Source organism: Solea senegalensis, linkage group LG15, assembly GCF_019176455.1.
Source record: "Solea senegalensis isolate Sse05_10M linkage group LG15, IFAPA_SoseM_1, whole genome shotgun sequence".
Lineage (NCBI taxonomy): Eukaryota > Metazoa > Chordata > Actinopteri > Pleuronectiformes > Soleidae > Solea > Solea senegalensis.
In genome coordinates, this window is record NC_058035.1 from 10,075,465 (window position 1) to 10,217,419 (window position 141,955).

At 40.5% G+C, this 141,955-nt stretch overlaps 10 protein-coding genes and 1 long non-coding RNA gene across 18 annotated transcripts in view; 7 read left to right on the forward strand and 4 right to left on the reverse strand.

Annotated features, from left to right (window-relative positions):
* The window catches only part of memo1 (mediator of cell motility 1), a 7,367-nt gene extending 6,240 nt beyond the window's left edge, over window positions 1-1,127 (reverse strand). The window contains exon 1 of the mRNA XM_044045179.1: window positions 826-1,127. Within this exon, the coding sequence (XP_043901114.1) occupies window positions 826-886 (61 nt within the window). The 5' untranslated portion in view covers window positions 887-1,127. The remainder of the gene's footprint in view (window positions 1-825) is intronic.
* A 96-nt stretch (window positions 1,128-1,223) lies between these two features.
* Window positions 1,224-6,342, forward strand: spast (spastin). 2 transcript variants are annotated; one of them, XM_044045173.1, is made up of 16 exons: window positions 1,224-1,262; window positions 2,367-2,486; window positions 2,574-2,660; window positions 3,110-3,267; window positions 3,593-3,726; window positions 3,817-3,910; window positions 3,987-4,061; window positions 4,194-4,265; window positions 4,372-4,447; window positions 4,536-4,627; window positions 4,712-4,791; window positions 4,878-4,920; window positions 5,017-5,096; window positions 5,191-5,261; window positions 5,374-5,414; window positions 5,525-6,342. In XM_044045173.1, the coding sequence occupies exons 1-16, from the start codon at window positions 1,235-1,237 to the stop codon at window positions 5,648-5,650; spliced, it is 1,377 nt and encodes a 458-aa protein (XP_043901108.1). In that variant the 5' UTR covers window positions 1,224-1,234; the 3' UTR covers window positions 5,651-6,342. The 2 variants fall into 2 exon arrangements, with proteins under 2 accessions (XP_043901108.1, XP_043901107.1); XM_044045172.1 differs by lacking the exon at window positions 1,224-1,262 and adding an exon at window positions 1,980-2,313 and having other exon boundaries at window positions 2,403-2,486.
* Window positions 1,511-8,345, reverse strand: LOC122781491. The gene is made up of 3 exons (XR_006361804.1): window positions 7,776-8,345; window positions 7,178-7,293; window positions 1,511-1,576 (listed from the first exon to the last, which is right to left on the reverse strand). It is a non-coding gene; the product is annotated as an uncharacterized LOC122781491 (long non-coding RNA).
* Window positions 8,346-17,903: 9,558 nt separating this feature from the next.
* LOC122781756 (opsin-5-like) lies at window positions 17,904-23,496 on the forward strand. Its single transcript, XM_044045742.1, has 6 exons — window positions 17,904-18,143; window positions 18,557-18,762; window positions 20,780-20,879; window positions 21,846-21,950; window positions 22,185-22,408; window positions 22,918-23,496. The coding sequence occupies exons 1-6, from the start codon at window positions 18,005-18,007 to the stop codon at window positions 23,386-23,388; spliced, it is 1,245 nt and encodes a 414-aa protein (XP_043901677.1). The 5' UTR covers window positions 17,904-18,004; the 3' UTR covers window positions 23,389-23,496.
* A 69-nt stretch (window positions 23,497-23,565) lies between these two features.
* Window positions 23,566-48,125, forward strand: vit (vitrin). 4 transcript variants are annotated; one of them, XM_044045738.1, is made up of 23 exons: window positions 23,566-25,640; window positions 31,468-31,558; window positions 31,799-31,864; window positions 32,187-32,343; window positions 32,439-32,572; window positions 32,696-32,773; window positions 33,570-33,761; window positions 34,391-34,435; window positions 34,817-34,855; window positions 34,941-34,991; window positions 35,816-35,878; window positions 36,421-36,483; window positions 38,804-38,878; window positions 39,174-39,239; window positions 39,639-39,701; window positions 41,236-41,298; window positions 41,944-41,991; window positions 42,479-42,544; window positions 43,506-43,653; window positions 43,742-43,845; window positions 45,353-45,579; window positions 45,659-46,172; window positions 46,802-48,125. In XM_044045738.1, the coding sequence occupies exons 2-23, from the start codon at window positions 31,525-31,527 to the stop codon at window positions 46,978-46,980; spliced, it is 2,475 nt and encodes an 824-aa protein (XP_043901673.1). In that variant the 5' UTR covers window positions 23,566-25,640; window positions 31,468-31,524; the 3' UTR covers window positions 46,981-48,125. The 4 variants fall into 4 exon arrangements, with proteins under 4 accessions (XP_043901673.1, XP_043901674.1, XP_043901675.1 ...); XM_044045739.1 differs by lacking the exon at window positions 39,639-39,701; XM_044045740.1 differs by lacking the exon at window positions 36,421-36,483.
* Window positions 48,126-48,916: 791 nt separating this feature from the next.
* LOC122781855 (striatin-like) lies at window positions 48,917-75,161 on the reverse strand. 2 transcript variants are annotated; one of them, XM_044045919.1, is made up of 17 exons: window positions 74,813-75,161; window positions 63,254-63,357; window positions 60,521-60,594; window positions 58,627-58,705; window positions 57,375-57,539; window positions 56,466-56,601; window positions 56,215-56,383; window positions 55,272-55,382; window positions 53,967-54,110; window positions 53,714-53,850; window positions 53,211-53,386; window positions 52,467-52,514; window positions 52,246-52,367; window positions 51,507-51,674; window positions 51,276-51,416; window positions 50,604-50,792; window positions 48,917-50,499 (listed from the first exon to the last, which is right to left on the reverse strand). In XM_044045919.1, exons 1-17 carry the CDS (start codon window positions 75,023-75,025, stop codon window positions 50,330-50,332), a joined length of 2,346 nt encoding a protein of 781 aa, XP_043901854.1. In that variant the 5' UTR covers window positions 75,026-75,161; the 3' UTR covers window positions 48,917-50,329. The 2 variants fall into 2 exon arrangements, with proteins under 2 accessions (XP_043901854.1, XP_043901855.1); XM_044045920.1 differs by lacking the exon at window positions 55,272-55,382.
* Window positions 75,162-77,099: 1,938 nt separating this feature from the next.
* On the reverse strand, window positions 77,100-95,532 carry heatr5b (HEAT repeat containing 5B). Of its 3 annotated transcripts, none has more exons than XM_044045734.1 (36): window positions 95,485-95,532; window positions 94,687-94,882; window positions 94,401-94,612; window positions 93,799-93,907; window positions 93,513-93,662; window positions 93,047-93,218; window positions 92,780-92,937; window positions 92,442-92,691; window positions 90,268-90,423; window positions 89,338-89,588; window positions 89,064-89,175; window positions 88,815-88,967; window positions 88,629-88,728; window positions 88,378-88,487; window positions 88,126-88,289; window positions 87,810-87,985; window positions 87,567-87,672; window positions 87,274-87,464; window positions 86,878-87,037; window positions 86,434-86,623; window positions 86,053-86,222; window positions 85,826-85,964; window positions 85,563-85,742; window positions 85,178-85,432; window positions 84,296-84,477; window positions 84,112-84,180; window positions 83,202-83,381; window positions 82,865-83,105; window positions 82,370-82,606; window positions 81,679-81,806; window positions 80,772-80,916; window positions 80,192-80,467; window positions 79,650-79,874; window positions 78,938-79,089; window positions 78,166-78,379; window positions 77,100-77,630 (listed from the first exon to the last, which is right to left on the reverse strand). In XM_044045734.1, exons 2-36 carry the CDS (start codon window positions 94,810-94,812, stop codon window positions 77,323-77,325), a joined length of 6,147 nt encoding a protein of 2,048 aa, XP_043901669.1. In that variant the 5' UTR covers window positions 94,813-94,882; window positions 95,485-95,532; the 3' UTR covers window positions 77,100-77,322. The 3 variants fall into 3 exon arrangements, with proteins under 3 accessions (XP_043901669.1, XP_043901668.1, XP_043901666.1); XM_044045733.1 differs by having other exon boundaries at window positions 92,397-92,691; XM_044045731.1 differs by having other exon boundaries at window positions 85,557-85,742; window positions 92,397-92,691.
* A 187-nt stretch (window positions 95,533-95,719) lies between these two features.
* On the forward strand, window positions 95,720-98,503 carry gpatch11 (G patch domain containing 11). Its single transcript, XM_044045248.1, has 8 exons — window positions 95,720-95,882; window positions 96,391-96,617; window positions 96,727-96,768; window positions 96,873-96,993; window positions 97,065-97,155; window positions 97,284-97,403; window positions 98,012-98,093; window positions 98,185-98,503. The coding sequence occupies exons 1-8, from the start codon at window positions 95,833-95,835 to the stop codon at window positions 98,238-98,240; spliced, it is 789 nt and encodes a 262-aa protein (XP_043901183.1). The 5' UTR covers window positions 95,720-95,832; the 3' UTR covers window positions 98,241-98,503.
* An 826-nt stretch (window positions 98,504-99,329) lies between these two features.
* On the forward strand, window positions 99,330-108,011 carry eif2ak2 (eukaryotic translation initiation factor 2-alpha kinase 2). The gene is made up of 19 exons (XM_044045662.1): window positions 99,330-99,561; window positions 100,616-100,742; window positions 100,856-101,001; window positions 101,099-101,222; window positions 101,408-101,481; window positions 101,585-101,719; window positions 101,844-101,976; window positions 103,483-103,550; window positions 103,634-103,727; window positions 103,984-104,015; window positions 104,103-104,145; window positions 104,236-104,291; window positions 104,401-104,520; window positions 104,610-104,738; window positions 104,822-105,038; window positions 105,140-105,283; window positions 106,200-106,295; window positions 106,704-106,766; window positions 106,866-108,011. Exons 1-19 carry the CDS (start codon window positions 99,455-99,457, stop codon window positions 106,992-106,994), a joined length of 2,037 nt encoding a protein of 678 aa, XP_043901597.1. The 5' UTR covers window positions 99,330-99,454; the 3' UTR covers window positions 106,995-108,011.
* Window positions 108,012-110,037: 2,026 nt separating this feature from the next.
* LOC122781708 (interferon-induced, double-stranded RNA-activated protein kinase-like) lies at window positions 110,038-113,871 on the forward strand. Its single transcript, XM_044045664.1, has 10 exons — window positions 110,038-110,109; window positions 110,491-110,626; window positions 110,793-110,851; window positions 110,945-111,064; window positions 111,189-111,317; window positions 111,390-111,594; window positions 112,058-112,201; window positions 112,426-112,524; window positions 112,724-112,786; window positions 112,859-113,871. The coding sequence occupies exons 2-10, from the start codon at window positions 110,522-110,524 to the stop codon at window positions 112,991-112,993; spliced, it is 1,059 nt and encodes a 352-aa protein (XP_043901599.1). The 5' UTR covers window positions 110,038-110,109; window positions 110,491-110,521; the 3' UTR covers window positions 112,994-113,871.
* A 112-nt stretch (window positions 113,872-113,983) lies between these two features.
* Window positions 113,984-119,761, forward strand: LOC122781707 (interferon-induced, double-stranded RNA-activated protein kinase-like). The gene is made up of 16 exons (XM_044045663.1): window positions 113,984-114,244; window positions 115,310-115,435; window positions 115,508-115,651; window positions 115,744-115,870; window positions 116,025-116,095; window positions 116,391-116,463; window positions 116,672-116,718; window positions 116,815-116,902; window positions 117,072-117,130; window positions 117,224-117,343; window positions 117,453-117,578; window positions 117,651-117,855; window positions 118,709-118,852; window positions 118,950-119,048; window positions 119,243-119,305; window positions 119,388-119,761. Exons 1-16 carry the CDS (start codon window positions 114,132-114,134, stop codon window positions 119,532-119,534), a joined length of 1,752 nt encoding a protein of 583 aa, XP_043901598.1. The 5' UTR covers window positions 113,984-114,131; the 3' UTR covers window positions 119,535-119,761.
* Window positions 119,762-141,955: the final 22,194 nt, after the last annotated feature.

Sequence of the window (141,955 nt, forward strand, 5' to 3'; positions counted from 1 at the left end):
AGTATGGTGTTGTCTATTCCCATATTAATGTGGTTGAATATGCAGAATAAACCATCATGTATAACTTATTTTGTAAAAATGAATAAAGACATCAGGATTGACTGAGATTAACATAACCGCAGCCTTAAAATGAGATTGTTGTTTAACCATTGCATGCAGTTTGTTGCGTAAAAAAACGATTATTAACAGTGCAGTGTGGCTGGCATTCTTAAAGGGAATACACAAAAGACCAGCTTTGAAATGGTGGAAGGGGTGCAACATGAAGCTTTAATTTTCTGCCCTGCCCAAACCAGTCTGTTAGTCGTGATGCAACACCGAAAAGACGACTATTATACTACTAGTTTAAGTTGAAACAGTTGCCGGTCGCCTGTTTTGATAAATATCTAATCTAACCGAATAGTGGATAGGCCAGGAAGTTCTGCAATATTAGCCATGTTAGCTATTGTTAAATAAAGAGATTTGATTCCATGTCAGATAGAAAACGCTGACTGGCAGAACCCAATTTGTTCGACAGCATTTCAATACACCGCCCGAGGGTGAAGTGCTGAATTAGCTCAAACAAACCAGGCAACAATGGGATAGCGAAGATGAAGCAGTCACCGGCTAAATGCTAGCTAGTCGACTTTTTTAATCAATTGGATTAGGGCTGCAAACACGACGTTACCTATCGCCATCGGTTGTGACAATCCATGATAATGAATGTTGGGGATCATGGTGGTGACACTAAATAAAAAGTCAACAAAGCCGATTTAACACGCTATAAAAACAACAGCAACCAGCTAGCATGCAGTGTGCTAACGCAGGCGGATGTCTGTGAGCAGTTACCCGAAGCAGAGTACCAGCTCCCGGAATGAGTTGCTTCTCTGCACACCACTTGGTTCGACATCTTGGTTTCCAAGCCGCCTATCTTGGTCTGCTTCACGCTTGTCAGGCGAAGAAAAATAAATAAATAAATTAACTGGTCAAGCCGACGTGAGCGAGCCCGAGGAAGAAACTACGCCTGCTAGCTCACTTGATTGTAAAGACAAAGGGCAGCCAGACTACAGAGACAGCTGGGCTAACAAGCTCAGTGTTCCGTCAGCTGATCACTGTGTTTTTACCGGTTAGCAGCTAGTTTAGTTAGTTTGACTGCCTTGTGAAAATTTCAAGCAAAATTGGAAAGGCACAAATTCAGTACAGAGTCTTTGTTCTGTGCTGATATTTAACAACAGGGACCTGTCACAGTCAGGCTTTGATGATTACTGGTTTGTCTGTCGAGCCAGGTAAGGGGCGTTTCTGACAGGGCAATCACAACGACGTCAGAGCATTCTGATTGGTTGTTGGATTAGTAAATATAACTTGATTGGCGAAAAGATCCAGGAAGTGCAACACTGTGCGTGAGAGTGTGAGTGTGAATCGGATTTTGTATAGAATGACTAGAGACATTAAAATAACACATATAACAACATATACATTTTCCCAGAAAAGGCAGTTGCGAATGCTGAGTCATCATTGGAACTCACCAATCTGACTGTACTCATGTCGTTGCCTGTGATCTACCTTGCTTAGATCTGCCATCTGCCTCAGTTCTTTTATTCTGGGAGAAAAGTAATAGAACACGGTCAGTATTTCACTATAAAATAGGAGTGTTTTGTTGTATGAATTCTCGAAAATAAATGAACATTTTAGGAGAAATGCGGATATATAACAACAATGCAAAGAAAACACTGACTCAGCACCCACAACCAATAAAATTGAATTCCATTAAATTAAATTAATCCAGTGATTCCTAAAGTATGCAATAATGGGCCACTGGTTGGTCTTGGAGGTGGGCCCGAAAAAAAAAATTGAATTCATATTTTTGTCATAGATTATTATCATTATTATTATTTACCTTACTATTTTTCAACGTTTATGATTATTATTATATCGCCATAAAAGCCTAAATTCGGATGCACTCCTGTTTTGACCACACATAGGTGGGGGACTAATATCGAGGGCGCACACTGAAACGGAAAACGGAAGTTAGAAGCGGAACGTCTGTGTATTGATGAGGAGCCATTATTACATATATATATATATAGCTGTTGTTGTTGTATCATTTACTGCGAACCAAAGCGTTAATAAATGCAGATATTTAAAGAGCTGCATTTGACCGCACCCACTTTCGTATTTGGGCGAACTTTTGAGAAGCAAGAGACCGTGTCGTGGGAGTATTGTCGGCCAAAATGAATGCTAGTAAGAGCAAAGACAGCGGCGAAGTTATTAAAAACTACCACAAACAGGCGTTTGAGCACATTTCGAAGGCGTTGAGGATTGACGAAGATGATACAGGTTTGTTTGTCGTGTTTATGAGCTAACAACCGATGTGTGGTGTTGTGTGACAGCTACAGCGGTAAACACCACGTCCTCTCTGATGACAGGTGAGAAGGGGGAGGCTGCGCACTGGTACAAGAAAGGGATTGCTGAGCTTGAAAAGGGTATTGCAGTAGAGATCACGGCACCAGGTAATTTGCAAAGAAACCCTCAGATACACATGATGAGCTCTGTTGACATGATTAAGCCTAATATTCTATGTCTGTTTGTTTTTTTAGCAGGTGACCAATATGACCGTGCAAAGCGACTTCAGGATAAAATGATCAACAATCTCACCATGGCAAGAGACAGACTTGCTCTTTTAGGTAGTGTCATCTTGGTTGTCTGTCTTATAGAATAGAATAGAATAGAAATACTCTATTCATCCCCAAGGGGAAATTGTATAGCAATTTCAGCAATACAATACAAAAAAAAGTATTATAAACATAAACATAAAATATAATATGATATGATAGGATGATACACAATAATACATCCACAATAAGTTGGCCACATGTTTTCAGTAAAAGCATGTGTCCTAAATGACATATTTTTCTATTAATGTAAGTAACATATTTAACCCAAAAAAGAAACAATATTTTAAAGCATACTTTAGGCAATCATATTGTCACTGTTATTTTGGTCAGAATATCTGAGGAAGTTTTGATTTTGTCCCATGCCTATTGATGTCTTTCTCTGCTCACTGGTATTACTATAATATTATTATTCATGTTTTTTAAGCTGAAGATATTGATTTTTTTTTTTGATCTTCTAGAGGCAACACTGGCATCTAAAAAGAAGAATGAACCCAAGAAGACTTTAAATCATGTCCATCCACAGCCAAAGCCTACTCCTAAAAGTCAGCCCACAGTTTCCACAAACATCAGGCCCCACACTGCTGTCAGACCCCCAACTAGAGCCTCTGATGCAAAGGTGAATTAAATGTGTTTGAAGAAGTTACAATGTTAATGACAGTTATTGCCTTCCCACTTACACATATTACATAAAAATAAGTTAATCCTTGACATTATTATTATGCAGAGTCACACCTCACTGCATCCTTGGCTCATCACTGCTCGAGACGACTGTGATTGAATAAAGAAATCCTAATGGAGCACTATTTTGCCTGTAACATAATGATATTGGGTGTAGCCACATTGTTCCCTGGGGCTGATACAGTGTAGTGAGACTTGTGATGTCAAGATGTTTCCCTCTGATGAAATGTTAATTCTATCTGGATATTTTTTCCCCATCCAAGGTAACCCCAAGGGCGGGAAAAGCTCAAAATGGAAAACTTGCATCATTGAAACAACCACAGAAGAGAGATATGAGAAACTTCAAGAATGTGGACAGCAAGTTGGCCAACTTGATTCTAAATGAAATCATTGACAGGTATGCAGAAGCAATACTTTTACAACTTCTGTCACTGACATTCAAATGAAAAAGTATGCAGTTAAAGTAGTTTGCTCTTGTTTGTTGTAGTGGACCAGCTGTATCCTTTGAAGACATTGCAGGACAGAATCTGGCCAAGCAAGCACTCCAAGAGATAGTTATCCTGCCTGCCTTAAGACCAGAGGTAACCACTTAACACATTATGTCTTTGCTCTCCATATCTATCCAAGGTTTTCATGTTCATTCCATTTGCCATTTAGCTCTTCACTGGCCTGAGAGCTCCTCCACGTGGTCTGCTTTTATTTGGCCCACCTGGAAATGGGAAAACCATGCTGGTATGTTCAACAACTATCTCTTAATTCAAGGAACACCTGTCTGTCGGTTAATTTCCCTGTAGCTGTTGATACTGATTTCATCAGTGATGTTGATTTACTAACATTATTATAATTATTATTTCCTTTTCCAAGGCCAAAGCAGTTGCAGCTGAGTCAAATGCAACATTCTTCAACATCAGCGCAGCCAGTTTGACCTCAAAATATGTAAGAAAAACAATTAAAATGGTCTGCTTTGGTGGAGTAGGTCTGTGACATGAGGTTAAATTCAGTCCAATTATTTCTTCAACCTCTGCCATCATCTCCATCACAGGTGGGAGAAGGTGAGAAGCTTGTTAGAGCACTTTTTGCAGTTGCCAGAGAATTACAGCCCTCTGTCATCTTTATCGGTATGTATTACTTTGTTTATGCAGTTGTATTCTCCTGATTTCAACTTATGAATAAACCTTTAATTGTTTGTTTGCTTTCGACTCTCAGATGAAGTCGATAGTTTACTTTGTGAAAGGAGAGAGGGAGAACATGATGCCTCTCGTCGTTTAAAAACAGAGTTCCTCATTGAGTTTGATGGGGTAAGAGCAGCCACTGTAATCTGATCATGACCTGGGTGTGTCAGTCATTGGTGTCATTTTGACAGCAGTACCTCTTGGTTGTAGGTGCAATCAGGAGGAGATGATAGAGTCCTTGTAATGGGAGCAACCAACAGGCCTCAAGAGCTTGATGAAGCTGTCCTCAGGTATAACATACAGTTACTATACTAATACAGTCACTATTGGATTTGTTGGTACAAGGTTACCACAATTTTCTTATGTTTATCAACAGGCGATTTGCAAAGAGGGTTTATGTGACATTGCCAGATGAACAGGTATTTACTGTGGGATTAGTCATAAAGGTCATTTTGTTGGATTTTTAAAAAAAAATCTTTTCATCGATTTATACTTTGTTATATTCCGTGTACCAGACAAGACTCACACTGCTGAAAAATCTTTTGGGAAGGCATGGGAATCCACTGAGCACAAGTGAGCTGTCCTATCTTGCAAAGTGAGTTTTAAATGATCCTGTCACACAGCTTTTACAAAGTTATTTTACTGTTACTGTACCTTACTGTATAATGCCTCGATATGTAATTTGACAGAGAGACTGCAGGATATTCAGGCAGCGATCTGACGTCATTAGCTAAAGATGCTGCACTTGGGCCAATAAGAGGTATTTCCTCATCATTACATTATTCTATTACTCATATTGTCAAGTTTATGCATATATATAATGGGCTTTTTTTTTTTTTGCTTGGGTTTCATGTAAAATTTCTTCTACACAGAGTTGGGACCAGACCAGGTCCGATGCATGGCTGCTAATGAGGTGAGATTGTAAAATACCAGGAATATGACACATTGGCTTCATTGTGTCATATTCATCACTGCGTTAGTAAGTATTTATCTGTATAGTTGAGCTTGTGTGTGCATTCACAGATGCGTAACATCAGGAAGAAAGACTTTGAAGATTCCCTGAAGCGAATCAAGCCCAGTGTTAGCCCAACCACTCTTCATATGTACACCAAATGGAACAAGGATTTTGGTGACACAACAGCATTTTGAACTTTAGATGGACATTGTCACTTATTTAAAAAAAAAAAAAAACAGCAATTGAAAATAAAATAACTTGAGATTCCTTTTGGTTTTACTTTTACAGTTACAGATGACATTATTTCACCTAAAAACCTGAACCCTTTTTTAGGTTGGTAAAGCCTTATAGGTATACTGTATAATACATATTATGATGTTTGTAAGCTTTATGACTTTCCTATTTTTGGAAAGGTTCGATTATGAGTCTTTGGAGTTTCTTTTGTGTTATTATACTCTTTAAAACACTCTTGCTACTTGAAATGAAATTTTATTTATTTTCAAGAATGTCCTGCAAAATTACAAATCAACCTTCTCTTGCCATAAGAGGGCAATACTTTCTGTAACCAATTTAGATTATTCTACACATCCATTACTGTAGCTACATGATGTAATGACATGTTGATGGTATTGATCACCAAGTGCTCTCGGTACTTGTACGCATGGAGGAATGATTATAATTTGACCAATTTACCATATTGTGCTTTTGTATTATACGTTTTTTCCATTGGTTCCTATTGTTTGCATATTTGTATTTGAAAGGAATCACTTGTGTTGCCTAACAAAGTAATGAATTCAATGACCTGTAGTTCAAAATGATGTAATGGAACAGCAGTGTAAGCACTCCCACTCACGCCACTCTTCATTAAATACATTCATCAAAGTGACTCTGCCTTGATTCTTTCACTGGCAATAGATTTCTTCTTTTACATGCAGTACTGTGCAAAAGGTTTGGGCCACCTTTAGACAATCCAATTATTTATCACTCACTCAGAACACACCCACAAAATACAGGAAATGTATCCAGTTTAAAAACTTTTTTTTCTGTAGTATTGAGTGTGACCTACCCTTACACTTGAACAATAGCACAACCCTGGCTCTCTTAAAACTTATTAATGTTATTTGTAGAGACCGTTTCATGTTGACAAATATCTGCTGTGAAATTGGTGATGCCAGATTTATTCAAGACATTTTTGGGAATTACATACACATGTTTGACTTTAACTCGTTGACAGCTCGCTAATTAATAAGACAAACTATAGTATACTATACTGGTAAAGTTTGAGGCTTTATTAAAGGGATATTTTGAATGATCCCTATGAATATAGTCACTTGAGTTTGGTTTGGATAAATGTTTTCATGGCAGGCATTTTGTCTTGGTTGTACCTGCTTCTCTTCGGTCTTGTAGGTAGATGGTGCTGCAGTTCAGTTTTTCCATAACATGAGCAATTATTGTGGCTTCAGGTTAAGTATATTTTACACATGACCACAGATGTATGAAATGCATTAAATTACAATTGACAATGCTTTAACTATTAATAATGCTGAATGGGTTGAATTTACTTTGCAATTTTGGGTATGTCTTAATATTTTAAGGTTAAGTTGTGTGTGCATAAAAAGATATTACAATAATACAACTTATACCAATAATAACATCACAACTGGATATCATTCCTGCAGCACAGGAATCGATACCTGTAGGGTGAGCACAGGGTGTCCCACCTCTCTCCCAAAGGCCCGTCCTGTAGTCAGCTGGTGGTGTTGCCTCTGGTTTGTGGTGCAGCAGCAGCAGCTGCAGCAGATCTTTACAGACTCTCCTATTTTTACGCTTTCCAAGCCTTCATTTAAAGTTGAAGAAAAAAAAAAGAAGGTCTTGTTAGTGCAAAAACACTTACTCAGAGTTGCAACCACACCTACAACTATTAGGACTACTCTCCCCCCCCCTGGCAGAGATGTTGGCGTGTATTTTTCAACATGTCATGACTGAAGAGCTTCTTTCATGATGCCAGGTGTAAATGAAGAGCGTTAATGGCTTATGGGTTTGGTCATCAGCTCTTTTTCTGTTAACCCTTTACTGTGAGCAAGCACTGAGTATTAAATACTACCCACAGGTGGTAAAATGAGCTCACACGTTATTGTGTTGTACATCCTGTAATTGAAATAGAGTTTGTCTGGCTAAGATCAGTGCTATCTAATGGTGTCACTGTAGATTATATTGTAATGGAAGAACTCCTCTGTTCAGTCCTTCCTGCTATATTCAACTTATGCCAATAAAACTTCTTTGATATTACACACTGAACCTTTACAATCTTTAACTGACCAAAGATGAAGTATTCCTGAGGTGGTTTAATCTTGTGGATGACTGACAGCTGCCTCTTTTTGGTTGCGTGTGAGCGTCCTTCACCTCGACAGTGGCTCATTGATGCCTTCACCACTACTTCCACTCAAGGGAAAGCAGAATATGTGATCATTTGATACCTCCAATGAAATAGCCCACCCTGTAGAGAGTAGAATAATAGTCAACACAGTGAGGACTTCTCACTGGCAGTCAGTCAGTGTTTCTTCAAGTGGACCGTTATGAAAACAGCATATGGATGAGAGGGTTTTGTTAAACTGAGAGGATGTGATTCACCTTAAGGCTGCCAGAGCTGCAGGGATAACCTTTTGAGTTGGTGGAAATATTGAACGTAAGTCAAACATAATTTGTCAGCTGTCCTGCCTTACAATAGTACTTAGGGTGCTAAAAGTAGGAGAGAATGCACTGACTGTGCAACACCACACTGGAGTGTGTCTCTGAGCTGAAGTGTTTTTTAAGAAAAGCCTGGTTATAAATTGTTTCACTGGTAGAAAATGATATCTTTTATCACTCTTGGTTTAAATATGTGGTTCTATGGGCTTACACAGTGGAAAGCCTTCAGGGCCAAACTGTTTGCACTTTTCAGCACGGGCTGCTATTGTGCATACGTTCATATACCATGGCAGTATTATCTTTGTCTCTCATGGGAGGCAAGAAGCCAAGTCTAATTGTCTATCCTATTGCAACATCTGTCTTCCATCCATCCATTTTCTACCACTTTATTCTCGACATGAGGATCACGGGGAGCTGGATGGGTTGCCAGTCCATCACAGGGTCAACATACAGAGACAAGCAACCATTCACTCTCATTCACACCAATTTTTTTTATTTCATCCAGTTAACGTAATCCCCAATTTTGCATGTTTTTGGACTGTGGGAGCAAACTGGAAATCTCAAGAAAACCAGCAACCTACAGATTCCACTGCACCACTACGTACCCCACATCTGCCTTTTATGATCACCTTAATTTTTTATTGCTCTCCGTTTTTTACGGTGTGTGTATCAGAGGGTGTGTGACAATGAAGAAAATGGGGTGTTGGTATTTCGTAGATATTCGTACATGTGTGAATATGGGCTTATCTGTGCCAAGTGGAAAATTGGAACAAAGTGACAACTGTTGAAGAGGGAAATTCACTCTAGTTCACTTTATAGTGAAGCTGAGAAGAGAATATGTGCCTCTGGCTCATCATGAGCACCAATTTGTCTTTCTATTCCTAAAAAAATGTTTACAATAAGAACTTAACTTCTACTCAAAGAGATATGTCTGTGGTCAGGTCGCTAATAGCTACAACCCTTACAATCTAACTCTGGAAGCCAATGTTTTTCACAAGGCATAGAAAGGAAACAGCTTATGGAAAAGCAGCATTTTTTAAAAATGTTGTAGCATGTGTGTAGATATTATCAAGGGTGTGGGTGAGAGGATTGTTTGAGTCCCCAGGGGATGTATATTCTCATTCATCCAAGTCATAGTTCTCCTAAGTGCAAAAGGGTTTTCTACAAATATAATAGCCACTGATTAAATTACATGTTGCGATTCTGAACAAGTCATTCTTGTAAAATTAAATAGTATCTTTATCTTGTGGCTGCATCTCTAAGTGAACCACATTTCAACTTGTGAGTTTTCCACTCTTTCTGCAACCTGCAGCTTCCACAGCTGTAAAGGAAAGTTGGACAGACGGGAGCAAACTTTGTTATGTCCACACATGACCTGCAGGGCTATTAATCTCATTGTCTGCGGTAATGAGGAGGCCAAACACTTCCTCTGTACTCGCTGTGCAGATGGATTGGCATCAGTCGAGGTCATTTGTCTCCACATGTCTAAAGAAATCTGCTTTTAGTCTCACATCTGGTTGGCCTTAGAATTCATATGCAAATTAAATAACACGCGTCTATTCAATGATGTCTCTCCTTTGAGTGGGAAAACATCCTCCCACAGATGATGCTGCTTCGGATACATACAGACTGGACAGACGTGGACATGTCGGGACGTGGGTGAGGAGACGATGCTGAGGGGAACTGTGCAGTCAGCATGAGCCTGAAGGCTGCCCTGTGGTGCATTCCTTCAGCTCATGTGCAGCCAAAACTCTTGATGAAAAGTAAAAGTGCAGTGAGGAGTGAGGATTTTCACAATAATGCTCCGTCATTCATTTTGCTTTCTCACTCCACTTGTCCTCCCCCCTTTTCATCTCTTTGTTGGCCTTCCCTCAGGTCATTCATGTGAGGACAGGAGTGGTGGTTCAGCTTCACCTCTGACCCCCCGGCAGGTTCACTGTGCAGACAAACGGCACCATTCCCATCCCATCACACAGACTACGGCTAGAGTGAACGCTGCACTTGTAGTCTAACACTGAAAGAAAGGTGATGATGTTGATGATGTTATAGGTAGGTGGTGCAGTTTAGTGAAATTACACAGTCAAGTAAAGAAGAGTCATAAATCGTTATCTCTTTACCTGTCTTTAGGTCACATCAGGTGAAGCAGGTGACTAAATACAGTGACATTAGTCGGTCCTAAACTACACAATGTTTACAATGTTAACTGTATGAGTTTGTTTGTTAATTTCTTTGTTGCCAGCATTCACTAATGAGAACTTAACTCTATGTAAAACTGAGGCTTAGAGAAATACAATGACTGCTTTGGACCCTGTTGTGAGTTTGAATGAATAAGCCATGTCATTCAAAAGTGTCCTGCAGAAACCAAGAATACCTTTACAAAATGAACAGTTAACAACAGTTAATAGTTGTTGAGTGTGTAACTGTCAGTTAGGGCCACAAAGTGGACCAACCAATTTATGTTTCAAAAAGCTGAAGTTGGCCACAGCAAATGAGTTTTCACCGAAACACATCGACATGACAGCGTTAAAATAATAATATCTTCAAATCAGCTCGACAAACCAAACACAGCTGCCCTCAGTGAAACACGCCCTTTTGAATGTGGTTGGAATAAGTGTGCAAAGAAAATCAATATGATTTTCTATGGCAGGTATTGACAGAGTTAAGCACTCTTTAATAAAAATACACATTCCTGCATTGCTATTAGCATCAGACCTGAAAGCGGTGTGCAGATCGGAACATGTTATAAAATATAATGTGGGAACCTATGTTTATGTGGTATTTTCAATCCAATTAAAAATTTATTTCAGTGAACCTTTGGATCAGAAATACCTCCATGAAAGCTTAGACCTTTAATATTGTGCTTTCTCTCTGATAAAGGCTTATTTTACTTTGATCACTGTGGGATGTAATGTATGCATGTTTATCGTTTTTTTTTTTATGTGTAGCGTCTGATCATAGATTAGAGCCAATTTTATGAGTATCAGAATCTATTAAAGATGTCCTGGTGACATGAGCCTGCAGAGACTTTCAGCTTCATCAGCATGTTTCAAAGCAGATTGTCTTGGCTTCAGTCCTAGGACCAAGCTGGGAACTCTTTTATCTCTCCGCTACAGCTGCAGCTATTCTTTACCTTGTGATGCCATGTTTCACTTGGTGTTTGTGTTTCTTAACTTTAAGTTATTAAGATTCTAGAATTACTCGAAAAAGGCTGGCATTCTAAAAGAACCGTGCCAGTGGATCAGCGTGAGATGTGGCCTGAACCTTGACACTGTACTTGTTGTCAAGGAGCAGACCTTGACCTATATGTCACATGACCTGTGAAACAGAGCTCTCCTTCTCCACAGCACAGGACCATGAAGTGTCTGCGGGTGGAAAGGAAAGGGGAAGGGTGGTCAGGTGGGGGTTACTGTATCTTTGAGAAAGGTGTTGGATATCTATCACATTAACTGGGCTGCACTTTATTGCTACACATACACTACATCAAGAGGAAATGTGAACACACATGTACTACAGATGTCATTGAGGAGAAATGCACAAGGACTGAGTCACGGAGAAATCTGCCATTTCAGAACCTTCCATTTCCTTATTAAACACGGGGGAAAAAAACTAATTTGCTTTAGAAAATGCCTGCAATGATAATTAAATGCTTTAGATTGTGATTTGCATCTGCATTGACTTTATATTTAATGTGAGTCACAGGTCGAGATTTCACCTGAATCCACAGCTGATCGTTAAGTTGTTTGACCCCAACTTTAACATTTATGTTTACTCCCTCAGCTCTCGTGGTGTGGTTTTTGGTCAGTGCAGGCAGTAAAAAAAAATAAATAAATAAATAAAAAAGTCCACATTACTTTCTCAGCATGAAAAGGAAAGTAAAGATTTAATGTGTAGTGGCATAGAAGCACATTTAGCAACAGAAGAGACAGATATTTCCCTCAGGATTTTGTAGAGACCAAAATGTAAGTCTAAAGGAGAAAGGAGAAAAGTCACAATCCAAAATCCAACTGGCCGAAATTCAGCTAATGAAGGTTGCTACTGTTACTTAGACTCTTATTTCTCTCTCTGGTAAAAGGAAGAGATTAAAGTGATTGTGATTACATTAGTAGTCAGTGTGATTACTGGCCTCAAAGGATGAGTCGTTCTTCCTCATTCTCCACCCATCACTCTTTAGATTAGACTGCTCAGCTTCTTGTGAGGCACTACTTTCCTGCTGATGAAACAGATATTTTAACCGACTATAATGAGAAATGGTTACATTTTAATTGCGATAGAGGAGATCAGAGCATCTGCTTTGGCTCAGTTGTTCTGTCCAATACACAAGACACAATACCATGTGGCTGGTATTCTAAGTGAGAGCACAGATCTCTGCAGGTGTTGTACAGCTGGGCATTGAACATCTAAGTGAGTCACTATACGGACTGTCTGGTATGTTGTCCAGGTGGTCAGGAAAGCACCTCTAAGTGAGACCAGGCTGCAGAAGGCTCAACTGTTGCGGATAAAAAATGAGCTTGAAAGAATAACTGACAAGACTTTAATGCTACATCCACCATGTGCATCGTGGGCATACATCCATTTCTTTACATCATGTACATTTCATTTATTATAATAATTGTCTTTTATGCACCTGCCCTGTGTGTATTTCTGAACACACTGCATCAACATGAGCATGTACATGAGGAATGAAAAGTAATCTGTCATTTATTTACTATAGCTTACAAAGTATGTCTCCATGTTTTAACAGTTGTCAAGTCTAGTGCTGTATAAAAAAAATAGGATACATGTCACATCATTTCTTTTTTACTTACCTTACTAATTTCCTCCACAGCGTTTTCTCTCAGTTTTCCGTGATCCAACACAGTGTGACCTCTCGATAGCTTTCAAAACATGCAAGAACGGTCGGTTATACATTGCAAAAACAAAATAGAAAATAGTTTGATATTTGATGAACAATTAATATTACTTGCCTCTATAAAAGAAGCAACAGTTGGCCCATGGTTTCTCTGCAGATAATAAAAAAACAGATATCAACACATCATAAGCAACTTTCTTAAATGAGTAAACACACTATATTAATTATTTCCTGAAAGATGACCCAGTGCAGCAAATTCATTTCAGTTATTTGTATATGTTTTAAATAACTTATATAATATGAAGTTTTGATTCATCTCATAAAATGTATCAATCAGAAATGACACATTTGCTCTTGTCACAATTTACTTTGTGGATTGGGTCACAATGGTGAGTTATCTTTGAACAGAAGATCCCCATGTAATAACTTTAGGAAACATTGATCAAGTATATTCATATTTCTATAATGTTCTACATGAAACATCTGAAGTTGGACCAAAGTCTTACAAGGGGGCCATGGGGGGACAACATTCACCCAGCGGGCAGCAGGTCATTCAGTTGTTGTCTTCTTCTTTCTTAATTGGGCCCAAACAGCCATGTGTCATGGGTCAGCAGGAGTAGCTAGTGTGTCATCTTTAAGGCTAACAAGTTTCTACGGAGGGAGAAGATAATGACATGTCAGGACAGCTGCGAACATCTGTGTGATTAATGAGGTCACGCTTTGTAAAAGAGATTTGAAAATGCTTGTCCGATGTGACTTTGATCCTGACTGACAGCTCCGGGCTTGTTTACAACTTCCCATCATCGGCAGCACCGCCCATGTGTTCCAACACATCAGGTTGTGGGACAGACGTACTTCCTTGGACATGTCCAAAGAGATTTGCAGTGTGATAGATTGTTTGTCAGGCCGCAGCTGGAGCTCCTCAAAGGAACAAGGTCGCGCATCTTCTCGATCCACAGAACACCTGGGGAGAGAATCCAAGGTCCGATGTCAAAGCACTTTCACTCAAATCATTGAGGCAAACACGTATCTGTGCACTCTCACTACTGAGCCAAACACTGCTTCAGTGCTGCACACTTTTCTGAAAAGTTTTAGTGGAACCAAAAGCCACAGACTGACAGAGACGGCATCAATGTAAAGATCCTTTAAAAACTGTATGGCTACCAGTGTGTTTTGGTTTGCTTTTGGAAAGATCCGGGGTTTTTTTTTTTTGCATCCGAGTGTGTCCTTATCCGAACAGGCTGCAAGATTTTATTTGTGGATTTTGAGCTGCTATAAATCTGGACTGTACCCACACAAATCCACTCCTCTTGAGGTATGAACAACCTTGGGATTTTCTGAAAGTTGGAATGTTTGCTGACCTTATAATAGTCACTGAAGTTCATTTTTGTTGCTATAATGTATAATTTTATTCATGTACAGTTCTGTTATGATTTATGCACTTGTATTCCCTGTTCCCTGCATCCCTGTTACCTTTGCCTAGCAGCTATGTTCTCACACCCATCCACTTGAATCTCAAACTTATTGTGTACATGACTTCTCATGTCATACACTTACAAATCCCATATGAAGACATCATTATATTACAGCATTTGGCAAGATATCAAGTCAAGTCTGATGTGTGGAGCCCTTCAGGATAAGCAGGCAGTCAACCCCAAATGAGACCTATTTACATAACATACTTGCTTAAACAAACAAACTCTGGAAGAGGAATTGTAAATTGGCCCCAATGCCTAAATAAATGTTTGCATGAGGTTCAGAGCCAAAGATCTTGAGCCACAAATCCAATCCACATTTGTCAAAACACACGGCCCCTGTGTTAACTTAACATGCATTCAGAAACATACTTGTCTTTTCCTATGTGGTTTATTATGAGGTATTATTCAAAAGGCAACCACAGCATAGCCCTCTTCTCCAGAATATGGTTGCAGATAAGATCCAGTGGCGTAAATGACCTTTTTCCTACGAAAAACTCAACTGGACTGAAAAACTAACCCTTGTTAACATAATGTGCAGCAGCTTTTGAACAATTGTATTTTAAGCAACAATCTCTGTGGCTGCAGACCTGCACAGAGCAGGAGTGAGGAGGAAAACAGTCCAGTCTTTGTGTCTGCGGTAAGGTCACTGCAGGATTTGTGTGCTTCAGAATCCATTTCACAAATCTAAAAGCAGCACCATAAATCTGCGAGGGTCATCTCACTGTGCGGGTGTTACTTAAAACATCATGTGCGATACCCACCTCGTATTTCACATGACGGTTCGCAGAAATGTCAGCCATTACTCGTACAATGCTCATGAGCGGCAGTGTCTCAAGCGACGCGGCAACGTGGAAAGTTGTCATCCGCTGAGTAACAGTGAATTCCTCACTTGTGTGAACTGATATTCACCCTGAGAGACTCAAACCCTTTGAGACGGAGGTGTGAACTTGTTGTAGGCAGGCACATGCGGTTTATAGGGTTTTGTTATTGGACGCGTGCCATGTTCACCTGTAGGCCAGCTGGATGTTTATTGAAGTCAGTGATCCTGTTTCCAGAAATAAGCCAAAAGTTGATCGGCATGTTCTTACTGTTGTTGTACTGTCAGTGTCCACCAGCCATTTTCGAAATGATACGGCCAAACTGGCCTTGAGACTCATGTCAGATGTCCTCTTACTGTGCTGGCCATGATTGTGTGAACTACAGAAAACATTCAACTAAAAATCATGCGCAGACTGACCCCAGAAAAAAGTGACAGACAAGCCATTTACCTCCATACTGTGTGGAGCCTTCATGCATGTGGTCCCTGTGCCTCCCGTTTAGTGACAGGGAGAAAGTGTGTGTGTTTTTTTTTAAAGCAGATCCTGTCTTGACCTGGTGTATGTCCTCTGTGAAGAGAGGCTTTGTTGCCTTCAGACAGCTTGCAGCCTTTAACACACACCTCTATAATAGTATCTATGTCTGTGAGTTTCCATTCGGAAAACTGTGAGCTTTTGACCTCACGGTCTCAGGCTTTGCTCGACACACACACACACAGGGAAAGAGACACAGAGAGAGAGAGAGAGAGAGCGTAATCATAAGCCTAATGATACAGTGACCTACTGTGGCTGCACTGTTTGAATGCCAAGCTTCACACGCGTGCCAAAGCACACAGGAGACAGTTGTGCCAATCTTGAAGTCTTGAAGTAACTTGCTGACACCTGGGCATTGTACAGTGTGCACAACAAGCCAATGACTTAGTTTAGTAAACGCATGCCTGGATGGCTGCAGTGAAGAGAACTGCCTTCATACCCTCCGCCTCCTGCTGGCAGTCAGATTTTCACCTGCTAAGTGCAGGCTCTTCTGTAGCCTCTGATGTCTTCTCTTAGCCACGGCGTAATCTCAGTAGCAGTTGTCCTCATTATTGACAGTTGTCCTCATTCTGTTGCAGCTTCCTTGGTATTTTGCATTACCATATTTTGGTAGATGGCATTTTGTCTGTGGCTGCCTCTATTTTTATCGCATATTTTTAAATATGCACTGACCAGGGTAGCACTCTATTATCTTGTGTTTTATACAAACAGATTAAAACCCCAAACATCTGGCACTACTGGCCAGGAGCGGTTCTGTTGTACTGAGGTTTCTACATGCTGCTTCCTGCAATTATTATGACATTATCTAACCATTTAAAGAGAAGACTCATCAGCCACTGTGGGCTGTGCGCACACACACACACACAGGACTGACTTCAGAGCTGTAGCTGTGTTGTGTGGCGTCACTGGGTGAAGCTGGGGGTGAACGATGACTGGGCTCAGTGTTTGCTGCTGAACGGGTGACAGTTGAGGTCACAGGTTCACATTTCCTTTCGCTTCATGTCCCTCTTTCTACCGGCGGGCTTTCAGGGGCTGAAGGAAAGGGCTTGATGAGGAAAATTCGGAAGCACCGGGGTATCTGGCAGCAGGAGCAACCCTTCCCTCCACATCCTGCAGGCCAGCAGAGCTCCTGTGTGACAGCCAGAGGAGGGAAACAAGGTTCACACTGTGACCTAAACACAGAGTGAGGGGGTGGTTCAGGTTACCCCATCTGTATGTGTGTTGCCACAGAGAAGCTCAGTGTGCAGAGGGGAGGGGTAATGGATGGAGGTGTTGTGCTAATGTAAATTTACAAAAGGATTTTAACTGGTTACATTTCACCAATGTAGGGCTCTCATAAGTTGGCTTTGTGGCTTGGTTTGCCCCTCACTTAGACTTTTTATATCATGTGATAAACTCTACTGCCATATGCTCTCGCACTGACACTGGCACAGTGAATTTGTCGGCACACACGGCACACACTAACTTAATTACACTCCTCAAGCCTCAATGTACAATTACATGTATGAGCTCTAAAGTCCTTTTCCCAAATGGAGGCGATTAGTGAAAACATGAATGCGTCTTGTGAGCGAGTGGCGAGAGTGACGTTAAATTGTTGCCAGATCTTACACAACTGCACCTTTTTCAGGAACACTGTAACAAACGTTTCCATAACCAGAAAATAAAACGTCGCAAGATGTTTCCCTATGTTAGTCTGTGGGGCCTGTATTAGGAGTTACAGTTATGTTATGTTCAGTCCTGCAATAAGTAAAATGTAAAAAAGATGGTTATTACTGCCAAAATCTGCAGATGAGATTAAACAAAACAGGATTATAAGTCACAAATGATTGTTTACTGGAGAATCAATCAATCAATCCAATTTGAATAAGCTAGACATAATGTATAACTTAAATCCCTATGCCTTGGTGATATCAAGTTAACTGCTGAGCGATCTTGAATTCACAGCATTCTCAAAAAACAGGAATGAAGGAATAAAACATATATTCTTAGTTGTTAATTGATTGATGGGATTACAGCTGAAGTCACTGGACAGTGAGTGGAGACTGTCTAAGCTGGATTTAAAATGAAGTGACCGGTCAGTCCTTCTTGGTTGTAACAGGACAGTGTCCAGTGAGAGCAGAGGAGGTCAGAGATACTGAAGAGGACAGTGGCAATTCATGCCTTGGAAATAACGGCGGACAGAGCATGGAAATAATGGTGAAAGGGTTTCCTCTGAAGGTGGTGAATATTCCATGGAGGAATAATAACCTCAGTACTCTGCACACAGATCCTCCTCTGTCCGAGCAAGGAGAGACCATCATTGGCGTCTACCTGTTAGTGTTGGGTGAGTCCATCATCAATTATAGTAAAACTTTTGGGGGGATTTGAAGTCAAAGTGTTGATTGCACATTGATTTGGTGTTTGAGAACAAACAAACAGAACAAAAAAAAACTACTACTAATCAACTACAGTGAAGGGAAACTGAGTAAAAGAGATTGTGTTGTAAAAAAGATACAGTTTTTCACTGAGAAGAAAAACTCTTCCTCTATTCTCTCCATGCATCATTCAAGTCTTTTTGAATTCAAATGACCTACTCTGCGCTGCTCCACAATACTCTAATCTCTTTGCTGTGTGGCCCTGTCCCTTCTGCACTCTGATCTGTTGACTTTATTTAGCTATGCTGCCAACTTATACTATACTATACTATACTATACTACACTACACTATACGAACATGTGTATGTTTGTCTGTCTGTAGGATGGCTGTCCTGGTTCGGAAACAGTTTAGTGATGTTCATCCTGTACAGACAACGGGCGACACTTCAGCCGACAGATTTTCTAACTTTAAATCTCGCCATCTCTGACGCCAGTATCTCAGTGTTTGGCTATTCCAGAGGGATCCTAGAAATCTTCAACGTCTTCAAAGATGACGGATATTTGATCACCTGGATCTGGACCTGCCAGGTAAAACATCATCCAAAGAAATTGTTTGATTTTTTTCTTTTTAACACAAATACTATTCTAGCTTGTCATCACCTGAATGGTCCTGAAACATCTTAGTTATTAATATGTGGATTTCCAAGGGGTTTTGAACAGTGCTTTTAGAATAGACCTACAACCAGACAGACACAGATACTGATCGCAACAGGCAGCAGTTGTTTTGTTCTTTAACAGAAAAGATCTGGTCTATTATTGTATCAACACCATTTTAAATAAAGGACAATCCTTTACTGGCAGGTTTCTGGTCAAAAAGAAAATCAGTCTTTGAGAGCAAATAAATATGAGCTTGCCGATTGGACTGGTTTTCAAATTCCCCACCAGATCTCACAGTGTGTTGCAATTCACAGCATTAATAAGTAGTTAAATCTCTGTAATGTTGGTTCAGAAAAGCTGGAAAGTGTGGCGTTACAAAAAAAACAAACAAAAAAAATGTGTGTATCCATCTGCTGTCTTTGGCCAATCCCAGTGCATGTGCAAGGGATTATGCTGTTAGCCATGTCTGCTCGAGGTTAAATCTGTAATAAGATTACAACTGTGGAGGCATGTAAATGGGAGAAACCCACAGTGTGGCACCTGTCAACAACCCAGCTGAAAACAATTCAGTTGAAAACAAACAAAAAGCCACAGACTGCATAATTTGCTGTTATGTTGCTGAACTATGACACATAATCTGTATTAAATTAAAAAGTGAGTTGTTGTGTGTAATTTCTAAGATATACTGTTCTTTCCTGTGTTTTCCTCCGAGCTCCCACACCCACAGCTTGAAATGAAATAGTTGTCATACTTCAGCTTGGGATTCATCCAGACGATTCTTTTTTTTTTTCCTTCTCGCTCAAGGCAAGCTGTGGTAGAAACCATGATATCCTTGCTGCATTGAGTGAACCCTCTGAGGGTTATATATGAAAACAAGCTGATATTATCAAATCACCTTCCATGTGGTGGAGCTGCTCCAATGCTTCAGCAGAGCCACTGAGATGATCTCATGCCCCAGACATGCCGTCTCAGGTTTTCAGGTGAAAAAGAAATATTGGTGCAGCAAAATTTCATTTCACCTTCTTCTGAGACCGGTGGGCTGAGAGGGGGAGTGTCAGAAGTAAACAAGGGAAAAGTGAGTGGTGACAGAAATAGAGGAGGGAAGTAACGAGAAGGTGAAGGAGACAGGCATGTGAGAAGCATTAACCCGATTACTGCGTGGAGCATGATGGGACATGAATAGTTGCACACTGCAGATGCCAGTGTTTTACACCCAGTGGGACAGAGTATTATTGAATCAGCCCTTTCATGTTGATTGATATTTCCAAAATAATACAGTATAATTTTCTTAAAATATACTCCTTTGTTGTGCTCTGAGCCAGAGGCAAAAGTTAAACTATTGTTAAACTTGAAGGATTGAGCTGGGACGATCAAATAACACTATTCCAAGAAACCACAATCTTTTCAGATGAGGTAAATTACAGACAGTAAATTATTATGAAAACAGGATAATACAGGCTTTAATTTAATCCCATACTGGTCCAGACAGACGTTAGAAGTCTGGTAATGTGCCAAATGTGAGGGTGATAAAAAAAACCCATGACCTTAATAGGATTAGGGCTAAGGAAGGTCAAGAAAGTAATCAGTCAGAGATCTCACTTGAACCATGTCACCTGGGAATGGCACAAGAAGGAGCTGGGTGTCACAGAGTTGCAGCCAGACTGAAAAACAGAAGGGCTGTGATTAAACGATTGCCACATGATTCAATGTATGTGATAATAATTTAAACATTTCTCCTACAGGTGTTTGTGGAAATCAATAACAAGAAAAGCTGGAGTGTTTTGAAGGATTGTGGGACGAAAACAGAGTCTCTGTGTTTTCCGTTTTCGTGAATACATTAACTTACCTTACAGGTGTGAATGGTTGGATCTCTGTGTGTCCAGGTCTGTTCCCGTGTTTTGCCTTGTGTCAGCTGACACGATTCCCCAACTCCTCTCTCTGCTTCCAGGTAGACGGCTTCTTCACGCTGATGTTTGGCCTTGCAAGCATCAACACCTTGACCGTTATCAGCATCACCAGATATATAAAGGGATGTCATCCAAACAAAGGTCAGAGCAGAGCGCTTTGAGATGAATTGACAGAACAACAGTGTGTGTTTACCTTCCTCACACTCCAGCAGTTCTTATCTTGACAGAAGTCTGTTGTTTTCCAGCGCCAATGAAACTTCATTACCGACGTCAGCTGTGGAAATAACTACCACTTGCCTCTGACAATTTCACCACGTCAGCCATGTCATTCACTCAGTTAATTTGAGGTGACATTTTCTATTTTCAGGTGACCCTGAGGCTGAAGAATGTCTTAATTATATGGAAATTACAGTCAGCAAGTGCCTCTTTTGTTAGTGTGGGTTTTGTGGTGGTTGTGGTTTTTCATAAAACAGCTAAATAAACACGTGTGTTCACACTGGTTTTGAAGCGAACATCCATGTTACATGTGGGCTATCAATCGACTGTATTATGGGTCAGAAGACATTTAAAACTACTGCCAGTGTCAACAGATGCTGATCTAGATATAGATATTTAAATTTGCGGTGTGATTTCGACGTCCATAAGACCCAAATTCAGACTAATAAAACCTTCAGACAAACCCATGCATAGTATGCTAGTAACCCATAACAACAAAGATATTATATTTTGACAATCCCTCTATTGAAATTGTACTGCGCTGACTGTATGGAATATTGACATAAGATATGCGAGACCTGCTGGGGAATAGAGGGAACCAATTTTTATTCCCCTGACAGCCATATGAACTTTGTCAATAGAGGTTCTTTCAGTCCCAAATGTTTGCAAAGGCTATTAAAGTAACAAAAGACCTCATTGTTGAATAAATGTCACAATCTTGACATTTATAAAAAGTCAAGAATGCTGGATCTTTATGTGCCGCTCACTTTTCCTGCCTCGTATTTGCCAAAGTCACATTTTCTAACCTTTTAAACATACCCACAGTCAAACAGCTGTTTTACAAATGTGGAAACGTTACGTTGTATTCATGTCACTTGTGTGTTTTCGCAGCATACTGTATCAGCATGAACACCATCGCTATTTCACTCATCTGTGTTTGGACTGGAGCCATGTTTTGGTCTGTCGCGCCACTACTGGGCTGGGGCAGTTACACAGGTCTGTTCTCACACACTAAATAAACGAACAAAGAACATTATTACGAGACGTTATTTCTGTTTTAATCTCGCAGGAGAGATTACATCTCTCTTCTGGCTTGGAAACATCTTGGGATGTGTCTCTTCTGACTGCTGCCCCTGCAACCCAAATGATAATAATAATAATAACAATAACAATAACAATAACAATAATAATGACAATGATGTTTTTTATCTGTTTTTTGTGTTCTTTTAGATCGAGGTTACGGCACCTGTGAGGTGGACTGGTCCAAAGCCAACTACTCCACAATCCACAAATCCTACATCATCTCCATTCTCATCTTTTGCTTTTTCATCCCAGTGATGATCATGCTCTTCTCTTACGTCTCCATTATCAACTCAGTGAAAAACACTAATGCCATGTCAGCCGATGGTTCACTCACCACACGCCAAAGGAAGGTGGAAAGGGATGTCACAGGGGTATGTGACCTTCTGTTGCAAAGACTCCTGAATCTCGACTTGAATTCCCGCAGTAGAATAAATTTAAAAAATGACATTACAAGTCATCCATTTTACTCATCTCAGCAGCTTTTAGGGCAAAACCCCGCTATGAAATATCAGATTGGTGAAGGAAATATTTGGTACGACTTAGCCAGTTTGTTGTTTTTTCACTTTATTGTGTATATTTGGCACAAATGGATCACAACTACTCATAGCCGTTTGCTGCATGTTCTGCCATCAAAGCGCTCCTTGTAAAGCAGAAATGCACAGGGGAACTAAACAAGACAACAAGACAACAATTCCCATGATCCCACGCTGCTTCCTGACGTCACCTAACTAGGTTTTTCAGTATTGGTTTAATTGAGAGAACCCTAGCAGCAGAAATTACATACTGTGCCTTTAAAAGGGCCCTCTAAATAGAAAAATCAAACTCATCTCTTGTAATGACACTCCTGACAATTGTTCCCTTATGGGTTTTTTCCCCCTAGATTTCCATTGTAATCTGCACGGCTTTCATCTTGGCCTGGTCGCCATATGCAGTGGTGTCTATGTGGTCGGCCTGGGGCTTCCATGTGCCAAACACAACCAGCATCGTCACCCGCCTCTTTGCCAAGTCTGCCAGCTTCTACAACCCACTCATCTACTTCGGCATGAGCTCCAAATTCCGCAAGGATGTCTCTGTGCTGCTGCCGTGCACACGCGAGCGCCGGGAGGTGGTGCGCCTGCGACAGTTCAAGAACCTAAAACCCAAGGCCGAGGCGTCACCCGCACCTGCATCGCTTCCTGTTTACAAGCTGGGGGTGACCTTTAAAGAGGGAAAGCTGAACACATACAATCCTGACAGTGACTCGGGGGTCAACAGCCCCCCTCACAGTCCTCCATGTGACCCACAGGAGGTCATCCACGTCGATGTGCCATCACACATCGAAACATCACAGTACTGGTGTGACAGGCTGTGAGACCATGGACTTCAAACTTAACGTAACTCACTTAAATGAGAATTTTTTTTAGTCTTACCCATCTTAATGCACTGTATAACCAACATTAATAAATTATGTTCAGTTTCACACAGTTATTATTTAGTTATTCAGACTGTAGTGTGCGACTTTGAAATACAAACAAATGTCACTTACATTCAAGCCATTCAAATGAGTTCACACAATGCACACAATACAACTCACTCTCAATATAGCAGTGGTTAGAGATGTGCTCCTCAGCGACAGTACCGCACAACACGCATTTTAAGTAAAGACACACGGAGGCAACAGCAACACTGGACGCAAGCAGGTCGGAGTATGACTGAAAACCCCGGCCATTCAGCAATTTGACAGGATAAACACAACAATCGTTGCCTCTGCCCACGCTTGTGCTGCCTCAGTCAGGTCTGAATGTACTGTTTGACAGAGCCCTTTTTCAGATGAAGGAACAAAGCATACAAATATCGTGGCAACTGGGCCACACAGCTAACAATTTTTGGTTCCCAGAACGTTCTGAATGTTCCCTGAAGGTTCCCCCCCCAGGTTCTCCCGTGGCTGATACGGAAAGTTTTCCTAACGTTCCCCTGACGTTAGTTTTTGGCTGCACATTTGGTTCTCAGAGCGTTACTTTGTCACAACCTTCACACAACTGTTAGAGAACGTTCTGTCAAGGTTCCAAGTTTTTGGTTCTCTCCTGCCTAACCCTCAGGAAACGTTCTCTAAATGTTAGTTTTTGGTTTGGTTGTAACTAACCTTAGGAGAACCTTAGCGAACACTCTAAATTTCCTGTAGGTGTGAGTGAAAGGTTGTTTGTCTCTATGTCCTGTGATGAACTGACGACCCGTCCAGGACGTACCCCACCTTTCGCCATATGTCAGCGGGGATTGGTGTCATGTTTTATTCAAGACGACCTGAAACTAGGGCTTGAGACCTTTAACTCCTTAGAGAAATGTTTACTGACGTTAGTCATAAGTAGACTTCTTTATGCAACCATTATTTTAGCTTTCTATTTGGCCTAAGGAAGAAACTGGAAGACTACATCCATGTTTATACATGGTGACATTGTTTCTCCACCAAATCACCAAACAGCAACAAACTGTGAGGAACAAGATGAGGCCAGAATCCTCACTAAATTAGGGAAATAAAACGAGACAAGCGATGACACAATAAGCACAATAACATCTGGAAACATGGGACATTTCCTCTGATGCCCCCCCACAGGCACTCTTACTACTAACTAGATGTCAGGAGGTACATATAGAATGCTATCCTTTACGTCTCCATCTATTGAAGCATTATCCTGTCAACCAGCTACAACTTGACTGGAGCACAGGTTTTATTTAATGGCAGCAGGGTGGCTTTACTTTTACTTAACACTGTGGAAGTGCTTAGCCTGCGGCGGGCAAGGTAAATTAGGACAACTTATCACTGTGGAGCTTTCAGGGTAATGGCACTGTTGAAAGCAAAATGACCAACTCTGAAATAGCACTTTTTCCTTCCATGGGCAATTATCTACCTGAGCTGTTAAAGTTTAATCTTTTTAAAAATACATTTTAATACTGTAAAGAACATCATCACACAAACACAATGAGTTCTCTTAGAGCAGCTATTTAAATCAAAATGGCTTCGGCCTGACCATATGGACTGCGTGTGTGTGTGTGTGTGAGTGTGAGTGTGTTTCCCAATCAGGTGTTGATTGGTTTATTTGGTGGAGGAGGAGTGATTGCTCTGGTGAGAGTTGACACCAGAACTGTTTTTGGTTGTTTTATTTCTGGTCAGGATGAGTGAGTGAGTGAGTTATAGAGCAGGAAACAGTAGCCCGTAGTTGTGGTTGCTGTTGATTTATTTCTCTCTATAGGGAAAGGAGAAGTTACAAGTGTCAAGGAGAAGCAAATCTTCATTTTTTGGAAATGAAAATACATTTACTGTCCCAAGGGGGGAAAAAACAAAAGGATGCTTGCCAGCGCCCTGTATCCTCTCCTGATGCCACTGGTTACTGATCTTCATCTGCCTGGGTTTGTGAAGAGACCGAAGTGGGACGGGCAAGGAGGGGAAAACTCTGGCCCCGTCCCGTTCTCCACTTTTAATGAGCGCTGCTGCGATCACGCACGAGTAAAAGTTCAGGTGGAACAGTTTAAACGTTTCCACACACGCCCGCTGCTCCGCACACTTGATGTCGCAGGGAATGAAGTTATATTCTCTGAATCCCGGAGGATTATTTGTTACTTCATCAGGTAAGCTCACCTTCATTACCGTATTCGGAGAGAATGGATTTTGATCAAGCAACCACGCAGCTCCACATGTGAAGAAGGGAGTTTGTGTTTGCTGCTGCGTGGCGTTAATTCACCTTTTAAACGATGCGTAATTGCGCGTGATTGGCGTCCGTGGAGTGTAAGCGCACTCGATTTTCCGGTCCGTGGAAAGTTTTAATCACCACTATACCAGGTTTTTAGCGTGTTATTATTGTTATTGCTGTTATATACAGGCATTGTTTTGTTTTCCCTTTCCCTCTCATTCCAGCGTGTGAGAGTTTAAATAAAGTAGATATTAATAAAGCTGTTTCTCAGATTTTTCCCCTTTTTTGGTAAACAAGCCTTTTCTCCCTCTTCAAGTGATGTTTTCAGCTGAATTATTGTTGCATAAATATCCATACTGTGACATATTTATTCATTTACAACCGTGTGGAAATGACGCAGATTTTGTATCGTGTTCCCTGTGCCTTTATTTTGAAGTGACTCATGTTGCCACTGGAGCTGAATTCCTCAACCTTTCCTTTAATTTCTCATTATTTGCATCATTTCTTTGTGTATCCTCTCTGACATTTACAGTATGTATGGAGTGACAGAGTCTGATTATTTCCACGTGGTCTCTTCTATACAACATGTCCAGCAGCAGACTACAGGCTCTGGCTTGCACTGAAGCTGGTGCCAGTGACTGAAGTAATTCAGTCTCTGCTCTGTGCTCCATAGACAAATAGAATCTCAGCAGCAGCAGCAGCAGCAGCAGCAGTGGCCCAAAAGGCAATTGAAATGACCTTGCAGAGACATGTTGGCTTTCCTGTGTCTGATCTCTCCAGTGGTTCTTTACTTGGCTTGTTTCAACACTTGGCACATCTGACATGTGTACAGTGCAGTCCTGACACCCCTGAAAGCTGGGATTTAACGCTTCCTGGCACAGGCTGTGAATAAAAATGCCATCATTTACATTAGCACGGAAATCAAGCTCTGAATCATTGTGATACTCAAACGAACTCTGTTGCCTAAAGGTCTTTTTCCTCTGGGTAAGAAACGTGGGTGCTGTTGAAATAAAAGAAAGCTTGAGTTCTTGTGTTTTAACTGAAGGTGAATTTTAAGTTGACCACGGTGAGAACCCGACATTTTAGGGGTTCAGTTATTAAAACAGAGCTAATGTCAGTGTATGTGCTCTGTGCACATGCACGACTGCTTTCAAGCACCGCTTTGACAATGGCGCACCATCACAGGTGTGTGTGGTCTGCCTGTGCTTTGAGAACCCCACTGTGTGCTGACATCCTGTTAGCATTATAGTCACTGCACTCCTGCCAGGTGTGATTTTCCTTTTGTGTTATCAGATTTCTGGTGCATTGAAAAGAAAAAATTAGTCTGTAGATGCTGGAAATGTTCATTTAACCGCAGCAGGTTTTCTTTGTGCAACTTAACCGTAGACCTTAACGATGCAACTTGTCTACGCTGCAGGGTTCAGTGGCTGTGAAATTGCCAAACTAATTTTGCCATGTTTTCAAAGTTAACTGTCAGCATTTGAAACGTTCAACGTGATGTTTGATTTGTCTCCCCGCCCTGCTGAAACTGGATGACAATTTTTTTTTTGCTGACATCACCACAGAAGGAGAATTGAAGCTGTGCTGTATGTACAATGCCTAATGAGAACTTTAAAACGGGTGTACACAAACACACACACACACACAAAGCCTGCACAGTAAGTGACCCAAGCACCCTGATTGTGATTTATGGTGGTGGCGAGGTTGAAAGGTCTCACACATTGTGGCCTTCTTCAAAGCTATCTGATAAGTTTATCTCAGACTAATTCTTGTTCATTTGAAGTTCTCCCTCTCTCTCTCTGTGTGGCCTCAGGATCTATTATCTACTGTACAGGAAACTCCCCCCCGTTTGTCAAAGGATATTATTTGCCCTGCATTTAGTGGCTCATGTTGAGAGTTCTTAAATGATCATTATTATTATTATTTCTTTTTTGCACGTTTAATACAAAGATGTCATGCCTCTTTTCTAGTACTTGGGGAGCTTGGTATTCACAGCTAGGATTTCCTTGCAGGTGACTGCAGATCAGGTTTGTTGTTTGCTTTATCCAGTGAAGCGCACTGACTCACCTCTTCTGCGCTGCAAGTCTCTCCTGTCTCTCCTGTAATGTAGATGTACATATCTGTCCCAGCTTGTTCCCAACCTCATCTTTCTTCCCCCGCAAGGACAAATTGTAGTTGTGAGTGTGCAGCAGTCATCGACCTGCTTGTCAAAGCACAACGCTGTGGAAAAATCATGTCAGTGCTCACGTATGTCAGATAAAATGTCGAGCCACATCAGGGGAAAGTCCTGTCACTCCCAAACTTCCCTTGGCTGTATCGATTTTCACGTAAATATGATATAACTGTAGTCTGTGTTCATAAAGTTTCTAATTTTTACACGAGAAACCATTTTCTTTTTCAACAAGCACCTCATGCATACCACAATTAAACTACAACAGACCTGGAGAGCACTTGTCTCTTCAGGGATAGATTTAACGTTTTTTTTTTGCTGAAAGTTGGATAAAGAAAAGAGTGACACGGTTACGCCCGGCCTCGGGGATGCCAGAGCGCACGTACAAAAAACACGAATGGAGAGTGAAAATTGTGTGACAACTGTGAACAATTTATGATAATTTACAGTGTAAAGCGACAGTGCTCGTGAGAATATATTTACAAAAGACTTCAGGGTGAATCCAGGCCAAAATAACACAACAAAAATCCCAACCTCCCTCCAACCAGACACTGACAAAACCTATCACACACACAACAGAAGGCAAAGACACACACCGATCCCTATACCTCCCTAGCGAGGTAAACAAAAGTGGTGTTTCACCTTGTGCCGTACCGTGACTAAACACACAAATGTCATTTACAGCAACATTGACATTATTTACAATGAGCACACAGATCATCTCTGCCAGACTCAACTAAGTTTGTCACGATTTCAAAGACATTGTTGCCTCCACAGTCTATGCCTCCCACCACCTGTCACCACATTTGGATCAATCATCAGTATCTGGGGAGAGTACTCACTCCTATCCCAAATCACAATCACAGAACAGCTCATATACATAGAAGATAACGGCTCTATAAACTGTTGTTTGTTTGTTACATGTGATCAACTCAATGATTTTTATTTTATTTTATTAAATTATTTTTTTTACAGATTAAACAAACAAGACATAACGTGTTCAGTGTTGAAGTTTAGAGATGATGTCAGGTGGATTATGTCACTAATGGGAAGAGCAACAGGTTTGCTGCGGGGCCTGGATTTCCGCCTTTATTCTTAGTTGAGCTAATATTCCACTGACGTGAGAGTGACATCACTCCGCTTATCTAACTGTCAGCGTGAAGCTGAATAGATGAACTTTGTTTCTCCATAATATTATGTCACATATGTGTCCATTTCGGTGGTTTCTAAGCTGATGTCCCACTGGCTGTAGCGACATGTAGAAGATATCGATCTTCTCATTTGAATATGTGCTCTGCATTTTCCCCAAATGCAATCCCATGTTTTGCAGCAGAAGTTTGATTGGGGTTACAGCCATTGACAATGACCGCATTGCCTTGTCTTTTTGTCGTGTTGCACACGCTTCCCATTCAAGTTTGCTTGTGTAAGTTTGTTTTCATAGATTAACTGATTTGAATTTGGTCAAGAAAAGTCCTCACATTTGGGCCATTCCTTCAGAATACATGCACTAAATATGATACAATTCAACACAAATGTGTAACGGGATAATATGACGATGACGTTAAAGTCTAATTCACTGGTTCGTCTTAAAGTAATGGCCTGTTCCTACGTCAATCTGACAGCAGCCGTGTTCACTTAGAGGTGAGGACCTTGCTCTAGGGAACCTCCATGGTTGTTTTGCGGTAGGGCTTCTGTCTAACAAGATTTATTTTCTGGAAATTCTTCTCACAAATATGTTTGTAGTTAAATGACTTCATAGCGCTAACATACCATAGATGTCAGCCAGAGCTGCATCACATATGACCCTGCTTCAGAGGTCCTTGTACGATCACACGCTCTAATTTGATCAGATTGCAGCCGCTGGTGTGTGGCGGTAGTGACTGACAGGACGCTGCCCTCATGGGAGGTTCAGCATTCCTTTATTAAAAGGGAGGCCTCAGTCATCACCTCCTTAGGAAGGCGCTTCTTCCCACCACCTTGGTCTCACAAGTAGCTCCTCCTCTACTGTAACAAGGTGTGGGGAATAAAATGAATCAATTATTAGACAATTATGAAAATGTATTTCTCTCTAGCTTTATGAACAGAAAGAGCTAAACCACACAAAGTATTGGAAACTCTTATTGGAAACAGTGTATCCGTAATCCAGGGTTTTGAAAATAAATCTTTTGAACCACTGTAATTGAAACATTTGCTCCATGTCCTGTTTTGAGAGGCTTCTTTTTGCCCAAACATTTTCTTTTGCCACTAGCTCAGTAAACACCATGGGTATTATAGTTAACGAAAACTAACAAAATAACAAAACTGAAAAGAAAAAAATGATAACTAACTGAAACTGAATTGTGCGTTTACAAAACTAACTGAAATTGTAGCGAAAAATGTGTCCTGTAAATTGTAAAGTAAGTTGTGTATTATTACTGCAGCAATTTACCAAGCGTGCGCCTGCGTGAGCACTAACGGTTAAAATTACATCTTTTGTTGGGTTTTTATGACACAATACTTATTATGATCTTTGAATCTTGCACCTAAAAAAAAAACTAAAACTAATAAAAACTAAAATAAAAGCATTTGCAAAACACTAATAAACTAGCAAACCCTCTCTAAAAACTAATTAAAACAAATTGAATTAAGCTGAATTATTCCCCAGAATAACAGAATCCAAGCGAACACTTGACAGCACAATAAATGAACATCCATAAACTTGACTGCCATTGATGTTTTCTGTCTCCACTTTGCTGCAGAAAGAGCAAAAGAAGGCCGACAGCCACTGTGAGCGTTACAACAGCCGACGGCACGCTTTTTTGATTGTTTTGTATTTTTTACGACGGCGCGCCTGCAAACATAAAAGCCATCAGAGAACACTGATGACCTATTATGTTCTTGAAGTGGTGTCCCATTTCATAGCGGTCGATTTCAACCACTGCCACTTGTAACTCACTTCCAAGTGGAGAAAAAAAACAAAAATGGGACTGGACCAAATTGGCTTGACATGAGTTTAACATTTGAAACTAAATGAGAGACAGAGAAAGAAAATGTGTGTCTACTGTAAACAGACTGTATTTCAAACTGGGATGCGGCTTGATGTGGTTGCTGGGGTCAAACAAAGACACCGTCTGACACAGTTTCTCATTCTTTAGTCATTAAATAATGTTTGTGTGCGCTCTGTAATTGAGCCTGACTCTACAGAAGGTAGTGGGATGACTTGGATCCACAGTTTTTGTCTTAGAGCACAGATGTTAGCTGTTGAGCTTTTGGCAAACACTCTTAGGCCTTTGTAGCCCATCTGGAACAAGCAACACTGAAAGTCTGTTTTTGATCGAACTGTAGGTGTAAAAAACACAAGTTACCAAAATGTTTATGTAATATATAATTGGCCACATTCACCTAGATACGGCATTCTTCTTATTCTTCTTTGTGCAGGTTTCTGTCCATAGTCTGTGTCTCAATGGCCGAAGCAACTCTGTCTTGTTTGTAGCTGACAAGCTCAGACAGAATGACTAATATGATTGTTGTAATGCTTCAGGGAGTAAGCAGGATGCAGGGAATTGGTTTCAGGAGATGATCAATGAAATCTTTTTCCTCTGTCTCTTCCTCTAAGGTTGAGAGATTATACTGGAACATCTGGCTGACCTGCTGAACCAGCACAACACTCATCATGATCAGGGCATCAATCACTGCCATTTGCCTCGGTGAGCAACTTGTCATTCTCTCCGCAGGAGAACACTAGTCTTTACTACATCACCTTTGACGGCAACATGTCACATTTCCAAAAAGACTCCCGTTATCTGCCTCAGTGTGACTTTTCTGCACATATGCACGAGTCAACACCGGCACGCTGCCTCACAGAGATCTAGTTTGCACAGTAAACACGTTGTTCATTATCTGCCTTTGCCTGCTATTATGTGAAATTCCCTGTGCGTCACCCGCAGTGCTCCTCCTCTCCTGTGCTTGCCGGGCCAAGCCCAATGGATCAAAGACCAAGAAACCAAAGCAAGGTAGACATCATCAACAAGCAAGCCTGTAATCTCCATCACCCCCAGTATTCAGGTCTCCACTGCATTTGTCGCGCCTAGAAAAACTTTACAATGTAAAATTTACACTATACAAAACTTATTTCTGTAAAGAATGGAGACAAAAGGGAATGTTATGATATTATGTAATACCTTGTGTGTTAGCACTGATTTGCATTATTATTGAATAGATTTAGACTTCATAAAATACCAGTGAATATTTCTTTATCAAGAGACTACGCATAGTCTGGACAAATTTAACCGTATTATTTCTACAAGCCTGTGCTACTTACCTCTGCCTCTACAGTTGTTCCAGACATAGAGTGTGATGTCAGGGCAGGAAAGATCAACCTCCCTGAGTTCATCGCCAAGTGTCCTGCACAATGCAAAGAGACAAAGCAGCAAGTCTACGGGACAGGCGTGTTCGCCTCCATCTCCAGCATCTGCAACGCTGCCATCCACAGGTACACTGTGACGTGGTGATTGGGACCAAAGCCTGTGTGGGACAAGTAAAGGTTATAATCCTTTTCCTTTTTTTAAATTCCAAAAATATCCACAGTGGCGTCATCACAAACACGGGAGGAAAGGTGATCGTGAGGAAGATGGCTGGGCAGAATATTTATAAAGGCAGCAACTCCAATGGGGTGCGATCACTGACTCTCCCAAAATGGAGGGAGTCATTTGTTGTTTCAGGTATTGATGAGTTTTTTTTTTAGTGTGTGCTGTGTCCGTCATCTGAAGACGAACTGAAGACACTAGATCTTACTGTGCTCTTTAAACTTAGTCCGTTCAACAAACGGCTCTGTTGTGTTTCAGTGGGGAAGCCTAAGAAAGGAGTCATCTATCCTTCTTCACTGGACTATGTGCCTTCAAGACCAACCTATGTGAAATCAAGTGAGATGAGTGCTATTTTTATACATTAATATTTTATGTGAATATACATTTTCATTAAAGCTGTGTTTCCACTACATGGTCCCAGCTCGCCTCGCCACGGTTTGGTTGGTTTGCATGAAACTGCCGTGACTTTTTGTTTTACACGCGACACACACAAACTAGTGACTAGTGATTGACTCACAATTAGACAATTTAGACATTTCCATGGTAATCGTTGGAGTAAACCCATGTTTTCAGGATTGTTAAGTCTTTTTAACTGATCTATAGTTCGGCATTGTTCGGTTTGCTACTTGTGTCTCTTCCTGTGACGGCAGTCTGACATGTACTAAAGTACATGGGTACCAGGTACTATACTATCGCTAATGGAATAGCAAAATAAACGTGCCGTACCGAGGAGAGTCGAGTCGAGCTAGTGGAAACGCGCCATAAGCTGGATGACAAACAAGTTGCAAAGCTAGGACTATCTGACCACACCTTGAACACATTGGAGCAAAATTATGTCAAAAAGAGAAGGGTTTGTGGATGTCTAGACTGCTTACACAATATTTTTTTGCATTTATTTAAGACTTACGGTCAATGACATCACCAGGTCTGATTTTCTGCTGACAAAAAGTAATTAGACCGACATCACTGTGCTTGACTCTGGCATGTTACACTTCGCTAAGGTTGACTGAGGAGTCGTGGCACCGCAGGCTGGTTAAGAATGTGAAGAATGCATTACAACACAGCAGTTAGTATAGACACTCGTCCTCCTCATGCATCCAACTACTACACGACCGCCTTTGTCTCCCTGCAGGTCAAAGGGAGGCCAAATCCCCTGCGGTGACGACAGCACTGCCTACGACAACTGCACCTGCACCCACCACAACTACAACACCTGAACCCACCACCACAACTACCACCACACCCGTGCCAACCACCACCACCACCACACCGCCACCCACGACCACCAAAGCACGAGCTGCTGTGCACAAAGTCAGGGACACAGGTGATTCAAACAAACACATTTGAAGTTTAAACTTTAAACTTAAACACATCCTTTCTTGCATCCATACAAAAAAACTCTGTTCTTCTTAATGAGTGGATCCATGTTTGATTCGTGGAGGATTGTGTATTTACCTGGATGAAGGATGCTGCTAATGATCCAGTGAAACCGATCCGCACAGGCGATCCACTGCAGCCACGCGTGCAGCCTCGCCGGACTCGAACTAACAATATTAGCGGCTTTTAACTAGAATCTGTGTGAAAATGAGTGACGAGGACAAATGGTTGTGGCTGGTAATTACAAGTCACTGCTGCAAATGGAAGAAATCACTGCTGGGTTTGGAGTTTGCTCCTTGCCGTGCAGCTGATTGACTGAATTAACACTTGATTAGCAGACCTTTCATCAGTCTAGATGAAAACATCATCAGACTATAATCACCGTGAGTCATTTGCCTGTTTTGGAAAGCAGTGCAGCCGCAGAAGTTAGACAATGTGGCAGTATCCTGAGGTATGTGTGTAAAAGAAGTGGGCCGTGTGCCAGATGACCTCCCAACCATTTCTGTCTCCTTCATTTTCTGTAACATGATCTCTCTTTCTTCATATTGGCGCCCAATCTGTCTTTCTTCTATCTAGGCAGCGGTCACCCATACCTTGCCTCTGTGGCAGCCGCGAGCTCAAGTAAGTAAAGCCAAGCGAACAGGGTCAACATTGTGTTGATTTTTTTGTGTTGGTGGCATGAAGGTGCTGCTGTGTTGCTTAACATCAGGGTGTGCAGGAATATGTGTTGACGTTAAGCAGGGGGTGTTTTTGCTTCACATCAGGCTTACATCGGGATAATGTATGCATTCTGTATTAAAAATGACAGTTGCTCCTGTTTTCAAAGCCAGTTTGTCATTATCAGCAGCACAACTTTGTGTGTGTTCAGTTCAGTAAGACCATAATCTGGTCTTAAGGTATTTAGTAAAATGAGAAATATGTTGAATTTGGTATTTTCAAAGCTAATATACATGTAAATAGAGACGTTTGTCTTAATTTGCACATATTGTGTTATTGGTATAGGGAAGACACAAACTGTGCAAGGAAAGAGTCCCAGCCAAGGTATGTCAATATTCTCACTGACTCTGCTGCAATTGCACAGAATCTTACAATTCAAGTTGAACTTAACGATGGCATTTCTTCAAAGTACTCAGAGGAGGTGCCTATCCAAGTAGATTTCCACAGCGTACCAGTGCAGGTAAAGCAAACTTAAATCTTTCTTGTTGTGTCTTTTTTCCACCCCCGTTGTACCTTTTAACCCCCTCATATTGTCCTCACATCTGCTCCGTCGTCTTCTCTTTTTGACTCCTTCTGTGTGACACACGTACACTCTGCATGGCATCGCCGTACAATCACAGTTGCTTTACAAACTAACACAGAGAAGCCATCGCTGCTGAGACCCAGGTTTAGAGTCGCTTTGTATGAGTAACTATTTAGTGAGATTCAGTGTGGACTGAATGCGAGGATCAGCCGTTTAATCAATTTAATCAATTCATAGATACCTCCAGTTAAAAGGTATCCATAGACTGAAAACATTTGACTCAGTAGCCTTCATGAGTGCACATATGCAAATGATCATTTCAAGAGATAAGGTCACATGGTAGAGCACCTGTGAAGAAACCAAATATGAAAAAGTGATAAATAAGGAAAAAAAATGCAATATTAAAAGGTATGTAGGAAATGCGAAATAACATATTAATACAAAACAATTGCTTAAGGACAAATGAGCAGAGAGGAAATTAATGAATGATTCTTAAATCATCCATCAATACTATAATTGTCTTGGTAATAGAATAGAGCAATAAAAAGTACTTTAAAAAGACACATTGTCACTACTCTTAAGTACAGATTAGAATGAAAGGTTATGTATGCCATTACAAAAACAACAGTGACGAACAGTGATGAGAAATGATGGACAAAACTTCACATTGATAGAACCATGACATTTTGTCCACCATTTGTCACCGCAATATTATGTCGTGATATCTCATGGTGACGTTGTTTCCAAAATTCTGGTCCCAGGTCTGCGGAGACCAGAGCCGGGGTCTGCAATCAGAAGGCAGCTATCCTCTCCAGCTGGTCCAGGTCAGCCTCCTCAAACACACACACACACACACACACAGGGTAACAGACACATGAGGTGGGACTGACAGAGAATGTGGGTCAAGGGCAGAAGGGGGGCCACATTGTCTTTGTTGGGACAAGAATCCAGGAGACGTAGTCCGCTGTAAGTCTGACCTCCGTGTCCACACCCATAAGCCCCTGTGATCTTCACCCCAGGGGTCACCACTAATCCACTCCATTGCACATCTCAGCTAACATTCCTATCATGATGGCCTCTGTTTCTCTGTCATCACACACATCCTCTTATTCTTTTTTTTTTTTCATTTTCTGAGATGAAAAGAGGCAAATAAAGCCGAGTTAAGGCCTGTGAATATTCCCAGCATATATCTCCCTGTTTTTGATATCATGCTGTGGAGGAATTGCCTTCAGCTTTGCTCAAAGCAAAACAGCTGCGCTTCGGGATGGAGCCCAAGAACTGAAGTTCTCACTTGTACCCCCTTCTCCCACCTTTTTTTTTCCCCCTCCTCTATTCATATCTGCCTGTTTCTCATTGCTACAAACAGCTTATAACAGGGTTCAACCAGGCCCACCCGAGCGGACTGTGACCATGAGGGAGTCAAACCCCAGTAAGTATCTCCAGATCCCGAGTGAGAGCGCTACACAGTCACAGACGCGGAGATGTGTACATGTCTGATCAAACAGAGGAATAGCATCGGCAATAACGGCCTGGTTGAAGATGTGGTGTGTTGTTTTTTTTTGAAGATGCACTAATGTTTGTCTTCTGCGGGATGCTATAGTTCAAAGCATACCCAGTCCTCTATAAACAGCAGGCAGAAATGCAAGCAGACTTTCACTGTACCCAAAAAAAAAAGAAAAGAAAAGGAGAGTATGTTCGTACACCTCAAAGATGAGTGATGGTGTGCTATTATTGTACTGAGTTCATCCCTATCTCCGGTCAGCAAAGGGCTCTCAACTTTCTTTTTTAGATAAGACCTGCATGATGAGAAATGCGCTCTGTCACTGCACTAATAACATCTTATTACAGATGCCATCTGGTCTGGCCTCTTAGCCTCTCTTGTAAAAGCTCGCAGAAAAGGAGACTGAGATGAAAGCAGCAGGACCAAGCTGCTCTGTGTTGATCCCAGAGAGATGCATCAGTCAGTCCAAAGCCCTGCAGGATCTGGGTCCGCTCTCTAGACTGTCAAGAATAGAAAGCTCTCACCATTGAAACCAGGCGAGGTTTGGCTCACTGAGGAATGCGCTTCTGTTTTTGCTTCTGTGGAATTCTCAACCATGGATCCCTAAAATAAGACACTTCTATATCCGTTTAAGTGACGGTTGATTGTATGATATGATTCCTACAGTGTGGCGGGAGCAGTCCAGTGCATCATTCATCTGCCGTGCGTTTTGCCGTAGAGACACGTTTTATAGAAATCTCTTACCAGCGCGGAGAGCAGCTATGCAGACGTGCAGCTTGTGGATCACGTTGCGATACTTTATTGATCCCCTCAGAGAAATTCTTTATGCTTGTGGTCAGAGGTCAGAGTCTGGAATCAGCTACTCAGCAGCATCCCAGGAGCCGACAGTGCTTGTGTCTCTCTCAAGGACACTCCAGCAGGGGTGGATGCTTGGAGATGTTAGCGCTCCACACTCTGATTTACGGGTTGAAAGGTTTTCTCCTCTGTCACTTTGCCACTTGGCTGTCCCAAACAGATGTTCAGTGTTACTGCTCAGCCGTCTGGAAATGTTACGATCCAGTTTAGCTTTACATTTTCTCATGAGACATGCTTACTTGACAACTGTAAACAAACCATGAACAGTCTCTGTAAAAGCTGTCAAGATTATATTTGATGGGTTTGTTTAGATGAACCAAGCCCAGTACCAGAAATGAGCATGTTACCATTTCTGTGGTGGCGTCGCATCTCCCTGCAGTTTAAATGCAAGGTATTGTTTTCTACTTGCACTAATGTTTAGTGCGATTTAGCGTTACATTTTACAAGGAAGTAAAGGAGGACTAGCATGATTTTCATCTGTTTTAACAGTATTAAAAAAAAAAAAAGAGCATATTGACAAGACACCTACAGGCAAATTGTAGCCACAACTACAACCAGAAGTGAGGCTCATATCCCCAGTCTGACCTTTGGGCTCGCACTCATCACTTAAGTGGCAATCTAACTTTTAAAGCACCTTTTTCATGAGAAAAATCCAACATCGCCGTCTGCTCTACAGTGCTGGGACTTAAACAAGCAGCAGATTACACTAATCTCTGTATCCCACTGTATACACTGTCCCTGGTCTGACACCAGCTTTAGAATAATACTCACATGCTTCACTGGGTGGCCGGCTACACTGTACCAGCTCATCCCAGTCAACAAAGGCCCCGTGCACTGGCTGCTATTGGATGAGAACCTCAGAGTCCAGGCTGTGTGATTGTGTGAGCTATACCACAGGAGAGGTTAACTGAAGTGTGTTATCATGACTCTGTCACTTTGGACGGAAACAATGCACTGTTGTCATTTTTTCTCAGCTGGAGGTCACAGGAGATACCATTGGGTCACCAAAATAGATTCACTGAATCTTTTTACTTTTAAATAACGCATGCATAAATGAAGTTGTGATGGGTTTATCAAACAGATCTCTCTAGGCATAAAGTTGGGAAACCCTCGCTGATGTTTTTGCCACGTCAAGGTAAAACTTTAGAATATATGCGAACAAGTTGTGTTGCCAGGAGCAGCAGATGGAAAACACAAAAATGAGAACCACATTTCCATTTTTTGGAGAGTTGGCCTTCCTTTGTCTTTCTGAAATGCACACAGGAAGAGAAAGGGTGCAGTGTCTGATTCAAGGTCTGAACATCTTGTGCGTACCCCGCTAACGATGTGGCCACAAGTATGATTCTCCTTGATGCTTGTGCTAAACACGGCTTTCTAATCTTCCCCTGCACAGCTCTTTCCAGAAGGGACTGGGCGCACGCCTCCTTTCCTCGTCCCGATTGGTTCACTGGAGCTCGAAGTCCATCAGGTATCAAAGAAATGCTCATCACGCTTTTGCAAATCATAAACATTGAGTTTTGATTCATATTTAAACACACTACAGTAAATGCAGGTTGGCTGCATGTTTGTAATATATTACTCCAATACCAACATTGGGGCCTTCAGAATACAGTAACGTTTTCTAAGTCTCACTTGGACAATTTGGTGGGAGATTGATTTGCATGTGATGATCAGTAACAAGGAAGTAGAGAGGAGCTACACTAAAAGCTTGAATGTAACCGCTGTAGTTGCTGATGCTTCCACCTTCTCTGCTGTACATTCAGACGTTAGTCATGCAGGTCCAGACGCAGGATACACGTGGAGCGAGACAGACACACCTGAGATAAGCGGTAAGTCCACACCTCTCTCCGATTCTGAGGAAGGTCACTACGCTGTCAGTTTGCACGTGCACGTCTGAGTGACCGGTGCAGTGCGGTGTCTGCTAAGAAAACGTGTTGTGTTGTTTCAAGTTTGCTACATGGTAAAGTGCACGCAGTGTCTCTCGGGACGTTGTGTTGACATGCCATCTACAGTACCTGCCACTTCAGACATCATTGTGGAGGAAAAGAGAAGGCGGCATGCGAGAGAGAGTGTGTGTGAGGTGATTGAACTGCATAAAGCCGTTGTTTTCACTGGTATGGGATTGGTTGGGGAGGTCATGTAACCAATCACAACCATGGAAATGTGTGCTTTTCTTCTCTCAGAAGTTCATTGTAGCAACTAACAGGTTTCAAAACATCCTCCTCTAGCTCGGGATCACAGGCCTGATATGTCAGAGTATGAGCGCTGGTATTATAACTTTGGACCGCAACGTAAGTGTTCTTCTTTTTCTGTTCACTGGGAACTAACAAGTCTTGGGGGTCATATGGATTATATTCTATTGTAAAACCTATTCACTTATTGTTCATATTTGACATGTTTTGTAATGTTTTATTTAGCCTTTACATCGTCTTATACATGCGTCATGTCTGTTGTATGGAGAATATACTAACACATTATGACAGGAAAAAAGGGAATTTATCTATACGATAGTTTATAATAGTATGGTGAATCTCAGTCCTTGCAGAGAGTTAAATGAGGATACTGATACCTCTATCTTGTTTCTGGTTTTTGTAAAAAAAAAAAAAAAATGTATATAATAAGATGAACCTTTATGAGGAAGTTGAGCACAAGGTTTTGTGATGAATGCAGCATGTTAGCAGAGCACCTGTGGCTTAAGTTCATTCCTCTGTGACTACACAGGATGCCTCCTGGCCCTGCACTGAGTGCAACACTTTTTTGGCAGCTCAGCTTAAAGCCCCTATACGTCACAGCAAGCAAGGAGGTTTAAAAAATGCTTCTGGTCAGGGCTACGTGTGTGAAATTCCTGCTATGATGTAACCTGTGTGGACTGGTGCTGGAAGGTGGATTTAGTGACCTTTGAACTAAGCCACGGTACCTTTTTTTCTCTTGCTCCCAATATTTATGCTAAGCCAGGCTGAGCACGTCCTAGTCTAAGCCTCTTATTATAATCTGTTTTGTCATAAAGCTGCAATATGTAACTTTTAATATAAATAAATGGCCGCTACATTCAAACCACTGCCAAGTGAGATCACACAGTGCTAATAATCAGCTCCACCTGACTCTCTGTTTCTCTTTGTATAGCAGTGTTTCCCCTGACTTCACACAGTGACACATTTTACACCTACAATGCGCTGGTTAAGCAGGATGCCCGCAAACATAGTCATATTTTAATTATGATCATGATTTTAGCTTCTCACGCCAATAGAACACAAATCAAAGCTAGTGCTCCACAAACCACGTGCCTTCACGCTCAATCAGAACTGCTGCTGTTCTCGCACCATGCAGCTCCAAGTTTCCTGGCTGCAGTCTGGACAAGTAACACTGCATTAAAAGACTGATATTAAAACTTACCAAAGTATCATAGAAACAAAAATCTAATGTCTTGCACAGAAGAAAGCAAGGCTTCTTCTTCTTCTCTCTCTTTGTGTGGGAGTATATGTATGTTTGCTGAGGGTAGGGAGGGGGAGCGGAGACAAAAGTGACGTCCATGGGGCGAATTAGAAGTTCCTCACTGGGACTTTAATATACAAAGAGAAGGGTATCATTATTCTCATCTAACTCTCAAAAGCTGGGAAGCAATAAGTCAGTTTTCTAAAGCTACTCATCATACAAACCTCTGCAACACCCATGCAAGGATTACAGGTCATGGAGTTTGGTGACACATTTGAGCCTCCAAATCCAACTAGAAAGGCCATGGTTTGGAAAAGCGAGTGTGTTTGCGTTTGTTTCAAATGTTGTGTTTCACAGCCTGTCATCACCGCCTCACCATGTCTTTACTTTCAGCTCCACGAGCCCCTGACTCAGAGACCATCCGAAAGATGCCAGTGGACACAACCCAAACTCGAGGTCAGTCTTGCATAAAGTACCTAAAAGCTTCAGGACAAGTATCTTACCAGAAAATGACTTTGGTAGAAGTTGAAGTCACTTTTTTTTTATAATAGTAATTTTCTGGTACAACAGAAGTAAAAGTATCAACTAGAAGGTTGTGGGTTAAATTCCTGGCTCTGCTAGTCTATATGTGTCCTTGAGCATAACCCCATGTTGACGCGTGTAAATGGGTGAATGGCAAAACTGTAGTGTAAAGCAGCTGACTATTATCAACTCTTCTTCTTCTGATTTTATTTGGTAGTAACACGTAATTAAGACAGTTTAGAGGAAATTTAGTGCAGTAAAAGTACACACTTTATTTTCGCAAACTGCTGTGGAACAAAAGTAAAAGTTGCTAGAAAAATAAATAAAGTACAGATATGTGAATTTTGTACTAATTAAGTATTTGAACTTTCTTACATAACAACACTGCTCGAGGTAAACAGTGGACACATTATTTAGCATCTATTAAAAATAAAAAACTGATGGCCACTGCCTTTGTTTTCTGATTATGAGTAGGTGTTGAGTTATTGTGTAACTACCACGGTGTGTGTTGTTAGTAAGTTTTGCTACTTTGTAGTAGAAATCTGCTAATGCTCTGCTTGTACGATACTGTCTGTGCAGTGGAGCCAGTGGATGCCTGGAAACCAGAAGCAAACATTTATGAATCAGGTAAGATAGCTTGTGCAGCAACATGCTCCTTCTTTTCTGGCTTCTGTCTGACTCACAAACCAAAGCAAGGCTATCCAAGGAAAAGAATCCGGGTTTCTGCACAGCCTGTAATTGAGGGGATTTGGAGTCAAAGTCAAATGGTTGCTTGAGGATAAAATCAGTTCCTTGTCGGTATGATTTTCACCACAACAAATGCTTGCTCACAAATACGGGATCCTTGCAAAGTGGGCAGCTGCAGATGTGCTGTGTCCAACGGAAATTCTAACTGGCAAATATTTAGGAATTGTATGGCGGCTGTGGATGAGACAATTGAATTTTTTCTCCCACCGTCCACCACAGTACAGGCTGTTAGTGAGACAAGTATTTCCATCAGCACGTGTCAATGATTATTAAAGGAAACTAAATTTCCTCTGAGTGTTTTTCTCCTCGGCATTAAACAGTAAATCTGAGCTGAATTCTCCATGTGTTTTTGTTTATTATTTTTCAGGCTTTAGCGTGAGGGAGCAAGAGCCTCCACCTCGAGCATCTGAGCCTTCGTCACAGGGAGACCCAAGTATGTAGAATTCAGTTTCTGGTAACACGTTACATAATAAACACAGGATAAGGTGAATGGTTGACCTGCGTCCCATGCGTCCCATGCCCAATTATTCTTGTGGCGTACATCTCATGGAACTATGCATGGCAGGGGCGTCCTGTTCCCTGAGTCCAGCCTAAGCTGACCGCATACCTCCTGGCTTGCCCAGCAGGGGTCGTTCCTCGTCATCCAGAGCCACTGGCTGCTTCTCTCTGCTGCCTCCGATGCAGTTTTGATGGCCGACTCCCAGACCACTCAGCAGTTTGGTGGTAGATGTTGCCACAAACCCTCTGCATCCAACCTCCACTGGGCAGACTTCCGTGTTCCAGGAAGTCTGCCCAGTGGCTTCAGCAGCTAACTCAGCATAGCGCAGGTGTTTCCCCGCGTATGGCTCATCCACGGAATCCTCCCAGGGTACAGTGTGAGCTCGATGATATAGACCTTCTTTAGAGAAGGGGACCAGAGCACCAGATCAGGCCTTAAGGTGGTGGTGGCGGCAATCTCTGGAGGAAACACCAGCTTTTGGCCAATATCCACCATCTTAATTCTAATGTAATTACAGGTGGTAATAATAAGATAACATTACACTAATACCATGTTATTTTCTTGTTTCCAGAGTAATATCCCACTAATAGCTTGTGCTAATGAGAACTACTATAGGCTACCATCAGTTTAATACCTTCAAATGAGATATTAAACATGATGTCCTTGTTGTTGGACTGTGGGAGGAAACCAGAGAACCTGCCATTGTCAGAAATGTGCAAACATATAATTCTCGTGCTGGTTAGAGGACACAAAATAAACAAGCCTACTGGTAAAACATTGCTCTAAACTGCAGTTGGTAATCTAAATGTCTGCCTTTTTTATCTAGATATTATTGCTTTAAGTGATGACAAATGCTGACACAGCATTAATGTTGTGGCACGTGCTGTTTCTGCAGATTGTAAGGTGGACCTGGTCTTCCTGATGGACGGCAGCTGGAGCATTGGGAAGCGGCGTTTTAAGATCCAGAAGGACTTCCTGTCTGATGTGGCTCAGACCATCAACGTGGGTGTAAATGGACCCATGATGGGCATCATCCAATACGGGTACTCGCACTTGTCTGACTGCGTTATTATGCACCATTTACATTTAGCTGGGAAAACACAATGCTACTGCTTTCTGTCTTGCATGAAGGGATGACCCCATGACTGAGATCAGTCTGAAGACGTACTCCAGCTCCAGAGAGGTGAAGTCAGCCATAGGCAAGATTGTGCAGAAGGGAGGACTTTCAAATGTGGGTGAGTGACCCACTGTGCGCTGCCAGCTACAGTAAACGTGTGAAAGCGAAAGGGGTGCAATTGTCGCATTGGTTTACTACACAGGCACATTTTCACATGCAAGGATAGAATTAAGTCTAAATCTGCGTAGAGACAGTGCTACCTAAATTACAGTTCTGCCTCCGTGAGCCTTGGTTTTTCTCCACTCTGACCAAAATGCTTTTGGCTTCACCAGCTCATGGGGGTCAGTTTTCAGAGGGTAACAACTGTTATTCTGCCTCAGCTGGTGCGTCAGTACGCACCGCCACATGCGTCTTTATGACTTGCTGAACGTTGCATGCTGATACAAATAGGTATTATTTGTGTTTGAGGCACTCTCTAATCCTACAACAGTGCCAGTGGTTTTTTTTTTGGTTTTTTTCATAAACCCCAACACATCCTTTTACTGTTCTGCCACTGTTTATACAGCCGCTTCATGATAATATAAAGCAATGCACTACATACGCAGTGTTTTTAGTGGTCCAAAGTGTGGGCCATGGACCCCTGGGGGGCCTATTTGGACCATAGACCATTGGAGGAAACCAATGCAGAAATGAAATATATTGAATAGCCACCAGACTCTGCTGCTTACAAAAGGAAGTCCATACTTCTCACTTGATATATAACATCAGTAAATGTTTGAGGTCTTAAACAGCACATGATGTCAATTTTGTAAATAATTTTCCCGTTTAGAGGAAAATAGATGAGAAAGTATGTCACTATGAAGTGTGACCGACAGCTGCTGTTGTCCAGTAGATGCCTGGTCGTAGGTGACATCGACAACGCGAGGCAGACCCAATCGTAAAACGCACGGCTTCAAAACGGGAGCTCACTTTCTTCTGGTTGTCGTCATATCCGGTTTCCACTTGTTTTGAACAGATAATCCAGCCGTTTACCGGTAACACGTGTTTGATAAACGAATCACAACATCTTTTTATTCCTTTTCTCCATCTCGTAAAATGCCTGGAAAAGAGTTTCGCTAATTTATTTGGCGACCACAAATCGGTCTCATGACATAGGGCATGTCAATCATCAATTATCAAGGATTTTTATTTGTCAGGTGCACAGAGAAACTGAGAAAAACCATCATGCAGTGAAATGAGAAGCCTGCTCTGTCCTGAATGTTGCAAAAGAATAAAAATTAAATCTTGTTTATAATAATATAAAGTCCTGTACATTCAAGTTGCAATGTTTTTGTAAGAATATTTATAATTTGCATGAAGAGACATGATTGATGATGTGAGTAAAGTGGCAATTATTGCATTTATCAAAATATGACCTGGTAATCACATTTATTTTGATCAATATTGAGATTATTATTTACTCTCTGAAGCTCTGTAAAAACAGTATTTTTAAGGCACAAAGCTCCTGAAAAGGTTATAACATGTACTGAAATTATATCTTTTGATATTTCAATGTGTGCATTTCAACGACTGACCCATATCATGCAGTTTAACCGTCTCTCTGCTGCCCTCTGGTGTCCTGACAGGAAAGGCCCTCTCCTACATCGATAAGCACTACTTCAGCGATGCCAATGGAAACCGAGGAGGCGCTCCTAACGTGGCTGTGGTGCTGGTGGACGGCTGGCCCACGGACAAGGTGGAGGAGGCGTCTCGACTCGCCCGTGAGTCTGGGATCAACATATTCTTCGTCACCATCGAGGGCCCTGATGAGAGTGAGAGACAAAACCTGGTTGAGGCAAACTTTGTAGACAAGGTGGGGTTGTAGACACAGGTGAGTCAGTGCTTCGCTGAAACATGCCAGTTTGTAACACAGCGTTACCTCCGTCCTACAGGCCGTGTGTCGGACCAACGGCTACTACTCCCTGCCCGTGACCAGCTGGTTTGCCCTGAGGAAGACCGTGCAGCCCCTGGTGAAGCGAGTCTGCGACACAGACCGCCTGATGTGCAGCAAAACCTGCCTCAACGCCAATGACATCGCCTTCGTCATTGATGGATCCAGCAGCGTGGGAACGGGCAACTTCCGCACGGTGCTGCAGTTTGTCGCCAACGTCACACGGGAGTTTGAGATCTCTGACACGGACACGCGAGTCGGCGCCGTGCAGTACACGTACGAGCAAAGGCTGGAGTTTGCCTTCGGACAGTACAACAACAAGGCAGAGTTGCTGAATGCCATCAAACGCATCAACTACTGGAGCGGCGGGACCAGCACTGGTGCCGCCATCACCTACGCCGCAGATCAGCTCTTCAGCAAATCCAAACCCAACAAGCGCAAGGTCATGATCGTCATCACGGACGGTCGCTCCTATGATGACGTCAGGGCTCCTGCACTGGCCGTGCATCGCCAAGGTGAGAGTTCAGCTACAAAAGAATCTGGAAAAATGCAGAGAAATGGTCAAGTCAAGCTGTTTTTTGGAATGTCACTATTATGCTTATCATTTGCTGCAGTCATCCTACTCCATCCTCTATATCTTATCTTAAAAACAAAAACAGAAACAACAAAGAATACCAAAGAGTGTTCTATGGTCTATGGATTTTTCTAGACATAGAATGTGTACTTTACACAAGGGCCTTGCGTTACGGTGGCCATGTTTCTACAGCAGCCTGAACGGACAGACAAGCCAGAGTGTGCGTCTGTAGTGGAAGCTACAGTGTTTTCAGTGTTTCAAGCTTGAGAAACCACAGACGAGATGATCCAGTCGAGACGCAGGACCGCGCCGAGATCCCAGGGACGTGGGATCTCACAGAAATGTGATGACTTCAGAACATAAACAGGCATGGAGGGGGACTGTCGGTAGCTGAGAGGACGGTCTTGTGTCAAATTGTGTCTGATAATCCCTCACAGTAGTATTCAAATTAGGCTAAAAATGGAAGACTCTGGACCTTTAAACAGCCTGATGTGTGTGTGTCAATCCATGGTGAGGCCTGTGTATTTATGTGTATTTAACCCGCTGTCCCTCCCTGTGATTGTGATGCAGGTGTGATCGCTTACTCCATCGGCATCGCCTGGGCAGCCCAGGACGAGCTGGACTACATCGCCACAGACCCCGACAAGGAGCACTCCTTCTTTGTGGATGAGTTTGACAGCCTCTACAAGTTTGTGCCCAAGATCATCCACAACATCTGCCAGGAGTACAATTCACAGCCCAGGAACTGAGGACGCACGGACGGTGGAGGAGAGGTGTAAAGAGGGGCGTCCTCACCGTGGGGCCGTCTTAACAGGACGCTGTTTGTAAATTTACTCACGCTGTTGCCCAGATGGTGGTAATGGATTGGCTGCAGCTCCTCGTATTTAAACAGGGGAGAGGTTTTGAATTTAGGTGCGAAACGAATCTCAAAGTGAATCAGCATTTGGTCCCAAATATACCTGGGGAGCTAATTGTAAAGGTTTTGCACACGTATTGACATCTCGTGTGGTGCCAGTTGCTCTTTGTTGCCGCCTTTAAAAAGAACAGTATTCCTAAATGTATAAAAAAATATATATATATTTTCAGTTGTGCATTTTTTTTCCCCAAATGATTCAAAGATCAATTGTATCATAGAACAAACATCTTTTTTTTTACATTATCATGTAAACCTTCAACCTCTGACCCTCTGGAGAAGAGCTGCAGAATATTTGGACGGACATTAATCGTCAATTTTTCAGTTTACTGACGTTTACAGACTACTCATTTGACTGACTGATTTTGTGACATGCTGGAGGAGCAGAAGGGATTTCTCGACTAAGAGCACAAATGCGTAATTAATCTTAAATAATAGGGCTCTTAATGACAACTGCATAAAGGCTGTCTTATGAAGACTGACTAACAAACTGAAAGCTGTCTTAACGGGACATGGTGCTTGCAGAGAACTGTAGATGCAAAGCATGCCTAGCACTTCCTTTATAAACGTAATATGGTGCTTTTTATACAATTCTCTGTATAGAGGATAAACTTTTTGCTTTTATTTTTTTTTTAGAAATGATGCATTTTTGATCTTCCTAATAGGAGAGATTTGTTGTTAGTCAGGACATTGTTATAGTTCCTCTGTACGACAAAAGGTGTTAAAATACAAAGTAAGAAGAAGGTGAAAATGAGACTCTTTTGCAACCAACAAGTGAATGTGATGTAATTAGTCAGCAACGTGGAAGAAGGAAGTAGAAATGCGTGAGACGTGGAGGAGAAAGAGAAGTATATGGCAGATGTTCATTTAGTCTGGAGTAAAAATCTATGCTTTCTGTTTTGTTTTTAAGAGTATTTATGATTTCTCCATTAAGACCTGTTTTGTACATATGCATATTAAAAGCCTTTTGCTAATAATGTTCAGATAATGTTTTGTTTTTTCTTATTTTTGGAGTTTTTAATAAAAATAAAAGTGAAATTAAAGTGGCTGCTCACCTGTTTGGCTTTCATTGATCTAAGTGATGCCTTTGTTGAATCTGAAAACACAGACACACACAGATTTGTTAGATGGATTCAAACTGACAATAATACATGACATACAGTGCTTAACACATATTAGACCATCAACCAAAGCCACAGCAAGAAGCTATTTTACCAAAAATTATACTTTTAATGCTAACATATCATTATTATTAGTATCCATGAATTTTCAAAATTACTGAAAAAAAACAGTTAAGCACATTATTATTTATTATTAAGGTGTCAAATTATAGTTGTTTACTTGCATTTCCTGAACAAGAAAAAATTGTTTTAGCCGGCTTAAATTTGAAAGGTGAATTCAGTTTTGTTATTTGCCAAATAAACAACAGTAACATTTTTAGTTTTAAACAATATTTAGGTTTTTGACATATTTAGGTTTTTGGTCTCATACATGGGTTAAGCACTGCACATCCAGTACAATTAATAATCCTTCAATGTGCCTACAAATCAATCATGAGGTGAAAGATGAATCTTAATCCAGAACCTGTGATGAGTAACAATGTAACACAGACATATACAGTGTGTGTGTGTATCTTTTGAGGAAATTCTACACAAACAGAAAATGAAAATAAAAAGAGACGGGGATTTAGTCTGCAGCAACAACTCAACGAACATTTTCTTCTTCTGCGAGGTACAAACATGTTCGTCAAATGACTAACATCAGAGCCCAGGTAACATTTTACAGCAGGTTTTATTTTGAACATACTTTCATATACAAACCAGTGACTGAGAAAATGGCTCATTTTAAGCTGTACTCTACATGTACAACATACCTTGATATTTTTTTTCTTTTCTTTCTTTAAATCCAGGATCATTTCACACAGTTTACAATAAACTGGAATTAGCAGGACAGTTCTCTTCCCTCAGTGTTGGATGGGGCACTCATCGTGTCAAATAGTCCTACAGTACTGCACTAGGTTCCTGCTAAACACTGGACTACTGTAAATATCTGAACATGATACATCACACTGTAGTCAAGCATGTCCACACAATTGGGGAAAAACTACATACAGTACAAGCCATTCAATTCAAACAAGAGCAAACTGGCCAAAATTAATTAGTTATTCCTAAAATGGACATCTAGAACCATGTTTGAATTGTAATTATATAACCAAGATGGTTTACTTTGGACACATATGTTTGTAATTTTACTTCTTAAGTGTACAATTACTTGAATCTAACAAACAGGCATTATAGTTAATAGTCTGTATCTACCAGCTTTGCCCCAACCACACTTATCAAAAAAGGAGCACTCAAACTCACGCTGCACAGTAATTTTTAAGACTGAATATATATTTTGTTTATTATAAGCATTTGTAATTTTACATCCAATGTCAAAATCGACAACAATGTGACAACCAGCTCCATTGCTGTGCCGTGTCCCTCCCTCCCTCCCTCCCGTTCCCAAAATCAAGCTTGTTAAAATAACAATTTCAAGACCTTTTTAAAGCAAAGGCACATTTGTCAAATACATGTTTTAAAAAGGAAAATAAAGGCAGGCCAGCAAGCAGAGTCAGTCTGGGAAGCAGAGAAGAAGTGAGAGGCTTCAACAGCAGCTCCAGGAAGTGTTCGGTACCCCACTTTTCTGGAACAACGCAACACAAAACCTGACTCGGAGGAAAAGGCCCAGCTCTCGCTTTGTCTGAGAGGTCAAGGGCCAGAGGGATTTAGGATGAGCGTGAAGTCACAGGGGCAAAAGACCAGCTTGAAACCTCATTCCTCCATTCCACACTCTTAACACTTGTCCTGAGCCTCCTAACTATGGAGGTTAAATTTTAGTCTGTCTGTGGGGGGCGGGGGGGGGTCTATCACTGGTCACACCCAGGCCTGCCTGGATGGTAGATTGAGGACTAGAGATCAGTTCTCCTCCTGACTGGCCTCCCTGCCAACATGTTTTATTGAGAGTCATGGCCCATTTGAGGCTAGCGGCTACATGGTCTGCCAGTCCAACAGGAAACCAGTGGGCTGTGTGAGGTGGGACTGGACCCATGTCTGTGTGTCCTTCCCCTGCGGTGTCTCTATTGGTCCCTGATCATGGGAGGCTGAGTCAGAGAGCGGGGCTGCAGGGAGAGACGCAGCTCCGCGTCATACAAACACCTTGGCGAGAGCGTCTGCACCGGCGCTGGCGATGTAGCATTTAGATGGATGGAACGCCACATCATGAATGGATTCCTCAAACTTCTTTCTGTGGGCCGTGAACTCCTGGATGCAGGTTTTACTCTCCATGTTCCACAGACGGATAGAGCAGTCGTGACCTGTGGAGGAGGAGAGTAGTTAGAGATAAGCTAATGCAATGGCCTTTTTCAAGTGGTGGTACTCTGGAGAATTCACAGGTGGTGCTTTTCTAAGAGGAACTTACTGCCTGACATGAGATAAAGGCCGTTAGGATCTACGGCTAAGCTGGTGACAGCATCCAGATGAGCCACCATGGAGTGAATCAGCTTCCCGCTGTTGTTGTCATAGAACTTGATGTGTCTGTCCTCCTGTGCTGTGATGGTGATGGGAAGAGTCGGGTGGCTGAGGACCTTATTGATCTGACAGGGAGTGCCTGGGTGAAAACAGATGAACACATTTAACACATTTTATTGCACCGACACACCGACACTGGAGGGAAATATAATTATACGTGTGGAAGTCAGGCACGTTAGCTGTGGCTTGTAAGCTAGAGTGTGACTGAACCCAACATGTCCTTTTTTATTTGTCCGAGCCCAACAGATACCAGGTTCTTAGCCTTTATTTATGTTTAAGAAAAATGATTTAAGACCGATACACATGCATGAACACATGCACGCAAAGATACACACAAGTCACACACCTCATGAGTTATCAACAGTAACCCAGTACTATGTGTTTAGTTACTCTAAACACTCATGTACAACTATTTTACTTTCTTTATAACAATAACGTTTAGAAGTTACCTCAAACTCTCATTTTCTGAGAGCATCTGACTGACAAAATTAAGAATTGAGCTTGAATGTGTAGCTCTTTAGCTGGCCTCATGAACCTACCGTACAATTGAGCACAAACCTACCTGGTTCCAAATTGGACTCCAGACTGAGAACAAGCTGACTGGTTTCCATGTTGAAGAGGCCAATCTGCCCATTTGTGAAGGATGTGACCAGGTGGGCAGGTTCACTGCACACTAGATCTACAGAAGAGGGAATTCCCAGCTCTAGTGCAGAGAAGAATTGTGTAGTTAAAGTCAAATAAATCATTAAAACAAACATTTAGAGGAGCGACGATACAATAATCAGGCCCGTACTTTTGTTGTCGTTGAATACTGCAAGGGCAGGGGAGGTGGTGTTGGCGTCCCACAGCCTCACAGTGCCGTCTGCAGAGCAGGAAAGGAGGCGCTGGTGTGCACTGCTGTACACCAAACCCCACACTGAGTCAGTGTGTCCACTCAATGCTCCACGCAGCACTGATGGGTCTGTCACAGAAAAAAACAGCAGTCAGTTGGCATGGTTATATATATGTGTATGTGTATGTGTATATATATATATATATATATATATATATATATATATATATATATATATATATATATATATATATATATATATATATATATATACATATATATATATACATACATATATATATACACATATATATATATATATATATACATATATATATATACACATATATATATATATATATATACATACATATATATATATACACATATATATATATATATATATACATATATATATATACATATATATATACACACATATATATATATATATACATATTTACACATATATATATGTATAAATATGTATATATATATATATACATACATATATATATACACATATATATATATATATATATATATATATATACATACATATATATATATACACACATATATATATATACACATATATATATATATAAATATGTGTATGTGTATGTATATAAATATACATACACATACACATATTTATACATATATATAAAGATCTAAAGCCATGATGCTTAATCGTTACCGTAGGAGTCGTATGGATCAATATTGGGATTGGGAGTGTTCCAACACTGAATGGTTCCGTCAACACCTCCACTGAAACACTGCTCCCCTGTACTGCTCATTACCACGCTCAATACTGCCCCCCTGTGGTTTTAACAAAGACATATTAAAACCTGTCATCTATTAACTAACACTAGAACAAAAGTTTAAAAAAAATATATATATCAATATGTATGTTTTTACCTGTGGGCCCTGAAAGTGTAGATGGGTTCCACATCTAAAGACGTACTCCTGTGGGCAAAGAGGGCGTTCATTTATTTATAATATAAAAACAAAACGCACCCTAAAATCTTGTTTACCAAAAACAAGATTTGTAATTAAACTCATAAATGGTCAATGTGCAACTTATTTTGACCTTAAACCTAAAGATGACCCTAAAAATAAATGTGCTTCTACAAACTGTGTGTGGGCTGCAGAGTTTTGGCGTGACATAATCTCAACGTCTCAATGAGAACAGGGCTTTCAGTTCTTTGCCATATGGGAACAGTTTCCAGTTGCTGAATCAAGTCACAGTGCAGAAATTTAATGAGCTATTATACTTATGGGACTGTAATCAAAAAACAGAGCTTTTCTTTGTGACTGAGCAGAGTGCCACACGCGCACACACGCACGTACACAGAGACACAAATTACACTGCTGTCAGAGTGTTTAGTGTCTCTGTAGGAGAATATGACCTAGGACTGAGCATCTGATCTGTATTTTGCTTCTTTTTAAACCTCCGTCAAGGCTGCTCACTTCATCTCAGTGTCAATACATGCAAGTGAAAAATATTCCGATCAACAGCAAGCTCTAATAATTTCCTCCTTGGGCCGTAACCTACGTCTCTGGACAAAGTCTATGCAGCTCACAGTCAGAGAACTGGCTTGGTGAGGGTAAGTAGGAATCAACATCATTGGAGGTGTTGGTTGTGAGTGAAAGCATTTGTACTTTTTGGCAGGAGCTGTCTTTTGCAGGTTCCACATCTTGAGCGTGTGGTCTTCTGAAGCAGTGATCAGGACTGGCTCCACAGGATGGAAGACCAGAGCACGAATCCCATCAAAATGGCTCCTCAGGGTGAATTTGGGGTTCCATGTTTTTCTCATGGCATCCTTGTTGTTGCCAATCTAGAGAGAGGGAGAGAGATCACATCATCAGTGTGCAATTTCTAATGATGATACAATGATGATTCTTTGTTATAATCCTTAAACCACATTGCTTTTGTGAAATACTAACATTAACCCATCTTTGAAAAAAACAAAAAAAAAACAGACTTCCGCCTCCATCTATAAAAATAGCTGTTTGAGACATAATTGGCATGATCTCAGCTTATAATGCGACTGCGGTAAATTTGCTGCAAATTGGGGGAGGGCGATGGGAGGGTTGTTTCTCATAAGGCTCCAATGATAACATGAACACATTTTTTTAAATCCCTCTAGCTTTTTCCTACTCACATCATAAGCCAGACTGTCAGCCTCGTTGGCCACGGTGAGACCAGCCAGTTCCCCCAGGCCCAGCTCGCTCTCCATGGCCTCATCTGTGCCCATAATGAACGCCTTCCCAGAGGTGGGCGGGAACGTCATTGCCTCAACTGGGAACAGAACAAATAAAGAAATATTCAGCCACTGAGACCGTTAACGAGAAGCTGGGAGAATTTAAGACAAATCTAACAAGTCAATGAGACTGCTGGTCTTTTCATTTGAGCACCTTCATCCGCTCGGTTCCCCTCATGCTCGTTGAAGCGAACCACATTTGGCCGGGATTGTGGGGTGGATTGAGGCTGCATGTGGGACAAGTCCTCTGCATCTCTCAGGTTAGCGAGCATGTCCTGCAGTTTGGACCGGTTTGGCCCTATTTAATGAGTCAAGTCACAAGAGTTACAACACAGACACACAGTGACAGAGAGTTAAGTGAAGGGGAAAAAACAGACAAAATGCAAACTGTGAAAATTAGCTAAAAAAAAAAGAGAGAGAATGCAGAACGATGATGGAAGGAGAGTAGCACTGAAAAGAGAAGAAAATTAATAAATGAGACTTTGTAAAAAGAAAAGAAACTTAAGGAAAATCTGCAGCAAAGTCCATGACGCATGAACTGAAGAGGTAGAAGAATTGTTGGCATACTTTGGAGGCACACTTATCTCTTGGTGTGGGTGATGTGGATTCAGATTCATTCAATTCACCAACTATTGATGTTCATTGATTGATTGATTTATGTTTGGATTTTACACTTAATTCTGACATAAAGAAATGAAATCCAAAAGTGATCTAATGATCTCTTTTCCACACAACCACAACAGTGATAAAGGACTGATCCAGTATGAAAAACAATAAAGGTAAAACAAGAGGAGGAAGCAAGGTTTAACTGAGATATTAATATCACGGCAGAATCACAGAAAAAAAGAACAGCAGCAATATAGAGCTTAGACCTTATTATTCTTAACAAAATAATAATCAAACAACTGTCAGCCACTGAATGTGTCTGAAGTGGGTTTTTATTCATATTCAGCTGAGTCACTTCTCTGTCACTGAGAAAGCTTTTCATTAATAACTGTTTACAACATCAGCAGCAAAGTACTTATTACTGTGGTATCAACATGGCTGACAGATGAGGATGAAGTTGGTGATAATTATGTAATTCCAGTGGAGAAAATATCAACAACTGGAGCCCAGATGGGACACGGGTGAATGTGTCGTGGCTATCACATTAATCTTCTGATAACTGGATATGATGAAGTGAAAAATAAATGAAAACATTTTAAACAGGACAGAAAAGCATGCACTGAGACAGATTTTGTACGTGCAGCACATTGCAAGAGAAAACAGATAACACTGAGGATGAAATGACAGACAAGAGGACAGAGGCATAAACAAGGAGCAGCTGGATAAGGAGATGAGGAAAAAACAAAACAGAAAAGATGTTTTGTATTTGATTTGAGGCCTTCCGGCTGAAAGTCAGGCCCAGAGAGAGGAGTAAGAGGGAGGGAGGGAGGCGGCAACGCCTAAGAGGACTTACTCTTCACCCCCTTTTTCCCCTTGCGCTCCTTTCTGTACTGCTCCTTGAGTTTGGTTATCAGGCCCGGGTCCACGTCCCAGGCCTCAGAAATGGGACCTTGCTCGTCTTTCTCTACACAGGGGGAACAAAACCAGACCAAGAGGCTGTTGAGCAACTGCTTTGGTCGAGGCTGTAGTGGCCTAGCTGGGTGAGACCTCTCTCAAACTCCTGCTCTTCTGGAGGTTTCACAAGCCTCCAGGAGAGACGCAGGCTTTAGGACCTGAGATGAGCATCATTTCTTTTCTATTTGGAGAAGTGGTGAAGGGGCTCAATCCCAGAATTGAAATTCTTTCTTTGAACATGTGGATTCTGAATCATTCAAATTTAAAAACCTCACACTAAAGTCATCAAATTGTTGTATACATAAGAGTCAAATACTTCAAACTATGTTCAAATAAAAAGACGGACCACAGCATGAGATTAAAACATGTTTTTTGGCTTTCGTCAAAGAGGCTCAAAGGGAATCATGTTGATTTGACAACACACAGGAGTGGATCACAAACTGGCTATGGGAACACAGTGGAGGAGATCACAAACTATGGGTTAAACACAGAAACTCCTAACACTATGATTTATGACCACAGCATGACATGTGATGACAAGTACTCCATGAACAGTCACCAAGTAGTATACAGAAGTCAAATTTAGAAAAAAATAACAATAAAAATACTACAATTACAGTATAAAATAATTAGCTGTCTTTTCATTGCCTCGGAAACTTGTAAACTGTATTTGTAGATTTAAAAAAAAAAGAGGGTCAGTTAAGGCCAGGCGACCCGACAGGCCTGCAATATACTGGCAGAAAACCCTGAACATGTTATACAGTATCTGTAGTGTCTAAATAGTACTGTTCATTCAGCGCTACTCTGCATTTCAGACTGTATTTATCTAATCAGTGACTCACCCCACTCTGTGCCGTCCCCAGTGCCTCTGGACTCTGGTGAAGTGTCCATCTCATCAGGGCTTGACAGGAAGTCAAAGCCCTTCAGTGCTTCCTCTGTATCAGGGTCCTCAGTGGTGTCCATACTGGCAGGTGTTGACGTTGATGTTGACGGTGGCTTCTTTCTCAGGATCTGTAGGAAATAGATGATGAATAGTACAAGTTCTGCTTAAATGTGTGTTTGTGCACAAACTGAAGGAGGAATGTTTTCTTACCGTTCTGGACTCAACATGAGTCCTGTCCTTGCCCTCGCTGTCATCTTCCTCATCTTCATCACTGAACTCAGCAGCTGCGTTCTCAATGAACTTGAAGGCCTCTAATACAGCACTTGTGTCAGACAACTCAGCTTTCCTATTGAGAAACAATGAGGATTGTTCTAACAATGTACAAATTATAAAGCTTTTTTTGTTGTTGTTTTTTTAAGCAAGCTTTTCTTTTCTTTTTTTACAGCATAACAAACACTATTCAGTATCTGTTCAGATTCTCCTCACTGCTCTTAAATGCAACACAAACATTATGTAGCAAAGGTTTTTGTATGTTATACACCTCCAAGGCCACTTTACACAGTGATTTATGGTGAAATCTTTGTTTGTCACCCTCAAGTTTTGACTCTTACACACCTACCAAGAGCTTTAGTTACCAGAGATATGTTGTGCCCAAAATATGACAGAGTTAGACTTGTAGGGCCAAAAGGCAAAGCTGTTTTCAGACACAAACTCGAGGTACTTTAGGTCTAGAAATTCTCTGAAGTTTGATGATGATGATGAACACAGTGGGAGATTGTCTGGGTGAGACGTGCTCACAACAACAGGAGAATCTCTGGAGGATCCAGCCTAGAGGGTGACACACTTGGCTTGCAGGGGGGGAGGACACTGTCCTCTTCACTAACTGTGGATCCTCCACAGTTTCTCCATCTGTGCTCTTTCACAAGTTCACTCAGACAGTAACCACAGATTAGACTAGTGATCTGGCATGAGAATTTTGAGAGAATCTAAGGAGTGACTTGTGATAACAGAGACACACATGGTTGACTAGAGCACACGATATGTCATACAGCACAACGATTCACTGATAAAAGAGTGTAAACATTTTGTACAGTCTTTTGGAATATGGAGTATACTCACCCTCTGGTGCCCATGCCCTTTGTGTCCGTCCCATTTACCATAGGCTCTGTACTGGATCGTTCACCTGTCCTCCCTCCTCCATCTCCAGCTAGTCCTAGCAGCGCTCGAACACGCTGGGACTTAACATCTAAGATGGTGTCTGTGTAGCCCACTTCCTGCAGGTATCTGGAAGAAGAAAAACAGCAAAAACCAGGTTGTATTACCATTAATCTGTAGTTTATTTGTCATTTTTGTAAGTGAAAATGTTATGATATTGTGACTACTGTACTGTCAAGCAAGATGAGGATTACTAGAAACTGTGAATAGTCTCATTTCCTCTGACAGTGGTCTAATTAACAGTATCAGCTCTGCTAAGGCGAGATGTGCTACTTATCAAATATCACACCTACCCTGTGGGGTTGCAGAAGAACCTTTAGCAATTTGCGGGGACAGCTGACTCTGTGTGTGTGTGTGTGTGTGTGTGTGTGTGTGTGGTGGGGGGGGTCTTAGCACATTATTGATCCATCCCTGACACAATCAAGAACAAAATGGCTGCTTTATCAGTCAGCGTGTCGGGGCAGATGACATGTGAGGCTGCCTTATGGTGTCTGAGCCTGGTTTATTTACAGAGACTGACTGAAGAGGGTAAGATGAGGATTAAAGAATTGATGGAGCCCACTGAATACACAGGAGGGAAAAAAAATCTGCATGCACTGATTAATGCTGCCCATGTGAGGGAGCCATTTCCCACTGATTTTTTTAGTCTGCAGCACCGCTGACACAGTTCACAAACCAGACAGTCTGACACATCTGACAGTGACGCCATTTATACAGAGATCCCAGTGTGTTGCTCTTTATAAAAAATGCCTTTAATTATACTGCTTTTACTTGTGTACTCTGAACCAAACAACCCAGCATATTGCTGCTGCAGTGTGTGGTTTCAGATACCATGTCAGAGTTCAGGAATCAGGGGCGTGACGTGTAGCACAACATCGTCTTTGTCTGTCCTGCCACTCAGCTCTCCCTTTTACACAGACATCGACTTGGCCCTGTGACAACCTTAGCTTCCGCCATAAGGATAGAACAACAACACTCCCCATTCCTTGGCCGTACTTTTCTTGCAGAACAGTGAGACACAATAAAAACTACTGCACTGCTGTGGGACAAGGGGCCTGTCAACTGTGTCCTATTTCAATGCAGTTTATTTCTGTGCAGTGGTTTTGTTTCCTGGGCAGAAGACTGTCACAGAAGGATAAGAAAAATGTCCACTTACTGTCTGAGGAGCTGACGGCCTTGTTTCCAGGACAGCTGATTGTTGAACGACCCAGAAGTCTCATTCTCATTGGCCTCATCTGGAGAAGATAAGGACACAAATAACGACTCCACAAACACAACAGGCACTGACATTATTTCCACTCTGTAAACACAACCAGAATATTCCTTCATCACAGCATCCTGGCAATTACACACATCCAGTGCTTGGTTGCCATCGGTTAGATTAGAGGTAAATAGGAGGAAATGGTGTCAGTGAACTAAACATTTTTAAGCAGCTCTGCCAGTTCATTGTAGTTCATGGCTGGATTTGGAACTGAAAAAAATTTATATAAAGAGACCCATTAAGATATTTAATATCTTAATAGTTGAAAACAGTAGAAAATGGAGGAAATAAGAAACTCTCCAAGCTGCAAAATCCTGTTCTTGATGCAAAAACAAGACATATGATACTTAATGCTGCAACTCTGGTACTTTTAAAATGGCTGGATTCAGCCCCAACTTCGTCCCATGACAAACAATGTGTATCACTACCTGCAAAATCCAGAATAAAGAACACACTCTTTATGGCTGTTTTACGTCAGAGATGTTGGCCAGCAGTGATGGGTGAGTGATTAAAAGCTCACTTCGATTTTTAACAGCCTCAGCACCTCATTCATGAGTCAGCTGGGACTTCTGCATGGAGGACAGAGTGTTAATAGGATTTAGATTGGGTGAAATGTGTGTGTGTTTGTGAGTGGGTTGATTTGGCAGGCCAGAGAGAAGAGGGTGAACCAAAAAATAGGTCATGCCTAATTTAGAGGGGTGAGGAGTGGGCATCCCCTCCACCTAACACCTCTCTCGCCTTCACATCCCCTCCCCTCAATCATCAACACTTCAGGGGCTCGAATGCTTTGAACATCCCTCATGAATAGAGATGAGCAGAGAGGAGATAAAATATCTCAATCTGACTAAATGACGGTGAATGACTTAAACAGGAGAGGCCAATTAAGCTAGAATGTAACAAGAAACAGGTAGTGTGCTGATATAGAACTGGGATAAATCACTGGGCTGAATAAAAAAAAAAGGTGTTGAGATGGAATAAATCAAAAAAATCAAGTGAGAGCAACAGTGTATATCTGAAATTCATTTATGTGAGTTTTCATTTAAAATAATGACACCATGGTGTCTGTTTAGATGCTGTTCTAGAACTTTTCAATAATATTATATGATGTTTAGGTGGAGCTGCCACAGTGTTCCAGTTCAGTTTGTCAAATTTCTAAGCTCTGAAAGAACTATTCTCTCTACTATGTTATCTTAAACGGACTTGAGTTTTTTGTGGGGATAATAATGGTTTTCAACCAGGGCTTGATGGCTCTGTTTGTTCACGACGGTATCTCAATTGTGTTTTGGAACACAATTTGGAACAGCAAGAAGTTCTGTGGAATTCATTCTATTCAATTCACCACCATTGTACTTAGGCAGAGATGAAATTATCCAAGGGAAAGCTGGACAAATAAAACCTGAAATATCTGCATGGACAGACATCACTGAGAAAAAGTAACACATGTTACATAACATGTTTTTGTAATGTGGGTGAAATAACCCTTTATTTACACAGTAATGGCAACTTTTCTTCCTCACATTTACTGTAATAAATGCCCCAAATCCTTACCATTTAAAAAACATCTCTTGTTTTCAGTTAACAGTGATATTTGTACAGTACAGGTGTAACAACAAAGGCTCTCAATCGTGATTTATGAAAGGACACAGTGAAGACACCTACCGAAGCAAACAAGACTCAACATGAGCGCAGCTTCTGAATGTGTAACAATCCTATCACCTGAGGTATGTGAACACAGCAGTGATTTAGTATGAAGAGGTGGAGCACGCAGTCAGAGTCTCAATAGACTTACCAGAGTCATAGCTTGGAGGCTTCATGTCACCTTGGTTTAACTCTGTCCCATATTTTAACTTGTGGTACTTTGCTCTGAAAGTAAAGAAAAACAAAAGATGGAGGCAGACAAATAAGCAAACAGTGTTGATGGAAAATGTTTGGTGAGAGACACATCAGGTGCAAGATCTGAATACGCTTTCACAAAAATTCCAGCTAGTAAACTGTAGTCTCACACAGCTCAATGTCATAAGTGAATATCTTATAGAAAATATAGCTGCATGTAGCAATTATTTTCCTAATATATTAATCATCAAAATCATCCCAAGTTGACATATTCACTGCTTGTTTTAACTGTAATTCAGATTAGGTTTTGCATTTACATTTCATACAAGACAAAAAAAACCTGTCAAATTTCACATGAACAGTCAGCATTTTGGCCTTAAATTGTCCATATTCTATAAATGAACAAACAATGGTACTATATAATATTGTAGCAAATGTAGAATCTTCAAGCCGATGTTCAATTGATGAAAAAAAATCTTTACATGTAAAAAACAACAACTATTTGTTAGTTTGAGATAACAATTTGCTTAGGAGTTGGAATCTATGAACAATTTTTAAACCAATAATATACTGTGCAGATATTCACAATATGATTCCACTTTAATGTGGTTTTGTTTGTATCACATTTTGCAAAAGAAAAATGTTGTTGTTCTTTCCAGTGCCTGCACAGAGATCACCATGTCAGTGAATAAGAGTTAATACAGCATCAGGCATCATACCGCTAGCTCTCACATCTTTCAACTCACAAAGCGCCACCACATCACTCCCCCCATCATCCAGAGGAAGCAACTCCTGTCTAAATCAAATTCATTCTAAATTGGATACATCCTACATTCAGAAAGCAATTTCTGATATTGCTTTGAAATACCCTTGGATACATGACCTGTTGCTTAGCAACTGGGTAAAGTGGTAGTAATCCCGGGTTAAGTGTTGCTCCTAAGGCAGAGTCCACAGTGATCGTAGCGGAGAAAAGTAGATAAATATACAGTACAACAAACAGGATGAGTCCACACTTGCGACAATGTTCCTCTCAGGGGACACTAACGCCAGAGAACACAGAAGGAGTCCAAAGACAAAGCACTAACCTATGCTGTTAAGGCTTTCATTAGCCAAGAGTCTCCCAGCTCCTGGGACAAATTAAATGCACAGCAAGTTAATTCTGCCACTAGGGGTGTCTCAGTCAAAATGATAACAGAATACCTAGTTTGATGATGTCAGGAAGCAGAACGTGGGATCATGGAAATTGCTGTTCTGCTGCCAAAGCTCTCACGCTTACAGGGTGAGAGCACAACGCACAGCTAACGACGATGCGACAATAAGTAATAGTGATCCATCAGAGACAAATGCACAAAATAAAATGAAAAGACAATACACTGACTAAATAGTAAAACATTTCCTTTATCATAAGGGGTTTGCAGTGGAAGTTACAGAATTAAACCAGAGGACACCATTAAAAGGTGGCAAAAACAAAAAGGTCCATTGCCTCGATTCTATAGAAGAGTGTTAGAAACATTTTGGCTAATGTAAGTGTAGTTATTCTACGATACTTTATTGTTGAAATGTTGCATCTACTTTCCTTTCCTGCCATTGCCTGGCTGAATGTTTGTTTGTTTTTTGCATTCATAGAATTCCACACATTCCTAGTGTGTAGCTTTCTAATACAAGTCTTCCACTGTTGATCACAGAGCAGTTATGTAAAGGGAGGAGACAGTGCCTGGATTACCTGGCTATACATGGACCGCATTACAATCCAACCATTAAGACATTGCTTTACAAGTCAACTCTTGCCAGAAAATAAGAGTGGTTATAAAAAAAGCAAACTACTTCATTTAGAGATAAACCTGAAATTACAGGAAGACAACCTGAACTTACGATTTAATAATTTAAGTAAAAACACTAATAAAAACATGCATGTAGTCGTTTTCAGAAGAATACTATGTCAGTCTGCCTGAATGATATGCTCAGTGGCTTAAAATAACATTAACGGCAACATGTTGAAATCATCAATATATCTCTGTTCGAAGGCTCAATCATGCGTCAAGGAGGAAGGCAAATGCCATGCGTATCACTGCCACTACCATGGGGAGCTTTTGTGTGATGATTACGGGCTAGTGAACATGAGAATGAAAACAATGTCAATCTTCTGGTTTGCTGGAGAAAGCGAAGTGGCAAGAGTGACCTTGTCTTTGGTAGAGAGAGGACTTTTCGCTCCACCATTTCTCATTTCGTCCTTCCACTGAGGACAGTGTAAAGCCATCAACATCCGACAGCCAACAAAGCCTTTCTGCCAACACATGCTCTCGTCGAGAGACATCATACCAGCTGGACTCCAGGGAATCTCTCTGGCACTCTCCCTCCATTACTGCCTCTGCTGACACCAGCTGAGCCAATGGCCTACTATGCATGAACATGAACAAGGAGACACTGGAAATTCTTTTAACACTAGCAATCCTTTTACACTACATGTCAAAAACAATCTTGTAGTAGGGATACATGGAGAGCTTGAGTGTGTAAAGTGCTAGTCCCAATCTCACACTGCCACGTCTTTCTTTCCTGTATTTCTCAGAGGCAGGTTTTTATTTTTAGGAGCATGCAAAACATGGAATCACTGCAGTTGTTGCCGTTGTTGCAGTTATTTTTTGTGTGCGGTGGGTGGGCTGAGGCAGTAGTGGGCAGTAATGGCACTCACCTCTCTTGCTTCAGCGCATACTCTAGCATTTTGATCCTCCTCACCAGGTCTTTCTTCAAGTTCTCCTGGCCTTTTCTCTCCCCCTGCAGGAAGGCAATCTGGGCCTGAAAACACAAAAATAGTACTGTCACATCACATTTGATAGTATGAGATTTAGCTGCTTATAAATAGAGTCAATATTTCTGTATAGTTTAAGTGACTATCTGGCAACAAAGATGTGCCTTTGATGAGGCAACATCAATGAACTACATTTGTTTCAACTGAAATAGCAGGAAGACATGAACTGATGGGAAATAAAAGCCAATTTGTATCTGTAATATTCTATTTTAAACTAACCTACTCACTCTCCCACACATCAACTGTCCCTCTCCGTCTTCTAAAATACCTTCCCTCGGTACACCACTGTCTCTCTTCAGTAACAGGCTGCAGCTGTTGACGCACTTAGTCTGAGTCAGCATTACATTAAATTACACTGCTGTGTACCCCCGCCTGCACCACTACCACACACAAGCACACACACACTATACTGAAAGCAGTCAAGGCTAGGTCACGGTGTAAAATTCACTACAGAAGAGATCACAGTGCTGAAGCAAGAACATTGATATCTATAAAATCTATGATCTAACATGATATCTATAACAGAAAACTGATAAGAAAAATAATGTAATTTAAAGCTGTTACTGCACTACTAACATTACCTGCAAATGTTGTGTTTTTTTGCTGGGAGATACTGCATCGAACACTCAAATTCTGGTCAATATGTAGTTTCGGCCGTTTGGCTGTGTTGGGGAAATTAACCACAAGTGTCTCTATGTTCTGGGTAAATTTGGCAAATGCTTAAAAAAAATATAATATTAATTATTTTTTATACCCTTTACTGTCACTAGTCTGTAGCAAAATATAGCAGTATATTTTGGATGAACACAAATGGCCAAGAAAACATGAAACAATGGCACAAATTTAAATTGTTACAATGACAGAACAACGGGGGTGAGATGGGAGATCTGTTTTATTAAGGACAAAGAACAGCACCACCAGCACTAAAGCCACAGTTCCATCTTAAGAGGGAATGAACTCCCTGCCTTTCACTCTACATGCTAAGGACGGTGTGAGTTTGAGTGGGCTGAATCCCAGTTTCACACGGATACCAAGTAGCTCTGCTGCTGCTGCCGCCTGCAACAATGAGTCACGACTGTATTCCAATAACAGCTTTCTTTTTTTTTTTTACCATCCAGTTCTGTGCAGAGTAACTCTGAACACTCTTAACTACAGCTCCAGAGCCCTTAGCTTTAAGGGGACTGGTCCAGTTAGCACCAAGTTTAGCTGGCATCAGTCAAAAGCCTGCATAGATAGACCAATAACTGATGCTCTTGAAAGATGGATCAGCATAGCTTATACATCACTTTACCTTAGACATGCAGAGTCTAATTCCGTGTATCCTGCTTTATGTGCATCTTGCCTCAGCTTGATAGATACTAATGCATTCAGGAATCATGATCGACAATATTTACTAATAATTTAATATGCCTCTGACTTTCCACATTGTTGAGCAGCTATTGCTGAGTGTTAATATAAAAAGCCAACACCTAAACAGATTACACTTCCCAAAAAGGCCCCAAGTGTGTTAAAGATCAGTTACAGTAACACGAAGCTAGGCAGGTGACAAATAGAGAAAATGCCAACAAAGGACATGGGTGTAATCAAGCTTTACATGACATGAGGGGAAAATGCTAACATAGTGCAGTTCATAGGTCACAAACCACATCCTGATTAACACAATAGTCTAATTAAGACACAGCCATGTAAACAGCATTTTCTGATGACCTAAACAAGTCATACTTGGAATAAGTAATATTTGGATTACGATGCGGCATATTCTGACTTTAGTCACATTAGACAGATACACATGCACCTTAAATCACATTTTAACATTTTCACAGCAGTAGAAGTGATGTGAGTCATAATCAGACTGTGCTCTGTAACATTGAATATTCTAAGGGCAGCTCTTGAAAAACTCAACTGAATAATGTCTTTTTCAGAATGAGGTCAGTGGTTAGGGTTTTTGCTATCCATGTAGACTGTACATCTGTGATGACTGAGATAGTGAGTGACCATTCACTTCCCTGTCCACATGAAGCCCTATCCCCTGGTGCCCTGTGGTGCCAGAGACAGAGAAGAGTGCAGCTCTGTGAATCTCTGGCTCACCATCTCTCCTCCATCAAACATTAACCTTGGGAGAAATGCAATGAGTCAACTTGGGCCATAAAGAGACACAGGAAGCATTTAATTCCCTGCCTCACACTGACTGCATTATTGGGCTGCTGGATAAGGGCTCCTTAGTCTGTCTGAGTAAGACATGTAGAATGGGGCTTCCATCTGGAGCATGGGACCTTTCAGAGACAGGAAAAGGAGGCACAGGAGACAGACTCGGGAGGAAATTAACCCCAGCCTCTGGTTAAATTCTGGTTAGATAAAGTAACAACGCCTGTCACTGTATCTCCTGCTTAGACATTAGGGCTACAATGCTTTTGATTATTAATCAATTACTTAATGAATAGACAACTATTTTAATAATCAACAGATCACTTTGAGCGTTTTTTACTGAACAAAACAAGCTATCCAGTGTTTTTTAGCTTCTTCAAAGTGAATATTTTCTGGTGTCTTTGCTCCACATAACAAAGAACTAAATAATCTGAATAAATTTGGGTTGTTGACAAAACAGGACATTTGGAAACATTAGCCAACAATTTCTGACAATTTATGGACCAAACAATTATGAAAAATTGTTGCGGCAAAAAGAGGTCTAAAAGTATCTTTCACACATAACATTGCACACACAAGTAGAAAACGGTTATTCAGACTTGTCAGCTCAAATTTTCAGTCAATGAACAAATGACAACTACAAAGGGTCACTGCTATTTATACTCATATTAGAAAAACTTCAGGTGTGATATTTGTGATTTCCAGACATGTTTTCATCAGTACCATCACCAAAGACATCAACAACACAGTGAGGCATCGAGACAGAATGAACAGTGAGCAGCAAGCCTGACCTCACCTCATTTAAAAAAAGAAAGTCTGAATAATTGAATACTGAATACAACTTCTGGGCTCCCTTCATCATGGTCAGAGTTCAGAGAAACAAACTGGTGTAAACCCCACATTTACAATGCAAACAACCACTGTTTCAGCAAACATCGGGTTTACACTTTGTAGTTTAGTAGTTTAGTAGTTAACGCAAACAAATGTACATTCCACAAATACCATACACTAGAATCAACAGGGGAAAGAGGCAGCAAAACATCAGAGGCAGGATGTGTACAATAATAATTCAAGAATACCCACATTTGACAGTCATGTCCACTGATAAATCTATGTTTTAAAATTTCAATTTCTGCTGTTGTATCTATATAAAGTCCAATTTCATTTGTCTTCAAAAGGGGTTTGTCTGCTTTATTTATTCCTTAAATAAAATGAAACTATTAAAGGGAATTAAGGGATTCAAAAGGAGCTTCACTCATATTCCAACAAAAAGGCAATACATAAACTAAGGAGATAAAGGTTTCTGCAGGGTTTACAAAACTTACAAAATAAAACTTAAGACTATTCTTATTGCTAATCAAAGAAAATTGATAAACCAAGTTGTATTTTTGTGTTGATGCAAACCTCCTAAGATTCAATACTGCCATCAAAACCACTAACCCAAGTTTCACAACCAGCTGTTTCTTCACCTCCACGGAGACCAGTTTAAGTGTTTACTCTTTGCACAACCACATTCCACCTAAGAAAGAATCTGTATTAAGGATTCATAGTGAGTGTATGTACACATGTTACACAATCATATGACTGAGTTTTGGGTGTGGATATACCACAAACAGCCGAGTTTCATTTTGCTTCTCCTGTGCCACAGAGTTGCAAGTTACAAGACTGGAGCTCAAGACTTGTGCAGACCCGGCACAATGATCCACAGAGCACCGGGAAGCAGGTGCTGACTTTGAGGGTCAGGATGAGACAGTGAGCTGCACAGACTTAAAACTTCTGCTCAATAAGCCAACATTTGCCTTTGTACAACTGTACAGGACAATAAATCGTCAAATTCAAGGACCAAATGTGCTGACACAGATTAAGATGGGAGAGCCGCTTCGCCCATGGCGTAATTTTCTTTGGTGATATCTCGGAACTTGCACTTCCCAGGCATCACATAATTTGCTCTCTCTTGCTTAACGTTACTCGCCCATTGTTCTGTATGGAATGTCATGTCGACGACGGAGAGACAGTGTACAGTGCCCACAACACTGCTTGTAATTATTACTCGACATTTGTTCTATGTAGGCCTTGTCTATGTACATCAAGCAATGCAGGGTGCATGAAATAGGAGGTGCCATCATTAAAAACAAGGACACATCGGCGGAGGGAGACATTTACCTAAATATCAAGTTGACTTCTGTCTAGCACAAAATTTAAGCACTTTCAATGACCTATGTCTTTTTAAGGCAAATTTAAGGTTTCCTGTGGAAACCCTGTGTACAATACCACCCCCCCCCCAAAAAAAAAGATCTTAAACTGTTACAATGCCAGAGATTCCTCACCGTTAAAAACACACAGTTTGTTTTTTTTGTCTAAATTCTCGGTCAAAAGGAGTTGTTAATTTCATCAAAAGTTTCCACATGAGCTTCATTTTACACTCTGCTGTGACACATCTCACACAGCAAGTTCACATTGCAGTGTTAGCTTACGACGAGTGCAAACAATTAAGTTTTGTATTGGGTAAGAAAACCCAATACAAAACATCACATAAATGCTTCACTAATCACAGGCTATAAAGACAGACAAGCACCATCTACATTGTGTGACCAGAATGTTAGTGAGGAAAGTACACTGCAGTGATCAAGTGAACTATGAGGACTTATTTTAGAATAAAACACGAAGAAAAAAACGACTATATCGGATGATATCTTTGTCGTTAGCTACTTGGGGCAGTGATATCAACATCAGAAGTAGTATCAAGCTGATACCAACACTAGAGAGAAAACTCCTTTTAACAAGAGGGGTCTGTAGTATATGAGAAGACTGTATAGATAAAAAATAATAATAAGAGTAACACTTATAATAGTATATAATAAAAGTAACTGCCTATACACTCACTATAAATCACGCAAGGTGGCGCTGTCTATGATGCTTCTTCTGTGGCTTCACTCTGGTGGAGCTAAGAGATAAGCTAACATGTGGGTCTACCACTTTGTTCCTTGCCATCTCATCTATGGTGCAGCCCAAAATATTTGCACACGTCGCTTTTCAGAAGCGGTGGGTGTTGTGTTGTTTAGATTGCATGTTTCGTCCATTGTCACAGCAAAACTTTAGGAATTCACCCTGGCTCTGAAAACAACATAACATCACCGTCTTACTTTATTAAAGAGAAACAGCCCTACAAGTCTGTTATATCAACTTACAAAATTGAGCAGGTTTTAAGGTTGAAGATTGAAACCCCTGCCCCTTCAAAGTTCAAACAGACATTTCAATTTTGGATAGGTGAAGGTTTCCCAACCTTGAAAAACTGGTAAGGGACCTTACAGAAATAACACTTCTAATCGGTCTTCTTAAAGACATGGGTGTTACATCCCATCTTGCTGCATAAATATTCTACAAGGCTCATGGTGCACATGCACACACTCACACGTGCAAGAGCTAGATTTTTTGACATCAGCACTTCCCCTGACAATTGGGTAATGCGACTGCAAGGCGGGGTCCTGGCAGAACCACGTTGGAGAAACAGCACTGAAGAGGGATGACATATAAGTCATAAAGTTGACAAGTCTGATAAGTGGCTAGTTTGGTGCAAAATGGAATCTTCCTCCCTTCATTATCAAACGGTCCATCAATTGTTTTCTGGATTAATCTTTTAGATGTTTGGTTCATAAAAACGTTCTCAAAAACCTCAAAAGGACAACTTCCTCAAAGCATTGCTTTGTCCACAAACCAAAGATAATCAGTATCATTCAGGAAAACAAAAAAAGATAACCAGAAACCTAGAAAAGGCAGTCAACCAAGAGCTGCAGCAAACGTCAGCTGGTGCTCTTTGACCTGTCCTGCAGGTCTATCAAAATGAACCCGACTTCACTTTCTAGCTTTAGGTGACAAAATCTCTTCTTGCAGACTTGCATAAGTAGGGGTACAGAAGTAACTTTGGACAATATAAATTCTCATTTTGAAATGACTGTATGGTTTCTCTAAATGGTTCCCCAGTTGCATCCAGGGAGGTACAAACACTGTCCGTGTTGTCAACATTTTCTATCATTAAACATGACGTAGACATTAATCCAGAGTTGGCACATCCTGATTGTGTGAATTAAAAAAATGTCTTCTGTGACAAACCTATGCCTATGCCACAGCAGTACCTACAAATTGTATATTTGTAGTTCATGTAGAAATATGGTGAAAACACAACTGTTGGGCCATTTAGAAGTGTAAATGAGAACAAACTAAACTGTGTCACAGCATATTACATAGAAACAAAAGCTTTGCGATGGCCATTGCACTAAGGTTTGCTATAAAAATGGGGGAAGACATGCCACTTTGTGGCAACATCAGACAGCTGTTCTGCTCACCAACAAGCACACATCAAGGCTGTAATTGTGAAATGACAAAGCAGAGAGGAATGGACTTGATTTTATAAACATGGCTCCCTCTAGGACAGGCTTTCCTACAGGTAAAACTAACTATTCTGAGCTAGTTTTTTTTTTCCTCTGTCAAATTTATAGTTGAAATTAGCTGCAGTAACTGTCTTTGTGATACACAGTCTGTCTGTCATCAACCAATGACTTAAGTTGGGGCCCAATCCTTTGTGGTCTACTGTGCACCCTGGGTACAAAAGATAAGATGTGAACAGTTATGTAGCATATTAGGTTCTATGTGAACTGGTGTTTTTAAACATTTGTAGAGTTTAAGATGTCTGAAGCAAAAACATTGTGTTTTTAACCAGTACTTTTATTTTCTGTGATCTGCTTTTTTGTACTTTCCCACTCAGAGCTGCACACTGAGAGGGCAAAAAATAACTGCAGCTTGGCGGTTGATGTGGTATCGACTAAGGAATGATGGTGACTCCCATTCCTGAATTTCTGACTGCTATGGTATGTTTGTGCATGGGCTGAACCATTGAGCTAAACATGCCTCGGGCTTTGCTATTAGTGAAAATAAACAGGAGATCACAGTAATAACCATCGCACTGAGATGTTTTGATTTTTCGCTGTCCCACTGTTAGACATAGGCGGAAAAAAAACTAATAACACAATGAGCCATATAATCCTGCACATGTTAAAAGCTTTTCATATAGAGATGGAGTGGATTCTTCTATAGAGTGAGGATAAATTGGCCCATGATTCAGTCTGCTCCCATATGAAGCCACCTTACACTCTGAGTCACCTTCAACCTTCTCCCGGTGTCAAATTATGGCTGCCGACAGATACTTCTGGCAAGAAGATACTCTATGGAGCAGGGATTTCCCCATAACTGGAGGCCTGGATAGGGTGTAACACTACTCAACCTCAGTCATCAGGCCCAGAAAAGAGTTCTAGTGTGCAAGTACGTATTGCAGGGTGACATCAACATCTCTATATCACAATATTAATAAAAACATAAGTATTTATTAGGATTGTAAAGGGGCAGAACATTTCCAGAAACTTTCCATGAGAACCTTCATTCGAGAATTTGGGAATATTCTAGATAGGAACAATTTCCATGAGAATGTATGGGAATTAATGAGAATTAACTTAAAAAAAATCAAATTATATAAACTATATCATAAACAAATAAAAACATTTTGTTTTGTCATAAGCAGATTAGCATGTATGTATATATAAGCTAGCCTCTTAAATGAAATGGTTCGAGATAACTTACTCAAGAAAATGCATTAAAAATATAGAATACAAAGATCTAATGCCTACGTCCATATCTCGATGTATCCTGTGAACAGTTTTACAGGCCTCTCTTTTACTATTGTGGTCTATGGGAAAAATGTTTTTGGGCAACATGAGTATTTTTTTCTAAGGAATCAAAGAACAGCATTGAAATTGAACTGTATTTGCATTAAATTATTGTTTTAGGCAAGATGATACTATATATTATTTACCAAAAACTTTAGTTCAAAATTTCCAGTTCATTCCTGTTAATTCCCATGTTAAGTTTTCACTTTTGAAAATTCCCACTACTGATAGAGGTACATTTTATTTTTAAACGCAATGCATTCTCTGCATCTCTGCAGGTATTTAGATACACTTTGTTTGTACGACAGAATATTGTAAAACAACATTAACGCATTGGTTACATAACTAATAATAATTTTCACACTGTCCAATTAAAGGTGTTTTTGTGACAATGGCAGCATGTTGTGTAAACAAGTAATTGAAAATAAATACATTGACATGTTGTGTGCAAATTACACACAAATTGCAAACAGATTGAGCTGACCCATCAGTGCCAATATAAAGTTAGTAGTCAAATATTTGTACAAGTATCCAGTTGGAAATGTATCAACTACTGATTTGATAAAAAAGAAAATATTAACAGATGAAAAGAACAGAAGCTTAACATAAATGTATTCAACTATTCAAATAGCCAAGTTAACAACATTAAACCCTTTAAGAAAAAGTATACTTTCAGCTTATTTCAGCTAATTTTCTGTTTTTCTCTATAATAGTGATGAATCTCTTTTTAACAAAGACTTAATAGAATAAACTATAATTCAATAACTATGGACAAAATTTGTGTAGCCCAAAAATTCTTCAGAAACTACTTTGTCTTAGCCTCTTCAGTTTTGGACTGCTGGCCTGATAAAATTCACAGCAACAATATACTGAAGATCCATAAAAATATTTTTAAAGCACAAAAAATAAAGTGATTAACCCATAATGAAATAATCGTTTGTTTCAGCACTAGTTACTTCCCCTGCCAAGATGACAACAGACTAATGACAGCTGTAAGCTATCACTCACTAAGCAAATCAGCTTGACTCAGTCAATCAATTGAAAGTCAATGACCATTCAACTGGAGCCTGATTATGAATGACAGAAGCCCATGCATTACGCAGACACTGCACATCAACAGAAGTTAGTGCACTGGACTGTTACAAGTTGAGAGGAGTGGCTCTGAGGGTGATCTTACAGCCTGACTGGACAACATTCCTACAAGCCCTGGGGTTTGCCTTCCTCCAAAACAGAGGCATAAGACACAGCTTCAACTGTTTTCCATTCAATGTCTGCAGAACCAAGAAGAAAGGAAACATCATTATCCACCGGGATATGAAATCCTTTGTGTACATTTAAGTGAAATTGTGTTTTTCAGCCATATAGTTCAAAATAAGCATGTGTGTAACATGATGATAAACACTTTGAGGCTCTACTGTCCATTACAGCTTTTCATTGTCAATAAATCTCTCAAGTAGAGTGTATACGGTTGCAAAAAGCAATATTAACACATCTCAAAAGGAAACTAAAAAGGTAACATCCATTCATCCATCTTCTACCGCTTTATCCTCCACATAAGCGTCACAGGGGGCACTGGTGACAAACCCAGCTGATCCCATGTGCATGTTCAATGAATCGTTATTACTCTGGCACAGACCACAAATGGCACAGGAAGAAATGTGCTTCACTGATTTAGACAATTGTGCAAAATAAGTTTTAAAACAATTTACTGGAGAAAATGATGGATAAAAAACATCAACCAGTCTCATGGGGTTATATGCAATGAAAACAATTACTCAAATAGTGTGCACACAGTTTTACCTCCAGAAACAAACCAACCAATAGGCCATTTAGCAACCTCACTGTGCTTCACCACAGTTGCTGGTGCTTCTTTGATATGCTTGCTACATGACAGCAGACAGGAAGCTTAATACAAAGGCCAGCCTGTGAGGATGATGAGTCAAAACTGTACTACACTTATCAAGTAATACGTCACCAATATAAAAAGGATGCAGGGTATCCCTTGCGTCCCTTTGTTAGCTGAGATGCCAGCTGATGAAGCCCACAACTTGCCGTTGCTCTTACTTTTCATCCAAAAACAGAGCCAAGCCAACAAAAGGCTAAAAAAAAATGAAACGATAATGATACATACTCAAACTATGGTTAAACAGAGGGGTTGAAACATGGTGTCCAAGGTCAATTTCCATGCTGTACTAGTATGAAGAAATCATGTAGACGGGTTGTGACAGTTTTTCTCTCAACTTAGGATCAGGTGAGACAAATAATATACACAAGCCACAGGGCTTCAAATTTTACAGATTTGAACCTAGTAGTGACCCACCAAAAACCCATAGGAGTCAAGCAAATACATGTATATTTAAGTTGACCAGAGAAGGACACCCACATGGGGAAATCAAATATGGAATCAAGTTAACTGAGCCCGTGTTGACTTCAGAGTGACCTTGGGTATTTGCAATAACAATAAATCATAGTTTAAGCAACGTAAACATTTAACAGGTTTCCATATAGAAGTTAGTATTGTAGCAGCACTGTGTTCTGGGATCTTATACATAGCTAAGTATGTATTAAAGGGGTGTATATCAAGAATAGACCAATTAAGTGCACTATGACTGTTAACTAATATAGATTTAATTAGACGTGGAGTGATAGGTGTTTTTCTTTGTATATTTAGAAATCAGGGCAGTCATTTTGGATTTATCTATCTTTTTTAGCTAATACATGTTTGCCTGGTTTTCTTTTTACCCCACAACCTGATACAATATAACAGCAACAAATGATACACAAAACATACACATTTACACTTGTATGTATGTATATTTTGTATGAAATGAATGTCTAAAATAAACTGGTCAAATACACTTTGGGATGAAAAACAAAACTAACGTTTTAGTGCACTGAGCACCATTTAGTTTAGTGACAGAATAAATATAAACTTACACAAAATTAATAAGCTGACGCCCAGTAATACAAACGGAAATCTACCAATCGGTCTACTTGTATAACAATAATTACTTTAGGTCTGTCAGTGACATAGCAGAAAGCGAATGACAATAACGTTCATGAAGAAGGCATAATGGCTCCGCGGTCTGTTCTGTTGTGTATGTTGTCCATCACCATTGACAGCAGTTCGATTAAAGCACTAACGATCTCTCCTCCACTTCATTTTCTGTGATTAAAGATTAAGTGCAGTAAAAATCAAGGCGGGGTTCTTCTATACGTGAAGCTATACGCAGGTAACGTTGGACTTTGTCTTTCTTCACTTAAAGTATTTAGCGAGTTGTAGCAGCCACCAGTCGATCGTTTAATTACACGTTTCTACACAATAACACATTTCTGAAGTTTTTCTTAAAACTTCATATGGCAGTTAGAAGTTCAATGGATGCAGTCACAGTAAATAGATCTAGCCGTCGAGCAGTCGGATCAGGGGGGCGCTACAGCTCATTTAGCTCTTGGGCTAATGCTAACAAGCTAGCTTTACAACCAGAACAATCAAAAACAAAAACTCAACGCTTGTTTTAAAAAGGCCCGGGTAGCGCATTTAACATACGGCGGCGAGCGTCTAGAATGCGGTGATTTTTACCTGTAATTCGGCCCGCTCTACCTCCCATTGTGCTCTCTCCACTTCGAAACGGGCCCATTCGTGCTGCAGGAAGTGCAAGATCCCCGGGATACTGTACTGCGCCCTGGCCGCCTCCCCAGCGTCGCCATCGGGCAGCGGTCCTTTGCCACCGCCGGGTAAAACCGAGTTGTTGTTGTTGTTAAAGAACACACCGGGCCCTGCCTGTTCATCCATGGCCGGGCTCGGTGGAAAGGTCTCTCCGTTGTCTCGCTGAGCGAGTCGTGGTACTGGAGACCAGAAGAAGGGCAAAAACCTATCGACGGCGATTCGTCTGCTCGGCTCTGGGGGAATGAACTCACTTTCTGACAGCTAGCTGTCATTGAATGACGTCAGTAACCACGGCCACGCCCACAGCATGTATAGTGGGAGCGCTCGATTACCTCACCCAGACTTGCCGGAGAATTTGCCTCTTCATTCCCTATAACAGGAATGCATCGTTTATTCTTAGGCATGGATCTGGATCAGACATGAACACGGAGTCCAAGAATAATATTTATCCTTACATAATTTTATTTAATAGCAGCATGGATACAATTTTATGCATGCACACAATCACTGAGATAATATTGATTTGGTTTTATGATTGATGAACTAGTGCCTGTCAACCACTGTTTTTTCCTATCTTAATATGACAATAAAGATCTGGCTGATTTTGATTCACATCATACTTATGTTGATTTATCAGAGATTGTCCTTGGATTTTTTAGCACCCACTGCATTCAAAGTATTATACTGTCACCATTAAACTTTTTATATTATGCAGTATATTCCTAAAATCTTATTTATACCATATTTTGCCAACATTTTCCAGTTCTAATTTTCTAATCTTTTGTATCACTTATATTTTTGCTGCTGTATTTATCTGACATTTCTCACAATAATTACCATTATTTTTCCCTAGCATGGATACATTCCATGAAGGGCCTTCTTGTACTGCTGGATGTTGGTTAATATTCTTCCAGTGAGAACTACCCAGCATGAAAACAACCTTAACATGGCACATTAGTGCAAATAATGTCCATCCCTGTTTTCTTCAAAAATAAACATCTCTGCCTACAAGTTTACTGTAGCTAAATTGACTGCAAATTTGCTCCAGTCCATCTTCAGACTGAATCAATGTGTTTGACTGTAATAGTTAGGGCCCAAGCACTCACACAGTGGTGCGAGGACCTATTGTAATTGTAGGAATTATTAAGTATTTGAAATTTCAGATTTATACATAAAAACAATATATTAGAGCAGGATTACTATTGCAAACAACACATCTGTAGTGTAAAACTAACCTGTTTTACGACGGTCTAATCCCAGCTCACGTTCCCTACATGAAATGTTTGGGTACTTGCAAATAATGACCAAAAAAACCAACATATTTTTATATATATAAATATAATATATATATACATATAATTTTTTCAATCTTTGTTAAAACACTTTTCCAACATCGAGATGTTTATGTCTGGACAAATGAAATCCTACAATACATGCCAGTTGTGTGTGAGGTTGAGTTTCAGCTTGATGTGATGTAGGATGTCACTGGTTTGTGTGGCAAATACACTTACAAAAACATGCCATCTCTGAGATGAACAAATTACTCCAACAAAAAACAAACAGTGTAACCACTTATCGGCAACAGCATAGTAAGGTCAAAGCAACTTTATTCAAATTTAAAAGAAATTGCAGCATTTTACAAAAGGCCATTTTAACATTGGTACTGATGTCTATCTATTCACGTGGCTAGCACTGATGAAACCACTTTTGAATGTGAGTGTCAGCATCATAATCAATAAAGCTAGACAACAATCAGCATATGTAGCTCTTCTATTAAATATAGTATTCCTCCATTTTCAGCAGACCTGTTATCTGAAAGAATGGAATTTCTGGCCTAAAACAATTTGAAGCATGATGATTTCAATGTTCCACAGTGTCTGATAAGACCTAATTTTGAAACATGTGGTAGGAATGTTGATAAAAAACAATTTTAGAACAAAACACCCTTAAGAATGAAAGAGAGATCCATCAGTAACAATCATCACATCCTAACCTGCTTTTTAAAAAACACATCATTAGATTAAAATGGCTGCCAACCTAATGGTGGTGAAAAATGGGACAGTAAACACCAGCATTCAGAAAAAGAAGAATGATGAGCAGACAAAAAGGACACGTTCAGGGAAAAATCTAAATCGAATTCATGCCACTCTATAAAAACAGGCATCAAGACCACAGATACAATCACACAATCAGAATTTCCTACAGATTTTAAAATGATTTTTAATGGTGAACATTCAAAGGCTGTATAATTATATTTACATAGCTGTCTTGATTTCAAGAAGAGTTTCAATTCATCAAAACAACGAGATGAAGAATAAATAAATACATTTAAGAAAATGTAGTAACTACACACCTGATATGTAGTATTCTAACAAAAAAGACTGAAATATTGAATTAGTCTGTGAGAGTGCACAGTGGTGTGTTCAGAAGAAGCTCGTTTTAAGTTTGATGGTTGGTGCCGTTTGTGCAGCTGGCTGAGCTTGTCTGGCTGCAGCTTTGGCTTTGCTGCTGGCCTGGTTGGCCAGCACAGCAGATTCCAGGCGGGTTTTAAGCTCAGGTGCTGCACCAATAACTATCTTGAAAGCAGCTGGATAGAGGGGGCCAATCCGCATTAAGTTCTGAAGGGCAAAATCATGCAGGCCTTTGGAGACTTGGGGCGCAGAGGAGATGGCATTTTCATCCAAAAGGTAGGAGATGAGAGTTGGCACAAGAAGAGCCAGCAACTGTACCCCTAAACACAGAAAAGTAATGACATCGTAAAGTCCCACTAAAAAGTATTAGAACTGGAGATGTTAAACAAATAAGTAATCAACTTTGTAGTAAATATTGATACTTTGAAAAAGAATTGAACTTATTTATCAAGCCAAATAATCAAACATTCAATGTTTCTCAGATATAATGATGTGAATTTATTGACTATTTACACATCATTCATTTATTGAATGATAAATGATTACTGCCATTATGTGGTACAGCACCAAACATGGAATTAACTACTACTCACCACAACTTAAAAAGCACATTTGAAGTATTCAGTGTTTTTTGAAGGAATTTAATTATATATTTTTAAATGATGACTATATAACGTTGATTATATAATACAATATTAATAGTCAAGCTGAGTAGAGATTCTCAATGTAGTCATTAATGCACTGTTGTTCTGATAGCACCGAACTACTCACTATGAAAGACCTAGTTAAAAAGCTTAACAGTTTAATGGAACACATTTGGTACTTTACTGGTCCATTAGACTGAGGCATACTTACGGTTCTGCTCTTCGCCCATGCCAACTAGATTCTCCAGGACTCGGATGCCCTCCTGCACCGCCTGCAGCTCAGCAGCAGTCGCTGGCCGACTACGCTCCACTGCCTTCAGCTTCTCCACCATAAGCGGAGCCAGAGCATGGATGTATGGGGTAGACAGAGCACGGTTGGAGTGCTGAAACACTGACAACAGTAGCTGGTAACACCGAGTTTGTACCTATATCAAAAAGAATTAAATCACTTACTTACATTGGCCCAAAACATGCAGTGCCTAAAAATGCATGAATAACGTATAGAAAAAGCAAGAGGTGTTTTTAAACGAGTCACTTGAGCATCGCGCTCCTGTTGAATTTGTTGTAACCAAGAAAAAAAATCTAGGAGCTGCTGAGATGACATACAAGTTGCTAAAGAATTATATTTAAAACATTTAACTGAGAAAACAAATCAAAACAAAGACAACATTTTGGTACAGCATTTCAAATTCAAAGAAAAACCCTCAGTGTTTGGAGCATCCTCTCAGGAACTTTGGCTTTGGCTGATGGCAGTTAAAAGCTTAATTTAGATTCGACAGAGACTGTTTTGACCTACTTTTTTTGGCCCAAGTATCAAATCACTGTATTCCAAAAAGTAATATTTCTATCTCAGTGCGATGTGCATGCACCCAGAAAAACAGGTGTGTGCAACAGATACACATTGTGACCGCCTTGCTCTCATTTGTGAGTGTGTATCAAAAATCATGCATTTATGCGCACACTCTCTTCACACAGGTGCTTACCACTGGATCACTGGAGTTCAGGGCATTTCGGAAGCGGTCCATGCAGCCCTTCTGCAGTACTGTTACGCCAACAAGTTCGCTGCTGGCAGACAGCAGGAAGAGTGTAATTGCTGTCAACATACTGACCTCATCCATGTCAGGCCTGGACTCATCTACAGAAATACACAAACATGCAATGTTGTCAGTGTTTTATGAAGCGATTTTCATTACTTTGTCTGTTCCATGGTTCATACAAGTTAAGAAATGCTAAATTAAGAAAGACAATAAAGAATTAAAAAGTGAGACTTTTTTTATGCCACATGGAAAGGAATTTAAGATTATTTCACAATAAAGGCGTACACTAGAGTGCTAGAGTGCATTCCCATTGTTGAGTTTGAAACACTTGGCTGGGACCCGTTTCAGCCATGTAGCAAATTCTTGTTTTTTGGGGTATTTACTCCTTCCTATGTTGTCTGGGATAAAGTGACAAGTGGGTGAAGTGGGGACATGAAGTTACTGTACCTCACTAGAATGCAGAATGCATCTGGACAGAAACATGTGACTCTTGTTGGTTCAGCTATCACCAGTAATGTTACTCAAAATGACAAATTAGTAAGGCCTTATTTTATTTCAAGATGAATAAATTCAATGCCTTTTCAGATTTTTTTATGGATCTGCAGGAACCCTGTCCTTTACAGGTAGGTTGAGGCCAAGGCCATCCCTCTATGCTTACCTGGCTGTGAGTACTCAAGGACAGATGCCAGGCTGCTCCTAACAAGGCTGGACCACTGAGTCTGTATGCCCTCCACACGGGCCAGTGGTGAGGTGATGATGGTTTTAATGCCCTGTAGGGCAGCAGACGCAGGCAAGGGCACCAGGTTGTCAGAAGTCTTGAGAGCAGTTTCCCTCAGCACTCCAGTGATTAGGTAAAGCACCGTCGGTAAGATAGTCATGCTTCCTTTAAAGGCAAAGAAAATGGGCTGATTATGACAAGCTGATTATATTATTGTACTCTTAATGTCGCTCAAATGCATAGAACAGTTCATAATTCCATCAGAGACTTAAGGAAACAAAGAAATCACAGCAAATTAGAAAATTATAAATTTGCCCTATGCAGAACAAGAATGCAAAAGGATCAACGTTGGGGGAGACTTGATATTAATATGTGCTGTAACTGCAGAGAAAAGGTGACAACAGGATAGGCTTTTGTGTGTGTCTGAGTGTCTGTGTTGCACATCGTGCCATCGTGTAGTTGAATTGAGCCTCAGGCCTCACCAGCAGGAGAGCAGAGCGAGGGCAGCTCTGCCAAGATGGAAACTGTGTTTGCCACAAGGCGTGCACTTTCTTCGGGCAGTCGCTGAGGCCTGAGTGGCACATGGCTGGGTGACTCCTTCACACGTGTATTAAGCTGGGGCAAGTGGCGGACCAGAATGAACACGAGCAGCTCCATTGCTGCGAACACCAAAGACTTGCCAGGGACGAGCTCTCCTGTGTCTCCGCCTTCCCTTAGGCTCCCTGGCTGAAAGTCTTTCTCGCCTCCTTCCTCCTTGCCTGAACAAAACAACACATTGACCCAGCTTACTCACACACCCACAACACTTTACTATGATTGTGAAAACTGAAGTCATTGGACAGTGATATTTACACCCTTTTGTCAAGTCATCTTTTAGAAAACAAAACACACTGGGCTTGATTTTTAAGAATATATGAATCTTAAATGCCATCTAATATAAACGTGCATTTCCATGACAAGAGCAAGTGCCAATAGTTCCTTGAAAGAGCTTTCTGATGATATAAATTTCTGGAACTCTGGGGTGGAAAATGCAGCTTAATTCTCAGCATTTAAGCTTCTGACCGTTGCTCATCTTCTGTAGCTGCAGATGGTCCTGTGCAGCTCTGATGGTCTCTTGTACAACCGCAGAGACCTGCAGCTGGACTGCAGGAGGGTCCCGGGTCAACAGCAGCCTGTGGAGCACGTTGAGGAGCTCCACTGCCAATAACTGCAACAGAAATCCCAATTATAAGAACACCACTATGTATGTACTGCATTTAAACTCTGCAGTGAAGCCTCTGACACAACTACTATGGCTCATTTTGCAATCAGTTGTTAGTAAGTGGCAGTGAAAGCCTTTAGCCCAAGGCAGGCACATGCTGTGTCCCATTTCAGAAGGGATCCTCGCTTCCATATTTCTAGACCAAAACTCTACACTAAGTATGTCATAGGGCCAGCAGGGCATGTCCCTTTTTAACAGTTTCACTTAATCTAGGTGAGAAATACACATTTCTTTCCATATGAATGTAATGATCACAAGCATGTGTATAATTGGAAGCCTTCCATATGTGGCAGTCAGTTATTTAAATGGTCAACCGAGGTTGATAAATATCCTGTGATTGATATTTGCATTGAGGTGAATATCTGTCAGAGGTAAAATAATCCCTTCAACTAGATCAATTAAATAACTATAGCTAGTTGTAAATAATGTATTTATTGAAAAAGGTCTATAAACGTTTTACTTTATCAGAGTATATCTCAGTTGAACATGGCCAAGTTTAGTCTTACTTTTAAGCTCTGTTTTTGCAGTGTTTCAGTTGAAATATAGTGGCCCTGTAATAAACTAACCAAGCAATCTTAAAAAAAATAACATCCTTAAACCAAGGATATGAATTGTTTCCTAAACTAGGAACTAGGAAAAACAAAATGTAGCATTAATATTTTGGCACTAAGAAATAATATCTGTATACTCTGCATTTTGTGTATTTACCTGGTCCTCTGCAATATGAGTCTTTGCACAATGACACTCTAGCAGAGTGTACAGAGCCTGCAGGCAAGACATCACGTGCTCAATGGGCTCTTCGGGGCGCGGGAAGCAAAGAAACTCTATACTGACACCTGAGAGACAGAACACAAGAAGCACTTAGGATGTTTTCAAGCTGTTTTTTCCCTCTCCCACCTCTGGCAGATGCAAGGAAGATAAATGGCTTTAAAGTAAACCCAAAGCACCCCCTCTTTGCTTGCCTAAGTATATTAGGCGTTCCTCCTCAACACTGAAAGTCATGTCAATGCTCTAGACCCATGGTTCTCAAACTGTGCTATGTGAGCTTCCTCTGGTGGTACTTGGAGAAAAATCAAAAAATACTATTTGACTGTATATACCAGGGTTTGTGATCAGAGTGGATAGATTAAATGATAAATAATAATAGTCACCTTATCACTCGCTCCATTTTAATCTAATTTTGCTATACCAGTGTCTGAGGACGAGGAGGATGATGAGAGAACAAATTATATTATTGGGAATAAATCTGCCTCCTGTGAAAAGTCTGTAGCTGACTTTGCTCGGCCTATTCACACCTCTGGATTTTAACGGTGTTACTTCGAGAGCTCAATATTTTCTCAGGTGGTACGTGGTATACAGTTTGAGAACCACTGCTCTAGACCACATATGATGGCTTTACCCAACATCAGATGCATCCTGTCTTTGACAATCTCCTCAAAGGTCTTCGCGGAGGAGAGGGCTCCTTGCGGGAGGGCAGGAGACTTGGAGGGAACTGATGAAACCTCTTCTTTCTCTTCATCCGCTCCAAACCCAGTGCTGCTCAGCCAAAGGGCCACAGCATGCAGGACAGGGGCCCAAGAGCTACGGTAATGGATCCTTGCCGTGTCTATAGTCTCAGGAGTATAAAATGCTCCACCTAGGAAAAGTCACAATAGTGGAAAATGTATATAATTTAAAATTAATTTCATACAAATATATAAATCAAATCAATAAAATGGTCAACTGTTGTTACAAAAGTATAAATAGAACTTCTCGAGTACATAATCTCTATAGGACCAAAAGCACTCAAAAATGAGTGTTTAGCAAGTTAAATCTCTTTTTTCTATTTGAAAGTCTACATTGAATGATTCAGACATTATATTCAGAATTTGGTTGTCAGAAATCTGTCTTGTACCATCTGGGGGCAGCTGACTGGAGAACTCAGCAGGCAGAGTGAGCAGGGCATAATCTCGCAGCATGGCCAGCCACAGGCGGCTCAGCGAGGGCAGCTCTGGCTGCACCAAAGTGATGAGACTGTCGGGTGGAAGCACATCTGTGCCCACATCCTCCTCATCTTCGTCATCATCTACACTTCGGACTGGCTTGGCAGGCTTAGACTCAGCTTCTTTTTTTACCTTCATTGCCACCACATATACCTGAGAAAGACAGCCATTGTTCACAGTCAGATTTATTATGTAAGTCATTAGCAGTGTAACACATGTGGGAGAGTTGATGAGCGCCTTCAGTCTGACCTCAGCCCACGCCTTTAGCACAGCCAGTTTCTCCATTGTGGTGGCACTTTCGCTGTACAGCTGACTGGACGAGCCCTTCCCAGCCTGCACCTTGTCCAGTGATGACACAAGCAGGTTGTGGACTCGCCGCAGGTCATTGAGGTCACTGACTACGCCACTACCGATCCACGTACTGCACACCTGTAGTTGAGAAATGAGGGGAGTGACATTTGGTTCTTGGAGGCATTATTTCTCTTTCAATTCATGAGAAAAATTAAGAACCTACATTACATAATAGAGCACTCGGGCATGATCACCTATCACACATGCCATTAAGGGGGGTGAAAAGGTGTCAAGGAAAAGCTATTAATAAATAGGACTGACATGTCAGAGCTGCACTAGTGCAGTACACATTTATAAGATTACAGGTGGGAAAATGAGTGTCATACGGCCAAGGGCAGGAGTGTGAGACAGCTTTTAAATGTACATAGACACATTGCTGCATACAGCATGTGATGTGATCCTGCAAGTTTATAGATATTTATATAGAGATATTTATTAAATGTTCTTTATGGTGATCTAAGTTATCAGCTCGGCTGAAAAAGAGAAATCCATCAGAATAAAATTTTGGCCTTTATAAAGATAAGACATAGTGCAATTAAGTGATAAGAATAAGCTAGTGATAAGACAATGGCATTAAAGCAGAACATTTGACAATGACTCAATGTGCAGTAATTAACTGTAAATGCAGTAACATATTCAAAATACATACAAATATTTAAGGCTAGATGGCAGTGGCATAGGTGTGATATTTGAATGTCTGCAGTACATACATCAGCCAGTCATGACATCTTTTGAAAGAGCATTAGATTGAAAGAGAATTGTTACTATTTATGTTGGTAACATTTTCTTCTAAATGTTGACCTCTTACCTGGCAGGCCTTAGCCGTAATGTCAGATGGTGTATCAGGTGAGAATGCAGGTCTTAGGGCAGCTCCAACCTAAATGTAGAAATTATAGTTAAGGGTTAACCTCTCCACTTTCCCTGAATTTGCTGTATCACTGTCAATTCAGCACTTTTGGGCCATACTGGAATTTGATGTCTTTTCCACTCACATTGGCCTGGTATTGTTCCAGGATAACGTGTCCCGGGAACTCAGGCTCTGGTACGGACGCAAACTTTTTAATGATGTCCTCCAGGGCCTGCAAGCCAGCCATCCTCAGCTGGTTACTGTGGTCTGTTGCTGCCATGAAGGCCATGCGGATAAGGTCAGATAAATGGAGCACCAACAGATCTCCTGGATGGGAAGAAAAACCATAAAGCACTGTGAGGAATGTAAACAAATATTACCACATTGACTGTCACCAGTCATTTGAGTACATTTCCATTCATTTCAGTGTTTCCCAGTGATCATTTAATACATTAGCTTTCAAAATGCTAAGAAAAATGTAAACATTTTCTCTGTGGTTGCTTTTTATTGCATTTTATCACCTTCCTCTTTTTTAAACTGAAAATTAGATACAGATTAAAAAAAAAATCAGTTTCCAGTATGTGCATACATTGATCTAAAACAAAGATATTGAACTTAAGGCTCAGACTGCAGAGTTGTAGCCAAAGTGCACCTTTCAAGATATTAGATTGACAAACCAACCACCCATTTAATCCCATTTTCAAAAATTGGCTCAGCTTCTTCCACAGTGCACTACACTACATTCTCAATACCTACTTGGTAAAATTCTCTTCAACATTTTTTTCTCATTCATCTGGCAAAGTGAAGGAATCCCTCCCCTTTTTGTTTACACATCTCTAGCTTGTTTCCATCTTTACATAAAAGCATTTGAATGAGCTTCTTTAGCAGTTGAAACTGCCTGGCATTGCAAAAAGATTGACTCAAAAAGGAAAACATAATTTAATCGGACTGAGGATAAAAGACCATTAATACATCACAAATATAGGAAAACTGGACAACTCCTTTCTGGCAGCATGGTGAGTTCTACCTTTGGGGTTCTTGGCTTGTGCCGAGCGGGCAGTTGCCAGGTCAAAGTGTGCTTTGTCGGCATTCTCACACAGGAGGATGATGCGGCACAAGCAGTCAGCGGCAAAAACCCGTGTCACCCAGCGTGGCGCTACTGAAGGTTTGGACTTGTCATCTTCACCCAGACCTGTGAACATGGTGTCATCGTCCATCTCGTCCTTTTTCTCGGAGTCTTCCTCGTCTTTTTCCACTTCAAATGTAACAGCTCCTCCTACGTCTGAAAGCAGACAGATAAGCTGATGTCTCCCTCTGCTTTATCAAATTTAATTTAGTTCCTTTTTCATCAGTTAATTTCCTCAGGGACAGGAAATGAAAATGTACCACATTTTGTTGTTTTGTACCTTTACCTGTAGTTGCTGCAAGGACATCCTTGCAGAGTTTCAACCAGTGAGAAAGCTTTTCAACAGCAAGAGATGACAGCATGTGGCCCAGTGTATCATGGATATCAGAGCACAGCTTCCTGTCGGTTTCCCGATCCAGCATACCAAACAGAACACCCTCCAGACCGGTCTCTGTGATGTTTAGGTCTGAACCAAGTTAAGAGCGAGTGAGTCACACTGGATTAAGGTATGACTTGATAGAGTGCATCAGGTTCAGGAATTCTACTCACTGATTGAAGTGCTGTCTCCTGCTCTCTTCGCCAGGCTCATGGCATACGCACAGACCTCTGCAGCCTCTCTCTGGGCGAGCTGTCTCAGGCAGGCCACGGCAGCACGACGCAGCAACAGGTGAGAGCTGCATAGGTGCACCTGCATGGATCCCATACCACAGGAGACAATAATTGAGATTTAATCAAATTATGAGTACCATGCTTGTAATCTGAAACTCGTCTCTTACACAGAGACAGGGCACCAGGCTGGACAGGTTGACATGGCGTGGAGCAAACATGTGCAGCTGCTGCAGACACGAGATGGCAGCTGCCTGCACGAGGGAATCAGAGTGGTCCTGCATTATGGCACAACCAACCAAGCAGGATGAGCGGATGGTGGAAATAGTTGCTCCATTTCCTAGCAAACCAGCAATACAGATTAGTGACAAACTTGAAAGAAATTTAAATTTTTTAGCAGTTGGAGGACACACAGTATGTCTGTGCATCTGCTTCAGTAGTCTGTGGTGGGATAAAGTTAATAACACTGCTCTCTGCTGGCCAGAAAAGGGTATATTACATGTACAAAGGAATAAAATGAAACAAAAGGATGTTTATGAAGTTGCTATTACCCTGTAGTTCAGGTCCAACAGTGGTAATGAGAGCTCCCAGACAGCGGCCCAAACACTGGTGTACCTCAGTGTGAGATGGGGGCACTGTGAGGAGCAGGGTAAGCACCAGGGACAGGGTGGGCTCCACGTAGCCTCTGTACATGGGACCACTGGAGTCCACAATCAGTGCCAGAGAATGCAGAGCCCATGTCTGCCAAAAACACATAATGGCAACTGAATTAATAATATCTGAAGCATGTGATGTGATGAAACAAAGCCTGGAGTAAACATTTTTTTTAGAAATGAAATACAGTGTGAAAAACAGCACCCCAGTTAACCAAACTCTAATTAAGTTTGTAGAGGAGCAGCGAAGGCACAAAAAGATCAACCACTTCAGCTAAATTTGTATTCTGATATTAGTGAATTCTTATGTATAAAATATTCATCGTGTGTAATTCATCATACCTGGACCTCATGAGAGGAACCATCCTGGGCCAGAGCCAACAGGATGCTAACACTGGTCTTTAAGTGCTGCCCTGAGCCAATTCCTCCAACATATCGATGCAGACAGCCAAGAGCCAGTGAATGGCCTGTCCTTGAAACTACATCGCGGGCTGACTTCAATCTGGAAAGGGAGGAGGAAGAATATGATATGGATCATGCGATTAAAGCAATGACACAGATGTAGTTCAGGAGAGATTAATGATCATTTACGACTGACACTTATACTGAAAACACCTTTGACCTTATCAAACAGATTTTAATGATTAAAATGAATGTGAGTTGACCAAGTTTCCCTTCAGCTTAAAAGGAGAAATAACACAGAATTAACAGTGCAGATAACAAATATTAAATGCCTACTTGTCAAAGCTGGTCTGTGCCATTCTGGCGATGAAGGTAGCCTCACCCACCACCTGAGCCATTCTGCCCAGAGCTTCCCCAGCAGCACAGCGCAGGATGGGGTTAGGATTGTCCAAAGCTCCCATCACCAGAGCCAAGGCTGACTTACGTACCTCCTCAGGACCTAGAGTACTCTTGTTTTCTGCCAAGCCCTTCAAACATAATAAAATATATATACATTGTTTCTCAGTGTACACATTAAAAAACAAACATGATAACCCCCTGTCAAAATCATGTAATGCACGATTACTCACCTTGAGGGCACTAAGCACTGCAGTAAAGATGTTAAGTTGGACTGCCTGCTGTCGAACACCTTTAGCCTGCTTAACACACTCTGCAAAGTGGTCTAGCATCTGCAGCCTGAATCATGTACAAAGACAGGAAGAATTTACAAACAACCATGCCATAAAGGAGGTTAAGGAGGTAAAGCAAGACATCACCAAAAATGTAAAATGTTGCATTTGTACATGTTTTAACATTTGAACTAATCTCCTCACCGGTGTTTGAAGGAGACATGTGGAAAAACCACACCAAACAGAGCCACAGAAGCATCGATGACAGACACACCCAAAGGGAGAGGTCCAGGGATGGCTTCGCCGACAGGGACACGAAGGTAGATTGAGGAAGGATCATGTTCTAGTGCTCCACTGCCAGATGCACTGTTAGGCTGCAGCTATTTAGGGATAATAATAGAATGCACATTGCAAACATTGGACAGAAAATCAAACAGGAAAGATTATTGCTGTTAACCTGTTATCTCATGAAAATCAGGTTTTCTATATTCTACCGACATTCATTCAGATTTTTACTGACCTGATCCTCTATGGACTTGTGGTCCGTCTCTTGGAGCCAGGAGCCCATAAGGACACTGTCGTCATAGTGACAGAGAGACCGCAGCAAAGAGGTGGTCGTGTTGGCCGAGTTGTCAGTCAACGTGAACTCAGCCACCAGCTCCCTCAGCAAGGCATTGAAACTGCCTATAAAATAAGAAAACTGGGTTTGAAATAAGAAATAAGGAATATTCATTTTCTTTCTGCTTAAAAAAAGTAAAAGGTATCACTTTACCTTCATAGGTCTTAGGAGGCAACAGCGCTAGGATGTCATACAACCTGAGCCTCACCATTGCTGCACTTGCTTTCAGGTGAGCACCATGGACTTTAATAATGGCAGGGACACTGAAAAAGTTGAAAACACATCAACCACTTGACATACATTAGACATAGTGTAACTGTGCACAAAACTATTGAAATCCTGAGACAAAGACAACATTTTTTTTTTTCCCATTTACATCTTCAACAGAAGGACATCACACTTACTGAGACATCATGGTCATCGCACATTCAATGGGAGTCATCAGCCTCCGGATTATGTCTTCTGTAAGCAGCTCAGGACAGTGGGCCACAAAGCTGCGCATGGCTACAGAGAAAAGGAACAGGAAAGATGGTCAGAACTGTATCTGCTTACATTTAAGAGCATGTGAAAGTAAACAGGTGTTCCTTTACCACACAGTGCTCCAGCTCGTCCCTCCAAGGTGACCTGCCACGTGAAAGAGTCTCCTCTGGCTTTTTCTGCCTCCAGTTCTTTCTGGGAGCGAGGGAACACATTCCTCCACAGAAGCAGCATCTTTGGGAGGTGATAGCGTACGAGGGAAGGACCTGCACACAAACACGATGTAGTGATCGTGCCGGCAGGAATGTAAATGTATTGCATATAAATCAAAGGAAGAGATGAGCAATGTTTGAGAGACTCACCCAGAGTCATGAGGGACCCTAACAGAAGCCATCCAGCCTGTGTGCGCTGCAGGGACAGGCGACTATTCTGAGCTGCTGTCCGAAGGAGATCTTCAGCTATACTCACCACCAACTACAAGAAAGAAATGAAGACAACTTAATCTTGATTTATACAGGGCAATCAGTAAAGCTGGAACAGGGAGTCAATTTGGTTTAAGATCTGCCAAAAACAAAAGACAAGGAACCCATAAGAGTGAATCAGAGAGTGATCTCTGTGCCATTGGAGATTGCACACCTTGCCCTTGGAGTGGGGGATACCCAGTGGGCACTGGTGTACACCGCCGAGCAGAGCAGCCATTGCAAAGCTGTAGCCGCTCACAGCTTCAGGAGAACTCTTCAGGTTGTTGATTCTCTCTGCACAGCGGTCAAGCAGTGGGGTCAGTTGATATGGTAGGGCCACGGCAACACAGCGTAGGCACCAAGCAGCCGCCAAGCGAGCTGCCATGCTGGGGTGCAGCAACACTGAAGTCACAGTCTCAAGTAGTCCTGGTGGAAGGAAAATCAAATATGGTTTTATGGTCCAGTTTCCAGTAATGTTTGGGGGAAATAATAATCTATTTGGCAAAACCTGAAGATAAAAACTGCACGTAAGTTGGGTTAGCCACTGTTTTGGACAACCATCGTTTATAAAATAGCCAACAAAGCACAAACCGATCATCTTTTGAGTTTTGATGCAAACTGAAGGTTACACAGATTCTCCAACACACTTTGAAAAGGTGAGTTGAGGGCTATTCCACTGCATCATGCAACTTTTCTAATTAATGTTGCTAAATTTTTACACTTCTTGAATGCAAGAATTAGCAACAATTTGTGACATCTTAAGTTGAGACTGCAGCGTGCAAAAAAAAGGAAAAAAGAAGAAGAAAGGACCCCCCCTCCCCTCGCTTTCCCACAGAAGTAAGAGAATTATGGTGGCCTTCAGTATTTCAAAACTCTCCATTCACCCATTTCTTTAAAAGCTTGTGGAGAAACATGTTAGCTCATGATGCCTTACGTAAATATAAGAGGCTTATTCTAGGGCTATAAAAAACTAATTATTTTTACTTTTAGTGATTATATACACTTACACAAAAATACTTATGGGTAGGATATTCGATTTCTGCTAATAATCCCTCCTCAATGTTACACAATGAACCTTAAAGAGCTCTAATAAACCACTGCTTACCAATAGAAGGCTCCTGGATGAGAGGTGAAGCTGTGGCACTCAAACTCTGGACTAAACTGCCCAGTTCTTTTAATGCACACACCATAACATGCTGACTGGCAGAGACGTCCGCTGCCCCCGCCTTGTTCTCTCCACTGATGTCATTCACAACTGCCTCTGTGATAGAAAGCGGCAGAAAAAGAGAAACAAAGACAAAAAAACATGATAAGATGCAGCTGAATGAGATCAAAACTCTTGCCAACAATATTGGGTATGTAGTAAGTCTTAACTAAACTAAACCCATTGAAAATGTAACAATTATTTTCACTTGATTCATAATAAGGTGGTCATCAATCAATAGCAACATAAACATTATTTGATTCAGAAGACAATTATCATCTCACACTATCAAAAATAAGCTTGTAGTAGCTTATAAACACAACAAATAACTGACTGACCACATTAAGCAATGCATCAATCTGCAAACTACAAAACTACTACTACTTCAAAAAAAGAGAGGAGAAACGTTTATGCCAAAAGCTCAAACTTTTTTTTAAATATAAAACTTTTCAGAATAAAAGAAGTTTAATTTAATTGCTGATAAAACTGTTTGATTTATCAATATATATTGTATTTTTAACATTTATTGATATCCTCAACGCTCAGATCACTGTCTTTGGGAAAACATTTAAAGCTTCTTGACTTGGCAGTCAAGTTTAATTTTCCACAAAACACAATACTATAAAGCAGGGGTAGGGAACCTATGGCTCGCAAGCCAGGTGTGGCTCTTTTGATGATTGCATCTGGCTCGCAGATTTCGGCTTTTCAGATAAAACATAAAATATTATCCATCCATCGATTTTGGAAGTGGAGGAAACGCAAGTGAATGACATAAATGCAGCACCGTTCTATTCCCTGGCTTTGGATGAGTCAACAGACGTAAGTCATTTGTCGCAGTTCAGTGTGATTGCAAGATATGCTGCTGGTGACACATTGCGCAAAGAAAGTCTTGCTGTTCTGCCAATAAAAGGGTCCACAAGAACCAGAAGTCGCATTAATGGTGAGTATTATAACAACATTATTTAAAAGAACGAATTCAGAGGCTTATTATACTCACATTTAGTTAAATTCAGTCTTAAAATATATTATATGGCTCTCACTGAAATAAATTTGCAAATATTTTGCTTTCATGGCTCTCTGAGTCAAAAAGGTTCCCGACCCCTGCTATAAAGGGACCATAGAAAACCAAATGTAACATCCCAATCCCATTACGGCTCCAGGAAATCTTTTCCAAGCCACTTTTAGCACAGACATTTCTCATTTCAAGAAGTCTTAAAAGATCCAGCTGCTTGGAAAGGCAGCAAGTACAGAGTGAAAGATGAAGTACCCTCGACCATGTCTCAAGAGACAGCAACATTTGACATTTATTAGAATTTCTCTCTCTTGCAACATCAGCACAAACAAAAAATTGTAGGTCGTCTATCATATCTAAAAGGTCAAAAGTTGCAAAGCAAATCAGAGTAAGAGTCATCCTTTATGAATGATATAAACATGATTATAAAATTGATGTGTCATTGTAGAGCAGAAAAAGAGCAACTTAAATAAATGAAAGTAAATGATGGCCAAACATAAGATGTAATTATGATAACTTGTTGCTGTTGGGGGAAATGACTTCTTAATGCTGTGTATCTGTGATTTTATTGGCACATGCATCTTTTTTGGTGGTGTCAGCCACATGTTAACAGACAGATAGTTATTACTATATTATCTGCTCCTAAGGGATTGTAATGCAGTGACAGAACAAAAATTCAAAGGCAAACAGCCATGAAGGATGTGCAATAATGAGAGGATAGGAAACTCAAATGTTGAGCTGGCAGTGGATAGTGTTAATGAGGATTTAATGCTGTCTGTTGTTAAAAATAAACACAGAGAAAAAAGGCTGATTCAAAAGAGGCAAAAGCAGAGAGGGAGACACAAAGCAGAAAAAATAACCCAATAGGGAAAGCAATCTCCACACACAACACAAGACAAAAAAGACTGAAAAGAAAAGATAACCCATTGCTGTATAGCGCAAAAGCACAAACCATGCAAAACGTTTACAAAGTGAATGACAGGTGGATTATAAATGATAATAATGGATGAGTACTTACTCTGCAATGCTCTGAACCGTGATATTTCCCCCCCATCCTCCTTACCCACTGCCCTCATTTGCTTGCCGATGGCTTGGCAGATTTCTTTGCCAGCTGCAATTTGTGCTTTCTCTCCTAGTAAGCCTCCCAGGGTGGCACGAAGCATGAAGGAGACACAGCGGCGTGAGTACACAGCCTCAACATGTGTCTGTGTGGCCCGCGGGTGGGACACCAGATCCAAAACATGGGACAGGAATGTGGCAAAGTTGCGCTCAAGCCACTGACCCCCGAGTGTAGTAACAAACACAACGTAGGCCTGAGGAGGACAACAAAAATATTACATTTTGTGGTTAAATCCGAAAGTGAAGCCTCAGATTCTCATTAGTTTCAGGAATCCAACTAACCTGTGTGACGCCCACCCGCACCTCCCTACTGACAGAGCCTCCCCCCTTCAACATCTCCCCTCCACTCTTCAGGAAGCCAGATCCACCACGCAAAAATCCAGTGGCCATCAGCTCTAGCACCTCTTCCAGAGAGGCACGTTTCACATTCTGACGCATCACTGAGGAAAGCAATAAATGAGATCATGAGGAATCATGTGATGAGCCAAATTAGTAAACATGAAAAAGGCTGAATATAAACTACATGCTAAACTCAACTTATTAACCTACCAGCAGCTTGTTTGGGCATCAAAGCAGTGGCCATGACAGTCCCCAGCAGTTTGGCCACTGCTACCCTAACACCATAATTGGAACCTTCCAGGGCCTTAAAACACATTGTGGCCATGTTCTCCAGTTCTGTGGTCCACATGAATACTGCCTCATTCTGCAGCTCCAACAGGCACTGATTAGACGAGCACAATAAAGATGCAGTCAATTTACTAACATTTAAATTACTACACATTATGTGCAGTAGAGCAAATCATTAATTCATTATACATCTATTGTAGATGCATGCAAATGATTTAGATGCTCAGATGACACAGCCTGTATGGCCTGTATATAATCCACCCAAATTGTACCATATGCAAGTGCTGTCACGTTTTCTAAACAGGAAGTTGTCTTTGCGCAACACATCTTAATTTGGGCAACTTAAATGACACAGCAAAAACAGCTTAAACCTTTTTCTGAGACCAACCTTTGCTACCGCACAGCGTACGGCCATGGACCTGTCTGTGAGTAGAGAGCGTGCATTCTTGTAGATATCTCTGTGACATGAAGCTGCTGCCCCACCCAGTCCACTGAGCACCTTCTGCAAGCTGAGGAGGATCTCTCCTCTGCCTTGGGACTATATCAACAGAATAACAGATGTCACATTTTTTTTTTTACTGTTTTTACATTCAAATAAACAATTCAACCAAAGTATTCTAGCTGTAAAATAAAATGGAAGACCATAATTCACTTCCACTTCCTTTAAAGCTTACCTCGGCACTCTTTAATGCCTTCAAAAGATTATTAATGGTGTCTGGAAAGGAGCTTCCCAGCATCCTGCCCATCTTCTCATAAAAAGCACCAACACATGCCACTGCAGCACTGTAAGACAGATGTATTTATAATAAAAAATATTACAACTAACTTCAATGCTATTTGATAAGCAAAACAAAGAAATTATGAGATGTAAACTTAGTTACGATTGTCCACAGTAAAGCTTTAAATGCATTATTATCTATACTCAAACACTATAGTATTGCAGTGGCTCAAAGAGGACTTTACCCTCACTGAATAAAAGCTAGCAGAGACAGATGTTACAGATTGATGAATAAACTAATATACCAATGATCTGCTTATATGCACTTAATCCCCCATTTAAACATGTCATTCAACAGATCAACATTTGGCTTAACCCTAATATCCTTCAAACTATGCTTACGGTATTATTTGCCTGAAAGGAGCACTGTAAATATTATATTCTAATGTCAATGTGTAGAAACTATGATGTGCACAATTCATGTTCTAAATAAAATAGCCTTTAAAAAAAAACCAAAAAAAAAACCACACACACTGTTATATCGTAAAGGGATCTTACAGTTTGGTTGGCAAGTATGCAGGCGTGTCATCTTTGCTTTTGATGATGTCATTGCATTTATCAAGAGTCTGGAAAACTGTGAAAGTGTCACCGATGCTGTAGAGGGTGGCAAGATTTTTGGCCAACAGTTTCCTTGTTGGTGGTCCTGGGGCACTGCTGATTAGTCCTGTCAGTTGTTCCACCAGCTTCTTCTGCTTCTCCTTCACATCCACCTGTCAGTGAAATACAAAATAAAGTCACACAGTATTCATACAAAAACTCTAAAAGAAGAAAAATGGAGAATCACCTTATTTGCAGCCACAAGCACTTTATCCAAGAAACGGAGCCATTCAAAGACGAATACGGGCCTCTTAGCTTCTGTGATCTGGGCCAAGGCATCTTCATTGAGCAGCAGGCTGTGAGCAAGCTCCATGGCAAGTACCTTTCAACAAGGTGCTGTACTCCCTTGCCTCTGTAATGTTAGATGAAGGGATGTGCCTGCCCTGTCAGTACATGTATCTCATTAGTGTCCAATCACATTAGCTATGACTTGGAAAGAATTGCGATTGTACCAGCACATTAGGCATATAAAACAAAACTGAGGAAAAGCCACCATAAATCTCAACAGTCAGCAATGAGGATATAGAAATACAACATAAAAAAAATACTCTGATGTGTTAAAGAGAGAAGGCGAGATGTTAAATAAACGGATCATCCGATCCATTCATAGCTTATCGTTTAAAATACAATCAAAAGGGGTAACAAAAGAGTCCAAGTCACTTACTTGGACTCTTAGTAAGTGTGGGTCAGTAAGACATGGGAAATTTTGAAGTCCCAACAGCTGTCATGAAATAAACCTAAACAGATAACACACTTTTGTGTCCTGTGTTGACAGCAACCTCCCTCTACAGCTGTTCATCAGCAAGCTAGTTAGCAACTCAAGCTAGCCTATTCATACTAAGAACAAGCTAAATTCCGGATATACATTGTTGCCAAAACTGAGTGGGACCTCTCTAGCGTCATAGCTTCAATCGTTCAAAAACATCACAGTAACGACACCTTCTTGAAATTTGTAACATGTATGTGGCCAAACTGCTCATCCTACCTGTTCCGATAACCCGGGGCGAATGACGGCGACGCTCGGTGGTGTTACATTTAATTTCGTCCGGTCATAAAACAGTTAAATGATAAGCAGAAAATGCGGTTATAATATAGAAACACACATATTGTACAATAAGTGTATTTTTTCACATGTGCATTGGTGCACACAAAGTTCATAAGCTCTGATGTGAAGATTTTTTTCCCCGGTACGGAACGGAACATTCGATATGTTGTACCTTGTAGCTACACGGAATGTATCTATGAACGAATCAAACATCGTTGAGCGGTGCACTACTGGACATTTTATGTAGCTTTTGTTTTCTTTCATTTTTCCTGCTGTAGTGTGGTCATAATGTCGGACGAGGAAGAGGATTATATGTCTGACGCTTTTCTCAATAAAATGTAAGTGTTTGTGTGTCTGTCGACGTCACTGGAAAACACGGCGATGTTTAAATAGTTGTGTTGGGAAGTTGACTAATGTTGTCGTCAATACCAAGTCATGACCAAGACCAAGATAACACTATACTATGTACAAAATGTCGACGGGCTCCATTTAACTAGAATAATAGTTTTCTAAAATTGCAATGTTAACTGGAAACTGAAGAATAATAAATCACCACAAGTATATTCTAAGCATTATGTGAAAACAAAATAATTCTAATCAGCCAATGTCATATAACATATATGTGTTACAAGCCAATATTATGTATAATAACCTGACTGCATTGTACTTGGGAATAATTTATACAACATTACCAAGACTGACATTTAGTACAACAACACTGATCGTGTAATGGTAACCAAGGAGTATTTTCCTGTGATAATACACACGTTTGGGTTTGTAGTTATTGTTACAAGAATAATATTTTTCTTTTACTAACATGTTTCCCAATGTTCCTCTTTCTGTCAGACAAGATGTGAAGCCTGGAGTCAACATGGTGAGGCGGGTAAAAGAGGCAATGAAGAAGGAGACGAAGCAGAAGGAGAAGAACATTCAGAGCCGACAGAAGACCTACAAGGAGCAGGAACATGAAAGTCGAGAAGCAGCTCTGCAGAGTTCAGTCAGCAGTGAGAACAAGGGATTTGCACTTTTGCAGAAAATGGGTTACAAAGCTGGTCAAGGCCTCGGGAAGAAAGGCAAGTTTTCCCTTTATCACCAGAATGTGGTGTAAAATGATCTTGGTCTTTCTCAAACCTCAATTTATGTCCACAAATCCAAGATGTATATCATTGTTTATTTCTTCAGGAGCGGGAAGGGTTGATCCAATTCCCCTAAGCATCAAAACCGGTGAGCAATATTTTGTTTTTTTTTGTTGTTTTTTTATGACAGTGTATTGGTCAACAACATGCATTTCAACAAATGTCTTACCATTTCCATTTCTGTGTATGCAGACAGAGGTGGCATTGGAATGGAAGAGGTAAAGAAAAGAAAAGCTGAGGAGGAACTTGAACATTATCGACAGAAGGTTCGAGCCAAACAACAGAATGAGACCCGATCTCTGGAAGATTTTAGGTGAGGTTTGCAGTTGTCAGTGAGGTGTTTTATTGACTGTCTGTCTGTAATTTTGAGCTGCGTCTTTCCAGGTCAAGGGTGAGGACAGAGCGAGAGGAGCGCAAGATTGAAGCAGATTTCAGAAAGAGTCAGCGAGCCTGTGAGCAACTTGACACTCAGAAGGTTTGATGAATTGTGACTTTAGCACAGAAATCGTTGTGACAACATCCAAGTGTAATACAAAAACAATATTACCGCAGAGAGATCCAAATCATGTTTTTTCCTTGAACCGTTCTTTTTCTTCATTACAGAACATCACTATCCCCAGAGAAGACTGGTACTGGCCAAAAGTAGATGCTGAGGAAGAGGAAGAGGAAGAGGAAGATGCTAATGAAGAGGAGAGTGAGGAAGAGGAGATTGCGGAATTAACAGTTAGTAATCAGTTTATTTTAAGATTATTATGTTTTTCTCTCCTGTCATTGATAATGGCATTTAAACAATGACACATATTGGAACGTATACCATCATTATATTCATTTGTCAGCAACAGGCAGAGATTGAAAGTGAAAGTGTGTCTGCTTGTCATTGACTGTAGAAACATTATATACATTAAATATCTACTTACAAAGTGTATGAGAGAGAGGGAAGGAGGGAAAGTTGGCTAACTTTAGCTGGAGTTCCCTGGGAGAAAAGTGTCACCACCGTCATATTTGTCACAGTCCATCGTCAACTTCCTCGTCTTTTTCAGCCGTTTATATTTTAAATAATCTCTGCTGTAGACCCTTATTTTTGATTTAACATGTGACCTTAATCTCTGAGGACACACCTCAGTAATCTTATCTTTTAATATAATACATCTCTGATAGCACTATAAATATTTAATTTAAAGACAATAATGTGTATTTGTTAATATTTGTATTAGAGTGAGTGATCATTTTGCTTGTATATTAATTGGCACAGGCTATAAAATGTGTTGAGAAGTCAGTGATCATTAATCCAGTATAATATTGAATATATTTGAATATATTCTCTGTTACAGGCATTTGACAAACTACAAATTTTGACATCCTATTTGAGAGGAGTCCATTTTTACTGCACATGGTGTGGGACAACGTATAATGGTAAGAGTGATGACAATATGGCTGTATTTTTATTGTCATTTGTATTGCTTTTGCTGACATATTTCCCTTTTGATATTTTTCTGTTTTCTAGATGAAGATGACTTGTGCTCCAATTGTCCTGGGGATACAGCAGCAGACCATGAATGAATGCTGCAGTACCTTTTGGTGAATTTGTCCCAGCAGGAAACAACATTTTACAGTGTGAAACAGGCTGATTGTAACATAACATAGCAATCAGAATAGATGCAGGATATATTACCATCTCATTTAAATTAGCTGTCCATCTCTGGAAGACCATCACTGTCTATGATGTTCAGGAGTTGCAGTCTTCAATTTCTTTCTCCATTAGAACTTTGTGATACCTTTTTTAATATTTATGTTTTGAAATGTGTTTTCATTAAATGTTTAAATACTTCTTCCTTGTTATCTTATTTAAATAATTTTGCAATACAAGAAAGTACTTTGTGTTTGAACTTTGATTAACACCATACAGAGTTTTGACTCAAATGTGTTTATAGTTCCCACAAGTCTTACTTGTAGGTAGAATAAAAAAGAAGCTTTATGGGAAGTGTTGTTGTTGAATAGCAACAAGAAGAACAGGTAGTTGAAGAGGGACCTATTCAGCAAATATAGCTATTCCGCTTCCACTACGGTACAGTTTATCTACGGTTATATTCTTGTGTTTTTAGACTAGTTTTCCTATTTTAGACATGTTTTAGGCAACATAACATGTTTAACATTAGCAGCACGCTTGACCATTACAAGATATACAAGGGAGAACATAAGAAGATATTAATTCAAAAATAAGGGAAGAGTGTATGGTAGATGTTTTCCAGTTTAATATTTATTTATAGCAGGTGAGAATTGAGAGTGTGATTTTGAAAAAGTCAACTTCTGAATAAAAGGTTATGAATCCAAAAGACAGTCACTGTCCTTTGCATTAAAATAACAGCAATCGACAGTTTTAAGGTTGAGATTATGAACATAATCTGCAAACACAAAAAGTGAGGTTTTTAATCTGTTCATAAATGAGTAATAATGTGATGGCTGTTTGCAGAGGACAAAGGGAACAACGTCAGTCGTGGGGAAATACTTTGTGTACAATTTTAAAATGTATGTCGTTAGCTTTGCGATACTACGGACACATGTAAAAACAAATTGAAAGAATAAACAGCATGAATTATTTTTTACATGTGGTCCTAATACTCTTCCGTATTAAGAAGAGTCTCACGAAAACGAAACTGAAACTACAGTGGGTCCTGTTGACGCAGAGCTGGTGAACGGGTGAAACGTACACCGTGCTCTCTGTAATGTTTTTCGATGAAAACTGAGTTGACATTCCGTCTGTTTGGTGAATTATAATGGCAACGGAAAACTGGGTATCTGAACTAAACCGATATGTTCAGCGGACACGACTGGAGCTGCGGTATGAGGACGTTGGATCTGTTGGACCTGACCACATCAAGACGTGAGTTCAGGCGGTCGTCTTTACGACATACATTTCAGATCGACGCTAGGGAATGTAACAACAAGACAGGCTGACAATGAATGGGAGTCAGAATATAGTTGGCTCACTTACATACACGTAATAACAATACGACGTTATTAAAGGGATAGTTCTCGCTTCTTCTTTTTTTAAGTCTGGGCGTGTTAGGTATTTGCGTAGACGTGGACTGTGCAGTGACTCCCCGGCTCCCTGCCTCGAACCAGGCCATTCACACTCTCACTGAAAACTTGACTCAACTTAAGCGGGTAAACCAGGGCCTTGTTCAGAAAAAAAGAAAGAAAGAATATTTTCTGCATATCCAGATTGAAACGTGTGGGCGTGGTGGTCCAATGTGCAACATTAAGAAGGTCCTTTTTTGGCAGAAATTAAATATACTACCCGTAATTAAGTTTGTATACATGTGTAATAGCTGTAAAATAAAGTCTGGTTTTCTTAGTTTTAATTAGAGTCACCATTTTGTACTTGAGGCTAGGGCAGTGGTTCACAAACCTTTAGGCGTCTCCTCTCAACGTAGAGGAGCAGTTATTTAATGTATTATTGTTATTATTATTCTGTCATTTGTTTTATTTTTTATGCATTCCGGTCAATGTTCCTCAGCTCCACTCCGATCACATACCCTGGCATACAAGCTCACATACCACAGTTTGAGAACCATGGGGCTAGGGTCTTGCATTATGGAGGCTGCCATGTTCTCCAGAATAAGATTCTTTCTGGAAAGCAAAGGCTAATGTATTTCCCTGACGTGCATTGCATACAGTCTGCAGTCTCACCATTAGATGGCACTAATTCTTACACAATGGACCTATATCATGAAACCTTTTCATAAAAATGTATTTCATGTTTAACAGAAGCAGTTATTTTCTACCAGCATTCAAGTTTGCTGTTGAGGGTCTTAGTGGGCCCAACATTGTGTCAAGATAATAACTCAACTTGCAGATATTAATCAAATATGGTGTTGAACTGTGTGTTAGCAGCATACTACCTGTTGGACTAAGGTCTCACAATGTCTCCTCAGATTTACTGTCAGAGCTGTCTTGAATGGCAAGGAATATCCTGAAGGTGTTGGGCACAACAAGAAGGAAGCCAAACAGAATGCAGCTAAAAATGCCATGACAGCATTGTCAGAGAAGTCATCTGACTGTGTGAGAATTAATATACAGTACTTCTTTTTTTACTATCTGCTTGTGACAGGTTTTGTATTGTAAATGTAGAAGACAGCCTCATGTCAGTCGATGTATGTTTGTTTTCTCACCAGACTGAAAATGCAGAAGCAGTTCGCCCTGCACCAGTTCATCAGACAAGTATTCATAACTATGTATGCTGGCTTAATGAATACGGTAACAAGAACAAGGTGTTAATAAAGGCTACAGAGTCAACCTCACTGGATCCAAGGGGTGCTCAGTAAGGCTCCAGAATGCATCCTTATTACTGAATAATTCATTATTCACTATTTAAAAAAAACAACAACAACATTGATCAAATGTCTTTGTCACATTAGATGCTGTAGCTTTGTGGTTGGTGATAAGGAATACCCTGCTGGCTATGGGAAAACAAAGAAGGAAGCCAAGGAGGAAGCAGCAAAGCTTGTATATCAAGAGATATTAGACAGTACAAGTACACATGTAAGCAATACTATTCACTGTAAATTCTACAAATACTTGATCTTGAAAATCTTGAAAAGTGCAGACTGAGGTGGTGAATGAATTGTAATTGTAATAGTGTCATAAATGTTTGAGTAGATTTTTCAAATGTTGACCACACTCCACTATACACTATAATACAATGTACCTTTTTTATTGTTTTAAAGTCTGGAAATGAGCCATATGGTGGCACACCACGTCAGCAAAAGGAGGAGTCAGAACAAAATGTGTCAGAAATCTGGTGAGAACAAACTTTGTCAATGAATTTTTTCACTTTGATACTCTTCTGAAATGTTTTCATTTCAGGTCTGATTTGATTTTTTTTTTTTAAATGTGTATTTCAGTGACAAGATGAACAGCCTCAGTGTGAAGCCAGAAGGTGAAAATTTCATTGGACTTATCAATCAGTACTGCCAGAAAACAAAGTGGGCCTATGATTACATCTTAGTGAAAAGATGTGGTGAAGCACACAGTCCTCTGTGAGTACAACTGAGTACAATATTTTTAAGCAGTGGACACACTGTAAAGAAAAAATCTTGAGAGATACTAGGTACAGCTAAACACATTAATCGTATATAGTGTATTTCATCCATGTTTACACAGATTTTCCTACAAATTAGTGATCAACAACAAGGAATACTCTGTGGGAAAGGGTAAGAACGTCAAGGAAGCCAAACAAAATGCAGCTCAGCAGGCCTGGGCTGTTCTCAAACAACAGCCAGACTACGACAGCAAGGTATTCATTCATTCACTCATTCATTCATTTAATATACTTAATATATTTTATACAATGTGAGCAGGCTCACTTAATATTGCTCCAAAGGATTTGAGTATGTATAACAACAGAAACATTGCATATTACATTTTCAAACATATCAGAAGAAATGACCAGTGCCTCATATTAAAAACGTGTATATTATTGACACAACAGCCCTTCGTCTCTGAAAGAAACAGAACAATCAGTAAAAAGAAGTTAACACTTGGTACGTTTACATGAACAGTTTACATGCGGAGGAGAAAATCGATTTATTGGCCTTGTACGTCTGACTCCGCTTCCGTAGGTGGTGCTGTATCTCTGTATGAGCTAGTGCGTATTGAATCAGCTTCCTGGTGACATTTACGTCACAGAAAAACAAACGGTGAACTAGTGATGGGCATTCAGGCTCTTTTTAGTGACTTAGGTCATTTGGCTCAGCTCAGCAAGTAGAGCTGGCTCTTTCGGCTCTTCTTGGCTCTTCATTTTATCATTCATACCTTATATATATAATTTTAACTCAGCCACATTTAGTGCTATTTGGACTTGTTTTGATTTAAGTAATAAATCTGTATGTGTACACATATATCACTGAAATTATTCAATACATCCTTTTTACTGAAGTATTCAAAAGTAAAAAATTAAATATCAATAAATTCCTGTAGACAATTGTTTTCATTGCATTTACAGACTCTCTGAAACCACCCTATCAATACACTGACTTGCTTAAAGAACCACTATCTGCTACACAAAGCAGATAGAAACACTTATTAAAACTGAACTGCTGGATGCACAGTTCTGCTCCATATGACAGCTTAATCTTGCAAATTCAGCATTCTGCGTTTGAGTTTTCACACTTATTAAAATACATCAAAATGCGTCTTCTTTTCCTGCTGTCACTCATCTTCGTCTTCATTGCGCTTGAACGTCGGGAGCCGGCTCTTTGAACCGTCTGGTTCACGACCGACACATGACTACAGTGAACTGTGAGATCAATCATGCCGTGGTTCTGTATGTTTTGTACCTGCTGTACATGTTAATCATGATACAAATTAGATCAAGCATGGCTCTTGTGGTTGCTGTGTTGTCCAAAGAAAGACACTGCCACCACCAGAAATTTTGGTGCATGTGCAGAACGACAATTCCGACTCCAGTCCGACTAAGCGTATACATGGAGGAGTAATCGGACTAAGAATCATATTATCCAGGTTTGTTAGTCTGACTAAGACAAGCCCGTCAGACTAACATGTTTACATGAAGTGTAGAAAACCAAGTAGTTGTCTTAGTCTGACTAAAATCTGACTTTTAACATGCATGTAAATGACTGATATATCTCAGCCCCCAAAAGACAAGATACCTAACCCTAACCGTAACTGAGAATGAAAAAATATTGTCAAGAATGTGAGCTGTGGTTTCTAAAATAAAAGTTTTTTTTAAAAGGTTTGGAACATGGCACTGGGCACCAATCAAACATTTCCCATTTCACAGGTACATTTCTTGTCATCTGTGTCTGATGATGGTGAACCAACCAGGCTGCCCACACTGCCAAACACACCGTAAGAACAACAACACATGTTTGATATCAAGAAACTTTAATGTTCACAATATTGTTATAATGTGTGTCACTGTCATCCCAAAGGGAGTTTGATAATGCACATATGGAATGCAAGCCAAAAGCTACTATAGGTGACTCAGCTGTTTTCACCACTTCAATGACCCCTTCCAAGAATCAGGTCTGTAATGTATCATGGATATTCAAGTTTGTGATGTTTAGGTGATAAAAAGATTACAGTCTGTACTTACAGTATACCAGGTCGCTTTAATTCACTTCTTAATCACTTTTACTTAGTTGGCTTTGCCTCCACATGAAAGCAGCACCAATATAAGATTGGTATCAGTACATTTATGTAGTATTGCACTCTGATCTTTTTGTGCCTCTGTTCCCCATGTAATGGATTCTGAATATACACCATATAATCCATTATAAAGGATCAAAGTCCCGATGTAAGACCCAGAATAAGGTGAGGCATCGGCTGCAAAGCTGCAGGACATGCTCTACCCGATGTTGTTGCTTATATATATTTATGTTTTTTTTTCTGCCATGTTAGACTTGCAGCAAAGTTTGAAAGAGCTGGCAGTCACAGCATGGAGGTAAGTTACGAGGATTTTAAGTGGCATTTTATGTTATGGTTGTTTTTTACATTTCCATATCTATATCAAGGCTTTATTCAATTTATTAAGGATATGCCCAATTTCAAGAGAGGGGAAGGAACACCCCATTCTCAATCAAGCTCAAGGTAAGGAAAACTTAAATATGAAATTGCGTTGTATTTTATATTGTCCAATGTTTAAACTTAACATTATCGTCATGGAGTTTTTGCTGTTGTTTCATTTTGTTTTTCTCAGATTTAAATCAGACTTTGACTGCATAGAGCAAATTGGCAAGGGAGCCTTTGGTCGTGTCTACAAGGCAAGAGAAAAACTGTTGGACAAGTACTATGCTGTAAAGATAGTTCGTTACAAAGAGTGAGTCTTTATTTTCTTTATTGCATAGAGATTGTATGAGAAAAAAAAATGCATTTACTAAATTATGTTCTTGTACTCTGTTGGATCAGAAAAACTCTAAGAGAGGTGGCAGCATTATCAGATCTCCATCACCCCAATATTGTTCGATACTACAAATGCTGGATGGAGGATTCAGGGTATCAAATGGAAAGTGTAGCTGACAGTAGCAGTGCTTCGCAGTAAGTCCTGCCCACTTAAAAACGTGAAAGCCCGACTGTATGTTGTTGAAAAAAGTTAAAAAACAGTATGTCTTTCGTTCCAGCTTAACAGGGGGTTCATCTGGCGAGCACCTCTGTATTCAGATGGAGTTGTGTAACACCAAAACACTTAGAGTGTGGATAGATAAGAAGAATTCTGAGACGGGGCAAATGTCTTTGTGTGACCCCAAGAGAAGAGAAAAGAGACTAACCATTGTTCAGCAACTAGCCAGTGGAGTCGAGTACATTCACTCCAAGAAGTTAATCCACAGAGACCTGAAGGTGAGAAAAAGTGGATAAAACTAACACTTGTTGGATGCAATCATTACTGGAGCTGCATCTAAGAGCTGCAACTTTGTGTAACTGCTTCTTCCCCCTGTTAGCCAGCCAACATCTTGTTTGGGCAGGATGAAGAAGTGAAGATTGGAGACTTTGGTCTGGTCACTGCTGAGAATGATGATGATGCTGAGAACCTGATGGAGAGAACAGAGTACAAGGGAACCCCGTCTTATATGGCCCCTGAGCAGGTGAGATGGTCAGCGTTTGTGTCCGTAGCAGGTCCTGTTGGGCAATCAGCTTTAATGTGACAAGCTTAAAACAAAAGCTGTCTATTGCTGATTTAATTTTAGTGTCATAGTTGTCTGGAGTAAGATTTAATGTTCAAAGTCTGATTTTAGTCGGACTTAGACAATAATTCAGTTTTCTTAATGTCATGTAAACAAGTTAGTCCGACTAAAATCAAGCTAGTCTTAGTCTAACTAACTAACATACCTGGATAATGCAGATAATGAGTCTGATTACTCCTGCATGTATTCACTTAGTTGGACTGGAGTCGGACGTGGCATTCTATGCATGCACCAAAATTTCCTCCCCGGTTTATGACCCAAAAGTAGAAGGCGATGATATAGAAACTGGAGTACTGTTGCCAGAAAATAACAAACAAACAAGATTTATGCTTTAGAACCAACCGCCAATCTTGCTTTCACTGTTTGTTTTTCTGTAACAAGGTCAACAGGAAACAATGATTCAATACGCACTAGCTTATAGAGAAATACAGCGCCACCTACGGAGGCAGAGTCAGACATACATGGCCAATAAATGCATTTTTTCCTCCGCATGTATCGGACTCGGCAAGTTGTCCGATTGCCTGACTCAGTCGTACTATGGCCTTAGCTCGATTGTGCATGTAAACATACTGACTGTGACCCATCTGTACAGCCAGACTAATTAAAAAGAGAATGTGTCCTCTTAAACTTAAACTCTTAAAATTATGTTAGTGTATTTGTATATTGGTCACAGATGTGAGATCCAATCGCATGCATGTTCATGCCAGGTGTAAACAATCATATTTAACGCTGTCCATTTGGCATGAGCTCTCTCAGGATGTTAATACTAGGCCTGAACAGGGTCTAAGACTCTCTTTCTAACTTTTGTTAACAACAGAAGAGCCGGAGCACTTATGACCGAAAAGTGGACATATTTGCTTTGGGGTTGATATATTTCGAACTTCTGTGGAACTTCAGTGGTAAGGACAAACAGGTGAGTTTTATGAAATTGAATGAATGCTCATTTTATGAAATTATGAACATATATGTATGTATATTTATATATATATATATATATATATATATATATATATATATATATATATATATATATATATATATATATATATGCAGCTATATACAGCACAGTATGCCAGTATGAATTTTGGAGTTTCAAAAATGCTTAAACTACCATGTAGTTTACTAATAGAGGTGACATTTCCTTCAATTTCAACAACATACCTTTTCACAGCAGACATTTTAATCTTTTTATAGTAACATGATGGTTCTGAACTGTGAACTTTAAAGTAAGATTTTATGTTAGCAACAACTGTATTGTAATCTGTTCTGCAGCAAAGTTTCTCTGTTACTGTCCTTACTTTTCGATTTTGCTGAATTCTAGATTTGGGACGATGCCAGAAACCAGAGACTTCCTCAAGACTTTTCTCATGAATATCCCCAGGAGGTACGTACCACAAATTTGTAATGGGATTCAATCACACTGGTGGTATTTATTTATATTGTGGAGATTTTAACATATTTATTTTTCTTTCTTTTGCTGCAGAGTCAAATGATAAAGTCAATGCTGTGTTTCAAACCACAAGAGCGACCTGAGGCTAGTCAACTGAGGAAAAATTTAGAAGAGTACAGTCACAGGCTTAAAAATATTTGTGATGAAAGACAGACTGTCTAGTCTCAAAACTACTCAAAACAACTGAAAAAAAAGAAAAGTAATCACAAGGGTCATTTTTAACAGGAGTCATGTGTCATCATATTTGGACTGGAGTTGTCTGTAAGCCAAGCACAGTGTCTTTTTAAATATCTTTTCATGAACTGTATGTCAGGATTATGACATGCATGTGGAACTGAACCTGCTGGAAGAGGGACCATCATGTAGCTTGTTGTGAGTTATTGCAATATTTCATTAGAATTGTACCATTATTCATTAATCATGTCCTGTTACTCTTTAAATGTGTTTAAAACTAATGGATTGAGTAGTTACAGCTATTAATGGCTGTTTTTGACAGTTTCAAGTGACAGAATCTAAGTTTTCTGGGCATGCACTCAACAGGCAGTGTTGTTGGAGTAGCACTAATATGACCTTACTGTGTTCTTCTGTTGTCATGAGGCATTAATTACCTTATTAATCCATTCCTCACTATAGCAGTTACTGTTGGAACCAATCCCAGCTGACTGAGGTGAGATGTAAGTTACGCCAGGTAACCAGCCTGTCAGAGACACAATGATTCATCCTCAGGTTGACACCAACTATGGTCAATTTAGTCTACTGTTAAACCCAAATTTGCATGGTCTGGGACTGTGAATGGAACACACTGACACCACAGAAAAAGTCCTGGATGAAAAACAGGGCACTTGTTGCTGTGAGGAGACTACACTAACCACTGCATTACTGTGTCCCCCATTAATTGTAATTTTTAAGTTGCATTGTTTGATGTATTTGAGGTTATTACAAAGAGGAAGTGATCACCAAGCACACATGTGGGACATTTAAATGTTCTTTGTTACTGCCACTAAGCTCTGGAATAGGATATTTTTAACTCAATTAATCTTGATGCAGTCTGAATATATGGTGCTGTTTGTCTAAATTTGCTCTTTGCTTTTAGCTTTAGCTCTAGCTCTAGCTCAACCCCTGCTGCTTTAATGATCTATATAAATAAACATGATTCTCAAGATGAATCCATTAAAATGATCATGATGTACAGTAAATGTGCCTACATTTTTGCTTTTTTTTCATATGTCTTCAGAGTAAAACAGTAAATTGGTGAATTTAAGGTTTTTTCATGACCAGTGCATTAGTTATGTTTAAATTGATATCAGATGGATTACACTTGACCATCTTGTCAAAATAAATGATGAATGATGATGATTATTTTATTTAGTCATTTGATAATAAATTATTATTTTTGTTATTATTACTATTGTTATTATTATTATTATTATTAATAATAATAAAAATAATATTATTACAACAACAATAATAATGATAGTTTGGTTTTTGGCTGATGATGAGCTAATTGTGCTAATTACACAGATTACCCCACATGCAACTTTATTATTAGTATTTGGCTAGAATAAACCTTTAGAACTATGTAGTTAGCTTAAAGAGTTAATTAAGTGCAATAATCCTTGAGAATGCACTTCCACGAAAACAGTGACAAACTGATAATCCTTTGATTTTACTTAATTTTATATTATTTTTTATAATTTGGGTTATTTTGTGTATATTTTTTTAGTTTTCTTTGTCCTTTTTCCAATGTTTTAGTTCATCTAACTGTATGTTAAAAAATTATCTTTCATACGTTGTGTTGCACTGTACATATGAAATGTTCAATAAAAAGGTAGAAACTGCAGTCTCCGGTACATGTATATGTATGTACTGTACCGGAGAAGTCTGGGAGCACTGTGAGGATCATGTATTTTTGATTTTTCCAGTACTTTTAACACTATTCATCCAGCACTTCTGAAGATCAAGCTGGAGCATGCAGGAGTGGATCTTCACCTCACATCCGACAATCGACCCCAGTATGTGAGGGCTCGGGACTGTTTGTCAGACATGGCTGTCTGCAGTACAGGGGCCCCATAGGGAACGGTTCTGGCTCTGTTCCTCTTTACTCTGTACACTGCACACCTCTCCTACAGCTCCCCTCCTGTCACCTGCAGAAGTTCTCTGATGACTCTGCAATTGTCAGCCTCATCACAGATGATGATGACATAGAGTACAGAGAACTTGTCCAGAACTTCGTGGACTGGTCCCTGCAGTACCGCCTCCAAATCAATGTGGGGAAAACTAAGGAACCAGTGGTGGATTTCCGCAGGAGACAACGGCACTCTCCTCCAACACCGGTGAACATCCAGGAAATGGACAGTGAGATGGTGACATCTTACAAATACCTGGGTAATCACAATAAACTGGACTGGTCTGGCCATGCTGCTGTGCTCTACAGGAAGGGTCAGAACAGACTCTACCTGTTGGGGAGACTAAGGCATTTTGGAGTGCAGAGAGAACTCCTTAAGACCTTCTATGACTCAGTAGTGGCATTAGCCATCTTTTTTGGTCTGCTGGAAAGAAAGAGGCTGGACAGGCTGACTTTGGATGTCCCCTTGACCCAGTGGAGGTGGTGGGAGAGAGGGGAATGACTACCAAGCTATCATCTCTGATGGCCCTTGTAGGACACCATCACAGCACTGGGCAGCTCCTTCAGTAATAGCCTGAAACATCCGAAATGTCTGAAGGAGTGTAATCACAGCTTGTTCCTCCATGCAGCTGTTAGACTGTACAACAAGCACTGCTCTCAGTAGACCACACATAACCAGGCTCCTCATTCCTTTCTACCACATGCAATAAACTGTAAATGTACATAAGTGGAATATACATATATATTATCCCATGTTCAATCTTTGTTTAGTCTGTAAATATCAAGTCCATACTGTATATATCCAGGAAACTGTCTATAATGTACATTCTACATTTTTACAGTCTCAGTGTTAAGATCTTTATATATTGTACTTTTGGTAATGCATGTTTATTATTTATTATCCTTATCTTTACTGTCTTTGCTGCAGTAACAATGTAAATTTCGCCACTGCGGGACAAATAAAGGACCATCTTCTCTTCTCTGCTCTTCTCTTATCCAAGTCGTTAGGTGGCACTGTTAAATAAACTCGTGGCCGCCTGAACCCCAGAATGCATTGCGTGTTGGTCACGGTGGATAAATCAAAATCTGGCGGGAACGGCTCTAAACAGTGACTCGTCGGTGTAGCATAACATTGAGAGGAGCGAGCAGAAGGTAGCACTCTGACTTTTGTGGCTCATTTTCATTGTTGTCATGTTCCGTCTGTAATGTTTAATAAATACGGTCTATACATAAATTAAATTCCAATATACAGTATTTTTTTGTTAATTTGAAAATGAAAGCTGTATTGTCAATGTGTCACAGTCCCGTCCAAACATTTGCATAAGGTTAAACAAAATTTGTTTATAAAGTTTGTGTTATCCAGATAGATTTTTATAGAGAAAGTGCTGGAAATATCTGTTTTATGAATGTGTGTGAATGGTAAACTGTTAAAACTGTGTAAAGCAGCTTTCAGTTGCTCTGAACTAACATGATTCTCTTTGTGCATCAGTCTGTACTGAGAAATGTGCACTCCTGTTTGTCTTTGAACTCTAGGTTCTCCAGTGAAATATCACAAAGCACACCAATGAGTAGAGAATCTACTGAGCCATCGACACAAAACATGGAAACCGCTGAAGATTACAGTAATTCTGTAATGTTCATGGATATATCAAACCCAGACATGGATCAGGTCTGGTTTTATTTTTTTTCAAGACTTCATGTAAATGTAATACCAATAAGCAATTGTGAATCACCTTGTACAAAAGCATCTGTCTGATGTGTAAATGTAATCTTACCCAAAAAAGGTTTTGTTTTGTTTGTTTTTAAAAAATTTTAACTTTATTTTATTCACTAAGGTTGCTGTGAAAAACAACAGTATGGGAAATGGTGAGAGAAACACATCGACCCAATCAAGGTACAACAAAACTGCAATTTAATGCACTGATATTTCAATATTGTTTATAATCATGTGCAAGGCATTTACGTGTCTTTGTGTGTGACTCCACAGATTCATATTAGAATTTGATTCCATATCACGTCTTGGCAATGGAGGCTTTGGTAGTGTCTACAAGGCAAGAGAAAAACTGGTCAACAAGTATTACGCCGTCAAGGTTGTCCAGTTTACAGGGTAAGTCAAGTACACAGTGTGATTTTACAGGGCACAGTGTAGCGTCTAATGTATGTGTTCTAATGCACCAACATTTCAACATAACAGATGTGTTACAAGAAATTTCATTTCAATGTTCCATCAGAAAAGCTTTGCGAGAGGTAACGGCATTGTCAGACCTCCATCACCACAAAATTGTACGATACTTCAATTGCTGGAAGGAGGATTCAGACTACCAGGACGACAGTTCAGTGGAGAGTTCCACCTCTTCTGAGTAAGTTTAATACACTCGTATTACTGTATGTTTACTACAGGTTTATTATTTGACCACGTTTGTCTTTGTTAGGTCCTTCAGCCATTCATCACCAATGTACCTATACATTAAGATGGAATTATGTGACACCAGAACACTGGAAAGCTGGATAATGGAGAGGAATGTAGAACATCAGCAAGACTCCAAACGAAGAGAAGAAAGTCTAAACATCGTTCAACAAATAGTCAGTGGAGTCGAGTACATTCACTCCAAAAAACTCATCCACAGGGACCTAAAGGTAAGAAAAGGCTGTTTTAATGTGGGGTTTACTCTCTGTATACAGGCTGTAGGAGCCATATATTATGTATATATATATGTGTATATATATATATATGTATATATATGTGTATATATATATATATATATATGTGTATTTTCTCCTGATCATCAGGGGGTGTATTGGTAAAGACCGAGGCTGGCCAGAAGAAATTTTAGTTCAGGCTCTTGCTTTCTCCACCAACATTGGTGATGTACAGTATGTTGGGGTCATTAAGGTCGGATGTGGAAGGATAGTCCACCTGAAGTCACTTTCAATTATCTCTCAACTTTGTGACTGCAGTCTTTTCTCAAATTTGAATCTTGTTTTTTTTACAAATTTACAGTTGTTTTAACCCTCAAGTCAAAAATGGTGAGCAAACCAATTGCCACACCATTCATTAATGTAAATTTGTTTTAAATGCTTTTTTCTTTTCAATGGACAGCCTTCCAACATCATGTTTGGACAAAATAAAAAAGTAAAGATTGTGGATTTTGGCCTAGTCACCACTGAGGCTGATGACAATGACAACAATCTGATGGAGAGAACTAATAGAACAGGAACCATATCCTACATGGCTCCAGAACAAGTGAGACATCCTTGCATGCTTTTATTATGATTATTATCAACATTTTATGCTTTCTATAAATGCATTCTTGTCTTTTTATACTTCATATTTCACCCTTCTGTGAGGATGCTTAACATCTAATATTGTGGCTAAATTTGTGAATATATTAAGTATTATATAAAATATGATGGTATCCCTTAAAGGTGTAACTTATTAATCTTGCATTTCTATTTTTATTACACTAGCATGGGAAAACCTATGACAGAAAGGTGGACATATTCGCGTTGGGGCTTATATACCTTGAACTCCTTTGGAAAGTCTCCACTGGCTCAGAAAGAGCAGCCGTGAGTTATTCATGTACATGTAATAAATATTATTACAGTTTCTCACATGACTTGACTTGGTAAAGATACGTCAGATAAAATATTTTTAAATACTGTAAACCAGCCAACACAACACCAGTATCAGATTTCTTTTCAGTCCCAGAAGCATTTTCTAACATTTGCTTAACATGTTTATCCTGTATTTACTGCACAAACACAGATTTTCATGGATGCCAGACGAAAGAACTTCCCTACACAGTTTACATCAGAGTTTTTCCAAGAGGTACATTTTTTTATTTCTAACTTATATTTACATTGGTCAGTTTTGTCTTCATTTGTATTTGTTTTTTTGCAGCACCAAATAATCAAGTCAATGTTGCATGAGAAAACAGGAGACCGACCTGAAGCTACTGACCTGAAAATGGAGCTTGAAAATTTGTCTCTCATACTCAGTGCCCAAAAAGACACTGCAAGTTGTCCATTTGCCTGACTCAGTCGGACTACGGCTTGACCTCGATTAAATGGGGTTGATAACTATCGTAGATTTTGTGTCCCTGGCAGAAATAAGAACAATGAAAATATGTTTCTTTTGTCACACTTACCTGACACCAATAGGAACATACAAAAAATTAATTTGAGATGAATCATCATTTTTATTATCTAAAATGTGGCCTTAAATGTATGGTTTTTGCTATATTTCCTTTGTCCCTGGGCCAGATTTTGGACATGCACCCCCCTCTTAATATTGAATTAAAATGTGTTAAAATATTATCTTTATATACAAAATACATATAAATTCCTAGTTCACAGAAATGTATCATGTGTTGTAAGATATATTAGTATTTTATGTCTTTTTTGATAAAAAAAAAAAAGACTTGTCCCTTGAGGGTACTGTCATTTCCACCTTGCGTTGCAAAATGTGTGGTAGAAAACTAAAAGTTTCAGAAGAACTTTACTGCTCAAAACCCCTGGTAGTTCAGCAGTTTGATAGATAAATGTGTCATTTCCATCACAAATGTTTAATATAACCTTTGTTTTTAAAACGTTTAATGAAATGTCATGCACAGATGTACCCAGTGTATTCATTATAAGGATTTATATATATATATGTATATATAATATATTTCCATTGTTTAGATGACATACCTTTTAAATATAACAGACATTTATTTGTTAATTTTATTGTTTTGAAAGTTCATGTCATTGCCTTAAATATGAGTGTAATATGCACAGTATATACTGTATACTGAAGTAAATATGTGTTTGTCTTTTGTAATGTTTTAGTTCATCTAACTGTAAGTTAAAAACGGTCTTACTTTCATATGTTGTGTTGCACTGTTTGTACGAAATGTTCAATAAAAAAAAAGTTAAAAATTGCAGTCTCCGATACACCCAAGTCGTTAGGTGGCGCTGTTAAGGAAACTCGTGGCCGCCTAAAACTACGACGCCTGAAACTGCGGTATTGCTCCGGACATGGCGAAATCGAAACTTAAAATATGGAAGAAGCTGAATCGAAATAGGAAATACTATAAACAGTGACTACGTCGGTGTAAAACAACGTTGAAAAGAGCGAGCAGAAGAAAGCTGTCTTGGTTGATTTTTATTGTAGTTTTAACCTGGTTTCATACATGATGGATGGATATAAAAACTGCGTATCACAAATCAACGAGTACGCGCAGCAATCAGGATCTGTGCTGTCATTTCAGGACCTGGGCTGTGTTGGACCAGATCATGACAGGGTGTAAGTATTTATGGACTATACCTGCGACACATACGTCACTGATTAGTGATTAGTGGGTGAAATTGATCAGAGTAATATATGACCTATTTCAGATGACAAAACTTAAATAAACCGTCTACTGACTGGATCTGTGGAAAGTCTCCTATTTACCAAATTCCTTGAAACATCTTCCTGGAGTGAAAAACATGTCTAAAATTATGTTCTATCACTTTTTAATTAAAAGCTCAATGATTTACGGTATATTTGAAAAAGAAAGCTGTATATTGTCATTGCACCATAATCACCTCAATTCTATAACGGAAATAATTTAAATGGAATAATTTTGGTTTGTGGGCAAAACAAGATATTTGAGAGCATCGTTTTAATTTTTTTGAAGTTTGGGAAACACTGATCAACAGTTTTCTGAACGATAAAATAATAGGCAGAATAATCAATTATGAAAATAATCATACAGAAAAATTACAGAGCAATTATCCATGAGAATTAAAATAAAATGTAAAAGTAGATTTAATCTGGCCCTGCCCCTTTAATGTGCACATGGCACAAATGTAGGCCAACTGGGAAGAAAGTTGTAAAATCAGCTTTCTTTCTTTTCTATTTATTAATTCATTATGTATATACATATATATGTATATATAGATATAGATATGTATATATATCTATATCTATATATATATATATATATATATAGATATATATTTTCTCGTCTGGAAACTGAGGAGGAGCATCCATTGGCAAATTTATGTATTCATGAATATATAGAAACATTCAGTCAAAATGCACATGGATATTGAATCTATTTAAACACCATGAGTGTAAAATTGACAGTAATCAAGTCAAAGTATGGATGCCTTTTATTGGAGTCAAATTAAAATAGATTTTAAAGATATTCAAGAGTTAAGCAATATTCAAATAAGGCAACCTACCTTCTCCAGTGTTTTGAATTTGAATTTTCAGTAGCCATTTTTAACACTAAAGCTGTTCTACATGTTCTACATATATCACCTTTAAACAATGTCATGTCAGCTTTACGATATGACAAAAGATCTGACAATTCCTTGACAGATTCAGCTGTAGGGTTGTCCTTGATGGTGAAGTCTATCCTGATGCTGTGGGGAGGAGCAAGAAGAAAGCCAAGTATAATGCTGCTGAAAGTGCCCTGAAATGTTTGTTGGCGAGGACACGTGTCAGGTCAGTGCTGCATATCACACTGGTTGAATTTTAATACCTCCACTAAGGTGCAAAACTACTTGTTTGTTACAGTGATGAGACAAGAAGACAAAGTGTGACCTCCAAAGACAACAACTTTCCAGAGAAATGTGTAACAGGGACTGCCAGCCAGTGCAGTCAGAAGCGCTTGCATGATCATACCTGTGAGAAAAGATGCCATGAACCAAACAACTCCCAGTGAGTATGAATAAACATCTACAAGCTAAAACAAACGCAGATGGAAGCGAATCTTAACCTAATAATAAGAATTATTTCCTCCCCACATGCGGGTTTTTCTGCAAATCTGTGATCAACAGCAAGGAACACCCTGTGAGTGAGGATGAGAATGTCAAGAAAGCCAAACAAAACACGTCTCAGTGGACTGCTCCTCAACAACACTCAGAGTCAGACAGCAAGGTTTGTGGTACTGTCTGCTAGTATATTTCAACAGAATAATTTAAACGATTACCTATTTCTGTCATGAAAATGGCTCATATTCACAGAGACTGCATATTTTCTTTAATTAATTACATCAATAAATGTGATGACAGACAGGATTTCTGCATTTTAGGATTCCTTTGGCACAACTGCGTCCAAAGATGATGCAGCGATGTCCTCACAACTAACTGAATCAACCATACTGTAAGCACGTTTTGACACTGTTCCGAGGGCAGATTTAAGGTAGAATATAAACATTAGTGTACATGCTAATGTGTCCCTGGACAAGAAACTCCAAAATGCTGTGCATGTGAATGGGCGTGATAGATTTAATAGATAGAGAAAGCTCTGCAAATATCTGTTTGTGTGTGAACGGTAAACTGTTGTGTAAAGCAGCTTTGAGTTGTCATCAAGACTAGAAAAGGGCTGTATATCCATTTATCCTGTGAACTAACTAACTCAGTCGGTTACTCATGTTTGTCTTTGAATTGTGCTATAGGTTCTCCAGTGAATTGTCACAAAGCAGTGAATCCATAGTATTCGCTGCTTCATCAAACCCTTTGAAGGCTCAGGTCTGTTCTCTCACTATGTAAAGTGATCATTTACAGTTGTATTTGGGTCTATGTTGAAAGGAGCTTTGTATCACAGACATTCAAGTGTCTCAGCATTGTCATCACAGCTTCTATTTTAAAGTCCTTGACAAAACGTAAAAGGTGAAATATAATACTCACAAAAAAACATTCTGTCAAATAGATCTTAACACTCTTGTGTCCATTGTAGGTGTCCTCGTGGTCAAATGTGTCTAAAAGTGATGCATCAACTTCTTTGTAAGTTTCTGCAAAGACTCTGATATTAAAGCAGGATGTAGAGCTTATTGTAAGTAAAGCTGAAGGATAATAATGTTTCTCAAACTATTGTTAAAGAGAATCTACTGAGCCATCGACACAAAACATGGAAACAGGTGAAAATTACAGTGGATACATGGATATATCAAACCCAGACAAGGATCAGGTCTGATTTAATTTTTTTTCTAGACTTCATGTAAATGTATTACCAATAAGCAACTGCTGTGAATCACCTTGTATAAAAGCATCTGTCTGTGTAAATGTAGATTACACCAAAAATGTTTTGTTTGTTTGTTTTTTAAAAATTGTAACTTTCATTTATTTTATTCACTAAGGTTGCTGTGAAAAACAACAGTATGGGAAATGGTGAGAGTAACACGTCGACCCAGTCAAGGTACAACAAAACTGCAATTTAATGCACTGATATTTCAATATTGTTTATAATCATGTGCAAGGCATTTACGTGTCTTTGTGTGTGAATCTACAGATTCATATTAGAATTTGATTCCATATCACGTCTTGGCAAAGGAGGCTTTGGTAGTGTCTACAAGGCAAGAGAAAAACTGGTCAACAAGTATTACGCCGTCAAGGTTGTCCAGTTTAAAAAGTAAGTCAAGTACACAGTGCACAGTGTAGCGTCTAGTGTATGTGTTCTGATGCACCAACATTTCAGGAACAGATGTGTTACAAGAAATTTCATTTCAATGTTCCATCAGAAAAGCTTTGCGAGAGGTAACGGCATTGTCAGACCTCCATCACCACAACATTGTACGATACTTCAATTGCTGGAAGGAGGATTCAGACTACCAGGACAGTTCAGTGGAGAGTTCCACCTCTTCTGAGTAAGTTTAATACACTCGTATTACTGTATGTTTACTACAGGTTTATTATTTGACCACGTTTGTCTTTGTTAGGTCCTTCAGCCATTCATCACCAATGTACCTATACATTAAGATGGAATTATGTGACACCAGAACACTGAAAAGCTGGATAATGGAGAGGAATGTAGAACATCAGCAAGACTCCAAACGAAGAGAAGAAAGTCTAAACATCGCTCAACAAATAGTCAGTGGAGTCGAGTACATTCACTCCAAAAAACACATCCACAGGGACCTAAAGGTAAGAAAAGGCTGTTTTAATGTGGGGTTTACTCTCTGTATACAGACAATGTATTTTCTATGTACTGCTACTTCATGATGATGTGGTTGAGTTCAGACGCTCTCTCCACCAACATCCCTCCATCTTCTACCGCTTTATCCTCCACATGAGGGTTGCGTGTGTCTTGTGCCAATCTCATAGGGCGATAGGTGGGGTACACCCTGGACAGTTTGCCATCACAGGGCCACATATACAGACAAACAACTTCTTTTACCGTTTTATCTTTTGCATTACTTCTCCAAACAACGTCAAACTGCACGTACGTGTGCCTCTAGCAAGACACCTGTCAAGTTTGAAATCAGTTGGACCGCCGGTTGAGAAATATGCAAGTCACAGACAGACAGACAGACAAACAGACATTCCAGGAATTTTTAGATAGATCTGTTACTTGCTTGTCACTAGGGGTCGCTCACGGATCACCAGTGGTCCATGGACCACACTTTTAGAAAGGCTGATTTAGTGTGACAAATTTGCCTAATCCCCATGCAAAAACATGACTGTGGGAGGAAACCGGAGAACCCATGCACACACAGGGAGAACATGCAAACTTCATGCAGTAAGGCCCTTAGTCCAACCGGGGTCGAACCCTGGTCTTATTGCTCCAAAGGCAAGGGTGCTAACCACTTCTCCACCAACATTGGTGATATTTCCTTGTCATTCAGGTTGGATGTGGAACGAAACTCCTCCTCCTTTTTTTTACATTTTTACAGTTGTTTAGTTTTTTTTAACTCTGAAGACAAAAATGATGAGCAGACCAATTGCCACGTCATTATACTTCTGCTTTTACAATTTTTTTTTTCTTTTCAATGGATAGCCTCCCAACATCATGTTTGGACAGAATAAAGAAGTAAAGATTGTGGACTTTGGCCTAGTCACCGCTGAGGCTGACGGCAATGACAAACACCTGATGGAGAGAACTAAAAGAACAGGAACCATATCCTACATGGCTCCAGAACAAGTGAGACAACCTTGCATGTGCAAGTATTATATAAAATATCATGGTATCCCTAAAAGGTGTAACTTATTAATCTTGCATTTCTATTTTATTACACTAGCATGGGAAAACCTATGACAAAAAGGTGGACATATTCGCGTTGGGGCTTATATACCTTGAACTCCTTTGGAAAGTCTCCTCTGGCTCTGAAAGAGCAGCCGTGAGTTGTTCATGTACATGTAATAAATATTATTAGTGTTTCGTACATGACTTGATGAAGATCCATCAGATAAAATATTTTTAAATACTGTAAACCAGCCAACACAACACCAGTATCAGATTTCTTTTCAGTACCTGAAGCGTTTTCTAACATTTGCTTAACATGTTTATCCTGTATTTACTGCATAAACACAGATTTTCATGGATGCCAAACAAAAGAAGTTCCCTACACAGTTTACATCAGAGTTTCTCCAAGAGGTAAATGTCCAGATTCTTTTTTTATATCTAACTTATATTTACTTTGGTCCGTCTTGTCTTCATTTGTATTCATTTTTTGCAGCACCAAATAATCAAGTCAATGTTGCATGAGAAGCCAGGAGACCGTCCTGAAGCTGTTGCCCTGAAAACGAAGCTTGAAAAGTTGTCTCTCACTCTCAGTGCCCAAAAAGATGGGTCTTGGCGAACTGTATCTGATCGCACAAGATAGTTACACAAGCCCGGAGGCGTCCCACAAGGTTCAGTGCTTGGCCCCCTTCTCGTCATCATCTACATGTTTTATCATACACCATCATGGCCTCCATCTCCACTGTTACGCCAATGATACCCAGTTCTACTTCTGACAAACTCTTGGATGCAAACTTACTTCCTCATTCACTGATTTGGCTTTGTATTACTAGAATAGGGTTGGTATTCTGTGCTTCCCAACCTCAGTTTCCCCTGAGTTGACAAATACTGTATCTTCATCCTTTTTTTTGTTACGTGCCCTGTTACGTGTTACGTGGACACTTGGTCCAAGCCTTGAAATTGCAACACTAATTCCGCACTTTTTAGACCCACACATAGGGGGATGGGACCTCATTCCCAGAATGTGAACAGTGTCCACCATCTTTGCTAACAGTTATGCTGTAGACGAATTAATAGAGAAATAAATCTAAATTTAAGTCAATGATGATGTGGACAACTGCAATTAAAACACCATAGCAGTATATGTTCTATCACCTCGCAGGCAGCTGTGCCTCAGCACCATGTTTTCATGAAAACATATACAGCCTGCAATCGTGTGGGGGACCGCATATGGCCCGCGGGCCTTACTGAGTTACCTACTCCTACACTCTATTGTCACCAACCTCCTCACCCCTCTCACCCGCCCCCTTACTGTCCTTATAAAACACACAATTTTGAATGTGTGTTTAATCTATCATTCCGCTGTTACTGCTTCATATTGTCACTGTTTTAAATTGCTGTTTTTCATAATGCAATTGGTTTTAGCTGCTCTGTTGTTTTGTTACTGTAAATGAAACATGAAATCAATTGTAATGGGATTTTTTAAATGAGTGTCAACAGTTAACACTTTTTGGAAATGTATTCTGTGGCTTGCTAGTGCATTTTAAGTGTCGTTACAGCTTCTGCTTAGCATTTAATATCATATGCAGGAATATACAAAATAAAGTGTTCATCCAGAGAAAACTGTTCATGGTTTATTTACAGTGTTAACTTTACAGTGTAGACAACTTAGCAGCCTTGTCTGCAGGCAGAAATCAACCGAAAAAAACATCCGACTGTTGTTTTTATTTGTCACAAGTCAAACTAGGACAGTCATAAAACGTTTAAGGTTTATGACTGCCAAGTTAATATGTTGTTAAAGCAGCCAGTATATCTCAAGATGGTCTCCAGTTGAACAGGATGATCCAGAATGGACTAACCTGTAAAACAGCATTGAGACAGTTCTCCTTATTGTTTTTGACCAGCCTTTATGTCTGACAGCTGTAGTTCTCACATTGAGATGGAAAGTTCTTTTACAAGCGTAGAAAGGGTCAATTAGCAGCTTCATATATGCAATTGGGCAACCATCGTGATGACAAATCATGACAGAAAACAATAAATACAAATATTAGCTTGCAGTAAAATTGTTTGAATGGCTCAGGATCTCAAAAGTGACCAGATCTTAATCCAGCAGAGATGCTGTAAATTATATAGAAATGAACTATTTTGTGGCATGGAGTAAGTGTGGAGGCTTCAACAAGAGAACCTTCAACATAGAGCACCAAAGAATATGGCTTCTGTAGCATGAATGGTCCAAAATTCAATATTAGTCATGGAACAAGGCAACAAACATCTGAAATAATTGTGTGTTGTAATATTATACTTTCAGACGTTTGAGTTATTCTTTGTTGCCATTGTCATTCACAGTGTTATTCACCACATGAGGGCAGTCTTGTCATATTATTTTTTGGGATTTTCACAGTATGTAAACAGTTCCCTAATCTGCCTAATGAATGTTTAACAAAACGTGTGTTTTGCTGAGGTTAGGGACAGAGACAATTCACACAACAATGCAACTACCGTTGTCCAAATAAAGGGCTAACAAACCCAAAACATAGGCGTGTAACAGCATGTTGAATGTTGTTGCCTTTTTTAGTATGACCTGTAGGGGGAGCTGTGACTCTGTCAAGCTCAGGCTGGGCATGGCTGCAGACTCCAGGCCCTCTCATCCTGTGGGGGAGAGTGGTTTATTCACAGTGAGAGGGCCAAAACCAACGGAGCCGTGTGACATTTAATCATGCCTCCAGCACATACTGGATGATTAGCATCTCTGTGGAAAACAACAGTAACAAGTGCAAAATGCAGGATCCCACGCAATCACCTGGCTGTGATGCACACAGCCACAAAGACCAGCTCACAAATCAGTATGGTAACACAACTATTACCATACTGCAAAGAGCCATAACATTTGCTTAAATCCTGTGAAAAATACTTCCCACATGTAGACCTCGCTGATTTCTACCATTTATTATTAGACTCCCAGTAGAAATATGTAACTGTAACAGGGGAAAATGATATAAATAAAACCGAGATAGAGAAAACAGTATGTTTTGAGTCTGGCATTCTGATTTTCACCTCATATCTTTTAAAGGTTTATTATTACCTCCGCCAACAGCGTTACGTATGTCTGTTTTTGTGAGCAACATATCGCAAAAGGTAAACAGTGGATTTTGATTACATTTCCTGGAGATGGAGGTTCTTGTCTGAGAAAAAAAAGAAAAGATTGGATTTTGGCAGTGATCTACTGTAGATATGGAGACTGGGCAGCCTTGGCAGAGGTTTGACTCTCTGAGTGCTTTCTCTGGTTAGTCAAATCATTATTCCCTTGTTGACTGAAAAGTTTCAATCATATTATGATATACTGATTGCACAGTGTGATGGCAACACAAACTATGCATGTTTATATTTGTTCTCAAAAAGCTTTGCTTTCACTATAATTCTCTTGTGGTTTTAGTGGGAAAGTTCTAACTTAATTTATGACGTAAAATAAACAGTTTTTTCCCTTAAACAAAACAACATTTAACTGGTATTCTATGTAACACCTGAAAGCCTAAAGCAAAAATACTTAACAAACCTTTCCAGTTAGTCACAAGCTGTTTAACATGTATTTTCTGTATGTGTAGCTAATACCGAGGCTAACCACTGCAGCAAAAATAGTGCTGATGAGATATTTAAGGGTTAAAACAGTGAAGTTGGCTATAAAACCCCAATGATGGCATGACTGGCTCTAAAATGCTCCATAGAGCTGAGGTGACCTTTAGAGTCAGACCTATGAATGACACACTTAAAGCTGCAGTACGTAGGATCACTGGGAGGAAAAAAAAAGGTTAATTGTCGAGTTTCATCTGCAGGTTATTAAAATATTCATGTTTTGAGATCAAGGCTCTCTTTCCTGAGCTCCTTTCATTAGATGGGTATGGACAGACACACTCATTCTGTATGCGACAGATGACCCATGGCAATCTCTTAAACTATACAGCATTAAATAAAAGGCAGTGTAAAAGTAGATTTGTTGCATTTATTGTCTGACTCTCTTTCAGATTGTTTCCTTTAGGTTTCTTTGCAGCATAGATAGTTGTTGCTCCTGGGTGGGGCCTGTATGCAGAGTAGACTTAGTGAAACAGAACTGCCCTGTGATTGGTCAGAACCTCCTATGATAGTACAGATTAATGGCGCTTTTCCACTATACAGTTCCAGCACGGTTCGGCACTGCACAGCTTGGCATAGTTTTCCATTTCTAAGTCATCATAGCATGGCTGCATGAAACTGCTGTGACTTTGTTTTACACGTGACACAATCACACAAGCTAGTGACTAGTGACTTGTAAAGCAGTTGTTTTCAGTGTTCTGAATCATTCGACTCAGTTAATTAAAAAGATTAGTTCACAGAATCGTTTACTACTTGCAGCATGACCGGAGCACAGACTCCGTCTGACACAGTCGCTGAACTGAAATACGGTGGAAGGGGTTGTGATGCCACTTGCAATTCCTACCTTCAGCAGTGCTGTTGCTAAATACACCAGATTCCTCTGTTACACGTTCAGAATTTTTAAGTCTTTTTTATCTGTTCTACAGTTTGGCATTGTTTGGTTTTATTCCTGTTGGATGTCATGCTCATGACTCAGAGCAGGTACTAAAACAAGTAACAGGTACTATCACTAATGGAAAAGCAAAAAAAAGGGGGGCCAATTCGAGCCGTGCCGGAACTGTGTAGTGGAAAAGCACATTAGTGGTGACAATTTACAAGCAGCTCCAGAAGAAGTGTAGAAGTGTTGTTTTCTGTCAGCTCTGTCATTTACATTACACTGAAAGATTATTGTGGAATTAATCCTACATACTGTACGTGTAATATCACATATTCCGTAACATTTTATCAATATTTATATAAATACTGATTAGTGACACAATTGAGCTCATTATGGTTAAAACCTAAATAATTAATGAATTATTAATAATTACCAACAGTTGTCAACAGAATATGTATGTGAGTATAAAAAACCCTCGACATTTACACCACCAAAACATGTGCCCTCATTTAGCAGCATCTAAAATATGAATCCTGGTGTGTTTCCAATCTTCCACTGCTAGTGTAGGCAGGGTTATTGGATGTATTGAGGTCACATCCTCCGAGAGCAGTGTGGGCACTGAAGCAGAGCTCTAGTCAGTCGCCTGGACCATGTAGCCTGTGGTAAAATGGACTCACCACTCAGGAGCAGAGCAGTGGAGTGTCTTCCAGTCCCAAGGGTTGGAGCAAACAATTACTCTGTGAGTAACCTTGTCGCAGGAGCAGCAAGCAGAGTTTGTTGTGCACTGCAGCCTCGCCACAAAGACACAACTATCATCCATCAGCAGACATCAGACACAAAATGACAGCTGAGGACACACATGACTTGTCAAATTCCATTGTTATCGTCCCTGCCTGTACATACATTTCCAAACTTTCTGATGTTAAGTTATAGCCCATTTAACCTCTGGTGAACTCCTGTTAACTGGAGCATGACCATATGCTGTGCCTCACTGAAGGCCCCACTTGGCATAAACTCTAGACTTTCCCCTTCTCCAGAACCACATCCTGTCACTCTCCACTCCACTTAAGAAACTGTGTCAGTGTTGTGTATCAGTGCCTTGATATATTTTAACCTATTTACTACAACTGTTGGAACTTTTTGAGATCTTCTTTTTCCATTTACAGGCAAATTTCAACAAAGTATCTGGTGTGTTGTTGACTACTAAATTTACCCTAGATATTTCTATCACATTCTGCTGACAATGTCAAACTAACAACATTTAAGTGATAACCGATAACAGGACTTCACCCATAAGAATCTGAACCCCCGTTGTTAAGCCTCCAGAATGGTGATTTGACCAGTGCCAGGTTGACATTTTGCAACCAGAAAATCAGAGGTGTCATCTGCAACCAGGCTCCTATTGGACAATATCAGCTGTCAATCACACTGGTGTCCACTCATACGTGCCATATGTTATCGTCTCTTTTACTCTTAATGGGAACATAATTTACAAAATTGACATCATGTATAGGTTAGCACTCTCGCACTCGGAAAAAGGGCCTTTCTGCATGGAGTTTGCATGTTCTCCCCACGTGACCCTCATGTGGAGGATAAAGCTGCAGAAGATGGATAATATGAAGACATCATGTTCCTGAAAGGAGCGAATAGTGGCTGTTCAATATATTTTAACTTCCAGTTTGGCTTCAGGAAGAGCCCACAAAACTACATCCGTTTTTTTTAAATGGAAACAGTTTTTGAGGGAATATTTTGGGTAAGGCTTTGTTTTTATATTGGAGTACCCTTGAGTGAAAATTTGACCTGTGCATCTGAAGACAAACTTGAACAAAAAACACCTCGTATTCATTCAGATCCACCTGACCTGGTTCTCCTTCGGCAGAGATCATTTACTCTCAGCAGCTCCCACAGTGATTCCTCCCCCACACACTTGAGTTACATAAAACTCATTTTATCTAAGAACTCCCACACGGTGTCTACATTTTGAAAACAGAAACAACAGAGTTGGAAAGCTTTGCTCCACATCAGCCAAATGTTTGCTTATATACATATATATACATACATATATATACATATATATATATATCACATTATTCCTTTTCGCTTATATTCATTTGTTGCTGCTAGGATCAAATGTTGTTGCTATATATAGGATGTGCTTTACGAACAGCACCCTACATATCTTCATCTTTGGTGTTTCATTGGCATTACTGCCACTTCCTTATTCCCTCCTCATCACTGTGTTGCCTTCATAGATGTGTACAGAGTCCTGGAGCTGTTGGGCTTGTGTTATTTCGCGACTGCTGATAGTCTACGACAAATGATACTGAATTCTCTCTGCTGTCCGTCTGCCAATACTGGAAAAAAAACAACAAAGCTATTTGTCAACGTCCTGCCCCCTCAAATCCTCAAACACTCACTGTCTTCATATAGCTGCAGTCCCATCTCCCAGCTTTGAAGGTCAAGGGCAAAACCGTGGACCCCCCCCAGCAAAATGAGCCAAGCCCATCTGGAGTTCAGCAGTTCAGAGCAGAGCAGCAGGAGAGAGCCGGTTAGCCAGTTATTCCCTGTATTCTTTTACAAGAATGACACCTTCTGACAGCCCAGCTGTTGCGCCAATTTCATGCTCACAGTGAAGACATGTGAGGTGATGCAATCATGATGTTAGCGTGGATATCTATCTCAGGAGGAAACACACACAAAAAAGAAGGAGAGAGAGAGACAGAGGAAAAAATGATGCACTTAAACAAGTCCCATGGTGCTCTGGCAGAATATAAACTGCACACTTGGTGTCAGAGTTTGTGTCTTTCTGTGTCACGGGAGTCAGAGCTGAAGGTTACTGCCAATACCAACACTTTAATGTCAGACAGATGCTTTCTGAATCACAAACACAACACTTTGATTATTTATCATAAGAGTGGCAAATATTTAGTCAACAGGCTGTTCTTTAAAAGACGACAGAGGAGCCATTTTCATTGCTTCTGAATGATTCAGGAGGCATCGATGTCCCCACGTGCTCATGCAGACTGAAGCTATGAGATAGGATTCACGCTCTGTGAGCTGTTAAAGCTCCATAGTGAGGTGTTTATTTTCCTGAAATTAGAATATTCAGCAGGATCAAGACAGATGACTTCACTGAATAATTTAAACGATGAAAGGTGAAAGTAAATTCACGTGGCGTGATGGCAGCGGTGATGAACTGAGCCCAAAGCACAACACTGCAGAAAAACAAGAGGAAGGCAAGGCTCGTCAAACCAGCAAATTAATTGAGGGATAGAACGAAAAACAACAGGAATAATTATTTTTGTAATGTTTGCAGATTCACGTCTGTCTCTTCCTCTTTGTGTTAGTAATTACCCGGGTACCTATGGGAGAGGATGGGGTGGTAGATGAAAGTGCCGTGAAAGCAGGACACAAACAAAGCCAGAAACAGAAAGAGCCTGCCAGCGCTTGAACACGATGCCATGACAGACAGCCTTTGGAGCCGTTGTTTTCAGCTGCCAGGGGCTTTTTCGGATTCGTTTTATCTGCTCTGCCTTCCCACCCACCCTCACTCCCACCCCACTGGTTGGCGCTCCAGATGATTTGTGTCCAGTTTGGCTTCACTCAAGCCTGCGCAGCCTCTAAAAGCAGACACACTCTGCCTTCTTCTATTCAGTCAGCCTGCCTGTCTTGTGTTTAAGAGCTGCTAAACCTCTTTTCTGCCTCAGCGGGTTTGGTCGCATTTCAGTGATAGGTCACTCCAGGCTGTATACATTTCGAAGATACATTTGAAATGTATTCTAACGCCAACTGTTTAAAATTGCTGGTCGTTTTTGGAGAGTGACAGTTAAGACAGCTTACTTCAATGTTACTTTACAATACTTTAAATGTATGTTTCTAGTTTTGATTGATTGATGTGCCATGAACATGTTTTTCTGTTAAATGTTTTAAATAACATTATATATACTAATATACTACTTGTTTTTTTCCCCCCAAAACTTTAATTGCAGCCAGGCAAAGGAAACACTAAATCATGAAAAAATCCAATGCATAATAAAACTCAGACTATACGTGCAAATGCAAGATCACTGAATGCTGAATAAAACCAGCAGAATGTAGCAATACGTAACAATATATATAAGTAATCAATAAGTTTAATCATAAATTTCAATAGTGAAAAGGGTTCATTATTATCACTAGGAAAGAGCGCCTTTCCTAGTGATAATAATGAACCCTTTTCACTATTGAAATACAATTACCCTGTCGGTTTGTCATTCAAGACATTCAGACGAGATGAAAGTTGTACTTGAGTGTGAGCTAAATAATGCTAATATAAACAGTGATGCTAGCATGTGATTTGTCCTTTGGGGACCACAAATGTCCCAAAATGTAAGAAATGTCACGGCCAATCGTTCGTATATTCGTATACTGAGATATTTCAGTATGGGACAGTCCCATGCTATAAAGGCATGATGCTGTAGCAAAAATAGAATTTACACATGACATGGGTTGGTGTTGATCATCAGCTCCATCAATAGAAGATGTTGCTGATGACACTGCTATTGATCATCAGGCGCCTATGCTGTCTGCCCCCACAAAATCAATACCAGCCATAGTCAGTGAATCCTTTGTAAAGCTAGATTCAGTGTGTCAACAGTGACACAAGCATATTTACCTGTGTTGGTACAATGATTACATGACGCATGATGTGTATAGCTAGTCAGTAAATGCTGTGGAGCTGGAAAGTTTCATCTTTATACAGTGGTTTTTTTTTTTAGCTGTATTGAAAAATTCTGTGTAAAGTGTATATTTCCTGAGAAGATGTGCTTGTAAAAGGCCTGGCAGGGACAAACAGTTGAATCAAATTCAATGCACAACACACCTGGGCACTCAAAAATCCTTTAAGGGATGGTTGAAAGTCTCTTTAGCTGGCACTCGGCTCCTGTGTTCTTCATCAGACACAAATTAGTGGCATTACCCTCAGACAGCCACCTCATAAATGGATTTCTTGTTATGTGTGAAGCTCCATAGGGGAATCAGTGCATTGGTAGCCATCTGTCTTCATGCTTCCAGCCTCCTGAGCTGCTTTCCCAGAAATCAACACCCCGCGGTCTGAATCACTCACCATCCTGTCATTTCTTTTTCTATTTTTTTGAATCATCAACGTCTGTAAGTACTATCAACTCATTTATCCACGACGAGCACAAGCTTCAAGTCTGCCCCTAACAGCGTCTTCCCAGGCTGCACATTATCTCATGGCTGATGCTATAATCAATGGTAGCATTGATTACCGACATCACTTTTATTTGTCTGTAATATTTCACGACCAGTGCATCTGTATCCTCTTTTAAAATAATAGCTCAGCATCATCTTTCAGAGTCTCCATGCATAAAGCGTTTGATTTGAGATAAGGACAGAAGGAGAAGCCAAATCATAACCAGATCTTTGGTGCTAGTGTAGTGATTGCGCATTAGATTACAGCCCAGCCAATTATAAATTTGTTAAAGTTGTTGCTCCCCTTTTCATTTACTTGTGGAAATAACCCATGCTACACCGCTATAATGCGAGTTAGCTTAGCATAAGGACTGGATTACAACACACACTAAAATGCACAGTATGGATTCAGTGGGAGAATTAAGTGAGTCTTTGGTGAATGATATACAATCTCTTCAACTGGTTTCTGGTTAGCCGTGTTTCATCACCTCCATTTAAATAGATCTGTTCTCAAACATGCATTTCACTAAAAAATAATTACAGGTCGAATGCACTATACTTTTCATATAAGTAAAGATACATCTTTATTTTTGGGGTACCAAAAAACTTAGCTTGGCGATGGTCAGTCAGTGTTGAAATGTGCAGCAAAGATCACAGTGAAATGCCCCAGTTATTTCAGCAAAAGTTGCTGGTTTTTCCTCAACCTCCACTGACATTGTAGCTTACTGGGAGCTCAATATTACTGCCATAATATTATTACTCCATCCATCAGTAACTGTCCTCCTTAGTACCTGTCTGGACAGGTTGCTCTCCCATCTGCTGCCTGCCTGTGATGGTGCCAGTGACGTCACCGGCCAAATTGGCCACTTCTATTTGGAGCTAGAGACAAAGTTGGCCTCCGTGTGAAGTGGCTCTTGGATATTTTGGTGTGCCCAATTTTTGGCTGCTAATTGTGTGGCAGCAAAGGCTGCTTCGGAAAATGAGTTCCCTCCATCACTTCATTGTGTTTTACTGTTTTGCCAGTGACAGTGCCAGCCTGATGGGACGAGGCCAGGGCACACGGAAGCATATTTGGAGCATAGCTTTTAGTCCCCTTTTGTGTGTGTGTGTGTGTGTGTCTGTGTGTGTTGGCTTGGATATGAACCACTTCCGCACATTTATCATTCAGAACAGCATTTGGTAATTTGGACAATGTTCAACTAAGCACGCCATACTAATTACATTATATAAACATTGTGTACTGATTTTTTTTTTTGGGTTGTGTAAAAACTCCTGGATTTGCCCCCATGTTGCTTGGAGTTCATAGACACCCCATGTACAGTGTATCCTCTAGGGGGCACTGTTGTATCAGGCTGCATCCCATGGTGGGAGCTGGAGGAAGAGGGAAGTGGCAGGGCCGTCTCCCTCTCCTATCTGTGTTTGTGTCCTCACTTTGTAAAACAATGGCACTATATTCTTATCAAATCTAACCTCTACCTGGAGAAGGAGATGGATTACATGCCACTGTCCCTGCTGCAGAGAATTAAATCAGAATTCCATTATAGCAAAAACATATAAAACTTCCACAATTCAATACCACCATTGTATGACCAAAAGAGGAAATATGGTATGTTGAATGCAGCATGTGGCCGTATCGTTTCGAAGAGGAATAATTGAACAGTTCTCAGTGAGGAGAGTGTATTAATCGATACCATGCGGGATCCTGAATGATGGCTGTTCTGCTAATAGAACTGGCAAGGTCTTTTGAATTATGGCTGAATCACTAGAAGAATGTTGATCCCAGTGAGAACAATGGGTTTGATCCCCGTCCAGGCTAGAAAGCGGTTTTTATTAGCATGTGTAATTAGTTAGAGATTACACATGTTGTCTGTGTTTTAGAAGCAGTGCTAGAAGCAGTCAGGTAATGCATAATGTGCTGTATAATTCTTTTCAACCTTGTCCCGGCTATTATTCTGCATCGCATTACTCAAAATCTTTGATTGGCCTGGCCCTCACATCTCACCTCCGCTCTTTTCACCAGCATTTAAACCCACTCTGTCCTCAGGTATTTGAATATGGATGCCATCTTTCACTGCGTTATTGGCCTTCTTCTCCCCTCCCGTCCTTCATTACAAATGATCTCTCAGCACTAATGAGTACATGTCTAAAAATACCCTCCATGTCCAGAGAGCTGGATGTGTTGTAGTCCGTATTTGAGCTTGAGCAGATGTTAATGGTTATGGAATATCAGAGCAGAGTAATGAACAGAGGCACAGCAGCTCAGACTTCATTTACTGAGGAGATTTTAGTATTCAACATGCATCAGCACTCGCCCGCTGATATTCTGCAGCCATGTATTCATTTAAGACGCCCCATACCCTTCCTTTCGACATAACAGTGGTGTTCTCTGTTGCCATAGTAACACCACACAACCTTTGCAAGGAGGTCAAGCTCATGTCAGTGTGTTGCATGAAAGATTTCATTCCAAGACCTTTTTCTCAGTGGTTGTCTTTGCGATTGGAAATTGGAGAGGGACGGAGCCATCGACATGTTTGTTTCATTAAGTGACAGGGTTGCCTCATCGCCTGCATGAGGCTCCAATGACTCAATTCATGGAGAAATGTGCGGGTACGTTCATATTTGCTTTTGCCTTCTCCTCAGAGGAACAAAAGGCGCATACTTGAATTGAGTTTGTCTACACTTAGATAGATAGACTGGTTAAATACACTAGAGAGGTGACCATGACTCTAGAATAGAAGCTCTGGTGCTGCTGTGAAACCCCAAAATGCTCTAAAAGAACAATTATGCATTTCAGCATATACATGTTAAATGAATTTCCAATTTAAAGATGTAATATGTAATATTTCTGGGTCAAACCCCTTATGAAACATCGGGATGAGGCAAAAGATATTTGGTGCACCAAATGTTTTTGTCTTTTTATTTCCTTTTATTGTCAGTATTTTTAGTAAGGGATACATTGCTGTTTGCTGGCACCTCTCCCTGTGAAGTGCAAACTCATTGGGGAATAAAATAAGACAAGACAACAAATTCTATCGTCAAACTAGGTCATTTGTTACTGTTTTGACTGAGATGCAGGAATTTGTCTGGCTTTGAGCAGCATAACCCAAAAAGAAAAGGGTAGATTTTTAAGTCATTTATAAGGGACGTAGGTTATGGCTGAAGTAAGATATGGCAACATTTTGGTGGTGATCATTTCCCACTTGAGTTTATTGAATGTGTGGGAAACTGAGTGCTGTCTTTACCTGAAGACTGTATTTAGGATTTAAACTATGCAGTAGTGTTAAGGCATATTTTGAACAAAAGCAGACTAGCTGTCCCAACATGCTCGCTATCTTTATGCGCAGCTGAATAAGGCACAAGTCTGGATTCAGACCTCTGAAACTGTGCCCAAACCTCAGACTTGATCAGCAATTCAAATAGGTCATCATCAAAAAGCAAAAGAAATGAATAACAACAACCCCCTCCCCACAACAGTTTTCCAAGTTTTCCGTGCTGTCTGAAAATGATGTCTGCGGAATGGATACTGATTAGTCACAGCAAAAGAAACAAAGCAGTCTGAGTATCGAGCCAAATAGGAGGTAACAATACTTTCATGCCATTCTACTAAGTGAAGTATAATTGTGTATAAAAGTGTGTCTAAATCTGAGAAACTGACCAGTGCAAATACACTTTACACAAGCAAGTTGTTTGTATTCAGATACCAGAATTACAGCCTGGGCCACAAGCCTGGATTCTTAAATTGTCTCGTTTGTTTTGCAAAACAAGTCACAGGAAATGACGTGAACACACTGTATATGTCTTTGTTTGAATCAGGCTCAGATTGAGTCTCACAAACCTGGACATTACACAGTGACTCATGATGACTGTGTGGCAACACAGGGAGGAACACACTGGATGACTTCATCAGGCCCATGAGTTCAGTATGAACAGATCATCACTGCCGACCCAGCAAAAGCTTTGCAGCATGAGAGGCAGCCATTAACAGGACCCCACACCCTCTTCTCCCTCCGTGAGAAACTGAGGGGAGACATTGATAGCAGGCCTTCCCCTGTTCCTGCCCAAGGGTTTGAGTGTAATTCAGTCAAGATGTTGGATGTTCAACAGCCTCCTTTTCTCATTTGTGGTGCAGATCTAGATGAAAAGGTGACGAGCGGCAGGAGCAGACCTCTCTGGAGGGGTTTCATTAGATATTACAATCTAAGCTTCCTCCAAGGCCAGGGTCAAAGATGGCTCCTATTTGCACCTTATTTCATGGCCAGGAAGATATTCGACCCATGCAGAGTCCATCTGGTTCACATGGAGGTCCTCTTTAGGAATTGCTTTTGTGGCACGCAATGCAGCACAGTTCACATTGCCTCTCAATGAGGGAAATCAGGATCGAACAAAGTCGGACAAAGAAAGATTTTTATCTCACACAAAGTCACATTCACTTCAGCATTGTAACCGGATGAAACCAGCTCAGATTTGAGGACTACAACATGTGACAATCTTGTGAGTCTCTGGGCTCTAGGTATCAGTGAGTGTGTTGTCTTTGTACAGTCTTGCTGAGCGTGATAATGCCAGTGTAACCTCCCCTTCTGTCCTCATGGTCTGCTTTGTGTCCTTCACAGGCAGTAATCGGATACAGGGGACTGATTGTGGAACAAACGACCCGGGGCAGTCCAGCTGCACACGAGTACAGGTTTCAACCCTGAAATGATGATGTCATTGCTCCCATGTGACAGGGCTCAGTTTCACTGTCAGATCAATTATTCACAGCGTTTAATTGGATCAGCTGAATCCAGATCGCTCCAGGGATCCATTTCCAGTAACAGCAGCTGCAAATAAACCCTGAACCAGCACACAAGACAAAAGACTGCGGATCAATATATTGAATACAGACTACAGTGCTCCTCGCTGATCTAAAAACTACTCAAGTAACACGCAGGTTTCGCTTCACTGGAAAGAAATAATCTGGATATTATGGTATATGTGTCCTTATTTAGAGTAATCTGGGTTGCCTCACACTGTAACATGGATACATCAGTGGAGGTGATGATCTCAGAGTGTTGGGTGAAGGCCAATCTGTGATGATGCTGCATTCATTAATCACAAAGTCATGTTATGGTGGCGTTTGCAGCCTCTTAGTCATCAGATATTCCCCTGGCCTCTGCTCCATTCCCGCCTCCAACTCATTACAAGCCTCCCAGTCAAAGTTGGCCTTTGTGCAGTGGGTCAGAGCAGACCATGACAGTTCTACTCCCTCCATTAGTGCTGGGTTTCAGGATACCGAATATAGTGCAGAGAGGCTTCCATTCACAAGGTGGGGGGGAGATCAAAACACAAGGCCTACATCTCTGTGGAAAAGGAGAAAGAGCAGCCCATTCATTTTCAGCCTTACGATGGTAGTCACACATGCAAAGGTCTTGGGAAATTTGCTTTTTCAATTACACACAGTCATCTCTGTTTTCACTTGAAACCCACAGTGTTGATCTGGTCTGTTTTCAAATTTTAACTACCTTAAAACATTATTTGTTTAGGATCTAAGCCAAATCAGACTCAATTTTATCAGTGAGAACACTTGAATGGGAGCAAATAAGCTGTTGTGTAAAGTCATCCAATGAATGATCATACTAGTCACTGAAAGGCCATAAGTTGCTGACTGAAAAAGAGTTACAGGGCCCCTGTTTCTCATCATCATGAATTACCCTGAGGGCATGAATAAATCTCTTTCATTCCCTCATGTATGCAGTCTTATACCACCTATAGACGCAGAACTCACAGAGTCCTTCGTGTCTTCTGGCAGGTTTTCAGACATGTTCTTTGGTCGAGAGTTAACAAAAACAAAAAAAAGGACCTAGCTGTGACTCCATTCATGACATATCGTTTGAGTGGAGAACATTACTTTCTTCGACAGTCATAGACTCGCCAATCCGTTCGCACCTCACTGCTCAGCCTCAGGCGTTCACAGAAATAGTCTCAAATGAAGGCTTATTGCACGCTTTGACCTTAAAACACTGACTGGAGACGTTGTATGTACGTTTCTCTTCCGCTTCTTATTTACATATCTACAATTCTACAGCTTCAACGGGTTTCCTTCAAATAGCACTGGCAGCAGCACAAGCATGGTTCCAAAAGGCAGCATGATTAAAAAAAGAAATAAAAAAAAAATCAATGGGAGTTTTGGGTGGATCAGAGCAAACACAGAGAGTGCTGATCAATGTTTCCCAGAGTCTAATTCTATTAATCATATGGGGTGAGAGAGTGAGGGCCACCTCAGTGTGTATAAGCAGCAGCTCCACAGGGCCTGACGACCTTGTGACTGGTGACCTTTCCGTGTCTTTCTTAGACCTGAGGGGACAAGCTGTGGAGACTCAGTTAATCTGCTTTGTTCACCACTCAACTGCAGCTCTAATAAGCCCATTGATCCAGTGTTCAGGCTGGAGCCGGTCTGCGTTAGCAGGTTGTGTGGGTAAATGGTGAGGGGGGTGTGGGCATGCAGCCCCGTGTGCCTTTTACGTGAGTTAGTTTAGAACAAGATGCAGAGAACATCCCAGTGATGAACTGCACGCCGCATATGTCTTTCACATTAGATGCTGACGATTGTTGGGACAGTTTACATATTCCGTACGCGCATATGATGGACGCTGCGTTATGATAGGTCAGCAGAGACACCCCTGTGGAATTTCTGAGCTGGCTCAGCAATAATGATGTGGCATGTGGCACGCTGTGTTTGTCAGACGCTGTTTTTCATGTTGTGAAAAAAAAGAAAAGAAAAAGAAAAGTGATTCAATTTTGCACTTGACATGCTACATTATGCACCATAATGTTTAGTAAGTCATATGGGACATCATGTGCCCTGGCTGATTTGCTTAGCTATGCTAGTGTGGTTGCGTGTGGCTCCAGTGAAGGCAGTCTTGTTTATTTGTCTTTGTCCACAATTTCGAAATATCTCAACTCTGCTGACATTATTAAATCCATGAGGTTTCATCTAGCTCCCCAGGAAGGTTGAATTTTTTTGAGGTTACAGATATTTGTGGTGATGAATCCCACTATTTTTGCTTAATGACACAAACAAAATATGGCGGCATGCTGATATGATCAGGGGAGACAGCGGCGATGTTGTACCTCATTTCTGCATGTGAGCAAGCATGGCTGTTAAATCCCGTCAGTCAGAAAACAAAAAGTAAAAGTCACTTGATAGTGTACTGAATACTAGAAGATTTAAATCATGTTGGGGTGACTTACATAAACATGCTCTTTTGCGCTCTGAGCCCTGAGATGTCTGCCAGACTGAACTACTGTCAGAGCTGCACACAAGTCCTGGGAGACAATGATCGGTCAAGGAAATGTTTTTCCTGTGAAAATCATCTCTCAACAAAGCCACACCTTGTTTACTCATGGCTTTGCGCCCCCTCTGCTGAGACAAGATGATTGCTACCTCACATACTGTAACTCATCACAGCTCGGAGATTAACTGCACTTCCCAGACGGGGAAAAAAAAACAAAGGAAAAAAAACCTCCTTTGTAACAAACATGACCTGACAAGAGAAAAGGCTGAGATAAGAGACCAAGGGTAGTCAGAGCTGACATTGGGTTAAAGACATTCAAGTTGCAGAAATGAATTAGGACAAAGAAAGGGAGCCCAAATGGAACAGACAAGCCTCGATTCCTCCAGGGCTATTATGAAACCAGGCTTTACAGTGAGACGATTCTCCGTTCTCCTATTTGTGGGCTGTCCTCCCCTCACCCTCATGAAGCTCGCACACAAGCATCAGAACGTACTCCACACACTGAGCATCACTCTGAGCATTATGGCGGATGACAGATGTAGCCATTCAAACATGCACTCTCACACATGCATGCATGCACAAAGTGAAAGTAAAACACAGCACCGCCGAGGCACACTTTCACATCCATCAGACAGAGGGAAGAAAATTCTTTGCGCTAATGCAAACAAACAATATCATGTGTGCGTTCATGTAGCCTACACACAACCTGGAACACGGTGTAGTACTCATCCTGAAAGACTTGATTTAGCATTGAGTAACAGCATTGCGTCATTCTATGTTTTGCTTATGTGGAAACTGTACTTAACCAAAACTCATACAACAGCTATGTCGATTTCCCACTCCTATCTCCCACAAAGCACAACACCATACCTCCCACCCCCACACACTAACACACACATTATTCTCTTGGCCCTGTGGCAACAAATACTTCATGTTCGCTTTCCCTTTACAGAGTGAGATCACCAGTCTGTGTGTGTGTGTGCGTGTGTGTGTGTGTGTGTGTGTGTGGTGCAAATATTTTCAGCTGCCCCAGCCAAGTCTGCCCTGCCCCCGTCAGACAGCAAAAGGCTTGCATGTTTAATTTTTGGCCTGCAGGGCTGATGAACGAAAAGTAACAGTTGGTGTGCATGTGTGCATTTTCTACTTGTGCCAGCATGTTTTCTGTTTTCTTATTTGTGGATTTGTGGAACGTGTTGTGTTTCTGGAGCGCGAGCCTCTGAGCAGGGTCAGAGGTCACAGTGCATATTGTCCCAATATGGAAACCACACTTCCAGCTCTGAAACACAAAGGCTGGCCACACTGAGCTCTTGACAAACAGCCCAGTCAGGTCAACAACACTGCTTCCAAACCGATTCACAAAGGATTTTTTGTTTGTGTCACAAATGCACACACACACAAACACACAAAAAACACTTTTTTTTTTTTTTACACTTAACATGTAAAAATGACAGAGCCTTTCCCTCTTTTGTCTATATGTCTGTTTAAAATAGCACCAGAACCGTCTGGCTCAGCTCCAGCTGTTATGAGAGGAGGGAAAGGAAAAGATGTAGTCGCTAGGAGGAGGGCGGGTGTGCAACAAAAGGATAGAAATGGAGGAAGAGCCACAGAGGAGGAGGGGTATCTACTGTAAAATCCTGTTACGCAACCCATTTGCTGGGGCTGGCATATTGCATCAAAATGGAGGAGAAAAACAGCCTTGCAATTAATGTTGTGTGTCCTGAGGGTCCCGGTCTCTCCCAATCACATCGCTCCATCCTTCGCTCCCCAGCGTGCGTGTTGCCAAGCAGATGAGGTGTCTCAGGAAGACACACAGCTCATCTCACGGTGTCAGCGTGGACCAGACACACCGATGGCAAAACTCTGACTCTCTGCGATTACTCCGGTGTTTACTGGAACAGAGCTGTGTCTCAAATTAAACCAAGTCGGGTTGTTGTTGTTGTTGTTTTCTCCACTGCCTGTTCCCACAAATGCTGTGAGAGTCAGAGATTTGGACGAAACCGTAGGTGTTTCTTTCTTACATTTTTCACTTTCTAGGTTTCCAGAAACCTGGGGTGTGGTCTCCATACACAGGTGCTTCCTCTGTGGTGAGTAGGGGAGTAGGGTGTTTATGGCTCTGGCCCCATTTCCCGACTTTCAGATAAGGGACCACCCACCGAGGCCTCATCACTCCAAATCCGTCAGCAGTTGATGATCCCTAGGGAGGCTCCGACATTCTTAAAGTGGAGCAGTGATGTAGTTACTCAGCATTTATCAAAGTCTGTAGGAACATGATCTCTTTGAAAACTATAAACAGTAATATATAACGGCAGACAAGTGTGTCCTTTTGCCTGACGGCTTGTTAACATTCTATTTTATATATTGTGATAATCATTCTATAAATACAAAATGAAAGCACGTGTAACCCCAGGGCATGCTGTGAAGAGAGGTAAAATATGTCACGTTTACGCAACCTAGCGTAGACTAGGCCTTTTATCTTCAATGTTGCACTAATTGTAATGGAGTTGTTTTCAGGGGCTAATCTGAGCTGAAACTAGGCGGGTGTGTAATCTGAGCCTGCAAAGATTGGATGTTGAGGTTGTTCAATTAGGTCAGGCAGCACTGAAATGATGCCTTGCAGAAGCACTCAATGCTGCATCTACTGGTTATAAAAGGAAAGAGGACACAGAGGCTGTATTTCATTGTTCCACATGGCCACGGCTAATGGTCTCCATCCCTAGTGTGAATGGAAGGTATTTGTGTGAGTGTGTGATGCATTATTTAAGAGTAAACACAGTGGAGACAGAGAGGCACAGTGCTGGTGAGGTAGTATTGATTGTGACAGGCCAGTGGAGACATGCACACCTCTCTTAAGTGTCTGGGGCTTCTCGCAGTGCCCCCACAAATCAGCGTTTATTGCTCTGGCTTTGGAGTCTCCGCAGTCAGCAGCCTATCAGGCAAAGCAGCTTAGCAGAGATAGCCTGCAGCAGACCCACAGTGAGCCTTAACGCTATCAATCGATCATTCATCGCTAGTCCCTAAGAAACAAAAACAAACACAAAAAAAAAGACAACCAGGGGATGGAGGCAGCTGAACTGGACTGTGTCACACTGCTCCCGGCTGTGTGGAAAAACCCTGTCAGGTTTTATTTGGGAACAGTTCAAGTCCTGTTCTATGCAGCAGAAATTGAAACATTTGAGGAAAAGGGAGAAGAAAAGTAATGAGAAAAACTTTCTGAAAGAGGTCGAATGAAATGTGGCCCCCTGGTGCCCCCCCAGTCCTCTCTCCTCCCGCCCTCCTCCAGCCCTCCTGCACATTCCTCTCCCCTCAGCAGATCTGGCATGCCCCACAGGAGGCGGCGGCGGCAGCAGCAGCAGCAGCACAGTAATCTTTTCAAAAGGGCGGATTTGAGCGGCCGCCAGGGCAGCTGGCCAACTATTTCTCATTTGGAGCTGGCCTGGAGATGACCCTCCTGTTGGAGCCCCACTCTCAGGAAAAACAAAAACCCCAGCACAGAGTATGAGAGCGCCTTGGCAACACTGGAGAGCCGAGAACAGACTAGCAAAAGGAAAACAGGGAAACCGCAGGCCTGCTCTCAGGAACATCTGCACCGCCTTCCTGTGTTAAAAGAAAAAAAATTAACTTAATACTGTCTGCATGAGCCCGGGGGACTTAACAAAAACATGGGAGGGCTGTGTTTCATTCTTTTTTTCTTGGAACTCTGTCTGCATGTCTTTTTTTCCCTTTGTCCATTTCCCTCTCTGTCTAACAATTTCCCGAGACCAACAACAACCCCCCCATTCTCTCTTCCCTTTCTGTGGCCCTCCACTGAGCCCTCGCCCCTTGCACTTTCAGTGGAAGCCCACCCTTGGCTTGGGAGGAGCTGGTCTGGGTCCCTGTTATGTTTGCTCAATGATGGATGGACAGGAAAACTAAGAATCCAACTTTAGCATTCCTGCTTTTACAGTGCGGGCGGAGGGAAATGGGGTGAAATTCCTGAGCGTCTTTGTAATCACTATATGTTTGACAGCAACTGCACTGACCTTCATCCAAACTTGTGGTTAAGCCCCCACCCCAACAAGAGTGCCCAGTAGTTATCTGGGTGTTTCTTGCAGAAGTAACAGAGAAAAAGGCCGTTTCCAGCTAAAGTGATACAGAGAAAAGGACGAGACATGTGGAAATGTTTGGAGGCTTAAAGCCTTTGTGAGTCAGACCTAAGACATCAAATTCCACATGCTGGGTTCAGATATCGTGTCTGTATGCAATGTTTACTGCCACACTCAGCCCTTACTTGGCCACTGGGCCAATAAGACGCCCCTGCAGCCAATGTTCGGGAGGGAGCGGGGAACGACAACAAAGAAAGCCCTTATGTTTTCTCTCTAAAGCCCGTCTCTCAATCCCCCATACACACAAACACACCACTCCAAAAAAAAACCTCTCCAGCAAAAACTCATCACACATCTGCCAGATCCACTGAGGCCTGCCTCCAATTATCCGCCCACCACGCTGGAATCCCAGGAAGGCTCTGTCCGGCAGAGCGTTTGATGTTGCCACGCAACATTTGACAGAGAACAGGGCGGCTTTGAAAATCAGAATGTAAACTTTCCTGCCAAGTTTGACGTGAAGAAAGAGGGGATGGTGGTGTTGGGGTAGGGAGTAGACAAGAAAAATGCCACTAGATGAAAAGCAGCTGCTGAGGGCTGGGAAACATTGCTTTAAATGGGCCCAAATGTGGCAGAGCCCCCCAAACCTCACCCGAGTGGTCAACATTTATCCTTCTGGGGCCATTTGCTGATGTGCAACAAGATCCTAATCACTTCTGTTACTGACAGAAACGCTAGACCGGTTTCCTCTGAATCATCTTTCACACTAATTATCGTTTCAGAGCACAACGATGAATGTAAAGTGAAGCCGCAGCTGTACACTGTGAAACTCCTGAGGCAAATGAGGTCACTTCTGCTCCAGTTTGTTTTGAGTCTTTCCCCATTACGGTATCAGCACGACGATCTGGAAAGGTGACACCTGGCAGGCATGACTGTCATAAGAAGCAGTGGCAGTGCTTCACATAATGACCCGGACCACACCTCCGACACAAAGAAAAACAAGTACAGTAGAGGAGCGTAGAGGAGCTGCATTCTTTCCCACGATTAGTGGTAGAGCAAGGAAAGGTGAGCCGGATTAGTTGCAGCGCAAACACAAACGTGCACACACACACACACAAACCCCACACCCACCTCCACCTTTCACTGCTGTGAAGTTAAAATGTCATAAAATGTCTGTCCTGGACCGCACCTAAGGGATTGTGCGGTAAAATTATTCGTTGGACATTTCCAAAAGATTCGAGAACGTTAATTTCTACTTATTGAAATGTACTCGAAACTAAAAACCCATGTTAGTGTTTACAGGATAAACAGTGACGTCATGTCTGATGTGAGTTGTACTGGCTCCACGCAAATGAGGTTTAACTGAATAAACTCCCCAGTGTTTAAATATGCTGAGTGACATTTTCACCGGCAGTCATGACACGGATGCTGGAATGTGCTCCGGCTGAGGCTGACTGTAAGTCTGCGTAACGCTGGCGCTGTCTTGCTTGTAGCATGACATTCACTGATAATAAGGTGAGGTCAGATGACAAGATGCAAGCGTATTATTCATGACTTGCACAAAACAGCAACTAAAAACCCCCGAGCCCCTGCGCACACCCACAGTTGTCTCGCAGCAGGACGGGGCAGTGGTGATACATGGTGATCCCTTGACTCTTTGTCTCGCTCCATTTAAGCTGCAGATAGTGTTACACATTCTCTTCCGGACCAGAAAAGATCACATTGTCCTCTTTGACGTGCGGGGGCCGCATTGTATTGTTCAAACACGTCCAATTCACCAGCGCTCGCACAGATACTGGCCTGTTCGACAGAGACGGCACGGACGACACATGCAACATGTGACTCGCATGGGGACATGCTGAATACATTAAAACTGAGTGTAACACAAGGAAGCGAGCTTGGAAACAGAAGTACTCTTTTTCCAAAGGCTAGAAGAGAATAGTGATGTACTGTAGGGCTGCGACTGGTTATTCTCATTATTGAGTCAGTATATGTCTATAAAGAGACTAAGGGACAA

Coding starts and splice junctions, on each gene's coding strand:
- spast (XM_044045172.1), top strand. CDS start 2,208: ATGAATGCTAGTAAGAGCAAAGACAGCGGCGAAGTTATTAAAAACTAC. Junction 2,661..3,109: donor AGACAGACTTGCTCTTTTAG/GTAGTGTCATCT, acceptor TTGATCTTCTAG/AGGCAACACTGGCATCTAAA. Junction 3,268..3,592: donor CTAGAGCCTCTGATGCAAAG/GTGAATTAAATG, acceptor TCCCCATCCAAG/GTAACCCCAAGGGCGGGAAA.
- LOC122781756 (XM_044045742.1), top strand. CDS start 18,005: ATGGAAATAATGGTGAAAGGGTTTCCTCTGAAGGTGGTGAATATTCCA. Junction 18,763..20,779: donor CCTGGATCTGGACCTGCCAG/GTAAAACATCAT, acceptor CTCTGCTTCCAG/GTAGACGGCTTCTTCACGCT. Junction 22,409..22,917: donor TGGAAAGGGATGTCACAGGG/GTATGTGACCTT, acceptor TTTTCCCCCTAG/ATTTCCATTGTAATCTGCAC.
- vit (XM_044045738.1), top strand. CDS start 31,525: ATGATCAGGGCATCAATCACTGCCATTTGCCTCG. Junction 34,436..34,816: donor TGTGGCAGCCGCGAGCTCAA/GTAAGTAAAGCC, acceptor TTATTGGTATAG/GGAAGACACAAACTGTGCAA. Junction 43,846..45,352: donor GGGAGGACTTTCAAATGTGG/GTGAGTGACCCA, acceptor GTGTCCTGACAG/GAAAGGCCCTCTCCTACATC.
- LOC122781855 (XM_044045919.1), bottom strand. CDS start 75,025: ATGGATGAACAGGCAGGGCCCGGTGTGTTCTTTAACAACAACAACAAC. Junction 53,851..53,966: donor GGGGAACCGAGCGGATGAAG/GTGCTCAAATGA, acceptor TTCTGTTCCCAG/TTGAGGCAATGACGTTCCCG. Junction 50,793..51,275: donor GGAGTCCAATTTGGAACCAG/GTAGGTTTGTGC, acceptor GTTTTCACCCAG/GCACTCCCTGTCAGATCAAT.
- heatr5b (XM_044045731.1), bottom strand. CDS start 94,812: ATGGAGCTTGCTCACAGCCTGCTGCTCAATGAAGATGCCTTGGCCCAG. Junction 92,938..93,046: donor GATGCCCAAACAAGCTGCTG/GTAGGTTAATAA, acceptor TGCTTTCCTCAG/TGATGCGTCAGAATGTGAAA. Junction 80,468..80,771: donor GCTACAGAAGATGAGCAACG/GTCAGAAGCTTA, acceptor TGTTTTGTTCAG/GCAAGGAGGAAGGAGGCGAG.
- gpatch11 (XM_044045248.1), top strand. CDS start 95,833: ATGTCGGACGAGGAAGAGGATTATATGTCTGACGCTTTTCTCAATAAA. Junction 95,883..96,390: donor GACGCTTTTCTCAATAAAAT/GTAAGTGTTTGT, acceptor TCTTTCTGTCAG/ACAAGATGTGAAGCCTGGAG. Junction 97,156..97,283: donor AGCAACTTGACACTCAGAAG/GTTTGATGAATT, acceptor TCTTCATTACAG/AACATCACTATCCCCAGAGA.
- eif2ak2 (XM_044045662.1), top strand. CDS start 99,455: ATGGCAACGGAAAACTGGGTATCTGAACTAAACCGATATGTTCAGCGG. Junction 103,728..103,983: donor TGACCCCTTCCAAGAATCAG/GTCTGTAATGTA, acceptor TCCATTATAAAG/GATCAAAGTCCCGATGTAAG. Junction 105,039..105,139: donor TAATCCACAGAGACCTGAAG/GTGAGAAAAAGT, acceptor TCCCCCTGTTAG/CCAGCCAACATCTTGTTTGG.
- LOC122781708 (XM_044045664.1), top strand. CDS start 110,522: ATGAGTAGAGAATCTACTGAGCCATCGACACAAAACATGGAAACCGCT. Junction 111,318..111,389: donor GAGAGTTCCACCTCTTCTGA/GTAAGTTTAATA, acceptor TGTCTTTGTTAG/GTCCTTCAGCCATTCATCAC. Junction 112,787..112,858: donor CATCAGAGTTTTTCCAAGAG/GTACATTTTTTT, acceptor GTTTTTTTGCAG/CACCAAATAATCAAGTCAAT.
- LOC122781707 (XM_044045663.1), top strand. CDS start 114,132: ATGATGGATGGATATAAAAACTGCGTATCACAAATCAACGAGTACGCG. Junction 115,652..115,743: donor CATGAACCAAACAACTCCCA/GTGAGTATGAAT, acceptor CCCCACATGCGG/GTTTTTCTGCAAATCTGTGA. Junction 119,306..119,387: donor CATCAGAGTTTCTCCAAGAG/GTAAATGTCCAG, acceptor CATTTTTTGCAG/CACCAAATAATCAAGTCAAT.